General features: G+C 35.2%; 13 protein-coding genes, 1 long non-coding RNA gene, 1 other non-coding gene and 4 pseudogenes across 25 annotated transcripts; 15 read left to right on the top strand and 4 right to left on the bottom strand.

Moving 5' to 3' along the window:
- The first annotated feature begins 3,024 nt into the window (after nt 1-3,024).
- Nucleotides 3,025-3,684, top strand: LOC132803972 (disease resistance protein TAO1-like). The gene has a single exon (XM_060817841.1). It carries the CDS (start codon nt 3,025-3,027, stop codon nt 3,682-3,684), a length of 660 nt encoding a protein of 219 aa, XP_060673824.1.
- A 22,091-nt stretch (nt 3,685-25,775) lies between these two features.
- On the top strand, nt 25,776-27,654 carry LOC125418913 (uncharacterized). The gene is made up of 2 exons (XR_009639234.1): nt 25,776-26,324; nt 27,211-27,654. It is a non-coding gene; the product is annotated as an uncharacterized LOC125418913 (transcript).
- A 14,973-nt stretch (nt 27,655-42,627) lies between these two features.
- LOC125418914 (disease resistance protein RML1B-like) lies at nt 42,628-46,777 on the top strand. Its single transcript, XM_060817840.1, has 7 exons — nt 42,628-43,100; nt 43,488-43,641; nt 43,714-44,149; nt 44,202-44,590; nt 44,700-45,020; nt 45,289-46,684; nt 46,770-46,777. The coding sequence occupies exons 1-7, from the start codon at nt 42,628-42,630 to the stop codon at nt 46,775-46,777; spliced, it is 3,177 nt and encodes a 1,058-aa protein (XP_060673823.1).
- Nucleotides 46,778-49,006: 2,229 nt separating this feature from the next.
- Nucleotides 49,007-52,934, bottom strand: LOC125418916 (homeobox-leucine zipper protein HDG5-like; annotated as a pseudogene).
- Nucleotides 52,935-57,082: 4,148 nt separating this feature from the next.
- Nucleotides 57,083-59,032, top strand: LOC107431156 (plastid lipid-associated protein 3, chloroplastic-like; annotated as a pseudogene).
- Nucleotides 59,033-68,472: 9,440 nt separating this feature from the next.
- LOC125418917 (DNA-directed RNA polymerase subunit beta'-like) lies at nt 68,473-68,862 on the top strand. The gene has a single exon (XM_048463624.2). It carries the CDS (start codon nt 68,473-68,475, stop codon nt 68,860-68,862), a length of 390 nt encoding a protein of 129 aa, XP_048319581.2.
- Nucleotides 68,863-76,252: 7,390 nt separating this feature from the next.
- LOC107431191 (disease resistance protein RPV1) lies at nt 76,253-82,790 on the top strand. Of its 4 annotated transcripts, XM_025079266.3 has the most exons (7): nt 76,254-76,493; nt 76,626-77,048; nt 77,454-78,561; nt 78,669-78,989; nt 79,252-80,745; nt 80,883-81,463; nt 82,533-82,790. In XM_025079266.3, the coding sequence occupies exons 2-7, from the start codon at nt 76,750-76,752 to the stop codon at nt 82,534-82,536; spliced, it is 3,807 nt and encodes a 1,268-aa protein (XP_024935034.3). In that variant the 5' UTR covers nt 76,254-76,493; nt 76,626-76,749; the 3' UTR covers nt 82,537-82,790. The 4 variants fall into 4 exon arrangements, with proteins under 4 accessions (XP_060673991.1, XP_024935034.3, XP_060673990.1 ...); XM_060818008.1 differs by having other exon boundaries at nt 76,253-77,048; nt 77,511-78,561; XM_060818007.1 differs by having other exon boundaries at nt 76,254-77,048.
- Nucleotides 82,791-83,829: 1,039 nt separating this feature from the next.
- On the bottom strand, nt 83,830-89,919 carry LOC107431192 (homeobox-leucine zipper protein ROC3). Of its 4 annotated transcripts, none has more exons than XM_048464501.2 (12): nt 89,637-89,780; nt 88,833-89,099; nt 88,580-88,746; nt 88,321-88,438; nt 87,493-87,681; nt 86,156-86,641; nt 85,943-86,044; nt 85,589-85,807; nt 85,303-85,471; nt 84,891-85,159; nt 84,695-84,790; nt 83,830-84,491 (listed from the first exon to the last, which is right to left on the bottom strand). In XM_048464501.2, exons 2-12 carry the CDS (start codon nt 88,971-88,973, stop codon nt 83,988-83,990), a joined length of 2,460 nt encoding a protein of 819 aa, XP_048320458.2. In that variant the 5' UTR covers nt 88,974-89,099; nt 89,637-89,780; the 3' UTR covers nt 83,830-83,987. The 4 variants fall into 4 exon arrangements, with proteins under 4 accessions (XP_048320458.2, XP_048320457.2, XP_015897558.3 ...); XM_048464500.2 differs by lacking the exon at nt 89,637-89,780 and adding an exon at nt 89,787-89,919 and having other exon boundaries at nt 83,831-84,491; XM_016042072.4 differs by lacking the exon at nt 89,637-89,780 and adding an exon at nt 89,374-89,527 and having other exon boundaries at nt 83,831-84,491.
- A 4,593-nt stretch (nt 89,920-94,512) lies between these two features.
- On the top strand, nt 94,513-97,412 carry LOC107431193 (plastoglobulin-1, chloroplastic). Of its 3 annotated transcripts, none has more exons than XM_016042074.4 (4): nt 94,513-95,192; nt 95,788-95,983; nt 96,231-96,546; nt 97,012-97,412. In XM_016042074.4, the coding sequence occupies exons 1-3, from the start codon at nt 94,579-94,581 to the stop codon at nt 96,537-96,539; spliced, it is 1,119 nt and encodes a 372-aa protein (XP_015897560.3). In that variant the 5' UTR covers nt 94,513-94,578; the 3' UTR covers nt 96,540-96,546; nt 97,012-97,412. The 3 variants fall into 3 exon arrangements, with proteins under 3 accessions (XP_015897560.3, XP_048320282.2, XP_015897559.3); XM_048464325.2 differs by lacking the exon at nt 97,012-97,412 and adding an exon at nt 96,868-96,892; XM_016042073.4 differs by lacking the exon at nt 97,012-97,412 and having other exon boundaries at nt 96,231-96,834.
- A 1,381-nt stretch (nt 97,413-98,793) lies between these two features.
- Nucleotides 98,794-101,345, top strand: LOC107431195 (probable calcium-binding protein CML17). The gene is made up of 2 exons (XM_016042075.4): nt 98,794-100,040; nt 100,927-101,345. Exon 1 carries the CDS (start codon nt 99,522-99,524, stop codon nt 100,011-100,013), a length of 492 nt encoding a protein of 163 aa, XP_015897561.1. The 5' UTR covers nt 98,794-99,521; the 3' UTR covers nt 100,014-100,040; nt 100,927-101,345.
- A 546-nt stretch (nt 101,346-101,891) lies between these two features.
- LOC107431155 (putative disease resistance protein RGA3) lies at nt 101,892-103,225 on the top strand. Its single transcript, XM_060818071.1, has one exon. It carries the CDS (start codon nt 102,107-102,109, stop codon nt 103,220-103,222), a length of 1,116 nt encoding a protein of 371 aa, XP_060674054.1. The 5' UTR covers nt 101,892-102,106; the 3' UTR covers nt 103,223-103,225.
- A 5-nt stretch (nt 103,226-103,230) lies between these two features.
- On the top strand, nt 103,231-105,268 carry LOC132803971 (putative disease resistance protein RGA3). The gene is made up of 3 exons (XM_060817839.1): nt 103,231-103,912; nt 104,054-104,350; nt 104,550-105,268. The coding sequence occupies exons 1-3, from the start codon at nt 103,231-103,233 to the stop codon at nt 105,266-105,268; spliced, it is 1,698 nt and encodes a 565-aa protein (XP_060673822.1).
- A 7,297-nt stretch (nt 105,269-112,565) lies between these two features.
- LOC125418922 (putative disease resistance protein RGA1) lies at nt 112,566-117,535 on the top strand. Of its 3 annotated transcripts, none has more exons than XM_016042089.4 (3): nt 112,566-116,271; nt 116,401-116,498; nt 116,874-117,535. In XM_016042089.4, exons 1-2 carry the CDS (start codon nt 112,790-112,792, stop codon nt 116,453-116,455), a joined length of 3,537 nt encoding a protein of 1,178 aa, XP_015897575.4. In that variant the 5' UTR covers nt 112,566-112,789; the 3' UTR covers nt 116,456-116,498; nt 116,874-117,535. The 3 variants fall into 3 exon arrangements, with proteins under 3 accessions (XP_015897575.4, XP_015897573.4, XP_015897574.4); XM_016042087.4 differs by having other exon boundaries at nt 116,871-117,535; XM_016042088.4 differs by having other exon boundaries at nt 116,824-117,535.
- A 207-nt stretch (nt 117,536-117,742) lies between these two features.
- On the bottom strand, nt 117,743-120,043 carry LOC107431207 (dolichol-phosphate mannose synthase subunit 2-like; annotated as a pseudogene).
- On the top strand, nt 118,449-119,460 carry LOC132804090 (uncharacterized). The gene is made up of 2 exons (XR_009639238.1): nt 118,449-118,604; nt 118,655-119,460. It is a non-coding gene; the product is annotated as an uncharacterized LOC132804090 (long non-coding RNA).
- A 6,126-nt stretch (nt 120,044-126,169) lies between the features above and the next one.
- On the bottom strand, nt 126,170-129,180 carry LOC107413353 (vacuolar protein sorting-associated protein 24 homolog 1). Its single transcript, XM_048462692.2, has 6 exons — nt 128,884-129,180; nt 128,607-128,683; nt 127,996-128,098; nt 127,067-127,188; nt 126,602-126,796; nt 126,170-126,512 (listed from the first exon to the last, which is right to left on the bottom strand). The coding sequence occupies exons 1-6, from the start codon at nt 128,993-128,995 to the stop codon at nt 126,432-126,434; spliced, it is 690 nt and encodes a 229-aa protein (XP_048318649.2). The 5' UTR covers nt 128,996-129,180; the 3' UTR covers nt 126,170-126,431.
- Nucleotides 129,181-132,902: 3,722 nt separating this feature from the next.
- On the top strand, nt 132,903-133,419 carry LOC132803970 (binding partner of ACD11 1-like; annotated as a pseudogene).
- A 1,327-nt stretch (nt 133,420-134,746) lies between these two features.
- Nucleotides 134,747-136,766, top strand: LOC125419122 (putative disease resistance protein RGA3). Its single transcript, XM_048464360.2, has one exon. It carries the CDS (start codon nt 135,011-135,013, stop codon nt 136,298-136,300), a length of 1,290 nt encoding a protein of 429 aa, XP_048320317.2. The 5' UTR covers nt 134,747-135,010; the 3' UTR covers nt 136,301-136,766.
- LOC132799378 (putative disease resistance protein RGA1) lies at nt 136,340-141,094 on the top strand. Its single transcript, XM_060817838.1, has 2 exons — nt 136,340-137,227; nt 140,423-141,094. The coding sequence occupies exons 1-2, from the start codon at nt 136,340-136,342 to the stop codon at nt 141,092-141,094; spliced, it is 1,560 nt and encodes a 519-aa protein (XP_060673821.1).
- The last annotated feature ends 1,981 nt before the right edge of the window (nt 141,095-143,075 follow it).

Raw genomic sequence — 143,075 nt, 5'->3', positions numbered from 1 at the left:
ATTATTAAATAAATAAATACATGAATGGTTTAGTAATAATGGTTGAAAATAATTTTTCTCTCAAAACCCTCACGGTCACTCAGTTGGAAATGTTCTCTTTTTAAAATGTTTTCACAAAACCCGATGTTTTATGCCCCAAGATTTAGAGAATAATTAATCAAATAATTTACAAATAAAACACAACAAATTAAGAATCCAAAATTGGAATAAAAATAATAATAGAAATGAAAATAATCTTTTATAACAATTACCAAAGATTAATAACATATCATCAACAAATAACACAAAGATATCAATGAACTCATATTAAGACAATTCAGAAAATAATCAAATAATTAGAATAACTCAATTAATTGAACAATTAAGTAAAGGAATAACTTAATCAAAATAAAACACCCATTTAAAATAAATGTTAAGAATATAATAAAATGAAAGAAAATATAATATATTAGAATTGATTTCAAAATACCAAAGCAATTTGAATAATAAATTCGTAAAAGCATTTTTATTAAAAAAAAATTACGTAACCTTTAAATTTAAATAATTAATAAAACACTGTTGAATACATTTTTATTAAAACAGATTTTTAAAATATTTCATATTTAAAAATCATGTTGTGAAAATCATTTGATGCATACACTATATACCAGTGGCGGCAACGGTACCCAGCGTCTCGAGCACCGCCAGACAGGAGGTTAAAGAGAGAAACCGGCATAAGGTCGCGTGGCGTCCCACCGCGCCGCTGCAAACAGGTATCCTGGCCATGGACGGGGGTGGCTACGGCCGATATCAACTTGCCGACCCTCGGTCCGATGGCAACCACAGGACAACCCATAAATCACCTGCACGCTACTCACACCCACCTGCTCGCTAATCATATCCATGTGCGCACTAATCATATCCACATATGCAGAACACCAGTACGTGTGTGATACATCTAAAAACTAGTTAATCATAAAATCAATATTTGTATAAAATACCACCGGGTTTATCTTATTCATTTAAACCCATAAATTTTTCACATTTCTTTTTAAAATCATCATCATAAATCCATTGCATAAATTCCATAAATTTCAAATCCATCAACTCTTAAGTTCATCAGTTCAAATATACGAATTTTCCCAATGGCATAAAGTCAAATCTTTAATATTCCAACGTATAAATATTTTTAAACATAATAATTCAAACCCATATCTTTCTCAAATTTTCAAAAATTAATTTAAATCAACAAATCCTTTAAACCCACATAAACTTCATAAATAATTAAATTCCACAATTCCTCAATATATAATAAATTTAAAATAAATAATTTCCTTCAAATCCATACAATCAATCCATACCAAAGTAATATTAAATCACATAATTTCATAAGTATTAAAATCATATAATTATGCACAATAAATCTATAATAAACATAACAATAAATTAAAGGAATTAAAACCACAATTCCTTTAATTCACAAATATATTTTTTGGCGCCAAAACACACATTGAAATTATCATAAATTAACAATATAAAATTAAAGAGTAATTTTATTAAATCACTAACACATAAAACATAATTTCCAAATAATCAATTAACACAAAATATATAATTAATCACCCAAAATAATTTTGAAGGTGGGTCACTCACCTCGAGAGCACGCGTATCAATAAGATCCTCCACAAGATCAAATCCACTATCCACACGTGCACCTAAAATATCAATATTACACAGGGTCAAATAAATTAATATTTTATTTGGATAAATAATACCCGGTATCTAGGGGAGCTAACACAAATGACAACCAAAATTTAAGAGTAATATACTGAATCGAAGCTTGTGAAATGAAGATTACGAATCTGGTCTTACTTCCCGGAGATTGGACCTGAGGTGGCTGGAATCTCGCCGAAAAGCCCTCAGATTTTAGACCCTCAATTCTCACAATCCGTTAAGAATTGAGGAAAGTGGACACTGGATTTGGGTTCAGAGGGTCGAAATTAGTGGGAAAGGATGGGCAGTGCAACTGGAAACGTGTCGGAAAGACGATTTCCCGATGAGCCGCCGTGGTCACCGGAACCCATCAACGTCGGTGGCCACTGGTCGTGATTTTTGGTGGGAAGGTAGATCGGAGGATGGGTGAACGGATGAGACCTACGGTGAGGCAAACAGAGGCTGGAATAGGGAGAAATCTGGGTTTAAAGCAATCGGTGCCGCCGCCGGAAAAAGTATCGATCTGGGCGCATCGGCGGTCGGTTGGCCGTGATTTGTGGCTGGCCGGCCGATTTTCAGGTGGGCTTCAAGCTAGGGTGGCGCATGTGGCTTAAAAGTGATCAGACGACGGTCAACGGTGGTGGCCGGTGGTGGTGGCTTCTCTCCTCCCCTCTCTCTCTCTCTCTCTCTCTCTCTCCCCTCCCCTTGGCTCACATGTTTTGGACAAAATAAAAGCCACCCATGGGTGACACTGTTCACTCATGGGATTGGCTAAAAACACGACAATTGGCACACACTGTTCACTCAAGTCAAAATATATTAAAATATTACGGTAATTGAAAAACTTTGCATGTCTATAACTTTTAAACTACATGCCCAAAGCGGATGGACCGCTAGTTTATGAACTCGTATCGACGAGTACTTTACAACCATGCATGAGTCAAAGCTCAACTTTGCATGAACAAAAAGTCAACTCCGACACCCCTTGGACAGTTTGGACCTCAACTTGTTTTGCTCATAACTTTCAATCTGTAGCTCCGTTTTCAACGTGCTACTAGTCTATGGACTCATGACAATGTGCACTTTTTAATGGTACCTCGATCAATGTGAAATTCCATCAGGAGCAAAAAGTCAACATTTGGTCCCTTCTCGGTCAACGACGATCAAACCCGGTCAACCTTGGTCAAATTTTAGAAATTTCTGATGTACTTCGGGACAGGGTGTTATAGTAAGAATCTGAAAGATGGCATATAAAATCATCCATTGAGTCTTCAAACTTTATATTTGAATAAATGCAGAAATTTGGAAGATATACAAAATATTTCGAGTTCGATGGATATAATTGAATTACAGTTGGATGGGACAGGAATTAAAACTCGGCCTGAAAGCATTTGGAAGCTCAAATGTTTGAAATATCTAGATCTTAATGATTGCCCAAACCTGGAAAAGCTTCAAGAAATCTCAGATGATTGTAAAAGTTCATCTCTTGAAGAGTTGGATATTAGTGGTTGTACGAGATTGAAGAGTTCGTCTCTTAAACAATTGGGTATAAGTGGTTGTACGAGATTGAAATCAATATCGGAAAGCATTTGGAAGATGAGTAGTTTGAAAATGTTGACTCTTAATGGTTGCCCAAACTTGGAAAAGCTTCATGAAATCTCGGATGATTGTATGAGTTCATCTCTTGAAAAGTTGGATATAAGTGATTGTACGAGATTGAAATCAATACCGAAAAGCATTTGGAAGATGAGTAGTCTGATAAGTCTGACTCTTAGTGATTGCCCAAACCTGGAAAAGCTTCAAGAAATCTCGGATGATTGTATGAGCTCATCTCTCGAAGAGTTGGATATGAGTGCTTGTACGAGATTGAAATCAATACCAGAAATCATTTGGAAGATGAGTAGTCTGAAAAGGCTAACTCTTAATGATTGCCCAAACCTGGAAAAGCTTCAAGAAATCTTGGATGATTCTAAGAGTTCATCTCTTGAATAGTTGGATATACGTGGTTGTACGAGAGTGAAACTTATTCAATTACTAAATGTGTGTGCGGCTACAAATCTTCGATGGATAAATCTTGAAGGTTGTACAAGTTTGGTTCAAGTTCCTTCAGGGGTTAAGAATCTCAGCAAGCTTGAGCATCTAGATTTGGGTTGCTGTGAGAATCTGAAAGATGGCTTAGAAAATCTTCCATTGAATATAGTAGTGTTATCACTCTCATGGACAGCAATAGAAGCATTGCCCTCATCATTTAGGTGTCTTTTGGATCTTGAATATTTAAATTTAATTCATTGTGAGAATCTGAAAGATGGCATGGAAAATCTTCCATCGAATCTCCAAACTTTATATTTGAATGAAAGCAGAAATCTGGAAGATTTAATGCAAAATATATTGAGTTCGATGGGTATAACTCAATTGGATTTGGATGGGACAGCAGTTAAAACTCTGCCAGAAAGCATTCGGATAATGAGTGTTCCAGAAAGGGTGTTACTTGAGGATTGCCCAAACCTGGAAAAGCTTCCAGAAATCTCGGATGATTGTATGAGTTCATCTCTTCTGTAGAGTTGCTGACTTGAATTTTTGTTGATTCGACCCGAAAAGCTTGCGGTGCGACTCATTTGGTGAATTTATTTTGAGAGAAAAAATGGGCTCATTGGCTGCCTCGCGGTATGGACCGTTTCAATTTTTGAGTTTATTACGTCCGTACAATATATATATATATATTTTTTTTTGGGAGTTTTTTTTTCTAGTATGCAGGGAGTTTTGCAGTTCTATTTGCTCACTTTTTTTGTACCAATCTTCATTACTAAAAAGTTTGTTTATCTTTGCCTGTGGTTTTTTCCAACACGGATTTTCCACGTAAATCTGTGTGTGCTTTGTTTTATTTTATTGCTATTGTTTTTTGTTCTAATTACGTAACATCTTTAATGGTTGGATATAAGAGGTTGTCAGATGGAAGGGCATTATCTTTCTAAAAAATGTCCGAAATTGGATGAGCACACGCAAAACAGCATAATTTTTTGTCGTTTAAGCTGTACTATTTCTTTTGCCCAGGTTTGTTTGAAATTTGCATGTTATATATGCTCTAATAATATATGAACTGGATGGTGATTTTTTCAGTGACTTGATAAATTTGTCATCCATGTTGTACAGGATACTGCATGGCTTAAAGCGGTGTATCCAGGAAATAAAATCCCAGAGTGGTTCAGTCATCAAACTGATGATGGGAACTCACTCTATCTCCGGCTTCCTCCTAATTGGTTTCATATTCATGATCCCCATTTCAGATTTGTTTTTGCCGTTGTTTTTGTGTTGAATGGATCTTGGCCTAATATTCACATGTTATTTGAATTCAATTTCAAAACCAACATGAAGAGCGATGACCGTCTTCATGGTTACGATCAGACACCATTGACAGGGGATCGGCTGTATATTTCTCGATGTGAAACGGATCGCGATCACGTCTTCATACGGAACGTGCATATCGATTTCAAAGATGTTTTTGGGGAAGAATGGTCCTCTGTTTGTAGCAATGTCACCGAGGCTTCGTTCCTTGTGTCTATAAAGGGAGCCGTCGATTGGGAGATAAAAAAGTTTGGGTTGGAGTGGTAAATTATGTGGGGTACTACAAGTAAAATTAAAATACGATTTAGTGAATGTGGTGGTCAACCCAATGGATACCAAGACGAGTCGCATCAATTCCAAGAGAATCGAAACCCAATCAAACAATTAGGTAAATCATTTTTATAATATTCTCTTTCTTAATTATTAACACTATCTTTTCCTTTTGAATCTATACAAATAAGACGTAATTAATTTATGGGAAATGGCTCATTCTGTTGATATTTAACAGCCTTGTACTTTTGTACCATATTATTATTGCTCTTTTGATAAGATACGTTTGAAGGGGTAATTTTTTTGTTTTGATCAAATCTTCTGGTAGAAGAACACTTAATATTACTAGTATAAAAATAATACACTAAAGCCTGATATCTGTTTTCAATTGAACTTATGGTCAGTTTATTTTTGCTTGTCATTTGAATATTTTTCAACCAGCCACACAAACAGAGCAATGTTGAATTACTCTGCATTTTATTGAGCTTCCTACAATTTTTTGATCTTCGAGTCAAAAACATAAAGTGATAAAAGAAAGATTTCATCCTTTAATTACAAGACTACATTATTGATTTTACAATTAACATACATAAATTACAATCCTTCAAGACTAAGTAATGTGAAAGAGGCTGCTAGAAAGAATAATAGAGAAGGTTAGAGATACATGGTGTCATTGCTCTGACTCCACAATTCTATATAATTTTCCTTTAGAGATATATGGTGTCATTGCTCTGACTCCACAATTCTATATAATTTTCCTTATATTATTTGACAGTTTCTGTTGTAGTTTTGTTTTGTGAATATATTTTGAAACTTTTATCTTACAAATTTTTGTGAGAACCCATTTTAATTTGCTTATTTTCAGCGAAGTTTTGTACTTTCTCACGATGACCTATCTCCCTTTCCTACTAGCAGAAAAAATTAACAAACACTATTGAACTGTCATTGACTATTCTCTATTTGTATAATGTTTTTAGAAGAAGAATAATATGCGTAGAGGAAGAATAATATGCTTGGAATCCAACAAGGAAGTAGTTTTGAATTTCATCAATTAATAAGAGCACACTGATTAGTACATCTATCGACTTAGTCTATTTCTCTGTTTCTGGTGGGCAAGCTTTACCACTACAGTATTATGATTTTGTTAGCTTTACCACTACATTATTATGATTTTGTTTTGCTTGCTGTGATCCGACGGAGTGTGTGAAATGCAGAGGAAAACTTCACCAGGCCAAACACATTGAAAGCTCTACTTCAGGATTCTCAAGGATTTAGAAATGCAAAATTCCAAGCGATTACTTTGGAGGAGGAGGAGGAGGAGGAGAATCACTGTTGGGGTCAGTGCAAGAGCCTCCAACACTGCCATTATCAATGCAAGTAGTGCTGGTGCTACCCAGGGCACTGATTATCTGCTGCACTGTATTGTACAGATGATTGTTGATTGCATTCACACTGGACAGGTTGAGCTTGGCTGATGGGATTGTGCTTCCAAGGTCTTGGAGTCCCACAGTGAGCAGACAACTTGAGCTGACAGTAGCGGCAGATCCTGTGCCATCTTCCGATGATGGGACTGAGCTGCCATCGTAGCATCAACTCTCCTGTAGCATCAACTCTACATGCTGAGATGAGTTGCTGGCCACCTGCATGTCAATGGAAAGAACTCTCTGGCATTATTATAAACTAACATATAAAACGCAGAAAGATAAACATGAATTTCAATCTTATTGTTATATCTGTAACCTTTAAACACTTATATTATATACTTAGTTACAAATCAATGCTTAAAGAATGGTTGAGGTTAAAGTTTGCAAAAAAACGTAATAAAAACAGTTCAAAAAAGGCTCACATTGATGCGAAGAAGAGATATGCAATTTCCAGGATGAGAGCCATTGGCAATGTGAGCCACTTCATGCAAAGAATTACCGTTTGAAAGGACATCCAGCTGCACAATGCAAGATAAATGAATATAAATTGCACAGTTTGTATGCAAAAAGGAGTACTGGATCATTCACAAATAGATATATATGAGTCAATGACCAACCTGGGATCGTCGGCGTTCATCTCTTAAGAGGTCAAAAACCTGGTAGTTAGAATATGGCAGCCAGTAGTAGAAACAGCACGGAGAGTGACCCCATTCGGCTGTCCAGGCTCTGTGACTTTTCTGGTGGTTATCCTGACTGTGTCTTCAGGGCAATCAGATAAAGTAGTCCATGATTGGTTACTGGTTGTGCTCATATTAACACAAAATGTTCTTATCATCCGTTGAGCCAGTTTCATCAAGTTCCTCGGTGCTTCTGGGGAAGGTATTACTGTAACAATATTCCATAAAACAAACAGTATATTCTATTAATCCATATTGAAGCCTTATATCAAATACGCAGTAGGCAACTCTCAATGAATAGTAGACAAAGAATTTCGTTACAAGAAGAGCAAATTTTACACCTCCAAGATCTGATATGTAAAGGCAACGAAAGTAAAAAAAAAAATGTTTATAATAATTGTTGTTAAATGAAATAGAAAGGAAAAGGAAAAATAATTAATACAATTTATGTTTTTTACAAAAATATCCTACGTACAAAATATCTCAATCTATTTTTTTAAAACAAATAAGGTTAATTTTAGAATATTAAAAAGCTTCATTAATTTTTTTTTTCTTTTTTAACAAATTTGGATAGAAAGCTAGATTCATTAAAATACACATCTTTTAATTCTCTCATTTCCTTCTTTTTCCTTCTTTATTCTTTCATTTTCCTTCTTTATTCTCTCCAGAGCAGCTTGAGGCCAGAAATGGTTTAGGAGAAACTCCAATGTTTAGAGCTGCTGGTATGACAGAAATGGTCAAGTATTTGGCTTTTGAAGTCCGAAGCCGCCAATGCGATATGCATATCCAGCGCATCAGAGATGACAATACCTCCATTCTTCATAGTGCCATCCACGGCCAACACTTCGGTCTCTCTCTCTCTCTCTCTCTCTTTCAAACTAGCTTTTAAACTCAAACTGAAAAACGTTTTTTTTTTCCCCCCCTTTTTCTTGTGTGTTGGTCCAAAAGTAAATAGGAATAATCATAAAACTTTTTAATACTCTGCCACAACGATTCTAGTAATCTGTTCTGAGCGATATGCTTCTTTTAATTTCAGTCTTCTAAAATATATATATGCTAATTAACTACGTGATCTTCCTAACTTGTGTTCCTTTCTTTGCCTTTTCTTGTTTGTTTTTTAGAGCAATCTCTTGAACTCCATGGTGTGTGCTAGACATAGTCCCAGAATTTCCTTGACTCAGAAGCCAGCATCTCCTATGGGTGTGAAGGACAAACCATTGAATCAACCTCTCTAGCTATGTTTGCATAACTAAATATTACAGTAAAACCTTTTTTATAATCACATTATTAGAATCAAACTAATTTTATAATTAGAAAAAGGTTATAACTTAGTGAAGTTATAGTTAAAAATATTTTGGCTTCGACAAAAAGATGTCTATATCGCTGAGTTCTTCGATATCCAAAAATTTATAGATGTTGTAATAATGTTAAAGAATAAGTTATCGTCCTAAACAAATTTAATGTTTTATGCTATTTTAAACTTTTAATATAATGTATCATATATTTTTTATAAAATATATACCGAATATTAAAAAAACCATTACTTATTATAATATAGAGTTTATTCTTATTTATAATTGGTTTAATTTTGAGCACTAGATGGAAGTTATTCTAATATAGGGTATTATTATAAAGAAGTTTTACAGGACTTCGTAAGGCTCTAATATACATAATTGTGTTGCTCGAATTAACAGCATCCAACTTCCTACCAAAGCCGGAGGTCAAGATTCCACTCATTTCCACTAATATCACTTTTCCTGCTTACACATAGTGAAAGATATGCACATGCAATGCCATTCAGAATTAGCTAGGTCTTCAAAACTCCAACTTTTAACTAGGTCTTGTGTCTATTTCCCTGCTTTCTCTGTCAAAGTACAGATAAGCGAAAAGCTTTTTAATTTCTATACTGATAACAAAGTTTTTTTGGAATTTTTATAAAACTGATCTTACCCAAAATAATAACTATTATGGTGGGGAACTTCTCTTCAAATTATGTGTGTGTGTGTATGTTAATGTTTGGAAAGTAATATGTATGTACAGTAATATATGTTGAATTAATAATGAATAATTAATTGGCTTCGAAAACAGAGACAACATTGTGGTTATTTAGAAATGATGAAATACTAGGAGATCTCATGGATAATAAAGGCACAACATGTCTTCAGCTACTGGCATACATGCCGTCGGCTTTCAAGAGTAGGTACCCCATGGGCAAATTGGCATCGTTTATCTATTTGTTTAAGTCCAAAGATTATAATAATAACCCTTTTCTAAATATTTTAGTTACTCATTGGATATTTTAAAATAATAATAATTAATGCACAATTTTTCATATTTTGATATTTATATATAACAGGTCTTCCAAGCAACGAACACGATGATGATAAATGAGATCAAATGAATTTGAGGCAATGCAATGATTTGGAGAGTGGATGGGGCTAGAAATCACCTCTGTCAATCTTGCTTTTTAATGTTCAATAGAGGTAATTCATGGAAAGCATGTATAGCCACACATGGTTGGTTATTATTTATTTATCATGACCCATTCAAAATTCTTTATCGGAATCCTAGACAAGTCTTGATCCTAGGGAAACCTTATCGGATTCTCCAATGGAAAATCCGACAATATCTCACCTAAAGGTTGGACTTATTACAAAATTATCTGCACAGAAAACACATTTATAATAATATCTCCTTATTCCTCCCACCTCACTATAATTTAATTTCCACAAAGTTTCAACACTTCAAAAATTAACAGGGAACAAGTACAATATTATATAAATACATCCACATAGAATACAGAGCATCAAGGGTTTGCAAATAATTATGGAATTTAATACAACAAGGTATAAAAAGAAATAGTGCAAGGTAGGAAGGAAAGGAAAGAAAGAACTCCTTGGAGTTCGACAGCAACTAAAACGTTGAGCTCGCTTTGGTCGTTCACATCTACTAGCCTGGATCTAGGGGAACAAATTTAAAAACGTGATATGTTAATCATCTCCGTGAGTAACCCAATTTAATATACAATAATAATAATAGCATAATAATAAAATAAACTTAATCAATTAATAATAAATAAGTAAACAAATAAATAAATAAATAAATAAATATTAAGCATTGGAAAGTAATATTTTACTTTTAAAGCTCTCACCATTACACTCAATTGGAACTATTCTCCTTTTAAGACATTTCACAAAACCCTACATTTATACCCCAAAAATCAAGGATTAATTAATTAAATAAATTACAAATAAAATACAATTATTTAAAGATCTAAATTTTATAATGAGAACTAAATTTAATTTCAATAACAAATATTAAATTGTAACACATTGTCATAAAGAGAATAAAACAAACCACAATAAAATTTATGTCAGAAATAAGCAAGGAAATATTAAATAAATAAAATGCAATGAATTAAGATGCACATAAAATACAAATGATAATTTAGAGTCAAGGTTTATATTGGAACACTTTAAAAGTCCATTATTTAAATTAGAATAAGATATCATTAGATAAAATAAAATAAAATCATAAATAAACTTGTATTAAAAAAATTTGGCATAAAAACAAAAATAAACTCAATATATATAAATTATAAAATTTACCAATTAAATCAAGGAAATAACCAAAGAATTATTTAGATCAATTTAAACCTCTATTTGCAATAAGTGGTAAAATGTAATAAAATTTGTTTTAAAACATCAAATTAATTTAAATAGTAAAATCAAGGTAAAATGCATTTTTAAATCATCAATTGAAATAAATTATAAAAATACCATTAAACACATTTTAAATACGATTTTAAAATATTTTGTTTTAAAAACCTTATCGAGAATATTCTGACGCACCATACCATATATTAGTGATGTCCGACGGTGCCCACCATCCCAAAACACCGTCTGACGGGGAGGTTAAAGAGAGAAACTTGCACCTAGGCTGCCCTGACATCCTAGCAATGCCGTTGCTATAACCCTCAATCTCGGCCATATAAGGGGGCGGCTAAGACCAATCTCAAACTTGCCTACCCTCAGTCTGATGGCAACCATGGGAGAATATAAACCTGCACACTCATAACAATCTATCCACGTGCTAATCACATCCACAACTACAGAACACCGATACTGTATGGGTGCATCTAAAACCAGTAAAATCTTATATATATACATTTTCTAATTTTTTATAAAACATGGGCTAATGCCCATCAAGTCCAATTCATCAATTAATCCATAATCTCAAATCCAACGGTATATATATATATATATATATGTATATGTATCCAAAATTTGTCAATATCATAAAATAATTTATGAAATTCATCCCAATGCATAATAAATTCATTTATTTATTTTTCTTCAAATCCGACAATCAATCCACCCAAAAATAATGTTTAAGTCCCATGAAATTTATAAATTCTTAAAATCATGCAAACGAATTTATTATCCATCAAATTCCCAAAATTATCTCAACATTAATTTAATAAAGATAAATTTCCAAATTTCCTCAAAAACCAAAATATAATTAAATTCAATAATTCATCAATATATAATAAATTTAAAATAAATAATTTCATTCAAATCCATACAATCAATCCACACCAAAAATAATATTAAATCACATAAATTCATATATTATTTAAATCATGTAAACACATTTATCAAGCACCATAATTTCCATAATACACAAACAATAATTATAAGGATTTAAAACCACAAATCCTTTAAATTCTCAAATATAATTTTGGCAACAACACATATATTAAAATTATCATAAATTGGCAATATAATTAGATAGAAAAATCTCTTAATATCAATTACATAAAACATATTTTTCAAATATTTAATTATAGAATATTTCAACAATAAAATCTAATAATTATTAATAAAATTCCAAATCTATAAAATCCTTAAAACCAAATTATTTTATAATGCACAAATATTTTAATTTCAATCAATTTTGGCATCAAAATTTCAAATATAATTTTACTAAATTCTTAACACAAAATATCATTTTCAAATATTCAATTTAACACAAATATTCATAATTTAATACTTGAAAATAAATTTGAAGGTAGATCACTCACCTTGAGCATGCAGTTCAATCAAGATCCTCCATAAAATCGATTCCACAATTCATATGTGCTCCTAAGATATCAACAATACACAAAATCGATTAAATTAACATTTTAATTGGGTAATTTATACAAGTGTACCGGGGGATTTAACTCAAACAATAAACAACATTTGCAAATAATATACCAAATCAAAGTTTACGATGCGAGGATCATGGATTAAGTCTTACCTCCCGCAGATCGGACCCATGGTGGTCGAAATCTAGTCGGAAATGTATCGAACTTAATGTCCTCAAATCTTACAAACCATCGAGAATTGGGGGAAAAAGACCTCGGATTTGGATTCAGGGAGGTGAAATTGGGAGGAAAGGGTGGGAGGTGTCGTAGGAAACTCGTCGGAGGCGGGTTTTCCGCCGAGTGATTGTGGCCACTAGAATCCTCCACCGCAGATGACGCGTCCGATGTCCATTGGAAGTGAAAATTTGTGAGGAGGTAGATTTGGTGATGGGTAATCCAATGGAACTGGCGGTGAGGCAAATGGAGGTCCGGTTTGGGAGGAATCGGCGATGGAAGCAAACGGCTCACTCATCAGAAAATGGCCTGATCCCCGCGCATTGTCGGCTATCGGGCTGTGAAATTTGGCCGATCGGTCGGTTTTGAGGGGTGGGTCATGGTGGTGTGGCACGTGCAAGGGTTTGATGGCTGAAAATGGGTCAACGGATGGTGGCCGGTTTTCCCCCCTTTTCTCTCTCTTTCTCTCTCCTCTTTCTCTCTCCTCCCTTCCCCTTCTACCACCTCACCTTTGCACACTCAATGAAAGACCCTCGTGGGTGCCACTGTGCACTCATGGCTTGGTCCTAATGGTGACACGTGGTGTACACTATCACAATTTAAAAAATAATATTAAGATAAAACGGTATTTGGAAAACTTTGCAGATCCATAATTTTCAAACCACATGTCCAAATCAGGCGTGCCACTAGTCTATGAATTCGTATCAACGAGTACTTCATAATCATATATGAGTCAACACTCAATTTTACAAGAATAATAAAAAGTCAACTCGGCACCCTTGGACAGTTTGGACCTCAACTTGTTTTGCTCATAACTTTCAAACCGTAGCTCCGTTTTTTACGTGCTACTAGTATAAGAACTCGAGTCAATTGCGTACTTCGTAATGGTGCCTTGGTCAACCTATAATTCTTGCCGAGTCAAAAATTCAAAGTTTGATTCTTCTCGATCAACGATGGTCAAACCCGATCAACTTAGATCAACTTGATAAATTTTCGATGTACTTCGGGAAGGGGTGTTACATTATCCCTCTCTCTTCAACTTGTTTTTCCTTTATTTATTTTTTTATTTTTATTTTTATTTACCTCTTATTCGGACAAATCTTTTTTAAAAATTTTTTGTTTTATTTTTAAGGTGAACTATACGCTCCTATACATCAAAATTATTTTACATATAAATAGACAAATTGTACACACCTAACTGATCGTGCTGCCCATAACTGTAGCAATCACAAGGATATTGTCAAGACCCGTCCAAAATTCCTCACCGGAACCCTACACAAGCCCTGATCCCAGCAAAACCCTACCGGACCCTCCAATGGAAAATTCGGCAGAACCTCCCCTAAGGGTTGGACTTACCACAAATTTCCTGCACTGAAAACACACTTCTATATACATCCCCTTATTCCTCCCACATTACTACAATTTGATTCCACAAATTTTACAGCACTCCAAATGAATAACAGTAATCCAGTGCATAATTAATACATAAATGCTCGAGACAGTATACAGAGCTTTATGAAGTACTATTAAGTATAGAATACAACAAGGATGAAAGAAATATTACAATTGAAATAAATGAAAACAAAGGTAACTTCTCGAACTATGACAGCGATGGAGATTAGGTTCGCTCCGGAAGAACGTCTACCACCCCTTGCACCTAAGGGAACGGAATTTAAAAAATATGAGATGCTAATCATCTTAGTGAGTGACCCTATCTACTGAACACTTTTAATATTAATGATATAACAAATAAAGGAATTTAATTAATACCAACAATTAAATAAATAAATAAATAATAACCATTTGAAAGTAATATTTTCTCTCAAAACTCTCACTATTCACTCCGTTGGAAATGTTCTCCTTTTAAAACATTTTCACAAAACCCGTTATTCATATTTTTCGAAATCAAGGAATCAATTAATTTAGTGAATAATAATTAAATAACCCAAATATAAATAAAATGTAATAAAATATAATAAATAATTTTTGAACACTTTAGGGTTTGAAATTTCTATCTGAAAATTTATACTTGACGCACCACACCATATACCAGTGATGCCCTCTGATACCCAGTGTCCCAAGCACCGACTGGTGGGGAGGTTAAAGAGAGAAACTTGCATACGGCGCTTCGGCGTCCCGACAGCCCCGCTGCTGAAGCCATGATCCCGGCCACGGAGGGGGCGGCTATGGCCAATATCAAACTTGCCTGCCCTCGGTCCAATGGCAACTCACGGGAGACATAATAACTTGTGCGCTAATCCACATAGACAGCCAGAACACTAATACTGTATGAATGCGTCTAAAACCAATTATTAAAATTTTTTTATTACCGTACCGATTTTCCTAAAATCACCGTGGGAATTATACCATTTTTCAAATTCACCATCCCACATTTTCCTTTAACATTTCCGGTACAAAACCATCGATAACAATATACAAATAATTTTTCTCGTAACACGAGGTCCAACAAATAATGTTTCACGGGCATGATTATAAAAATTGAAACCACTAATTAAAACCAATATTTTCCTTGAAATATTTAAACCAATCATGCCCAAAAATAATATTAAAATCCAGATACAATTAATTAATGAAAATACCTTACTCATGCGTAATAAATACAATTAAATCACAATAATCATCAAAAATCCATTAATAAACCCAAATTTTCATTTAGCAGCAATAAACATATACATACTTATAAAATAATATGTAACAGCCCAGACCACCCGCCTCAAGATATTGTCCGCTTTGGGCCCGACCCACACGGTTTTGCTCTTCCCGACCCCAGTCCAACGGTGGGTCACAGGAAAAGGCCTCTTGAAGGGAAAGGTATCCACACGCTTATAAGCCATGCTTCGTTCCCCTTTCCAACCGATGTGGGATGTTACAATCCACCCTCCTTAGGGCCCAGCGTCCTCGCTGGCACACCGATCAGGGTCCAGCTCTGATACCACTGTAACAGTCCAGACCACCCGCCTTATGATATTGTCCGCTTTGGGCCCGACCCGCATGGTTTTGCTCTTCCCGACCCCAGTACAACGGTGGGTCACAAGAAAAGGCCTCTTGAAGGGAAAGGTATCCACACGCTTATAAGCCATGCGTCGTTCCCCTTTCCAACCGATGTGGGATGTTACATAATATTTTACGCAATTATAATTAAATTTCCACCACATGAGCATAATTCTAAATACCAAATTAACACCAAATAAACATAATTAATCACCCCAAAATAGTTTTAAAGGTGGGTCACTCACCTTAATCACGTATATCAATCAAGATCCTTCACAGAATCAACTCCACTACCCACACGTGCACCTAAAACATCCACAATACATCAAACCAAATATATTAATATACCAAATATATTAATATTCCAAATGGGTACTCGGGAAGCGAACACAAATGACAACCAAAATTGACGAGTAATATACCAAATCGAAGCTTGAGTGACGAGGATTACAAATCCGGTCTTACTTCCCGGAGATCGAACTCGAGGTGGCCGGAATCTCGCCGGAAAGCTTTCGAGATTCAACTCTTCGATTCTCTCACACCGTCGTGAATTGGAGGCAAAGGACACCAGATTTGGATTCAGGGGGTCGGAATAAGTGGAGTGGGACCGGCGGTGCAACTGGGTACTGGCCGAAATAGGGATTTCTCCAGCGAGCCGTCGTGGTCACCGGCAACCGTCGCCGCCGCTGGCGCGTGCGGTGGCTGGTGGCTGAGATTTTTTTTGGGTTTTGTAGATCGAAGGGAGAGGGTCTCAACGGTACCGGCGGCGACAAGAATGGAGGCCAGAATGTTGAGATCTCGGCAGTTGAAGGAATCGGCGCCGCCGCCGAAAAAAGCCCCGATCCCGGCGCGTCGCCGGTTGGTTGGCCGTCAAATTTTGGGGTTTGACCAGGATTGGAATGGCGCTCCTGTCTGGCTGGCACGTGTGGTAAGAATTGGCCGAAAAATTTTGCAACTCCGGCGGCCGGTGATTTTCTCTCTCCCTCTATCTCTCCTCTCTCTCTTTCTCTCTCGTCCCCAGTCGTTTTGCCAAATAAAAGCCACGGTGGGTGACACTGTTCACCCACGTGCACCTGTCAGATGTCGACACATGGCGTCACTGTGCACTTAAGCCAGATATAATAAAATATTACAGTATTCGAAAAACTTCACACGTCCATAACTTTTTAACCAGATGTCCAATTTAAGTGTGCCGCTGGTCTATGAACTCATATCGACAAGCACTTTACAACCATACAAAAGTCAAAGCAAAATTCTACAACCATAAAAAGTCAACTCCTAGCACCTTTTGGACAGTTTGCACCTCGACTTGTTTTGCCCATAACTTTCAAACCGCAGCTCCATTTTCAACGTGCTACTAGTCTATGAACTCGGGGCATCATGTACTTCGCTATGGTACCACGGTCAACTAGAAATTCCAACTGGAACAAAAAGGTCAACTTTTGACCCACTCTGTCAACGATCAACCTCGATCAACGTGCAAGAATTCCGATGTGGTTTGGGACGGGGTGTTACAACCTTCCCTCTTTATAAGAATTTCATCCTCGAAATTCCACACATCACTGGAACAGGTAGGGATACTGATCACGCATCTGCGCTTCGGGCTCCCACGTTTCTTCCTCGATTAAATGATTCCGCCATAAAACTTTAACTAAAGAAATAGTCTTGTTACGTAGCACCCGCTCCTCGCAATCCAAAATCTACACTGGTTGCTCTACATACGAAAGATCTTTCCTTAATTCTATGTCAGGAGTCTCGAGTACATGTGAGGGGTCTGCAATATATTTCCGTAGCATCGAAACATGAAATACGTTGTGCACTCGGGCTAGTTCTTCCGGTAATGCTAATCTATAAGCCACGGGGCCAATCCTCTCCGTAATCTCGTAAGGCCGAATATAACAAGGACCCAACTTACCTCATCGACCAAAGCGTACTACTCATTTCCATGAAGATAACTTTAGAAATACCCAATCTCCTACTTCGAATTCCAAATCCTTCCTACGCACATCGGCGTAACTCTTCTGTCGATCTTAGGCAACCTTCAACCGATCCCTAATGATCTTCACCTTGTCCAAGGTCATCCGTAAATACTCAGATCCAACCGCATTATTCGTTGCAAGGAGTCTCTCTTCTCCGACTTCACTCTAGCACAAAGGTGTCCAACATTGCCTCCCATATAAGGCCTCATACGGGGACATCCCAATACTCGCATGATAACTATTGTTATAAACAAATTCTATCAATGGCAATTGTTCATCCCAGCTACCGCGAAATTGCATAACACAAGACCTTAGCATGTCTTGTAATGTCTGAATTGTACGCTCAGCTTGTCCATCAGATTGCGGGTGAAAGGCGATGTTGTAGTTAAGTCTTGCTCCTAATGCATCAGCCAACTTCCGCCATAGTCGTGAAGTAAAACGTGGATCTCGATCGGATACGATGGCTAGCGGTACTCCATGAAGACTCACCATACATTGCACGAACAATTGGGCTAATTTCTCGGGTGAAAAACGCTCTCGTACCGGTAAGAAGTGTGCCAACTTGGTAAAACGATCAATGATCACCCAAACACCATCATATCTCCTAGGTGTAGAGGGAAGCTTGAACAGAAAATCCATATTGAGTTCCTCCCACTTCCATACGGGAATAGGTAAGGATTGGAGTAGTCCTGAAGGCTTCTGTCTTTCTGCCTTTACTTGTTGACAAATTAGGCATTTTGATACAAAATCTGCCACTTCTCTCTTCATGCCAATCCACCAATAATACTTAACAAGCGTTCGGTACATTTGGTACTCCCAGGATGCATCACATATATCGAGCTATGCGCCTCTTCTAAGATCTCCTTCTTGAGTTCTGGAATATCAGGAACGCAAAGTCGTCCTTTATACACGAGGGCCCCATCTCTCCTTATGGAAAACTCCGGATCAAGACCTTCTTGTACCTTGCTTTTAATTGTTCTCAATTTAGGGTCTTCCATTTGAGTATCCAATATACGATCCACTAACATCGGTCGCACCTGAAAACTAGCCATAATGACTCCCGAAGGATGCATATGCATTAACACCCCCATTTTCTTCAACTCCACCATGAGAGGTAGTTGGATGGCTTGAATGTGAGCAAGAGATCCGATAACCTTCCTACTCAAAGCATCTGCCACTACATTCGCCTTGCCCGGGTGATAATCAATCACACAGTCATAATCCTTCAATAACTCCATCCATCTCCTTTACCTCATATTTAATTTCTTTTGAGTGAAAATGTACTTGAGGCTTTTGTGATCGGTATAAATTTGGCATGTGTCCCCATACAAGTAGTGTCTCCACTTCTTTAGAGCAAAGACTACCGCCGCCAATTCTAAGTCATGCGTAGGGTAATTTTGTTCGTGCTGCTTCAATTGCCGTGATGCATACGCTACCACCCTTTGATTCTGCATTAGCACACAACCCAACCCTTGATGGGATGCATCACAATAGACTTCAAAACTTTCATTCCCATTAGGTAAAGTTAAGACAGGTGCGGATGTTAACCTTTGCTTCAATTCCTGAAAACTCTGCTCACACCTGTTCGTCCAGCTAAATTCAACCTTCTTTCGGGTTAAGTTATGAAGCGGTCCAGCAATCCTCGAAAACCCTTCTATAAAATGACAGTAGTATCCCGCTAACCCAAGAAAACTCCATACTTCCCTCACAGTAGTAGGGCGCTCCCAATTCAACACTGCCTTCACCTTATCAGGGTCTACATAGATACCTTCGAATGACACGATGTGTCCTAGAAAATCCACTTGATTTAACCAAAACTCGCACTTGTCGAATTTAGCATAAAGCTGATGCTGTTTTAGAGTTTGGAGCACTCTCTTCAAATGCCTCACGTGCTCCTCTTGGCTCCTAGAATAGATCAAGATGTCATCTATAAATACAATGACAAAACGATCCAAGTACGAATGAAACACCCAGTTCATCAAATCCATAAAAGCTGCTGGGGCATTGGTAAGTCCGAATGACATCACTAGGAACTCATAATGTCCGTACCTCGTCCTAAAGGCAGTCTTAGGAATATCCGACTCTCGAATCCTTAACTAATGGTATCCAGATCTTAAGTCGATCTTGGAAAACACTTTGGCACCTTGGAGTTGGTCAAATAGATCATCTATCCTTGGCAACGGGTAACGATTAGGGATGGTCACCTTGTTAAGTTGTCGGTAGTCGATGCACAGTCTTAGACTACCATCCTTCTTCTTCACAAACAATACTGGAGCTCCCCATGGTGATATATTGGGTCTAATAAACCCCTTATCTCCGCTGGAGCCATTCGATACGGTGGTAGAGAAATAGGCACGGTACCTGGAATTAATTCAATGGAAAAGTCAACTTCCCTTTCCGGAGGCAATCCCGGTAACTTCTCAGGAAACACATCCGGAAAATCCCTCACAACGGGCATGTCTTCCAATCTAACCCTACTTACTCGGGTATCTATCACATGAGCTAAATACCCTTAGCAACCCTTATTCAGTAGCTTCTTGGCGGTGAGGGTAGATATTAATCTTGGCAAAGGCCTCCCAACTTCCCCACGAAATACCACTTCAGGCAAACCTGGCCTCCTAAATGTAACTTCTTTGCTATAACAATCTACGAAAGCATGGTTCCTTGCTAACCAATCCATGCCCAAGATTACGTCAAGTCCGGATAGATCCAACATGATTAAGTCCGCTTCCATCATTTGATCTTCGATACAGAAGAAACACTCCTTGATCAACTGGCTAGGCCACAAGGATTCTCCTGCAGGAGTGGCTATTTCTAATAGACATCCTAAAGGAGTAGGGGTCATACCGACCCGAGTGACAAAATCCTTTAAGATGAACGAATGTGTTGCCCCCGGGTCTATAAGCATAAGTGCATCATTACCAAAAAAATTCAAAGTACCTGTAACAACGTCAGGTATGGCCCGGGCTTCCTGCTGCGTCATAGCAAACACTCGACCTTGACCCGTCTGTTGGGGCTTTCTTCCTTTACCTCGACTCGATCCTGCAGACAGTTGGGCCGATCCCGAAGAACCTCTTACTGCTTGACTCCCCTGGGAACTCTGACCCTGAAATACACTAGTATGCTGTGCTCGCCGACCTGCCCCTAACATACTGCCACTACCATAAGGGCACTCCCTCCTTATGTGGCCTGGCTGCCCACACTGAAAACATATACCATCCATCTGGCACTGCCCGGCATGCTTCCTCTTACAAATTGGACAAGTCCGCGTAAGACCAAAGTGTGACTACAGATACAAGCTTGTATCACCACTAATTGAATGGCGAGCTGTCTGGGGCATACGATAACTGCCTCTCCGCTGAAATCTGCCTCATGGGCTCGGTCCACCACTACCCGATGAACCTGAACTATGGCTCTTCTTGGATGCTCCTTGACTAGGTGCCCCACTATATGAACCTTCAAATGACCTACGCTTTGAGGGTTTGCGCATCTCCACCTGCCTCTCTAGCTCCAGCGCTGCATCCCTAGAGGACTGATACGTAGGATGCACTGATCTAGCAAGGGTGAGGGCTATGTTCTCGTTCAAGCCATCTATGAACCTCACCTTCTTCGTATGGTCGTCGGGAATCATGTGCATGCAGAATTCGGATAGCTCCCAAAACTTTCTCTCGTACTCGGACACAGTCATGTTCCCCTGTCGCAGCTCCTCGAACTCTCTCCTTCTGGCCTCATGGTAGGTAGGAGGGCAATATTCGGTGGTGAAGGAAACCTTAAACTGATCCCATGTATGCCTTCTACGAGTCTTTTCTACTTTCCACCACTTCCGGGCGTCTCCTTCTAACATGAAACCGGAGATCCTAACCATATTTTCGTCGGGACACTGCATCCCCTCGTCTAGGATTTTCTCCATGTTGGATAGCCAATTCATAGCTGCAGCTGGGCCTTGGCTTCCATCGAAATTCACGGCTCCCAATCGTCGAGCCTGATCCACGGAATGATTACTAGAGCTTGAACTCCTTAAGGCTCGAGTTAGTTGAGAGACAAGATGTCTAAGGCTCGATCGACTTCCAGAACTCTCAGTCGAGCGTTCCCAAGTACTACGTGCATCCCGCCTACGCATCATAGCAAATTCTGAAGAAACAAACAAGAGTTTAGAGATAAAAACACTTAAGCACGATTACACAAGGGAGAAATTTACGGATGGGCTGTACAGCAATGCACAGTCCCTTAGGATTATAAGAACCTATGCTCTGATACCAACTATCAGGACCCATCCAAAATTCCTTCCCGGAACCCTAGACAAGTCCTGATCCCAGGGAAACCCTACCGGACCCTCCAATGGAAAATCCGGTAGAATCTCCCCTAAGGGTTGGACTTATCACAAATTTTCTGCACTGAAACACACTTCTATATACATCCCCTTATTCCTCTCACATTACTACAATTTGATTCCACAAATTTTACAGCACTCCAAATGAATAACAGTAATCCAGTGCATAATTAATACATAAATGCCCAAGACAGTATACAGAGCTTCATGAAGTACTATTAAGTATAGAATACAACAAGGATGAAAGAAATATTACAATTGAAATAAATGAAGACAAAGGTAACTTCTCGAACTATGACAGCGATGGAGATTAGGTTCGCTCCGGAAGAACGTCTACCACCCCTTGCACCTAAGGGAACGGAATTTAAAAAATATGAGATGCTAATCATCTCAGTGAGTGACCCTATCTACTGAACACTTTTAATATTAATGATATAACAAATAAAGGAATTTAATTAATACCAACAATTAAATAAATAAATAAATAATAACCATTTGAAAGTAATATTTTCTCTCAAAACCCTCACTATTCACTCCGTTGGAAATATTCCCCTTTTAAAACATTTTCACAAAACCCGTTATTCATATTTTCCGAAATCAAGGAATCAATTAATTTAATGAATAATAATTAAATAATCCAAATATAAATAAAATGTAATAAAATATAATAAATAATTTTTGAACACTTTAGGGTTTGAAATTTCTATCTGAAAATTTATACTTGACGCACCACACCATATATCAGTGATGCTTTCTAATACCCAGCGTCTCGAGCACCGACTGGCGGGGAGGTTAAAGAGAGAAACTTGCATACGGCGCTTCGTCGTCCCGACAGCGCCGCTGCTGAAACGGTGATCTCGGCCACGGAGGGGGGCAGCTATGGCCAATATCAAACTTGTCTGCCCTCGGTCCAATGGCAACTCATAGGAGACATAATAACTTGCGCGCTAATCCACATATACAGCCAAAACACCAATACTGTATGAGTGCATCTAAAACCAATTATTAAAATTTTTTTATTACCGTACCGATTTTCCAAAAATCATCATGGGAATTATACCATTTTTCAAATTCACCATCCCACATTTTCCTTTAACATTTCAGGTACAAAACCATCGATAACAATATACAAATAACTTTTCTCGTAACACGAGGTCCAACAAATAATGTTTCACGGGCATGATTATAACAATTGAAACCACTAATTTAAACCAATATTTTCCTTGAAATATTTAAACCAATCATGCCCAAAAATAATATTAAAATCCAGATACAATTAATTAATGAAAATACCTTGCTCATGCATAATAAATACAATTAAATCACAATAATGATAAAAAATCCATTAATAAACCCAAGTTTTCATTTAGCAGTAATAAACATATACGTACTTATAAAATAATATTTTTGCGCAATTATAATTAAATTTCCACCACATGAGCATAATTCTAAATACCAAATTAACACCAAATAAACATAATTAATCACCCCAAAATAGTTTTAAAGGTGGGTCACTCACCTTAAGTACGTATATCAATCAAGATCCTCCGCAGGATCAACTCCACTACTCACACGTGCACCTAAAACATCCACAATACATCAAACCAAATATATTAATATTTTAATCGGGTAACTCCCAAATGGGTACATGGGGAGCGAACACAAACGACAACCAAAATTCACGAGTAATATACCGAATCGAAGCTTGAGTGACGAAGATTACAAATCCAGTCTTACTTCCCGGAGATCAGACCCGAGGTGGCCGAAATCTCACCGGAAAGCTTTCGGGATTCAACTCTTCGATTCTCTCACATCGTCGCGAATTGGAGGAAAAGGACACCGGATTTGGATTCAAGGGGTCGGAATTAGTGGAGAGGGACCGGCGGTGCAACTGGGTACTCACCGGACTAGGGATTTCTCCGGCGAGCCGTCGTGGTCACGGGCAACCATCACCGCCGGCGGCACGTGCGGTGGCTGGCGGCTGAGATTTTTTTTGGGTTTTGTAGATTGAAGGGAGAGAGTCTCAACGGTACCAGCGGTGAGAAGAATGGAGGCCGGAATGTTGAGATCTTGGCAATTGAAGGAATCGGCGCCGCTGCCAGAAAAAGCCCCGATCCGGGCTCGTCGCCGGTCGGTTGGCCGTGAAATTTTGGGGTTTGGCCGAGAATCGGGTGGCGCTCCTGTCTGACCGGCGCATGTGGCAAGAATTGGCCGGAAAATTTTGCAACTCCGGTGGCCGGCGATTTTCTCTCTCCCTCTCTCTCTCCTCTCTCTCTTTCTCTCTCCTCCCCCGTCATTTTGCCAAATAAAAGCCACCGTGGATGACACTGTTCACCCACGTGCACCTCTCAGATGTCGACACATGGCATTACTATGCACTTAAGCCAGATATAATAAAATATTACGGTATTCGAAAAACTTCACACATCCATAACGTTTTAACTAGATATCCAATTTAAGTGTGCCGCTAGTCTATGAACTCGTATCGACGAGCACTTTACAACCATACAAAAGTCAAAGAAAAATTCTACAACCATAAAAAGTCAACTCGGGCACCTTTTGGACAGTTTGCACCTCGACTTGTTTCGCCCATAACTTTCAAACCGTAGCTCCGTTTTCAACGTGCTACTAGTCTACGAACTCGGGGCATCATGTACTTCGCTACGGTACCACCGTCAACTAGAAATTCCAACTGGAACAAAAAGTTTACTTTTGACCCACTCGGTCAATGGTCAACCTCGGTCAACGTGCAAGAATTCCGATGTAGGTTGGGACGGGGTGTTACAGATATACTCTAGCTTGTGGACGTTTGTGAGATCCCACATCGGTTGGAAAGGGGAACAAAGTATGGCTTATAAGCCTGTGGATACCTTTCCCTTGTAGACGCATTTTAAACCCATGAGGGCTGGGTTGTGAGAGGATTCCCCAGCCCCAAAGCGGACAATATCTACATGCGGGTGGTCTGGGCTGTCATAGATGGTATCAGAGCTGGACCTGGATCGATGTGCCAGCGAGGACGCTGGGCCCCAAGGGGGAGGATTGTGAGATCCCACATCGGTTGCTTAAGCGTGTGGATACCTGTCCCTTGTAGATGCATTTTAAACCCATGAGGGCTGGGTTGTAAGAGGATTCCTCAGGCCCAAAGCGGACAATATCTACATGCGGGTGGTCTGGGCTGTCACACGTTCCTACCTGCTGGTATATGTGCTAACTTCTCTTTATTTTCATCTGCATGTATATGATTACATTATTAGGTAGTTATTAGGTAGTGTTGATGGAGAAACTGTTATAACTTTCCTTTTCAACATTCAAATTATATCAAAAACATACATTTAAAAATTTATTTATTATTTGCTGAGTCTTAATAGGATTTATTTTTTTCTATAAAGATAAGGTTTTTGTATGTCATTAAATTCATATTTAACTTATTAATTTTCTTTGGATGTGGTTTAAAAACTAATAAAGAAATAGCAAAATTTATCCATTTGGTATAATCATTTTACTTGGAACTTAGAAGTTGATATTCATTTTAATTAATTTTGAATACATTATGTGTTAACTAATTATAAATTACTTCTTAAAAGTCCTTAATAAACAGCCCTTAATTGGAAAGGTAAAGTGCATTTTTATTTAACTATTAATTAAATCTTTGTTAACAAATTGCTATCATCTTGAATAGGATAGCCAATGATAGGCAACATTCAAAATGAGAAAAGGAAGCACGAATCATCTTGGAAATTTGCAAAGCTGCTCATAAACAAAGACAAATCATGGGAGAAAACTGACATAAAACTAGATATAGGAATCATTTCTTTTGGAGAAACAGAAGGAAATGGATCAGAGAAAGTAGATGTACTAGGAAAGAAAGAAGATAAAGAGGAAAAAGATGATAATAATAATCCTCCACCATTAATTCCTACAAGTACAACACCATTGCTTATAGCAACTAGTGCAGGTATAGTTGAGATCGTTAATGGAATACTAGAGGAGTATCCTCAGGCAGTAGAGCATGTTAGTGACCAGGGACTTAGCATTATGCATGTCGCAATTAGGTACCGTCAGAGAGATATTTTTTAACGTGTAAAGAAGATGAAGATTCCGATGACAAGGCTGGTTCGTAGAATTGATAACAATGGCTATACCTTATTGCACCATGTTTCTGATATGACCCATCGTTCTGTTGGAATGTTGCCTAACCCTGCTTTTCAATTGCAAGACGAATTGAAATGGTTTCAGGTATATTTATATTAATTTATGGCTAATTACATTTTACTCCCAATACTATAGTATATTTGACGCTTATAGTTTAAATTAGAAAGAACAATAATAGTTATCCTCACATTGTCCTATATATTACTCTAATGTTAATTAAGTCCAATTATGCATTTTTATAGATAAATTTGATAAAAATTTAATTAATTATATACATACAATTTATGTAACTTTTTTAGAAATTGTTTTATTCTATTTTATTTAATTTTTTTACCATTAATTGTGCATCATGAATTTTGTCATGATTTGCTAAATACATCACATTCGTTTGTAAATGTATATATGCTGGCCATGAACTAATAAAAGAGAATTTTATTTTACAACTAACATTATTTTTTTATTATTTTCTACTTTAAAAACTTTTGTGTATAATCAATTATACTCTAGTTTTCTATGCTGGTGAATGTTGTTTGGATTTATAATATAGAAAGATTTTTTTTCCCTCTAAATTAATGCGTATAGAACTTAAATCATAAAACAATAATTCTAGACACATCAAATTTATTAACTAAATTTTTAATATAAAATAATAAATTTACCTTTCATAATTATAGAACGCCATCAATTTGCAAACTATTAATATATTGTTACATTATTAGGTGCCCATAGCACGCATGGTCCTATCTTAATATAAATATACTGTGATGAGCCACAGCAAGGTGGTCAAACTGGCCAAGAGTTTTTCGAAAAGTCTCATGCAGATCTTCTCAAAGAGGCACAAAACTAGCTAAAGCGGACATCAGAATTCTGCTCAGTAATCGTGGTGCTCATCGCCACCGTAGCCTTCACGGTGGCATCATGACCCTTTCTTTGAGGTTTCCATGATCATGGACATTCTGTCCCTCGTCAGTGCTCTCACATTGGTGGTGATGTTCATCTCCATCCTCACCTCTCCCTTCAGGCTTCAAGATTTCCCCAACTCTCTCCCTCGAAAGCTTACCGTGGCCTTCACCTTCCTATTCCTTGCAGTGGCGGTGACCATGCTGGCTTTCTTGGCAACTATAATTCTGATTGTTCATGTGAAGAAGTGATGGACCACCACTATTGTATATGGCATGGCTTTTGTTCCGGTGACCGTGTTCGTACTCTTGCAATTCCCTCTCTACGTAGCGTTTATGGGCACCGTGAAGTACTCTCTAAGCATCATGAAGAAGGCTCTTCCTTGGAATTTTCTAATGTCGTTGTTTTGCAAGAATCAGTACTGAAGATAGAGAAAACTCAAAGGAGGAGGAATCTTGTAGTAGAATCTCTTCAGTCTTCAATCTTCTTCCAAGCCCAAGCTCTCTCTCTCTAGATTTTGCTCTTTCTCTCTCTAAATTGGGTGTGTTGCTCTCTAGTTCTTCTCCAAGCTCTCTACAATGATGGCTTCTCCCTTTCCTCCCAAGCCTCCTCCAATAAAACCCCCTTCAATCATCTTTAAAACCCTAGCCTTAAACCCAACCTTTAGATCAAGATCAAAGGCCCTAGATATGCACATGACTATCACATGCCCCATTTAAATGAAGTCACATGATTTGCACATGCAAAACTCTACACTAAAGGCACATGCTTTGCACATGCTCTCATTAAAGCTACAATTTGACCAAAGTCAATAAGTCAAAATTAGAAATCAAGATGTGGAAAGTCAAAGTTTTGAGAATCTTGAACAATGGGTGGCATCTTTGACTTAGTTGAGGTATGGTAAGCATTCCTTCTCTTCAAAATAATCTCCAAAGCTTTAAAAACCATGAAAATTACTCTTAATTTCACTTTAAAGCTCACCTACACAAGTATACAAAAACATATCAAAATAACCATAAATGCTTGAGTTTTCCACAAATAATTAAGCTATATAAGACTAAATAAGTGAGCTAAAACTCACTTATCAACTCCCCCAAGCTTAACCATTTGCTTGTCCTCAAACAAAAACAACACACTTATTCATATGAAAGAGCAATCATAAGACTAAATATATAAAAGGTAACACTAAAGATTAATTTCAAAATATAAAAAGCAAGCTAAGGTAGATATTCTAATTTGATGGCCTCAAGAACAATTAAATGCAAACCTATATGAGAACTTCAAAGTAAAAATGCCATTTAACTACCTTATTTTTCACTATATATCATTGTTCTCAAGTTGTATGTGCATGTAAATAGATTTAGACATTCAATAATAAGAAATTGAATCAATTCACACAACTAAGGCCACAAAATTTAGCTTAGCTTCATATGCAAAACACAATCTCATACTCTCCACTAATGTAGAATTATTGTCAAACTTAGGATTAGAAGGACTTTAAAAGCTTGTAATGAAAAGGATATGAGGTGGGGGTTTATAGAAAAAAAAAAAAGGAAAGGATAAATATATTCAAGAAGGATTCTTAGTATTAAAAATCATGAATTAAAGCTTTACCTTCTTTTTACCCTTAATTTCCTCATTTTCTTCTTCAACTCTCACTCACACACTTTCCACTAATCATGACCAACCTACACTCCCTTACTGGAGAGTAAAACATAAATTTCTCAATAATGAAGCTTTCTCTAAATATTTGAGTTCTTTTTATTTTATTTTATATATATACAAGCCCCAAGTCTATTGAAATTACAAATATTACAACTCAAGGAAGCTATTAAAGAATGCTACTACCTCATTTTCGTTGCCTTTTTTTTTTTTTTTTGGAACCTTCTTATATATATATATATATATATAATTTTCTTTTGAATTTTCTTATTCTTCTTTTCTTTTTTCTTTTTCTTTTTTTTTTTTTATATAAATTGAGGGAAATATCTATGTTACAATTTCTTGCTTCCCTTGAGTTTTCAACCTCTAAATTCTTTGTCAAAAACTAGGACTTGACTTTCTTTTAATTTCAAACTCAAATGCACTCTCCGTATCATCACTCTCCACTTTGTTTCCCGAAATTGAACTCTTACTTCTTTAAATACACTCAAGCTCCTCATAGAGAACACATTAAAGCCTAATTTCCATTTCTCCTCCCCCAAACTTATATTTCAGTCACCTCACCTAAACCATACTCAAGCTAAAACTCATCTCATTTCAATACTAAAATTCCTTCAGTATGAAAATGGTGGGATAAGGAATATTAAATATGTTCATGAGAGTAGGTAAATGAGGTTTATCAACAAAAAGGCTCTACATGCATCTCTATATGCATCATAAAGGCTCAAAAAGGGTACTAGGGATATAAAATGATAAAGTTAGCTTCAAAAAGGCTCAAACTCAACAAGGAAGGCCTAAATCATTTTCTAAGCTCAACATAAAACTAGGATTTTGCCTCGAGCTGAAATTGTGTAGGTTCTAGAGCTAATCCAATAATGTGCCCTAACCATGCAAATTTTCATCAAAATACAGGTTATATCATGCCAATAATCATTAAGTGCTCAAATTTTCTCAAGAACAACAATATTCAAGTGTATTTTCCAGTAATCAAATGAACAAATTACAAATCCATTATCACAAGAATATGCATTCAATCATTAATTTATTCATCATTGGCCAATTAGTTTATCTACCAAAACCAAAAACTACTAAAAGCAAACAACTAAAATATTTTTGGATTTTTTTTAAATAAATAAAAATCTAACATAAATGAAAGTAAAATATTTTTTTTTTAATTTTTTAAAAAATTTTCAAATTTTTATGGATTTCAATTTTTTTTCTCAAAACAAAAATAACTATAAAAAATCTAATAAAAAATTCTAACAAGATGATTGAAAAATTCAAATCTCAACAATTAAGCACAATTTTTTTTTTCAAATAGGCTCAAAATTTTGAATTCCCTCCCCCAAACTTAAAACAAACATTGTCCCCAATGTTTAAAATTAAAAAGAAGGTTTAGAGAAAACATACTTGGGGGCTGAGTGAAATTCACCCCCAAACTTGATTCTTCCAGCCTCTTGATCGAGTTTACCAAAGTTTTCTTTTCTTTTTCTTTTTTTTTTTTTTTTTTGGCTTGCCATTAGCACAAACATTTTCCTCTTTTCTCATCACCAAGTGTGATGAAAATTTGGTGAGAATTGATGAGGGATTTGGTGGAGAGAGATGGAAAGTAGGGACATGGTGTTCTTGAATAGGAGGAAGAAGAAGAAAAATGAATGAAAAATTAAAATTTGAATGGGTGAGTGTAGGAATCGGTGAAGAGGAAGAAGAAATGAAGTTTTAGTGTTTGGTAAGTTCATGTGAGTAACACATGTCAAATTAATGGCAACATTGTAAAATTGAAATGAATTTAAAAAGGCACATGGGCTGCACATGACTCAAATGAGAGGCAATAGAATTGAAAACTTGTTGTGAAGACCATCCAGGCGCGGAGTGATTTTGGTATATGCCAAAATGGCGTGGGGCAACGCCACTGCCTCTGTTTTGTGGCTTGAGTAAGGCATGAAGTAGGACGGAACACGCTGAAGTGGAGTGGGGCAATGCCACTGCCTTTGTTTTGTGGCTTGAATGGGGCGTGAAGTCGGGTGGGACACGCTGAAGTCCATGTTGAAATTTTCCTGTACTAAGCATTGGTCACTTAAATGGCAATATCTTTCTCTAAAGACCTCCAAATAATGTCCTGTAAAATTCTGCCATAAATAGACATCCACAGCTTTCCATCGATTTATGCATACCTCCTAATTCAGTTTCTATGAATTTTGGCAATTTTTCAAGTTTGACCCATCTGCACAGCTCTATTTCAGTATTTCACTAAATTCTTCAACTTCAACTTTAATGCTTGAAATTAATCAAAAATATGAAAACACTTTCAAAAACTTAGAATTTGAACCTCCAGTCATCAAGAATCCTAAAAATACAAGAGAAAAAAAAATTATAAAACTAGCATTAAAATATCAAAATAAACATTTTAAATCTAATTATGACTTAATAAAATTTAAAGCAAAATTTATTTTTTTGAAAGAAAAAGTGAAAGGTTAGAAAGAACTTGGGTTGCCTCCCAAGAAGCGCTTGGTTTTACATCTCTAACTAGACGTAGCCGAGCCAAAAACCAAATTTTGGACTTTAATTTTAGTTCTATTTGCTTTCTTCAACAAAGAACTCTTGGCCCTTTATCAATAAACTCGAAATAAACCACCATCTTCATGTTGAAGCTCAATTACACCGAATGAGAGCAATCCCTAATTGTGAAGGTCCCTAAATCCTTGGTTTCAACATTTTCCAGATCATGCTTCAAACTAGGAGTGAGGAAGTGAACTTTAGTACCCGGAATGAGGCTACATTTCACTTTTTGTTTGCTTTTCCTCTTCTTGGTTTGCTTCTTCCTAACTCAAACATTTTTAAGGGCATAATTGTGGCATTCTTCTAACTCCTTAGAATTTTGCTACCCATCCTCTTTGGGAACATCAAGATCGATGACCAATTTATCCACATTCCTAAGCTCTTCATTGGGAATGAGAAATTCTTCTTCAACTATAGTAGCATTTTCAATGTGCTTTTCTTGAATTTCCTCCATCTCTTTGAATTGCTTCATAGTTACAACATATGGAAGTACCTGTACCTCTTGGGTGGAATCCGCCTTAGTATCAAATTCAATGGCCAGTGGACTCGTAGAATTTTCTTCAACTTCCTCTCTTGGTTCATTTTCCATGAGGAGATCTACAAATGACAAAGGAAGAGCTTCAAATTCACAACTATCGTCCATTACCTTAACCGTAGCACATCTCTCAACTTCAACCTCTTCATCAGTTGAAAAATTCTCTAATTCATAATCATGTAATGTGCTAGATTCCTCACTAGAAATGTTTGACTCCACACAATGTTCAACTATCCTAATTGTACCATAAGTTTGAACTTCCCTGGGTAATTCCATATTGTTATCAGTCTCTAACTTTACTTCCTCCTCACTGATAACTTTTCTGAAAAATTGATCTTCCTTGAGCTTTGGGAATTCAAAGTCCTCTTCACTTCTCAAAGTGTTTACCATACACACTTGAGGATTGGAATCGGTTTCACTTGTAATATTCCCCAAATCTTTACCCTTAACTTCATTTACAAATTGGCTCAATTGTGCTTCCAAAGCTTTCATTAAAGAACTAAATCAACACAAAAAGCTTGAAGTTTGTCTATCCGAGTTTCATACTCATTCATCCGGTTTTGAACCTCCTTTACAAATTTACGCATCATATCCTCAAAAGACGGTTTATCTTCACTTGGCCTTGAAAATACCATTTGATGGAAGTTAGGCAATATGTTCACCATAGCTCTTTGTAATAATCCTACACACAAAAATTAACAACTTAAGAAAACAAAAATAAAAAGCATAAATTAAGAAGAACTAATACAATTCCAATATTAGCAAAGCATCTAATATGCTCAATCCTTGGAAACGGCGCCAAAACTTGTTGCGCTAATTCCGCAAGTATACAGGTCGCACAAGTAATAAAGTGATGAGTGAGTATCGTTCCCTCGAGGATTGATGTTAGAAACTTTGCTAAGTACCAAAATTATTCAATAATTTTTTTATATAGGCACCAAATTTAACTTAAAACTAATGTCAACAAAAATTAAAACTAATATTAAGATTAAACTAAAATAGTGGGACAAGAAATCAAGAGAAACAACACACACAAGTAATGGAAATGGCAAATATTATGATCTAAAGCTCTAGGATATTGATTTCCCTCTTATTCTTCCCATAATTGAACTTACTTTGGGTGATTACTATTGGATTTCTATCATTAATTCTAACCAAAAGGTTTCTAATTGCATCCAACTTCCTATTCCTAGGAAAATTAGAATCTATGGATAATTAGTGGAAATTCAAGAATCCCTTCCTAAATTAACCTAAAAAGCCATGCATTAATTCCCTTTTTCTTGGTTACCCACTTCCTAATTAAGTTTTCCAACTCTAATTAAAAGATGGGTTATGTAATCCTAGTGACAAATCTAATAAATAACCCTTTCTCAAGAAGAAATTTATAGATCTACCCAATACCCAATTGGTTTCCACTCTAATTAGGCATATTATATTACTAAATTCAAGGAATACACAAGAAAATAATAGCATTGCACAATAATAATCAACCTACCATTCAATCACAATCCAAATAAGAGTTCCATCAACATCCTAGATAGTAAATCTAGCAATCCATGTACAAAATATCAACCAAATCCAAAATAAATTGTGTATTCATCATTAAACCCATGTCAAACACAATATATATATATATATAGAAATACAATTTAGAGAGTAATAAAAGATAGAGAAAACTCAAAGGATGAGGAATCTTGTAGTAGAATCTCTTCAACCTTCAATCTTCTTCCAAGCCCAAGCTTTCTCTTTCTAGATTTTGCTCTTTCTCTCTCTAAATTGGGTGTGTTGCTCTCTAGTTCTTCTCCAAGCTCTCTACAATGGTGGCTCCTCCTTTTCCTCCCAAGCCTCCTCCAATAAAACCCCCTTCAATCATCTTTAAAACCCTAGCCTTAAACCCAACCTTTAGATCAAGATCAAAGGATCCTAGATATGCACATAACTTTCACATGCCCCATTTAAATAAAGTCACATGATTTGCACATGCAAAACTCTACACTAAAGGCACATGCTTTGCACATGCTCTCATTAAAGCTACAATTTGACCAACGTCAATAAGTCAAAATTAGAAATCAAGACATGGAAAGTCAAAGTTTTGAGAATCTTGAACAATGGGTGGCATCTTTGACTTAGTTGAGGTATGGTGATCCTTCCTCCTCTCCAAAATAATCTCCAAAGCTTTAAAAAGCATGAAAATTACTCTTAATTTTACTTTAAAGCTCACCTACACAAGTACACAAAAACATATTAAAATAACCATAAATGCTTGAGTTTTCCACAAATAATTAAGCTATATAAGACTAAATAAGTGAGCTAAAACTCATTTATCATTCAGCTACACCATTTTGTTATGGTGAATAAGGAGCGGTTGTTTGGTGTATAATACCATGCTCTAAACAGAATTCCTCAAAAGGTGATTCATACTCACCTCCTCTATCACTCCTCAAAGTTGTTATTTTCTTGCTTAGTTGGTTTTCTACCTCATTTTTAGAATGTTTAAATATTTCAATTGCTTCATCTTTGCTTCGCAATAAATAAACATAACAATATCTTGTACAATCATCTATAAAAGTAAAAAAATATTTTTTCCACCTCTAGTTTGTATATATTTTAAATCACATGTATCGGTATGGATTAATTCTAGAGGTTCTATACTCCTCTGCACATTTTGAAATGGGGTTCTAATCAATTTAGCTTCTACACATGTTTTTACATTTATGATTAGAGTCAATCTCAAATTTAGGTAATAAGTCCATGTTCGTTAATTTGCATAGTGCATCATAATTTACATGTCCCAACCTACCATGCTATAAATTAAATGACTCCACAATATAAGTAGAAGATTTAACTTTATTATTATTAATAGGAGGTACAATAGTCATTACATTCATTTTAAATAGACCATCAGTCAAGTACCCATTTCCCACAAACATCCCATTTTTAATGATTACAAATTTGTCAGCCACAAAGACTAACTTAAATCCATTTTTGCTAAGCAAAGATCCAGAAATTAGATTCTTTCTTATTTTAGGTACATGAAGAACATTGTTTAGAGTAAGTTCCTTACCAAATGTCATTTTCAGAACTATTTTTCCTTGACCTTCAACCTTAGATGTTGAGGAATTTTCCATATAAAGATGTTCTACTGTGTCCACACCATAATAAGTGGTAAACATGTTCCTATTTGAACATATGTGTCTAGTAGTACCTTGTCTACCCACAATTCTTTGTTATTACAAACCAAATTCACTTCAAAAATCACAGCAGCAAGGTTCATTTCTTCTATGTTAATTGACAATTTATCTTCCTCTCTCATGTGTGCTTGAGATTTGTTCTTCTTGTAGTTACTTTGTGCTTTTCGATTTCTACATTCATTTGCACGATGACCTTGCTTGTTGCACACAAAGCATTTCCCTTTGAATTTCTTTGCATTCCCTTGGCTATTATTTTGCCCAGAATACTTTCTCTTTTTCCCATTTTTCTGTCCATTCTCAATCACATTAGCTTTGGCTTCCAGGTAATGAGTTTTGATCTTCTTTTCAAAGCTTCGATTGTCTTCTTCAATTCTAAGACGGACAATTAGATCTTCAAGACTCATTTCCTTATGTTTATGCTTCAAATAGTTCTTGAAATCTTTCCAAGAAGGTGGCAACTTTTCTATAACAGCAGCAACTTGAAAAGATTCACTCAAAGTCATCTTTTCAGCATGTATTTCATGAAGAATCAATTGTAGTTCTTCTACTTGGTTCCTAACAGTTTTAGAATCTACCATTTTGAAATCTAAAAACCTTCCAACTACAAATTTCTTCATGCTAGCATCCTCAGTTTTATATTTCTTATCCAAGCATTCCCAAAGTTCTTTGGAAGTCTCAATTGGACTATACACATTATATAGTGTGTTGTCCAAACCATTGAGGATGTAATTCTTACATAGAAAATCTTCATGTTTTCATGCATCCACCGCTGCTACAGTTGTCCTATTGGTTTTATTCTCATTAAGGATAGGAGCCTTCTCATTCAAAAACTTTGCCAAATTCAGAGTAGTAAGATAAAAGAGCATTTTTTGTTGCCATCTTTTGAAATCTGCACCGTTGAACTTTTCGGGCTTCTCTCCATAATTCACATGAGTAGGAATCAAATTTTGGCTTGTATTTGCCATTTATCCGTTAACAAAAGTTAGACCAAATTACTTTAAAAGTATACTTCAAAATTTTGCACAAAATAATGTATCCAAAATATATTAAGCAAAAGTTAAATTCAATAATCAAAATATATATATATATATATATAACACCAATTGCCAATTAATTTAAAAAAAAAAAAACACTATATATATATATATATATATATTCAATAAATGAATAGGATGAAACGGAAAGAAGATATTTAAGAATGTATATATATGTGCATAACTGAATCGGATGCAAGAGAAAGAAGATATTTAAGAATGTATATATATGTGCCAACTAAAGGAAAACAGTAATTAGAAAGGAAACAGAGAATAATATGTTTCAACTGGCAATTAAAAGGAAAGCATAATACGAATAAGACTTGAATTAAAGAAAGAAAGCATAAAACCTGGAAAAATTAATCAATTTAAAACTATATATATAAAGGCAAATAAACCAGAAGGTACGAATAATAGATATGTTTACGTTGGCAGTATGAAGACAGACACAAAAATAACTCAGTCCACGTGAATGTGTTTATATTAATATATATAATTGTTTATGAATTCAATTGGCAATTAGAACACGTTGCAATTGGCAATTGAAAGAAAACAGAGTAGACTACCCGTTTCAAATGGAGAAGTAAAGAAAACAGAGCACACTTTATTAGTCAATTGTAAAGGCGAACAGTAAGAAAGAATTGAATAAATTGTATGACTAAATTAACTATTTAAAAACAAACAATACACGGAGATCTATGTATATATATATATATATAAACACTGATGCTTTGAAAGGTTGGAAAAGCAATAGCCGAACTTATCAAGCAATATAAATTAATTAACATATGTGAAAAGGTGCTTGTGTATGCAAAAACAGAGTACACGAAGCAAGAAAATATCAGTGGCCAATTTAATTAATATATATACCAGATAGAATCAAATAAATTGGGTAAATAAATTAATACACAAAGGCAACCAGTAAAGAAAAAAAAAAGAAAGTTATATGAATAAATTTAAGAGGCCAACAGTATTATAAAAAGCCGTACGACTAGGGAGATTATGCAAGAGAGACAAGAAAATTTCCAACGGGATGAACAAAGAAAATTCACAGTAGAAACACACGTAAATTGTCTTAAGATTGTTGTCTTTGATATGGGGTTTCTACTGCTAAAAACATAAATACCAAATAGACATACACAAGAAGAAGATAATAGAAAAATCTGTTAGTCGAGGCAAGAATTGATTCTTTGGTTTTAAGACAATTTTCGTCTTGCATTGGTACTCAACTGATTAATAGATGGCGAATATCTTCCAGGATACAGCGACTACTTTTTAAGAATAGTAACACTCTAAATTTTTAAAAATAACAAATAGTTTTGTGTTTCACTCTCTCTCTCTGTTTTATAAATGAATGATGCAAAAATTAAAAATAACGACTATTTATTTTTATAATAGTCTTTTAATCGTAGAAAGATTAAGTTATTATAGGAAGGATTGCATTTATATGAAGAAACTCAATGCTTCATAATATATGAAGCGTTAAAAGTTGCTTCGTTTCCAATAAAAGACATATTTTCATTATGAAGACGTGTTCTTTCACTACAACACTGTTTTTTATTATTTTATATATTTTAAACAAAATTTTAGAATTTTAAATATTATAGCAACCAAATAAATAAATAATATTTATAATTTCTATTCACAAATTCCGACAATAGGATCATTAAGCATTTTCTTTTTTTTTCAATTGTAACTTCTTCCTTTTATCTGTCTTCTATGCATTCTCTTCAAAAAATTTGAGACTAGCAGATGCTGATGCGATGAGGAAAAAATATCTCTAGTAATCCTTTTCTTTGGGAGCTTTTTTTGAGTAATGCAGCTAATATTACCAAAAAAAGCGAAACAGAGGGATGCATGTTTTACTTTTTGTAATTTATGTATATTTTAATAACGCATAGGTTGTTTATATCTGATTTTTAGTATTTTTTAGCTAGTTGTTTCGATTTTGCTTTTATATATATATATATATATATTCCAGATAAATATAAATTTTTCACTTAAAAAAACTATAAATTTAAAAGAAAAAGAAAAACATAAAATACCAAATTAAACATTATTTCAAATTAATTTTAATTTAATTCTTTTTCCACTTCCATTTAATTAAAATGATTAATAATTTTTAATACCAACTAAGGCTCGAACCAAATAAATTAAACACAATTATTTAATTAAGTAGAAAACATAAAAGAAACAATGCAACTTAGTGTTCTTTTCAATGTTTTGGTAATTACTGGGAGTATTTTTTTGGGAATTAACTTAGTGTTTCATTTCGCTGAAAAAAAAAATTTTATTTTTATTTTTTGGTCGGTGCAATGCAATAATAAAGAATCTTTCAGATATTCAACAAGTAAGGTCATAAATTCATGATAGATATTGACTAGTATTAGTAGGTCTTTTTTTATTATTTATTTTTCTGGAAAAAAAAAAGTCTTTTTTTTTTTTTTTTTTTTTGTTATTATTCATGTTAACCGACATATGAACGCTGTTTCCAACTCCTTTTTCCCTCTGGTTTCCTCCAAAGCAGAGCAGGAGAAACACACAGCGTTTTGGGCAAGCAACGAAGACGGTTTTGGTACTGTTGTTGTAGGCGACCTGCCGAAGAAACAGTAGGAGAGGGCAAAACAGCACATGATATAAGCTTGGAATCAAAAAGCGAAAAAGAGAACATAATAATATAAGCTTTACTATTTTTTAAAATCGAAAATATTTCAAACTATTTTTTTTAAAAAAATATCAACAAAAAATTGAAAAACATTTCAATTTACTTTTTATTTAATTTCTTTTTCAAAATTATAATTAATTGAAATATCTATAAATTATTACCAAAATTAACTAACCTTTAATCTAAACACACTACACATTATTAAATAAAAAAATAATGAAGGCATGTAAGCACACTACACACTGTTAAATAAAAATAATAATAATAAAGGTCTTCGTTTCTTAGAATGTGAAATGCAATGATAATCCATCTTTCAAATAATTCCAAATAAGCCGAAGTGGATTGGCCTGGTGGTCAACAAGCCACTACTTGCGTCAGTATCGTGCAAGTACGAGACACCATCGCTGGGGGTAATAGGGATTAGCCAAAAAAAAAAAAAAAAAAAAAAAAATCCAAATAAATTAAGATTTATTTTTTTTCAATTGGAGATAATATCATTTGTTTTTGTTTAGGAAACAAAATAGAGGTCAACGCAATGATAAAATTAATTTAGATGAATTGTTTAAATTAGTTTGAAAATAAAATTATTAAAAAAATAAATTTAAAAATTGAAATAATATTAATTATATAGTTTAGAAATGAATTGTTAAAGTTAATTTGGAAATAAAATTGTTAAAAAAAGTAAATTTAAAAATTAAAATTATATTAATTATATAGTTTCGGGATTATTGATAATAATATTTTAAAAAATTATATCAAAAATATTATATATTGTTTTGTATATTTTTAGGCTTTATTTAATAAATAAGATAAAATAATTTTTTTTGGAAAATTTATAAATGGATTTTTTTTTTAATCCTACATCAACTACAGTTTATTATATATATATATATATATATATATATTATTTTTGAAGAGTAGGATCAATCAACTATTTGTTCCATCTTATCAAAAAATTAAATTTTTTATTTTTTATATTTGTATTAAGTGTTTAATAGTTAAAAAGTAAAAGATAGGTTAAAAACCTCTCAATTCATTAGTTTTCTTCATTTATTCTTTTATTTTTCTTTCCATCCACTCAACTTTTATATAAGTTATTTAATTTTTCTATGATCTGTAAAATTTTTATTCAAATCATTTGTAATTTATTTAGTGATTTTATATTATTCATTCTTATTATATATATGCATATATATTATTTTTTAATAAATTTATATTTATAGTTAAATAAAAAAATTGAAAAACATTTCAAATTACTTTCAATTTATTTTTTATTATTACCAAGATTAACCTGACCTTTTTTTAAAATAAATACACTACACACTATTAAATAAAAAGAATATTAAAGATGTGTAAACAAACGACACACTATTAAATAGAAAAATAATAAAAGTCTTCATTTCTTGGGATGTGCAATGCAATGATAAAGCATCTTTCCAATAATTCCAAATAAATTTTTGCAAAATAATTCCAAATAAATTAAGATTTTTTTTTTCAATTGGAGATAATATCAGTTTGTTTTTGTTTAGAAAATAAAATCAAGATCTTTTCTTGGAAGGTGCAACACAATGATAAAGCATTTTTCAAATAATTCCAAATAAATTACGAGTTTTTTTTTTTCTTTTATCCAATTGGAGTTAATGTTGAGTTTGTTTTCGTTTGCCATTTAAATGTTTTTTTTAACGGAGTAATAAAAGGTTACGTATATGTTCAAAGTGCATTGGCTTGGCTAAATAAGTCTTCTACTTTTAAAATAAAAAATAAAAATAAAAAGGTCATTTTCGTTATTACCCGTATTTGTTGACTTTTCAGTAATGAAAATAAAAATAAAATAAACGCGGTTTTCCAGCTCCCTTTATCCCTGCTTTCCTCCAATTCAGGGTGAGAGAAACAGCGTTTTGGGAAGCGATGAAGACGGTTTGGTACTGTCGTGTGTAGTCGACCTGTCGAAGAAACGGTCCCAGAGGGCAAAAAGGGCGTTGGAGAACCTAGCAGCCTGCAGCAACGTGATTGGAGGGCAAGGGTGTGAGGAACAAAGGTAACATGTAAAATATATATATATATATATATATATTTGTATTTCTTTTGGATATTTTAAGAACTATCATTAAATCATGTGAGGTTCTTTACCTCTGATGTTTTCTTCTTTTTTTTTTGTTATAAAATAGTCTTGGATTGGGAAAAACCAACAAAAAAAAAAAAAAAGCACAATATTGTTTAGCAATGTATCGATGTTTGCTCGCTAATTAATCCGTGAAGAAAAAAATTTTGTTTTTTGGGCTAAAATAATCCGTGAAGAATTGAGAAATAATGTATGAACACCATATATATTAATAGCAGAGAAATTCAAAAAAAGGTATATTCAAAGCCGAAATAATTAATTTTTACATTTTTCATCAATAACAATTGCATTTAGAATGAATCAACACAGATTCTATGATATTCTTCCAAATACATTGAAACATAATACTTTAAAAGGGCTCTTGAATTCAATTTGCCATTATCCTTTCCACCATGGATTCTCCAAAATCCTCTTTTGAATCATACGAGCATTTTTCCATGGCAACCATTACTACAAACTTGGTACCTTCTGTGCCCCTTTGCCTTCTAATTTAAACCTGATGACTTGGAAACTTTAAATGCAACTTTTTGTTTTTTCGTTGGTTTTTATACTCAGCAACACACTAAAAGAAAAATCTGATTTTATTTTTGTATGTAATTTAATCTAATACTAATGTCTTATGCAATCAAATTAGAAGGAGTTTATATTAAAAGTAAATGTAAACGAGAAACCTAATCAAAAAAAGTTTCAAGGAGATTTTGAAATTTGGAAGTGACAGGACAGCTTTTAAATATTATGAAAGATATCGTGGTCCATCTGTGCCTGCACTACATGTTTATTTTTTCAATAACCAAGAAGCCATGTTAATTTACAAGTAATTTCAATTTCAATAATAACGCATAGGTAGAATTATCAAAGGATGCATGTTTTTCTTTTTATAATTTATGTATCTTTTAATAATGCAAGGGTTGTTTATTTCTGATTTTTAGTTTATTCTAGCTAGTTGCTTTTAATTTGCTTTTATATACATATATATGTATATATTTAAGTAACTATAAATTTTTCATTTAAAAAAACTATAAATTTAAAAAGAAAAGAAAAACATAAAATATCAAAGTGAAAACTATTTCAAATTAATTTTAATTTAACATTTTTTTATTTTAAATTGAAATTAATTGAAATACTTAATAAACTTTAATATTTAAAACAAATAAATTACACACAATTAATTAAATAGAAACAAACATAAAAGAAACAATGCAACCTAGTGTTCTTTTCATTTCGCTGGAAAAAAAAAAAGAAGTTATTTTTATTTGGTGGAAGGTGCAGTGCAATTATAAAGAAACTTTCAAATTATTAAAAATTAACATTTTTCAATGAAATTCTAACACGAACGTGGTGTCACGATAGATATTGACTAATAAGGTCTTTTTTTATTATTTATTTTCTTAAAAGTCTTTCTATTTTTTTTTTTTTTTTTTTTTGGTTTTTATTCATGTTGGTTGATAAAATTAACGCAGTTTCCAACTTCTCTTTCCCCTGATTGGCTCCAAAGCAGAGTGAGAGAAGCACACAGCGTTTTGGGCAAGCAACGATTACGGTTTTGGTACTATTGTGGGTAGGCGACCTGCCGATGAAACAATAGGAGATGGCTAAACGGCATCGGAGGGCAAGGGTGTGAGGAACAAAGGTACATGTAGTTACCAATCTTCCGTTCAATTTTTTACTAATTTATAATTACTTTTGCCTGTGGATTAATATTTGCTGCAGGTTATAGACATGGCTGCCTCATCATCTTCTTCTCAAGAAAAGTATGAGGTGTTTGTCAGTTTCAGGGGCGAGGACACCCGCGATGGTTTTACTGGACATCTTTATAATGCTTTGTGTAAAATGCATATCAACACATACAAGGATGATGTAAACCTCAAAAGTGGGCATCGTATATCAGAAATTGAGAATGCGATTAAGGAATCTAAGATTTGCATAATAGTTTTCTCTAAAGATTTTGCATCTTCCACATGGTGTTTAGATGAAGTGGTTCGCATACTCGAATGCAAGAGAGGTGGAAATGATATCATACCCATTTTTTATGGCATAGAACCATCCATTGTACGGAAACAGGAGCAGAGTTATGCAGTATCATTTAGTAAACATGAACAACGTTTTCAGGACAACATGGACAAGGTGCAGCATTGGAGGGATGCTCTCAATGAAGTGGCTGCTATCAGCGGTTATGATTCAAAGAATGCAAGGTAGCTTTCTATATGTCATTATTGATTTTATAATAACTTTCACATATCTGCTTGCTTTAAGAGACTAAGCAGCAGAGTTTAATTTTAATCAAATCATGCGAAAATATTGGAAATCCATCAATTTTAATTAACCATATTTAATGATATTTTCTTATTTTTTTTTTTTCTTTACTAAAAAGTGAAATTTCTAGCACTATTTCCTTTTTAATAGATCGGTAAGTGTAACTACAAAATATTGAATAGAAATTTAAATCATCTGGATATAAAACTAATACAAAGTATTAAAATTAAAATCATTTATATTTATATTTATATCTTTTAAATATTATACACCTAATATTCCTCTGCTTCTAACAATTTGCGTTTGATGATTTCTTAATTATCTAGGCCTGAATACAAGTTTATAGATGAAATTGTTGAAGATATTTTGTCGAAGTTGTCTAGATACACATCAACCTGTGATCATTCCAAGTGGGGCTTGATTGGAATTGAAAATCGCATCAAGGAGATTGAACGATTATTATGCATTGACTCAATGGATGTTCGCACCATAGGTCTTTATGGCATGGGCGGTATTGGAAAGACCACCCTTGCTTTTGCTGTATATCAATAGTTATCTCGTCGTTTCGAAAGTCGTTGCTTCCTTCGCAATGTTAGAGAAGAATATGAAAAGCGTGGCGTAAAGAAATTGAGCAAGGAACTTCTTTCCCAGCTTTTCTATCATGATAAAACTATTCCAAGCTTGGAATCAACTCATCTTCAAGAGAGACTCTGCCGCACGAAGGTCCTTATAGTTCTAGATGATTTGGATGATTCAATATCCCAATTAAATGAACTGTTACCTAAAGGGTACAAGTTCGGTGCTGGAAGCAGAATCATTGTCACAACCAGGGATGCACAATTGCTCAAATCAAGGACAGATGAAGTTTACGAGGTTAAGAGATTAAATAATGTTGAAGCTCTTAAGCTCTTCCTCTTACATGCTTTTGAAAATAATCGTGATCTTGAAGGATACGAAGTTTTATCAAAAAGTGTGGCCGATTATGCAGGTGGCAATCCATTAGCTCTTGAAGTCTTGGGTTCTTCACTCCAAAAGTGTAGATGAATGGAAAAGTGCATTGGATAAGCTGCAAACAGTGCCAGTTCGGAAAATTGAGAAAGTGTTGAGAATAAGTTTTGACCAACTAGGCAAAAGAGATAAAAAAGGCTACACAGACATTCAGGATGTATTTCTTGACCTTGCATGCTGGCTTGTTGATGGAGTTGGGAGAGAATTTGTAGAAAGCATAACGCATCACCCTGGTGGAACCAAAATAATAAGTGATCTCATTGATAAGTGCTTAATAATTGAAGATTACAACAGATTGTCCATGCATTCTTTAATACGACAGATGGGTCAGGCAATCGTTTGTGATGAGAACAAAGAACCAGGAAATCGTAGTAGGCTGTGGAAGGCTAAGGATATTTGCCATGTATTGGAGAGAAATACGGTAAGTAAAAATTAATTAATACATTTATTTGTGTATGTATACTAGTTAATACATTTCCGTAATATATTGTGTCGTAATAATTAACATATCACGTTGGTTTGATTTTTAGGGAAGCTGTACAATGGAAGGCATGTTATTGCACCTGCGTGAACTTGGGAAGGATGTTAGAGTGAGGCCTACAGCATTCTCAAACATGTACTGTCTACGATTTCTTAGATTTTTTGACAGTCTATGTGACTTTGGATTTGCTCGTTCTAATAAAATGTATCTTCCTTCTGAAGGTATTGAATATCTTTCCGATGAGTTAAGATATTTTCAATGGGATTTATACCCTTCAAAATATTTGCCCTCAAATTTTAGTACAGAAAATCTTGTTCAACTTGTTATGCGTCAGAGCCAACTTGTGGAGCTACCTTGGAATGAACACCAGGTATATTATCCCTAGCTTAATTAATTTATATATACGTAGATAATTATGACTATGTCACGACATATTGTGCCTAATAAAATGTGGATGCATGTTGTGGGGTGTATAACCTTGAAGCATACAAACTCCCCAGATCTAGTGTGACATGCATCCCCACTTTATAAAGATCAGAATATCTTGATGAAAATTACTACATGTATATATTTTATTATATATGTAGTAGGATTTAATTATTATTGATTTTATTTTTATTTTTTTGGGTCTGTGACAGCCCATTGGGAATTTAACGGAAATCGATCTTAGCTATTGTGAGAGCCTTATTCAAATACCAAATTTGTGTGCGGCTACAAATCTTCAACGGATAAATTTTAGAGGTTGTAAAAGTTTGGTTCAAGTTCCTTCATCTTTTAAGAATCTGGACAAGCTTGAGTGTCTAGATTTGGGTCTGTGTGATAATTTGAAAGATGGTTTAGAAAATCTTCCATTGAATATAAGGGTATTATTTTTGGCTCGTACGGCAATAGAAGCATTGCCCTCATCATTTTCGTGCCTTATGAAGCTTGAATATTTAAATTTGAGTGAGTGTGAGAATATGACAAATGGCATAGAAAATCTCCCATCGAATCTCCAAACTTTAACTTTGTCTGGATGCATAAAATTGGAAGATATACAAAATATTCCAAGTTCGATAGGTATAACTGAATTAGAATTGGATTTTATAGGAATTGAAACTCTGCCGGAAAGCATTTGGAAGATGAGATGTCTGAAACAACTGAGACTTCATGATTGCCCATACTTGGAAATGCTTCAAGAAATCTCGGATGATTGTATGAGTTCATCTCTTGAAAAGTTGGATATATATAGTTGTCCGAGTTTGAAATCAATATCTGCAAGCATTTGGAAGAAGAGTAATCTGAAACATCTGACTATTGAATATTGCCCAGACCTGGAAAAGCTTCAAGAAGTCTCGGATGACTATATGAGTTCTTCTCTTGAAGTGTTGGAAATAAGAGATTGTGCGATATTGAAATCAATACCGGAAAGCATTTGGAAGATCAGATGTCTGAAAGATCTGACTCTTAAGGATTGCCCAAACCTGGAAAATCTTCAAGAAATCTCGGATGATTGTATGAGTTCAGGTCTTGAAGAGTTGTATATAAGTGGTTGTACGAGATTGAAACTTAATCCAATGCAAAATTTGTGTGTGGCTATAAAACTACAAAAGATAGATCTTGTAGGTTGTACAAGTTTGGTTCAAGTTCCTCCATGGTTTAAGAACCTGCAAAAGCTTTCGCATTTAGGTTTGGTTTGCTGTGAGAATCTGAAAGACGGCTTAGAAAATCTTCCATTGAATATACTGTGGTTATCATTGTATGGGACGGCAATAGAAGCATTGCCCTCATCATTTCGGGATCTTGAGACACTTCTATATTTAACTTTGACTGATTGTAAGAATCTGACAGATGGCATAGAAAATCTCCCAATGAATCTTCGAACGTTATATTTGAGTGGTTGTGAGAAATTGAAATCTATACCGGTGCTTCCATCACGTTTAAATTATTTGGATGCAAGTAACTGCGCATCGCTGGATGCAAGTATCTGCCTATCGCTGGGGACAATGTCAAGTTGGTGGGATCTTCAACAAGTTGATGATGATTTTGAAAGATGTCAGGTTTGTTGTACTTTGTGTGTATATATATATATATATATATGTGCTCTAACAATATATGAAGTGGATGATGATTTTTTCAGTGACTTGATTTATTTGTTGTCCATGTTGTACAGGCGGTGTATCCAGGAAATGAAATCCCATTCCGCCATCAAACTGATGGGAACGCATTCTCTATCCTCTTTCCTGCTAATTGGTTTCTCATTCATGATCCCCTCTGCGGATTTCTTATTTCCATTGTTTTTACGGTGAATGGATCTTTACCTCACATCGATTTTAACATCGATCTTTACGATGCTGACCGTCTTCATTATCGTGTTTGGAAGTCATATGCATTAGAAACAGATGGCAATATGATTGCTTATCGATGTGAAACGGATCACGTCTTCATAGGGAAAGCGATATTAAATTTGAAAGATGTTTTTGGGGAAGAATGGACCTCTGTCTGTAGCAATATCATCGATGTTTCTTTCCGTGTGTCTATAGAGGGAGATAGAGTCATCCCTTGTATAAAAAAAGTTGGGTTGAAGATGTGGGGTACTGCGAGTAAAAATAAAAGAGGATATAGTGAATGTAGTGATCAAACCATTGGAAACCAAGACGAATCGCATGATCCTCACATCAATTCCAAGAGAATCAAGGCCCAATCAAATAATTAGGTAAATCATTTTTATAATATTCTCTTTATTAATTATTAACTCTTTATCTTTTCTTTTTGAATCTACACCAATAAGACGTAGTTAATTTAAATAAATGGAAAATGGCTCATTCTTTTGATATTTTACAACCTTGTATTTTTGTACCATATCATTATTGCTTTTTTCATAAAATACGTTTGAAGGGGTAATTTTGTGTTTTGATCAAATCTTCTGGTAGAAGAACACTTATTATTACTAGTGCTATATAGTACACTAGAGCCTGATATCTGTTTTCAATTGAATATAAGGTAAGTTTAGTTTTGTTTGCCATTTGAATATTTTTCAACCAGCCGAAAAAACAGAACAATGTTGAATTACTCTGCATATTATTGAGCTTCCTGTAACTTTTGTGATCTTCAAGTCAAAAACATAAAGGTACAGAAGAAAGATTTCAACTAATATATATACACATAAAAACAAAGAGAATTGGATAATTAAAATAATATATATATATATATATATATATTTATATTTGATTACTTTATTTACAGGACTACATTATTGATTTTACAATTAACATACATAAATTACAATCCCTCTAGACTCTTTTAAGTATGTGAAAGAGGCTGCTGGAAAGAATATATTTTGAAACTTATATCCTACAAATTTTTGTGAGAACCCATTTTAATTTGCTTATTTTCAGCCAAGTTTTGTACTTTCTCACGAGGACCTATCTCCTTTTCCTACTAGCAGCAAAAATTAACAATCACTATTAAACTGTCATTGACTATTCTCTGTTTATATAATGTTTTTAGAAGAAGAATAATATGTTTGGAATCCAACAGGGAACTAGTTTTGAATTCCATCAATTAATAAGAGCATGCTGATTAATACATTTATCGAGTTAGTCTATTTCTCTGTTTCTGGCGGTAAAGCTTTACCACAACATTATTATGACTCTGTTTTGCTTGCTGTGATCCGACAGATTGTGTGAAATGCAGAGGACAACTTCACTAGGCCAAACACATTGAAGGCTTTACTTAAGGATTCTCAAGGATTTAGAAATGCAAAATTTCAGTAAATATGCAACTGTGCCAATACAATAATGTAGCAAATGGGGCTGCTTTTGGTGTCATTAATTTTTTTGCTTGGCTATTCTAATGATGGAGTTAGGTGAACAAATATTGCTTCTCATTGATTTCTTATACTATCGAATTAAGTAATGAGATTGGCCATATATACTTTTGTTATAGTTTTGGCTGGGGTTATGCTTATGCTGTTGTTGCATTTTTCTTTTATCTACTTCAAAAGGGAAGTAAAAGATGCTTGTTGTTGCTTTAAAAGTCTTTCATTTATAATTTTTTATTTTTTATTTTTTGCTATTACATTTTTACAACTCTATTATACCAGATATGCACTATAAAAAAAATTATACATTTTTATTGGTTAGAAAATAGTTTGTTTCAGGATTTTAAAATTTTTCTATTAAAAAGTTATATATGTGATCCAAATGTTGATAATTTTTAGGTTGTATATTTATATCTTATTTAAATATTATACATATGAAAGTTTTTTTTTTTTTTTTTTTTTCATATGATATGAGTAAATTCATAGTACGTATACCTCATGGACCGATAGCACATATAGAAATAGGAGAAAGGGGTGCATATATATAAGAAAGACAAATTGTTATTAAAGAAGAAATATCAGAAGCATTGAATTCCATCATAAACGCAAAAGGACAAGCAGCAGTCAATGCCCGAACCACCACCCTTGGTCACTGGTGAGGCCCCAAAATCCATCTTCATCCAACTGTTTCCATACACTTTTTTTGGAGCCTTAAACCACATAAACCAAAGGGTCTTATCTGGTGCGTTCTTGACTCCCTCTTAATTTTCCACACAAAAACCAGGACCCCACTTCCACTCCCTCCTGGTTTCTATCAAGTTATTAACACCAATTATGCTTCACATCTTTCTCACACAATACAACACAAACTTACCAACCACCTAACACCGCACCAACCAACCCCTTCCCAATAGTTACAACACCTTACTTTCCCTTATTTACCAAACCGACAAACACTAAATACACCTATTTCATCAAAACATTCCTACCCCCAGTACCTTAACCAACATAATTAGCTCTTTTGATTTCCTCTGCTCCTTCAACAACAACAAAAAAAAAAAAGGGAAAAAAAAAAGAAAAAAGAAAAAGAAAAAAAACACAATAACCGAAAGAATGAAAAAGATAGAGAAGTTCCTTTTGCCCTCACCCAAAACTAAATGCATGAGTACCCTAATTTAGAATGCATGCTAAAGAACTGAAATGGTATTTTTGTGTCTAGCAAAGGGAACAACTTAATTGTCTAGGGTGGCCAAAGAGACCAAGGAGATAAATTCCAAGCAATTACTTGGGAGGAGGAGGAGCACTGTTGGGGTCAGTGCAAGATCCTCCAACACTGCCATTATCTGCCGCACTGTATTGCACAGATGATTGTTGATTGCATTCACACTGGACAGGTTGAGCTTGGCTGATGGGATTGTGCTTGCAAGGACATGAAGTCCCACAGTGAGCAGACTACTTGAGCTGACAGCAGGGGCAGCTGCAGATCCTGTGCCATCTTCCGATGATGGGACTGAGCTGCCATCGGTGGCCATGGTTACGGTGGTGGTGGGAATAGTTGTGACACTGGTTGATTCAATAGGGACAATGACAAAGCCTAGGGGTAGGAGACGAATGCAGGATGGATCCTCGCCGCTCATGGCAAGCTGGATGGCATCGACGTCAATGGTGGTGTAAACTATTAGGCTGCCTGATTGATCAGTGCAACTCTCCTGTAGCATCAACTCTACATGCTGAGATGAGTTGCTGGCCACCTGCATGCCAGTGAAAGAACTCTCTGGCATTATTCATGAACTAATATGTAAAACATAGAAAGAATAAACATGAAATTCAATCTTATTGTTATATCTTTAACCTTTAAACACTTCTATTATACTTAGTTACAAATTGATGCATAAAGAATGGATGAGGTTAAAGTTTGCAAAAGACGTATTACAAACAGTTCAAAAAAGGCTTGCATTGATGCAAAGAAGAGAGATGCAATTTCCAGGATAAGAGCCATTGGCAATGTGAGCCACTTCATGTAAAGGGTTCCCGTTTGAAAGAACATCCAGCTGCACAATGCAAGAAAAAATTAATATAAATTGGACCTTTTGCATACAAAAAGGAGTACTGGATCAATCACAAATAATGACCAACCTGGGATCGGCGGCGCTCATCTCTTAAGAGGTCAAAAACCTGGTAGTGAGAATATGGCAGCCAGGTAGTAGAAACAGCACTGGGAATGACCCCATTAGGCTGTCCCAGGCTCTGTGACTTTTCTGGTGGTTATCCTAACTGTGTCTTCAGGGGAATCAGATAGAGCAGTCCATGATTGGTTACTGGAGGTGCTCATATTAACACAAAATGTTGTTAGCATCCTTTGAGCCAGTTTTATCAAGTTCCTCCGTGCTTCTGGGGAAGGTATTACTGTAACAATATTCCATAAAACAAACAGAATGTTCTATTAATCCACATTCAAGCCTTATATCAAATACATAGTAGGCAACTCTCAATGATTAGTAGACATAAAGAATTTAGTTACAAGAAGAGCAAACAAGTGTAAATTGAACCTCCAAGATCTGATATGTTCCTAGCCATGGGGCTTGCAACTCTTTCGCATTGCCTCTGCAAGACTGCTAACCAGCGGTGAGCACCAAATGCCAACCCACTATACACCAAGTGACTAAATGTTTGATGGGTTGGCTTCTCCTCTATCTCCCCATGTTCAATCCATGTTACCTGCATATATAGAATTATAACCCCCAAAATAATTGCCTTGCTTCTACTTCATAGTAGCTATGAATTAAGACTATATATTAGAGAGTCAAAAAAGTGTAATTGAAAAAAGTAGGTACCCCTGAGTAGCCATTGGGCATATCTTGGATAACACAGCCAGAGGGTCGTCTAGGAAATGAATTAGGCTGAATATTGCTTTCATGGAAGCTATCAATTGGGAAATCAACGATTGCCCAACTTCCCTCCTCTGCATTTTGTTGGCAGTATCTAAGGAAATGAGCCTCTCTAGTTGGCACCAGAGGAGAAACCACTTGCAGTTCTGCACATATCTTCAACCCCAAACAAAACAAGGTCAAAAACAATTACTCATATAGACCCATATATATATATATATATATATATGCAAAGACACACACACACATACAATATGTTGGATTATCTATAATTCAATTAAAGGAGATGTGTACCAGCTGAAGTGAACCATTTGCTTGACCACAAGCATCAGATGAGATAACTTGAACGGTCTTAGCTCTACAAACAATTGAAGGTAACAAGTCGATCCATTTATTCTGCAAAACAGAAGAAAAAAATTAGAAATGAATTCTCTGTACAATATCACAAAATATAATTAATTAAGCATATCCGATATAGAAATCAAACAAGAGTTACAGCATCAAGGAAAGTATAGAGATTCAACCTGTGTATAGCAAGCAATATATATATCCACAAGCAGCACACAACCCACAAAAATCCACAAACAAGCAAATATAGATGAAATAGAAGATCTCATAACAAATCCATATGAAAAATCTAGAGAGAGAAAATATAAAAGCGGAGAGAGAGAGAGAGAGAAAAACACACAAAAGTTTTACGTGGTTCGATCAAGGTGATCTACGTCCACGGACAAATAAGGAAATGATGATTCTCATTATCTTGAAGAGATTACAAGCTTAATCACCAAGAGCATAGCACCATTAATGGGATTTTTGAAGAACCCACTATTTCTCTCTCTAAAACCAGTAGAAAACACTCTTAGATCTGTTTGGCATGAATTCCTAGGCTAACATATCATTAAAGAGGGGTAAAATAGTAATTTTGAGAATTTTTTTTTTTTTCCCCCTGTTCTCTTGCTTTCTTCCTCTTCACTTCATCACCAAACATCATCCCATCAACTCCTCATGTTTATCATTAATTTAGAGTCACAAGAACAACATTTCTTTACCTGGATTCTAAATTCACACACTCATCCTCATCACTTGCTTTGCACATTGCTTAGACTCATACAGAGCCTAAGCTTCTCTGTTGACACTACCTTGGTCAACATATCCGCCGGATTCTTTTCACCCACAATCTTCACCAAATCCACTTCACCTTTGTTGATCAATTCTCGAACAAAGTGGTACTTCTTCTTAATATGCTTTGTACGGTCCGAGAGGCTTGATTCTTTGCCAAGAAGATTGCACTTTGGTTGTCACAATGCACAATGACTTGGTTTTGGGGAACACCGAGCTTATTTACCAACCATTTTAACCATGATGCCTCCCTTGTCACTTCCGTGGCCGCCATATATTCAATTTCGGTACTTGAGAGTGCAACCACAGGTTGTAACGATGCTCTCCAACTAATTGTATTACCCCAAGCCGAAAATATATAACCCGTCAATGACTTTCTCTAGTCCCAATTACTACCAAGGTCCGCATCACAATATCTGACAACACAATCACCATTACCATTGTTCTCTTTCCGATACAATAAGCCAACATCCATGGATCCCTTCAAATGCCTTAGAATCCATCGCAAAGCCTCCCAATGTGGTTTGCCCGGATTACTCATAAATTTACTTACCACACTAACCGCATGAGCGATGTCCGATCTAGTACACACCATCAAATACATGATGCAACCTACGGCACTTGCATCTGGCGTCTTAAGCCATGCTCTCCCTCTTTTGTTCACTTGTCGGGCATTGCTTGGATGACAATTTGAAGTGGGGTGCTAAAGGCGTGATCATGGGATTTGCACCACCCATGTTGAACCTCTCCAAGACCTTCTCAATATAGTTCCTTTGAGAGATAAATATCTCCTGATTCTCCTTATCTCGAAATATATCGATCCCCAAAATTTTCTTCAAATTATCAATCTCATCCATATGTTTGCATGCAATCAACATATCATCAACATACAATAAGAGATAAATGAACTCCCCATTCGACAACTCTTTGTAATACACACAAAGATCAAACATGCTTCTCTTGAAGCCAATACCAAGCATAAACATGTCAAATTTCTTGTACCATTACCTTGGCACCCTTTGCATATCCTTCGGGTTGAGCCATGTAAATCTCTTCCTCGAGGTCTCCATGCAAGAATACCATCTTAATGTCCAATTGATGCAACTCAAGACCCTTGTGAACCACAAGTGATAACAAAATCCGAATAGAAGTGTGTCTCACCATCAGAGAGAATATTTCATTGAAATCCACTCCCTCCTTTTGAGTATAACCCTTTGCAACCAATCAAGCTTTGAACCTTAGTGCCTCAACTCCGGGTACACCTTCCTTCTTCTTGAACACCCACTTGCAACCTACAACCCTTCCACCTTTAAGCTTATCTACTAACTTCCAAGTTTGATTCCTATGCAAGGAATCCATCTCCTCATCCATGGCTGCCTTCCACTTTACCGAATCTTTTGAAGCTAAAGCTTCCTCAAAAGTGTTAGGCTCGTAGTCCATTTCTTCCGTAACTTCGAGAGCATATGCGATACAATCCGCAAAACCATATCTCACCGGTGCCTTGGATTGTCTTCGTTCTCTATTGTGAGCTAAATTGTAATTATGGAGGTTATCAACATCAACCACCTCCGCATCAGTGCGATCAACTACCTCATCAACTTGTCCTTGAGCCACTTATGTATTACGGTGCTCCTCATGAGTCACTTTCTTTCTTGGATTATCCTTAATCCCAAGATCGAATGTCTCCTTGTCAACTTCACCTCCACTTGAAGATTATCCATCCTTTGCCAACCCAAGCATCTCACTCTCCTTGAACACCACATCCCTACTAAACACACTTCCTTGTATCCGGATTCCAAAGTCCATAGCCTTTGACACCCTCGGGGTACCCCAAGAAAATGCATTTCATAGATCTTGGATGTAACTTGCCTTCAGTTACATGAACATACAAAGTGCAACCAAAGACCTTGAGATTACTTAAATCTGGTGCGTGTTTAGACCACTTCTCCATTGGAGTCTTGAACTCAATAGCACTCGATGAACACCGATTGATTAAGTATACTGTGGTATTCACTGCCTGCGCTCAAAAACTTGTAGGTAGCTTAGCATTGGAAAGCATACTTCTCATTCTTTCCAAAATGGTCCTATTCATACATTCGATAAGACCATTTTGTTGAGGAGTCATCCACACGGTCTTGTGTCTCACATTCCATGCTCATTGCAATAGGAATTGAACTCCTCATTGCAATACTCGAGCCCGTTATCCGTTCGAAGCATCTTCATCTTCTTTTCGGTTTGGTTCTCAACCATAACCTTCCATTTCCTTGAACTTAATGAAAGCCTCATCCTTGGTTTTCAACATGTAAACCCATACTCTCCTTGAGTAATCATCAATGAGCGTCATAAAGTACCTACAACCACCCATTGAATTCATTCTCGTGGGGTCCCATATACATCGGAATGAACATAATCCAAGATCCTCTTAGTTTGATGTACCGCGATGTTGAACTTCACCCTAGCTTGCTTGCCATAGATACAATGCTCACAAAAGTCAAGTTTCTCCCCCTTGTGACCACATAAAAGCCATTGTTTACTAAGTTCAATTAGCCCTTTCTCGTTAATATGGCCTAGCCTTCTATGCGAAAGTATGGTGTCACTCACTTTCTCATTCACCAAGACTAAAGCTTCACCTTGAACCACACTTCCATCTAGCACATACAAGTCATTCTTCTTAGAAGCCTTCATCGGTACCATTGAACCCTTCAAGACCTTCAAAGTATCTTTCTGCGCCTTATAACTATATCCATGCTCATCCAATGTACCAAGAGAAATCAAATTCCTCTTCAACCCGGGAATATACCGCACATCCAGCAAAGTTCTCACAACTCCATCATGAAGCTTCAACTTTATCGTATCAATCCCCTCAACACTGTAAACCGCATTGTTCCCCATAAGAACACGTCCTCCATCTAGTTCCTCAAATGTATCAAAATAACTCCTCATTGGACTCATATGGAAGGTACAACCCGAGTCAAGTATCCACTCAACACCATTGTCTCGATCGGTTGGAAGCAATACTTCGGAGCTTTCATAACCTTCCGAGGCAACACTTGCATCTCCATCGGATTGCTTCTCCTTCCCCTTTCCAAGCCTCTCCGGACAATCCTTCTTGAAATGCCCCAGTTGATTACAATGGAAACATCTCATTTTGTCTTTTGATTTCTATCTACCTCAACTTTTACCTCTCCAATTTCTACCACTAGGCCGATCCGAGGTTCTATCTCTCACCGTGAGTCCCAACCAATCACTACTCTTGCCACTCAAGCTCTTCTCCGCATCCTTAGCAACTATCGCCACTATAACTTCCTTCACATCCAAGGTTTGTCTTCCATACTTGAGAGTATCCACAAAGTGCTCATTTCTCGAGGCAAAGAATTAAGCAAAATCATCGCTTGGTCCTCACCCTCAATTGAGATTCGTATACTCTCCATATCTTGAATCAACCTAGTAAAGTCATCAAGATTATCACTCAAAGACCGTCCCTTTTTCATTTTGAAGCCATATAGCCATTGGTTCAAATTGATGCGGTTCGGTACCGATTTAGCCATGTACCTCTCCTCCAAAACTCTCCAAACATCCGCCACCGTTGTTTCTTTCGACACCTCTCTCAACACCTTGTCTCCAAGACCAATAATTATTGAACTATATGCCTTTTTCAATAATTCCCTCCTCTCTCTAACATCCATTGTTTTCGGTAAATGTTTCTCACCTTCTAAAGCCACATCTAACCCTTCTTTGACTAACACCGCCTTCATTTTCATCTTCCAAAGGCTAAAATCATTTGAGCCCGTGAATTTCTCCACCTCAAACTTAGTAGACATTGTCAAGTTTGCTTGGGAACATTATAATCAACCTAGCTTCAGCCAAGGGAACCTCAAATTCCACTACAAGAAGCTAACAACAACAAGCTACACAAAAGCCCCAAATCTCCAAACTCCAATCCCTAGATTTTCACCAATCTAGGCTCTAATACCAATTTGTATAGATTCAACCTATGTATAGCAAGCAATATATATATATCCACAAGCAGCACACAACCCATAAAAGTCCACAAATAAGCAAATATAGATGAAATAGAAGATCTCGGAACAAACCCATATAAAAAATCTAGAGAGAGAAGGACAAACAAATAAATATAAGAGGGGAGAGAGAGAAAAACACACAAAAGTTCTACATACTTCGATCAAGGTGATCTACATCCACGGGCAAGCAAGGAGATGATGATTCTCATTATCTTGAAGAGATTACAAGCTTAATCACCAAGAGCATGGCACCATTGATGGGATTTTTGAAGAACCCACTGTTTCTCTCTCTAAAACTAGTAGAAAACACTCTTAGATCTGTTTAGCACAAATTCCTAGGCTAACATATCATTAAAGAAAGGCAAAATTGTAATTTTGAATTTTTTTTCCCCCCTTCTTCTCTTGCTTTCTTCCTCTTCACTTCATCACCAAACATCATCCCATCAACTCCTCATGTTTATCATTAATTTAGAGTCACAAAAAACAACAGAAAGCATCCACAAAAGTGATGATATTCATTATGACAACGGCACTATCATGAGTGGCTTCAGTCCTAAACTCACTGGAATGCTGCTTAATTCATTATGACAACGGCACTATCATGAGTGGCTTCAGTCCTAAACTCACTGGAATGCTGCTTAAGGTTCAAAGGCCATGGAAACATCCTAGCATGCTCTTCAAGTTTAAGGACTTCTCTGCCATTTTTGTTGTTCCAATTCAAAGAGGTTGAGAAGATTGGCACATCTTAATGAGTTCATCCATGGATGACATAGCAAGATCAAGTGCAAGTAATTTTTCTTCTTCCATTAGTAGGCCAATAGTCTCAAGGAAGTGGGAATTAGGCTCCGGTGGCAACATAGGGACAAGAACCATGTCGGAACAAGATCCCATTGGGTTCGAGTAGACCTGACAATTCGTGTTCATGGGGCATGTTCTTGTCAACCCGTTTAATAATCATATCAAAAATGCCTAACTCGAACACAATGCATTTATTAATCGTGTCAGGTACCTAACCTGAAAAGGGCCTTGGTGGACACTGTGTATGGGATAGAGTTGGGATTTCGGGCTTGGTTGGAGGTGAGAGCGGAGGTTTTAGAGTTGGTGAACCAGTTGGAGGCGACGAATCCCACTCTGGCGCCGACTCAGGCACCGGAGCTTCTTGATGGCAACTGGGTTTTGCTGTAAGTGCTTGCTTTTGTCTGATTTTTATGAACAATATGGTGTTAAAGGAATGAACTTTTTTATGCTTCTATGAGCTAAATTTGGAAGCTTTCAATTGAGGGAGTGATATAGAGGTTTTTTTTTTTTTTTTTTTTTTGGGGGGGTGTTTGAATGTGTAATGTGTGTGGTTTTGATCATGACAATGAAATGTTTTGGTGGACTACATGATGTTAGAATGCTTCGTTTACACTGATTACATTTTCTACATGTTAATTGATAAAATTCCAGCATATTCACCCCAAGTTTTGACCTTGATGAAGCATCCACATTTTTATTCAACAATCGATGATAGATAGAGCATAACTTGCATTTATTTGAAGTTGATCCAATCAAAGTGGAAAATAACTTCTGCGTCCTGAGTGGATTGATATCTCGCTGATGGTTGACTATCGAGAATGTTTATTTTTCTGTGTGCTTTTCATTTTTTCTAAGAAGTACTGGCTTAGTGGTTTTTTTAAAAGATTTATTAGATGTTATACTATTTTAAATTTTTATTTTTTTGGAGTTAAAGTTATTATCTGCTGTACATCATCCTGCTGGTTTTGCAAGTTCCATTTGATCACCAACTAATCAGATACACTGCATTTTCTGAGCTGTTGCCACTTCTGGCAGCAGGAACAACACCTTTGTTGAAAGTGGATAAGATAACCCAAGCGATTGATACTAGCGGTCTAACTATTGTTAATGCAACCACACTGTCGGGCCCTTTTGCTACTTTCACTTTCAGCGCATCTGCTTCTTTTGAAGTTCGCAGTCCTTCAAGAATACAGGTATTCTAGCTCACTAGCTTTGGTATCTAACTTCATGGCATTCTTCTATGAACAGGACATAATAACTGTTAACTTTATAAACAAGCAGATAAAAACTAATGAATGCATAATTGCTTCAACTGAATTTAGAGATCTAGATGGTTTACACACCCTGAAAATTTTTTTTAGAGAATTGGTGAAAAGTCGGGAATTTTATTGCATTGAATAAGTAAGTAGCAGAAACTTAATAGCGCATACTCCATGTTTACAGGTGGAATTCAAGGAAGGTACCTTTCAACCTCCTGAGATAAAATCGAGCGTTAGTATCCCAGAATGTGGATGTTTTTGGGCAGAGAATTAATCTGTCACCTTTGCAGCAAACACTTAATCCTTTGCAGGAAGCTGTGGGAAATATATCACGTGTTATTTCTGGCCAGCCACCTCTTAAGCTTCCCATTCCAGGTGAAAGGACCAAGTCCTGGCTTATTAGAACATACCCCGATGAGGATTTTCATATTTCAAGAGGAGATGGTGGTTTTTTGGTGCTTGTTAAAGAAGGGAGTCCTTTTCTATATCAGTAGCCAGGTAACAAGCTGGTGTATAATCCACAAAGTTTATATACACATTCAGTGTCTCTTCTTTTCTCTCTTAATTTTTGCTTATTTCCAGTTTCATTTCTATAATCCTTGACAGAGAAAAGATTTTATCACTGCCATCTTGTATATTTTACAATTTTTTGGGGTAGAAAATGAACTGCAACTACCCTTATTTATTACCCGTTTACAGTGCTAAGAATTTTAGGATAAAAACACTAGCATTAACAATCTCAATCCTAGACGGTCATATATTCCATTTTTGCATTATATTCCAAGAATTGTTTGATTGCTTACACGTCATCACAGGGATTCTTGAACAGATTATGAAGGGACTATAGTCAGTTTAAATGTGGCTAAGCTTTCATTGATGTCTGAGTTACTGGGTATTTGTTTGAGGTTTTTGAAACCAATAAATTCCTAATACATAAATTTTCAAGTGCAAATTATAGGTTCTGAAGACCATATACAAGAAACGAATGGTTTTACTACTGAAGAATCTGTGTTGAAATAATCCTCTTGATAAGGTGGGAAATTTTGTTGGTCTCAGAAGAATACCTAATTGTCTCTGTTCTCTTTCAACAGTATATGAAATGGATTAACCAAGACCATAGGAAATGGATCACCTTCGATTGGGATATTTAGGAAGATGATGTCAGATTTAGTTCAGATCAGATGTAAAATCATCGATGTTTATACCAACAAAACTAAGAAATTGTAATATTGTTTAGAAGTTATATGAAATGCTAGTCGGTTTCATGATGTTCGGCCAAACCAATATTTACATACTACCTGATATCAAAGCAAAAGTATATGTGGAGTTTAACTTTTAATTTTTGGGTTAAATGTAATCTGAAAATTGATTCAGAGTTTCCTACGGCAGTCTTTGTGATCAACTTCTGTATTATCACCCTAAAAAGAAAAAGACACTTTGATATATGTATAAACATGATATTTTTAACTCTGAAAGAGGTGGTCTAGATATGTAAGGAATAGTGTTAAATATACACTGTTAACAAAAAAAAAAAAAAAATATGGTAGTTTTGCCACCACTTACTTTTGTCTCTGTAACTCCAATCAAACTCCAACATAACAAGCACAAAAATTACCACAGCAACTATTTAAGAAAGCAAATGTTATTGTATATTTTGGAAGTTTTTAAGTCGTAGTTACCTTGAGATAGGAGATAAATCTCGAACTCAACCAAAGCTTTTGTTGGAAAATCAGAGAACGAAACTAAGAAAAACTAACAGACACAAACAGAAACAAGATTTATCGAGGTTCGGCCAAGATTTCCTACGTCCTCGTTGCTCCAGTGAGAGCTTCTGCTATCTTATTGATAAACTGCTGTTTACAGATTGAAACTACAATGATGAATCCACACAGATACACATTCTTGAACCCAATTCCCAGATACACCTCTTTTCTTCTTGTTCTTCACTTTGTTCACTCAGAACTCTCACCAAGAACCACAAAACCCAACAATAAAGAACACTCAGAAGAAAAGCTCAATTTTCAGGAATTTTCTTGCTCTCCGCAACTTCCAGAAATTGGTTTTCCCACACTTAGCTTTTTGGTGAAGAAGAAAGCTATTTATAATGAATGCTTCTTCAAAACGACGTAGTTCAACTTCACTACTGCACCAATGACATTAGAACACGTAGCCATTCTGTTAGTTGTTAAAATAAGAGTAAAGAGACTACTTTTCCACTCTTTATTTCCAGATTAATGAAGTGCACCGTTTTGACCATTCGAAGCTTCAAACCAGATTCTGCAACAGTTCTGCAGCGCATCACAGCAGCATAACAAGGCAAATTTGAGGATTAAATCATCACAGCTTTAAATCTCAAACTCGAACAAAGCTTTTCTTTTGCACTCGCGGATTCCATTTGCATCAAACAAAGAGCTGCCTCTGCCATTGTAAACTCGTTATTCAGCTCTGTTCTTCCTCAACCCTCAAAACAAAAAGGAATCTCATTTTTTATAAAATAAATAAATAAATAAATAATGAATTCATTTGCATCCACTTCTTTGTGGTTTTCACGGTCATGGACTTTCTGTCCCTCGTCAGCTCTCTCACATCGGTGGTGCTGTTCATCTCCATCCTCAACCCTCCCTTCAGGCTTCAAGATTTCCGGCAGTCTCTCCCCCGGAAGCTTACGCTGGCCTTCAGCTTCATGTTTTTCGCTGTGGCGGTGACTACGCTGGCTTTCTCGGCCACTGTTATTCTGATCTTTCATATGAAGAAGCGTTGGGCCACCACTATTGTCTATGGCGTGGCTTTTGTTCCGGTGACCGTCTTCGCACTCTTGCAATTCCCTCTCTACGAACGTTAATGGGCACCGTGAAGTACTCTCTAAGCATCATGAAGAAGGCTCTTCCTTGGAATTTTCTAAGGCCGTTGTTTTGCAAGAATCAGTACTGCCGTCTTTTTTTCTTTTTTTCTTTTTTTTTTTATAATTTTTTGGGTAAACATGAATCAATAGCGAAGTCTCTTTAATAATATGTATATAGATATAGCTATAGCACTGAAGCTGAACTGCCTTTATTAACAAATTGTTTGGTTTGAATTTAGGTTAAATTTGAATTATTCGATTAGTATTAATTATGTATTAATCACATAATTTCTGTTCATTTATTCTTTCTTTTTATATGATTAGTTACGAAACTTGAATCACAACGCTGTAATACTAGTACTAATTAAATTAAACAAACACTTGGCATCCGGCAAAAGGTGCACAAAGGATTCGATTTGGATTTTTTTTTTTTTTTTTCCCCAACAAAATGTACTGAAGCTGTACTGACACATGGTGATTATTAATGATATAATCACCCCGAATATATACAACTTTTTTTTTTTTTATCATCAGTATTTATTTATTTATTTGTACGTACGTAAAAGCCAACTACAACCTTTACTGGGTGTCTCTGATATGCTTTTGTGCTGCTGGTTGGACTTGGAGCTTTTTCATAACGGAACTTCACAAAGCAAGGCAGGCCCGGCTAAGTATTAGTGACTAAGACCTATACCTTGGGCCCATTATGAAGCGGTCCCAAAAAAAAAAATTATATTAAAAATGTTACTTTGTTTTGTATACTTTGTCTTTATCTAATAAATAAGATAAAATATTTTTTTTTTAAAATTTATAAGTGGATTTTTTTTTTAAAATTCTACATCAACTACAATTTATTTTATTTATATATATATATATATATATTATTTTTGAAAAGTAGCATCAATCAACTATTCATTCCTTCATATCAAAAAATTAAATTCCTTATTTTTTATATTTGTGTTAAGTGTTTAATAGTTAAAAGGTAAAAGATTGGTTAAAAACCTCTCACTTCATGAGTTTTCTCAACTTGCTCTTATATTTTACCTTCCATCTACTTAAGTTTTATACAAGTTATTTAATTTTTCTATGACCTATAAAATTTTTATTCAAATGACTCTTAGAACAAGGTAATTTCATTAGTTATTAGTTTTTTTTTACCTCATATTACCTATCACTTTTGAATTTATTTAATGATTTTAAATTGTTCATTCTCATTATATGTATATTTATATATATATACATATATTATTCTTTATAAATTTATATTTATAGTTATCAATTTTTTAATTGTATTATTGTTTATCGTATAAAAATAAACTACATATCTGTTTTAATTTGCATTCTTTAATTTATTTATTTTAAAAGAATTATTAGAATCTACCACTTGCATAATTTATTATCAGTAAAAAAAAAATTTATTATCAAAATGTACCTTAAAAAAAAAATATATATATATATATATATATATAATTTAAAATAAAAAATAAATTTTAATTTAAAAACATAATTAACATTATTCGATAAAGACGTTACAGCAATTTTGCCTATGGTCTCGTTAAGAGTTGAAATGGTACTGAAGCATACTGTTTGTTGACCATAATTCACGAACCCAGTTACCATAGGGATATGTGGAACATATCGTGAATATATATGAATAATTTGATGTTTGCTTATTTCTCTTGTTTAAACCAAGTTGTGAATATAGAATATCATATTCCTTTACATTGAAAAGAGTTGAAAAGAAGTTGTTAATAATAGATTACCGAGAGAAATAGGTAAAAGAAATTTCCATCCAAGATTCAACGGCTAGTCCATTCTTAGCCTAGGTAAAATCCATCTTGTTGCGATGGGAATGAACAAAAACAAATAAGTTTTAGCTAAGTAATAAAGATACCAATTGTCACCCCAAAAAACCTCATATCGTTGATTTTTTTTTTTTTTTGGGTAATGACACGTTTTACTTTTTCAATAACCAAGAAGCCGCGTTAATTTACAAGCAATTTCAATTTCAATAATAGTGCATAGGTAGCATTATCAAAGAATGCATGTTTTACTTTTATAATTTATGTATCCTTTAATAACGCATAGGTTGTTTATTTCCGATTTTTAGTTTTTTCTAGCTAGTTGTTTGAATTTGTTTTATATATATATATATATATATATATTTTTCAAATAACTATAAAATTTTCACTTCAAAAAACTATAAGTTTAAAAGAAGAAGAAAAACATAAAATACCAAATTGAAAACTATTTCGAATTAATTTTAATTTAGTGTTTATTTTCTTCCCCTTCATTTAAAATTGAAGTTAATTGAGATGATTAATAAACTTTAATATTAACTAACATTGCAAACGAATCACACAAAAGTAATAAAGCAGAAAAACATAAAAATAACAATGCAACTTGTGTTCTTTTCATTTCGCTGGGAAGAAAAAAAAAACAAAGAAAGGTTTAGTGCAGGCACAGATGGACCACGATATCTTTTATCATCTTTAAAAGCTGTGCTGTCACTTTCAAGCCTCAAAATTTCCTTACAACCTTTTTTTTTACTAGGTTTCCCATTTACATTTACTTTTAATATAAATTCCTTCTAATTTGACTGTTTACGACATAAGTATTAGATTAAATTACATACAAAAATAAAATTAGATTTTTGTTTTAGGGTTTTGCTAAGTATAAAAACGAAAGAAAAAACAAAAGGTTGCATTTAAAGTTTCCAAGTCATCAGGCTTTAAATTAGAAGGCAAAGAGGCACAGAAGGTCACAGAAGGTACCAAGTTTGTAGTAATGATTGCCATGGAAAAATGCTCGTCTAATCCAAGAGAGGATTTTAGAGAATCCATGGTGGAAATGATAATGGCAAATTGAATTCAAGAGCCCTCTTAAAGTGTCATGTTTCAATGAATTTGGAGGAATATCATGGTATTATATTGCAAATCTTCCATGAAATCTGTATTGATTTATTTTTGTGTTGTAGATATTATTGATATTGATGAAAAATGGAAAAATTAATTAGATTGATTTTGAAAATACCGTTTATAAAATTTTTCTGTTATTAATATATATGGCGTTTCAAAAAAAAAAAAAAGTAGAAGACTTGCCATTTGTAATATAAAAGTAACAAACCATAAAATGTAATTGTAATATAATTAATTTTTATATTTAAATTCTATTAAATACTAATGAAGTGTAGTAATTTCTAGTAATTATAGTTATAAAGTTGAACATTTGTTATTACGTTTATTCTATTGTTATCAATATTATAATGATAAGTTTATAATGAATAATGAATTGAGTTCATATAGGCATTTTTTATTCTGCTAGTGAAATAGCCATTCTGGCTATATTTTCTGCTACTCCGCTCATTTCATGAAGTATTCTAGATACTAATAATCCTGATGAAATAGATGAGGTGGCTTTGATACGTTATTCACAATAATCGGATTTTCGTCGAGACATAATAAAAGGTTCTATGCACCCTCAAAGACGTAAAATAGTTATTTGGAAACTCTTTCAAGCAAATGTACATTCACCCCCTTTTTTTGGATAGAATCGAAAAAGACCGTTTTTTTTTTTCTTTTGATATCTCTGAGTCGATGAAAATGTGAAAACACAAAGACAACAGGCTTATCTTTGAATAGGAAAAAGAGTGGATCTACAGGGTCCTAAATGAATTGGCTTATTCGAAAAAAGCCTTGTTCGTTGGAAAATCTATCTCGTGTCTACTACTGCATGGTTCCACTCTATAGAACTCTGAGTCAACATCGACTATAACCCCTAGCCTTCCAAGCTAATGATGCGGGTTCAATTCCCGCTACCCGCTTGTACTTACTTTTTCTTATCTCTATTCAATATTTTTCAACATTTCTTTTTTATAGTCAAAACCTATAAATCTATATATCTAATAGATATTTATATCTAATATATATTTATATATTTAATAAATATCAAAATATCAAATTTCTAATAAATATGTTTTATAGAAATATAAACAAAATGAATATAATTAATGTAATGCATAGTTGAATACGCAATTCCTGGAATTCTTTCACATATTCGTTTCGTTCGAATAATAAATGTGAAAAGAAAATAAATATAAAAAAAAAATTGGAATGCAAAGCGTCCATTGTCTAATGGATAGGGCAGAGGTCTTCTAAACCTTTGGTATAGGTTCAAATCCTATTGGATGCAATTTATTTCCATATATTTTTAGATTTCCATGTCAAGAAAGATCTTTTGAATAATTTGAATAAGAGGCACTTTTATACACTTAGTATTTGTAATATAAGTATAGTCTAGTTTATATATTATTTCCATATATTTTCCATATATTTAATATATATTATATATTTAATGTATGTTAATATGTGTATATAATTATTATGTATTTAAAATTAATATTCTATTTAATATAGAAATGTAATATATTATTATTTCTATATTATTATAGAAAATAATCATTACAAAAAACAAAAACTTGTATATTTTATAATTATTTTTTTATATTTTATTTAATTTAGAAAAATTTAAATAATTATATAATATAAAAAGTATATAATTTAATTATTATTATTAAAATTAGTATTAAATTTTAAAATTAGCATTAAATTAAGATTTAATTAATATTGAATTAAGATTGATAAAAATTAAAAGTGATCAATTTTTTTTCTTTATACTTTTTCCTGAAGTAGAATTGGGAAAAATCTAAATTGATTTGACTCGAAAAGTAATCTAATTTCAGTTTTTTTTTAAGTTGTTTAAATTTATTTATTTTTTAGTTTGATTTTTATTTTATATTTTATAAGTTATAAAAAAATTGATAATTTATCAAAGTTAAAATAATTAAACTAATAAAAGGAATAATTTATATTTTTAATGGTTTAATCCGATCAATAGTAATATTAAATAAATTGAAGTTGTTTTGCTCTTATAGTCAAATAAGAATTTTGTGTTGATTGAATTTGAAAATCTAAAAACGGTATTTTTTTGTTTGAAAAAAGAGGAAAAGCAAGCATAAGATTTCACCTTTCTTTTTAGTATGTTTTATAATTTTCAAGATGGAGATTCTTATTTTCCCCATCGATTTGATAATTCAATAATAACAAAGGTTTGTCTTTTTCATTTATATTATTTTTATACTAGATATTCATATTCTAATATACTTAGAATACTATAAAATATAGAAGATCAGGTATAAGATCTTTAATCAAAATTAAAAGTACTATGTTACGTGAAATCTTCGATTTTTTTTCTCTTTCTCTATCCCTATCTTGTAGGTATAGCGTTTGAATAAATAGAGAACATTTTCTTCTGTATAAATGTATATGTATAAATCGATATTATTACATTCCAATTCCTTCTCGATACCTCCCACCACAACATAGGTCATCGAAAGGATCTCGGAGACCCACCAAAGCATGAAAGCTAGGATCTTTCAGAAAATGGATTCCTATTCGAAGACTACATAACCGCATGGATAAGCTCACACTAACCCATCAATTTGGGATCCAATTCGGGATTTTCCTTGGGGGGACATGTCAAGTATCCACTTGGGATCATGTCTTCTTAAGGCATTCTAGATGTATAATTCAATTTCGGAAGTAATATTCCATTTCAGTTGGAAACTGCAGTCAGATGTTTGGAGTAGTAAAAGTGATCAAGGAGTGGTAACTCATATCACGGGAGGCAACTTTATGCAATTCATGAAATAATTTGATCTATGGGCAGCATCGTTATGGTAAAGGTCGTAATGCCAGAGGAATCATTACCACAGGGCATAGAAAGGGAGGTCATAAGCGTCTATATCGTAAAATCGATTTTCGACGGAATGAAAAAGACATATATGGTAGAATTGTAACTCTAGAATATGCTATTGATTCAAACGTTGTACCTACGGGATAGGGATAAAGAAAGAGAAAAAAATCGAAGATTTCACATAACATAGTACTTTTGATCGAAAAATCAGCATAAAGATTCCACTGACCTGTAAAAAGTGGGCCTAATCCTTAGGGGTGCGGCAATACATCTAAAAAATTATTCCAGTGAACGTATTCCCCCCTGGCTCCTAGTTGGATCCACAATTAATCCTATGGATCCTTAGGATTGGTGTATTTTGGTATTTTTTATATTATATATTTTAATTATCATTTTTATAAATATATTTTTATTTTATATATTATTATATCTTGTTTATATATTATTATATCTTGCCGTTTTGGATCATGGATCGAGTCGAGTATCACAATTTCTTCTATCCATCCTAGGGACAGCTATTCGAAATCTTAGAGAAAGACTGGATTTGTTATCTCAGGTTTGCTTTTCGTGAAAAAACACCAATTGAAGCGGAAGGTTTCTTCAAACAACAAGGAGCTGGGTCAACTATTCAATCAACCCGTCCGCCAATGGAAACACCACTTCGCATCCCACTTGCATGTGTTACATGCCGCCAGCGTTCATCCTGAGCCAGGATCGAACTCTCCATGAGATTCATAGTTGCATTACCTATAGCTTCCTTGTTCGTAGACAAAGCGGAAGAATATAAATTATTCCTTTTATTAGTTTAATTATTTTAACTTTGATAAATTATCAATTTTTTTTATAACTTATAAAATATAAAATAAAAATCAAACTAAAAAAAAAAAAATTTAACAACTTAAAAAAAAAAAACTAAAACTAGATTACTTTTAGAGTCAAATCAATTTAGATTTTTCCCAACACCTTCAACAAGCTTAGATTTATTTCAATAAGTTTTCTTCTTTCTATTCTGAGTGTCTTTCTCCTAAGATTGAGAGCGGTAAAATAAAAAAGTATAACTATAAAAAAGAAAAAATTAGAAAATATATAAAAAATATAAATGCTCAGTGAATGGGAATAAGTTCGACAGCGGATCACGAAATCTTGGTGATCTTCTCTGTCTAATGAATGGGGAGTCCCCTTTGAAATTGTTCGTCCTGCACCCACCCCACCCCCCGAGTATATGCTTCAATAGAAATCACACAAGGATAGATTGATACATATAGAAGAGTTATCTATCGGAACAATACTCTTATCAATCTATTAACCACAAATAGATCTATGCCAGGGGAATTAGTAATGTGTCAAGAGAAATTGGTACAAGAAGCCGTGGATACATTTCTTGATGATGGAATCCATAGACAATCAATGAGGGACAATCATAATAAGGCTTACAAGTCGTTTTCAGATGTAATTGAAGGCAAAGAAGAAAGATTTCGTGAGACTCTGCTTGGCAAACGTGTTGATTCTTTGGGGTGTTCTGTCATTGTCGTAGGTCCTTCACTTTCATTACATCGATGTGGATTGCCTCGGGAAATAGCAATAGAACTTTTCCAGACATTTGTAATTCATGGTTTAATTAGACAACAGTTGGCTTCGAACTTAGGAGTTGCTAAGAATAAAATTCGGGAAAAAGACATATGTGCTGAGCCAAATCATCTTCATGTAAAACCTGCTTACGTTATTTAGATCGGGAAAATCGTACAGTTTTATGAAACCATGTGCTATGCCTTGAATCCGTAGTCAATCCTATTTCCAATAGGAACAGTTGTCAATTGAATCTAAATTTTCCCATTATTTTTGTAACATCCCACATCGGTTGGAGAGGGGCACGAAGCGGTCTTTATAAGGCTGTGGATACCTCTCCCTTCAAGACGCGTTTTGACAAAACCTTGAGGCCAGGGGGGAGAGAGGGAGTGAATCCTGGGCCAAAGAGGACAATATCTTGATGCGGGTGGACTGGGCTGTTACAGTGGTATCAGAGCCAGGACCTGGATTGGTGTGCCAGCGAGGACGCTGGGCCCCAAGGGGGGAGGATTGTAACATCCCACATCGGTTGGAGAGGGGCACGAAGCGGTCTTTATAAGGCTGTGGATACCTCTCCCTTCAAGACGCGTTTTGACAAAACCTTGAGGCCAGGGGGGAGAGAGGGAGTGAATCCTGGGCCAAAGAGGACAATATCTTGATGCGGGTGGACTGGGCTGTTACAATTTTTGTATTCGTAATAGTGCGAAAAGAAGGCCCGACTCCAAGTTGTTCAAGAATAGTGGTGTTGAGTTTCTCGACCCTTTGCCTTAGGATTAGTCAGTTCTATTTGCCTTAGGATTAGTCAATTCTATTTCTCTCGATGGGGAGCGAGCGAAGGGATATAACTCAATGGTAGAGTGTTACCTTGATGTGGTGGAAGTCATCAGTTCGAGCCTAATTATCCCTAAACCCAATGTGAGTTTTTCTATTTTTACTTCCCCACACCCCCCCCCCCCCCCCCCGACCGTGATTGAATGAGAATGGATAAGAGGCTCGTGGGATTGATATGAGAGGGTAGGAATGGCTATATTTCTGGGGACGAACTCCAGGCAAATATGAAGCACATGGATACAAGTTATGTCTTGGAATAAAAGACAATTCCAAATCCGCTTTGTCTACAAACAAGGAAGCTATAAGTAATGCAACTATGAATCTCATGGAGAGTTCGATCCTGGCTCAGGATGAACACTGGCGGCACGCTTAACACATGCAAGTTGGATGCGAAGTGGTGTTTCCAATGGCAAACGGGTTGATTGAATAGTTGACCCAGCTCCTTGTTGTTTGAAGAAACGCTCCGCTTCAATTGGTATGTTTTCACGAAAAGCAAACATGAGATAACAAATCCAGTCTTTCACTAAGATTTCGAATAGCTGTCCCTAGGATGGGTAGAAGAAATTGTGATACTCGACTCAATCCATGATCCGAAACGGCAAGATATAATAATATATAAACAAGATATAATAATATATAAAATAAAAAATATAATTATAAAAATGATAATTAAAATATATAATATAAAAAATACCAAAATACACCAATCCTAAGGATCTATAGGATTAATTGTGGATCCAACTGGGAGCCAGGGGGAATACGTTCACTAGAATAATTTCTTAGATGTATTGCCGCACCCCCAAGGATTAGGCCCACTTTTTATAGGTCAATGGAATCTTTATGCTGATTTTTCGATCAAAAGTACTATGTTATGTGAAATTTTTGGGTTTTTTCTCTTTCTTTATCCCTATCCTGTAGGTACAGCGTTTGAATCAATAGAGAACCTTTTCTTCCATATAAATGTATCTATATAAATCGATATTATTACATTCCAATTCCTTCTCGATACCTCCCAAGGAAAATCCTATATGTATTTTTTTTTTTTTTGGGATATTTTAAAAACTATCATTAAATCATGAGAGGTGCTTTACCTCTGTTTTTTTTTTTTTCCCCATAAAATAGTCTTAATGTTGAAAACCCAAAAAAAAAAAAAAAGTCCAATATTGTTTAGCAATACGTATATGTTTGATGCTAAGTTATCCGTGAAGAATTGAGAAATAATGTATGAACACCATATATTAATAACAGAGAGATCCGACAAAAGATATTCTCAAAACCAATTTAATTAATTTTCACATTTTTTATCAATATGAGTGGCATTTACAATACGAGAATAAATCAGTACAGAGTGGGGGTTTATGCTTATGCTGTGGTTGTGTTTTTCTTTTTAATACATTTATTTACTTGCTATTTCATTTTTAACTGGTTGATTTGTTTCAGGTTTTCTTAAAAATGTTCCATTTAAAAACTATACATGTGATACACATAATGATGAGTTCAAGCATCCCCAAGGGAATCTTTAAATGTAGTATTCTCTTTATTTTGAAGAGACAACATTTAAAAAAGAGCTCCAATGAACTCTTTATTTTGACTTTTTAATATAAAAATTTGGTTTGGCTCTCCAAGTATAGAGAGCCAAAACCACTCTTTATTTTAATATTATATTTATTTAATTGAATGTAACACATTCTCCTTTGCCACTATTATAATATTTAAAAAGTAAGTAGCTCATATAAAAGAGAAATACTATAAGTAAAACAATAAATGTTTATAGAAAAAATAAAAATAAAGAGCTTAATAGAAAGCTTGTTGGAGAACATTTTCAAATTTCACTAATTATTTTAAAAAATGCTATTTATTATAGAAAATATATTACTTTACCTTAAAAAGTCTTTTGTGAATGCTCTTAGAAGTTACACCGTATATTATATCATGAATGAATTTTATAGATTTATTATTTTAACTAAACAAAAAAGAAGAAAAACATAAGAATAAATTCATAGTACATATGCATATGACAGATAGTAAATATGACGAGAATGAGTAAATAGTACAAGGGGAGAAAGTTTGCCAAATTGTGTGAAATTAATTAAAACTAGTGCTCCACCATTTCTTATAATTATGACGAAAGTTGGTGATCGTAGATAGCCAGAGAAATTAATATCAAAATAAAACAAAAGATAGATAGAGAAATTAAGGAGCATTACTATTGTCTAATCAAAACAGCATAAGTTTCGGATCCAAAAAAAAAAATATATATATATATATATATGCTCGGTTCTTTTTCTGCCTAAATCTAATAAATATATTTTTTTTAATGCTAAAACTGGGATTCCATTGAAAAAAAAAAACAAAAAACATAAACGCCATCCCTGACTCAAGGAGTTTCCAAAAAGTACACTACTCGGAGTCTCACAAACACTAAAGAAAAATGATAAACAAAGAGGATCAACTGAACCACTAAACCGTTGTTTAGCCGTCTATTTTCCCACAATATGGGCTAAGCTATTGGCACCACTGGAGCCCAAACAAAATAAATAATGTCAAAAGTAGAAATGTACGATAAAATGTCCACAAAGATGCATTCTGCAGCCCAATTTTTGTCTCTCCTATTGATTGCTTGGCAGACATTTAAGGCATCTGTTCCCAAGCATACATTTCTCCACCCGAAAGACGAGACTACTTGAATTGTTCTCAAAATAGTTTCAGCCTCTGCCACTTCAGGCATAGAAATTGCTGACCTGAAAGTCTGAACATGTATGACTTCCCCCCTTTCATTTTGTGCCACCATCGCCAAGAAGCAACCACCCTCTGTCATTGCTACGTTTCAGCCTAAATCTAATCGAAGCATAGAAAGGTTGCCTTATCACAGAAAGTTATTATAGTTTGTCGTCTTTTGTAGGACCACCGACCACGGTGATATTTGCTTTTACAACATGACCATTAAGTTAAAGCTGATGACTTGAAACTTTGAAAGAAAAATCTAATTTTATTTTTACTCTGTAATTTGTTTATTTCTTATATATTTCAAATAACTATATTAATTAAAAGAAAAAAGATAAATATCAAATTAAAAACTATTTCAAATTATTTTAATTTAATATTTTTTTATTCTTTTATTTAAGATTGTAGGTAATTGAGATGATTAATAAACTTTAATATTCACCGGGCCGTCTGTTATATCATAAATAAGTTATATATGTATGTGTATATATATATATTGTTTAAAAATAATGAAGAAAAGCATAGGAATAAGTGTGTGGCACATAAAAAGAAGAAAAAGAAATAGGGGAAGGGTTTTGCTAAGCTTAATGTGAAAACTAAACTTGTGTTCTACCATTGCTTATAATTATGATGGATGGAATAAAGGTGGTTGTTGAAGATAGAGAAATTAATTGGAGCCCTGCAATTTTGGCTAATCAAAACAGCACATAATATAAGCTTGGGATCCAAAAAGGAAAAAAGAGAACATAATAATATAAGCTTTACTAGTTTTTAAAATGAAAAATATTTCAAACTTTTTTTTAAAAAAAAAAAAAAACATAAACTAAAAATTGAAAAACATTTCAAATTACTTTCAATTTATTTTTTTATTATTACCAACATCAGCTGACCTTTTTTAAAGTAAATACACTACACACTATTAAATAAAAAAATAATAAAGATGTGTAAACGCACTACAAACTATTAAATAATAAAAAAATAATAAAGGTCTTCATTTCTTGGAATGTGCAATGCAATGATAAAGCATCTTTCAAATAACTCAATTAAGACTTTGCGCGCGCGCCCCCCCCCCCCCCCACCCCAATTGGAGATAATATCAGTTTGTTTTTGTTTGCCATTTAAATGTTTTATAATAAGCCAAAAATGCAGAGTAATAAAAGGTTACATAAATGTGGTCTCACTGCTCAACTTAAATGCAATTGTTTTGCTTTTAAAAAGGGTCTTCCTTTGTGTTTCTCCCCCCCCCCCATTGGAGATAATATCAGTTTGTTTTTGTTTGCCATTTAAATGTTTTATAATAAGCCAAAAATGCAGAGTAATAAAAGGTTACATAAATGTGGTCTCACTGCTCAACTTAAATGCAATTGTTTTGCTTTTAAAAAGGGTCTTCCTTTGTGTTTCTTAGAAGGTGCACTGCACCCATAAAAGCAGTTTCCAAATAATTCCAAATAAATTAAAACTTAATTTGTCCCTTAGAAATTCTGATATGAACATCAAATTCAAAGTGCATTGGCCTGGCCAAATAAGTCTTCACCGTTTTTTTTTTTTTTTTTTTGAAACGCCATATATATTAATAACAGAAAGATTTTATAAACGGTATTTTCAAAATCAATCTAATTAATATTTTTTATTTTTCATCAATATCAATAATATTTACAACATAAAAATAAATCAATACAGATTTCATGGAAGACTTGCAATATAATACCATGATATTCCTCCAAATTCATTGAAACATGACACTTTAAGAGGAGAAAATCTTGGGTACCACGGTGGTACCACGTCGTATTATACCACGTCACTACATTTATTATCACATGTTACTTTTTTATTTTCAAATATTAAAATTTTGAAAAAGCTTTCTGCATGTTCTAGAAGAATGGCGGTTTATGTTCCAATTTAAACTTTTCCTCCAGAAAATAAAGTTTGGCTCATGAAAAAGTGTGCTTAAAAAAAATAGATTCATTTACCCATTGTTAGCTAGCTATGTTTTAGCGTGAAAGTGTCCAGCTCTTCTTTCAAAATTATCTTGCAAGTCATTTAATCCAGAAAGAACAATAACATTTTTGGTTTGGCAAATACGATTTTTCTGGAGCTTAGTTGGCTTCTCTAAGAGAAGTTATTCTTCAGCTTGACTTAGATACTATGCATTCTTCATTTCTCTTCGGGTTTCTTCTAAAGCTATCTCACACTGTTATTCAATTATACAAATGGATGAGTTTATTGGAGAGATAGATGATGGTGGCCTCAATATATACCAAGATGATAATATCATTTTGTACTACAATAAAGGCAGAGCTCATATATGTTAATTTTTAATATTTATATATATAACTTATGTAATTAATTCAAATATTAAAAATTTTATATGAAATATATTTCTTTTTTATTATTTTTACAAGAAAGATTGATGAAAAAGAAATTGATGAGGAATTAAAATTGGGAATTAATTAAGGTATTTTTCAAAGAAGAAGCATATAATTTATGTAACATATATGCTTTAAGGAAAGGTTTTAGCATTCATATATAAAGCCACCATTCGAAGAGGTGCACAAAGGAATCCATATATAAATGAATCCATTTTTTTTAAGCACGTTTTTTCATGAGCCAAACTTTATTTTTTTTTTTTCTGAAGGAAAAACTTAAATTGGAACATAAATCGCCGTTCTTCTAGAACATGCAGAAAGCTTTTTCAAAATTTTAATATTTAAAAATAAAAAAGTGACATGTGGCAATAAATGTATTAATATGGTATAATACGACGGTGGTACCCAAGATTTTCTCCTTTAAGAGGGCTCTTGAATTCAATTTGCCATTATCATTTCCACCACGGATTCTCTAAAATCCTCTCTTGGATCATACGAGCATTTTTCCATGGCAATCATTACTACAAACTTAGTACCTTCTGTGACCTTCTGCCTTCTAATTTAAAGCTGATGACCTGGAAACTTTAAATGCAACCTTTTGTTTTTTTATTTCATTTTTATACTTAGCAAAACCCTAAAAGAAAAATCTAATTTTATTTTTGTATGTAATTTAATCTATTACTTATGTCGTAAATAGTCAAATTATAAGGAATTTATATTAAAAGTAAATGTAAATGGGAAACCTAGTAAAAATAAAGTTACAAGGAATTTGAGGTTTGAAAGTGACAGCACAGCTTTTAAAGATGATAAAAGATATGCCCCAAGCATCCCCTCCCCCCCAAGACTCGAACCCATCATCTACTGGCCAGGCTGTGGTGTGCTAGCCACCGAGCTCCCATGCGAGTCTCCTTTTTTTTTTGGTAATGACATGTTTCACTTTTTCAATAATCAAGAAACCGCGTTAATTTACAAGCAATTTCAATTTCAATAATCGCGCATAGGTAGCATTATCAAAGAATGCATGTTTTACTTTTATAATTTATGTATCCTTTAATAACGCATAGGTCATTTATTTCTGATTTTTAGTTTTTTCTAGCTAGTTGTTTGAATTTGTTTTATATATATATATATATATATTTCAAATAACTATAAATTTTTCACTTAAAAAAAACTATAAATTTAAAAGAAGAAGAAAAACATAAAATACAAAATTGAAAACTATTTCAAATTAATTTTAATTTAGTGTTTATTTTCTTCCCCTTCATTTAAAATTGAAGTTAATTGAGATGATTAATAAACTTTACTATTAACTAACATTGCAAACGAATTACACAAAATTAATAAAGCGGAAAAACATAAAAATAACAATGCAACTTGTGTTCTTTACATTTCGCTGGGAAAAAAAAAAGGAAAAAAAAGTTGTTTTTATTTGTTGGAAGGTGCAATGCAATGACACAGAATCTTTCAAATAATTTAAAAATTATTATTTTTCTAATGAAACTGCGTCTTTTTTTATTTATTTATTCATGTTGACTGACAAATTAACGCCGATTCCAACTCCTTCCCCTGGCTTTCCTCCAAAGCAGGTGGGAGAAAAACACGGCGTTTTTATTTTTATTTTTATTTTTTATTTTTTGGGTTATTATTCATGTTGACTGACAAATTAACGCAGATTCCAACTCCTTTCCCTCGCTTTCCTCCAAAGCAGGTGGGAGAAACACACGGCGTTTTGGGCAAGCAACAAAGCTGGTTTTGGTACTGGTGTGGGTAGGCGACCTGCCGAAGAAACAATAGGAGACGGCAAAACGGCATCGGATAACCTAGCTGCAGCAACGTCCTTGGAGGGCAAGGGTGTGAGGAGCAAAGATACATGTATTTACCAAGCTTCCATTCAATTTGTTACTAATTTATAATTACTTTTGCTTGTGGATTAAGTTTGCTGCAGATTATAGACATGGCCGCTTCATCATCTTCTTTTCAAGAAAAGTATGAGGTGTTTCTCAGTTTCAGGGGCGAGGACACCCGCGATGGTTTTACTGGACATCTTTATAATGCTCTGTGTAAAAAGCATATCAACACATTCAAGGATGATGAAAACCTGGAAAGTGGGCATAAGATATCAGAAATTATGGATGCGATTAAGGAATCTAAGATTTGTATAATAGTTTTCTCTAAAGATTTTGCGTCTTCCACATGGTGTTTAGATGAAGTGGTTCGCATACTCGAATGCAAGAGAGGTGGAAATTATATTATACCAATTTTTTTTGGCGTAGAACCATCCATTGTACGGAAACAGGAGCAGAGTTATGCAGTATCATTTGGTAAACATGAACAACGTTTTACGGACAAAATGGACATGGTACAGCATTGGAGGGATGCTCTCAATGAAGTGGCTGCTCTCAGCGGTTATGATTCAAAGAATAAAAGGTAGTTTTCTATATCATATTGATTTTATTATATGTATATTATAACTGATCACATATCTGCTAGATTTATAAGACTAAGGAGTTGAGCTTAATGTTTATCAAAATCATGCGAAAATATTGCAATCCATCAATTTGAATTAACCATATTTGATGATATTTTCTCATTTCGTTTTTTTTTTCTTTACTAAAAAATGAAATCACAATTGATAGCACTATTTCCTTTTTAATAGATCGGTAAGTGCAACTATAAAATATTGAATAGGAACCTAAATCATCTAGATATACAACTAATAAAATGTATTAAAATTAAAACCATTTATACTTATATTTATTTATTTTAAATATTATACACCTAATTTTCCTCTATTTCTAACAATTTACGTTTGCTGATTTTTTAATTATCTAGACCTGAATACAAGTTTATAGATGAAATTGTTGAAGATATTTTGTCAAAGTTGTCTAGATACCCATCAACCTATGATCATTCCAAGCGGGGCTTGATTGGAATTGAAAATCGTATTGAGGAAATTGAAGGATTATTATGCATTGACTCAATGGATGTTCGCACCATAGGTCTTTATGGCATGGGCGGTATTGGAAAGACCACCTTTTCTCTTGCTGTATTTCAAAAGTTATCTCATCATTTCGAAAGTCATTGCTTTCTTCGCAATGTTAGAGGAGAATATGAAAAGCATGGCATAATGGAATTGAGAAAGCAACTTCTTTCCCACCTGTTCTATCATGATAAAACTATTCAAAGCTTGGAATCACATCATCTGCAAGAGAGACTCTGCCGCACAAAGGTCCTTATAGTTTTAGATGATTTGGATGATGCAATATCCCAATTAAATGAATTGTTACCTAAAGGGTATAGGTTTGGTGCTGGAAGCAGAATCATTGTCACAACTAGGGATGCCCAATTGGTTAAATCAAAGACAGATAAAGTTTACGAGGTTAAGAGGTTAAATGATGTTGAATCTCTTAAGCTGTTCTGCTTACATGCTTTTGAAAATAATTGTGATCTTGAAGGATACTTGGCCTTATCAAAAAGTGCGGCCAATTATGCAGATGGCAATCCATTAGCTCTTGAAGTCTTGGGTTCTTCACTTCGCTCCAAAAGTGTAGAAGAATGGAAAAGTGCATTGGATGAGCTGCAAACAGAGCCAAACCCAAAAATTGAAAAAGTGTTGAGAATAAGTTTTGACCAATTAGGCAAAAAAGACAAAAAAGGCTTCACTCCCATCCAGGATGTGTTTCTTGACATTGCATGCTTTCATGACAATGGAGTTGATAGAAAATTTGTAGAAAGCATAACACATTATAGTGGTGCGACCAAAAAAATAAGTGATCTCATTGATAAGTGCTTAATAATTGAAGGTTACAACAGATTGTCCATGCATTCTTTAATACGACAGATGGGTCAGGCAATTGTTTGTGATGAGAACAAAGAACCAGGAAATCGTAGTAGGCTGTGGAAGGCTAAGGATGTTTGCAATGTATTGGAGAGAAATACGGTAAGTGAAAATTATTGAACACATTTATTTGTGTATATATACGAGTTAATACATTCTTTTATATATTGTATCTTATAATTAATATATCATATTGGTTTGATTTTCAGGGAAGCTGTAAAATAGAAGGCATATTATTGGACCAGTCTAAACTTCAAAAGACTGTTAAAGTGACGCGTACAGCATTCTCAAAAATGTGTCATCTACGATTTCTTAGATTTTATGAGGATGAGGCATATCATGGACGTGCTCTTGATAGTAAAATGTATCTTCCTTCTAAGGGTATTAAATATCTTTCCGACGAGCTAAGATATTTGCACTGGGATTTATACCCTTCAAAATATTTGCCTTCAAAATTTAGTCCAGAATATCTCGTTGAAATTGTTATGCGTGGGAGCCAACTCGTGGAGCTACCTTGGAATGAAGGCCAGGTATACTATCCGTAGCTTAATTTATATATATGTATATAATTACGACTTATTCATTATATTCTGCGTCTAATAAAATGTGGCTGCACGTTATGGAATGTATAACCTTGAATTATACAGCTCATCGAATCTAGTAGGACCTGCATCCCCACTTTATAAATATCAGAATATTTTGATGAAAATTACTGCATGTCTATATTGTATTATATATGCAGTAGGATTTAATTATTATTATTATTAATTTTTTTTTTTGGGTCTGTGACAGCCCCTTGGGAATTTAAAGAAAATCGATCTTAGCTATTGTAAGGGCCTTATTCAAATACAAAAGTTATGTGCGGCTACAAATCTTGAACAGATAAATCTTAGAGGTTGTTCACGTTTGGTTCAAGTTCCTTCAGGGTTTGAGAATCTGAAAAAGCTTGGGTATCTAGACTTGAGTTGCTGTGAGAAACTGAAAGATGGCTTAGAAAATCTTCCACTGAATATAGTGTGGCTATTATTGTCTGAGACGGCAATAGTTGCATTGCCCTTAGAATTTCAGCGTCTTTCGAATTTTCAAGATTTAGGTTTGAAATATTGTAAGAAGCTGGAAGATATACAAAATATTTCGAGTTCGATGTGTATAACTGAATTAAATTTGGATCGGACAGCAATTAAAACTCTACCCAAAAGCATTTGGAAGATGAGATGTCTGAAATATCTGAGTCTTGATGGTTGCCCAAACCTGGAAAAGCTTCCAGAAATCTCATATGATTGTATGAGTTCATCTCTTGAATTGTTGAAAATAAGTGGTTCTACAAGATTGAAGTCAATACCGGAAAGCATTTGGAGGAGTAGTCTGAAAGAGCTGACTCTTTCGGATTGCCCAAAACTGGAAAAGCTTCCAGAAATCTCATATGATTGTATGAGTTCATCTCTTGAATTGTTGAAAATAAGTGGTTCTACAAGATTGAAGTCAATACCGGAAAGCATTTGGAGGAGGAGTAGTCTGAAAATGCTGACTCTTTCGGATTGCCCAAACCTGGAAAAGCTTCAAGAAATCTCGGATGATTGCATTAGCTCATCTATTGAAGATTTGGTTTTAAGTGGTTGTATGAGATTGAAATCAGTACCAGAAAGCATTTGGAAGATGAATAGTCTGAAAAGGCTGACTCTTATGGATTGCCCAAACCTGGAAAAGCTTCCAGAAATTTTGGATGATTGTATGAGCTCATCTGTTCAAGAGTTGGTTATAAGACGTTGTACGAGATTGAAATTTAATCCAACGCAAAATTTGTGTGGGGCTATAAGTCTTAGACGGATGATGATGGAAGGTTGTACAAGTTTGGTTCAAGTTCCTTCATGGTTTAAGAATCTGAACCAGCTTGTGCACCTAGATTTGGGTTGCTGTAAGAATTTGAACGATGGCTTAGAAAATCTTCCATTGAATATAAGGGTGTTATCATTGTATGGGACGGCAATAGAAGGATTGCCCTCATCATTTTGGGATCTTGAGGAACTTGAATATTTAGATTTGAGTCATTGTAAGAATCTGACAGATGGCATGGAAAATCTTCCATTGAATCTCCAAACTTTATTTTTAAGTGGTTGTACGAGATTGAAATCAATACCAGTGCTTCCATCAGGTTTAAATATTTTGGATGCAAGTAACTGCACATCGCTGGAGACAATGTCAAGTTGGAGGGATCTTATGTCAAGTTGGAGGGATCTTCAACAACTTGAAGGAACAACGGAAAAGTGTGATTTTCAAAAGCGTCAGGTTGGTTGTACTTTGTGTATATATATATATATATATATTTATTTATTTAATTAATTAATTATGCATGCTCTAATAATATATGAAGTGGATGATGATTTTTTCAGTGACTTGATTTATTTATCGTCCTTGTTGTACAGGCGGTGTATCCAGGAAATGAAATCCCAGAGTGGTTCAGCCATCAAACTGATGATGGGAACTCACTCAATATCTACCTTCCTCCTAATTGGTTTTCTATTCATAATCCCCTCTTCGAATTTTTTTTTTCCCTTGTTTTTATGTTGGATGTATCTGAGCCTTACATCTTCTTAGAAATCAATTTCAAAACCAACGTGAACAGTGATGATCGTCTTCATGGTCATTATCCGATATTACATACATTATTCTGTGATGGAGGTCGGGAAATTTATGGATGTCTAATGGAACATGATCACGTCTTAATAGCGAACGCAAAATTAAATTTGAGAGATGTTTTTGGGGAGGAGTGGTCCTCTGTTTGTGGCAATGCCACCGAAGTTTCCTTCCGTGTGTCTATAAGGGGAGCTGTGGTCATCGATTGGGAGATAAAAAAGTTTGGGTTGGAGTTGGTAAATATGTGGGGTACTGCAAGTAAAAATAAAAGACTATTTAGTGAATGTAGTGGTCAACCCAATGGGTACCAAGACGAGGCGCATGATCCTCACATCAATTCCAAGAGAATTAAGGCCCAACAAATAATTAAGTAAATCATTTTTATTATATTCTCTTTATTAATTATTAACACTATCATTTCTTTTTGACAGCCTTGTATTTTACCATAATGGCTCATTCTGTTTATATTTAACAGCCTTGTATTTTACCATATTATTATTTGCTCTTTTGGTAAAATACGTTTGAAGGGATAGTTTTGTGCTTTGATCTAATCTTCTGGTAGAAGAACACTTACTCTTACTAGTGCTAAAATAGGACACTGGAGCCTAATATCTGTTTTCAACTGAATATAAGGTCGGTTTATTTTTGTTTCTCATTTGAATATTTTTCAACCAGCCACAAAAACAGAGCAATGTTGAATCACTCTGCATTTTATTGAGCTTCCTGTAACATTTTTGATCTTCAAGTCAAAAACATAAAAGGGATAAAAGAAAGATTTCAACCAATATATATACATTAAAACAGAGAGAATTGGATGCTTATATAATATACATATGTATATGTGTGTGTGTGTGTGTAAATATATATTTGATTACTTTATTCATAAGACTACAATTTTGATTTTACAATTAACTTACATAAATTACAACCCTTCTAGACTCTTTTAAGTAACGTGAAAGAGGCTGCTAAAAAGAATAATAGAGATCAAGGTTGCAGATATAGTGTCATTGCTCTGACTCCACATTTCTGTATAATTTTCGTTATAGTACTTGACAGTTTCTAATGTAGTTTTGTTTTGAGAATATATTTTGAAACTTGTATCCTACAAATTTTTGTGAGAACCCATTTTAGTTTGCTTATTTTCAGCCAAATTTTGTACTTTTGGCGAGGACTATCTCCTTTTCCTACTAGCACCAAAAATTAACAAACACTATTGAACTGCCATTGACTATTCTCTGTTTATATAATGTTTTTAGAAGAATAATATGCTTGCAATCCAACAGGGAACTAGTTTTGAATTTCATCAATTAATAAGAGCATGATGATTGGTGCATATATCGAGCTAGTCTATTTCTCTGTTTCTGGTGGTAAAGCTTTACCACTACATTGTTATGATTTTGTTTTGCTTGCTGTGATCCGACAAATTGTGTGAAATGCAGATGAAAATTTCACGAGGCCAAACACATTGATGGCTCTACTTCAAGATTCTCAAGGATTTAGAAATGCAAAATTTCAGTAAATATGCAACCGTGCCAATACAACAATGTAGAAAATTGTGCTGCTTTTGGCGTCGTTAATTTTTTTGTTTGGCTATTTTAATTTTTAATGATGGAGTTGGGTGAACAAATATTGCTTCTTAATAATTTCTTATACTATCGAATTAAGTAATGTGATTAGCCATATATACCTTTGTTCTAGTTCTAGCTGGGGTTATGCTTTTGCTGTTGTTGCATTTTTCTTCTATATACTTCAAAGGGAAGTAAAAGATGCGTGTTGTCGCTTTAAGAGTCTTTCATTTTTTATTTTATTTATTTATTTTGCTATTACATTTTTACAACTCTGTTATTAATTGTGGTGCATACCAGATATGCACTATAAAAAACATATATACATACATTTTTAATTGGTTGAGAAAATAGTTTGTTTCAGATTTTAGATTTTTCTATTAAAAAGTTATATACATGATCCACTTCAAATATTGATGATTTTTAAGTTGTATATTTATATCATATTTAAATATTATATATATGATTTTTTTTAGTTTTTATTTTTTATTTTTTTAAACAAAAAGAAGGAAAGCATATGATATGAGTAAATTCATAGTATATATATACTTCATGGACCGATAGTACATATAGAAATAGGAGAAAGGGGTGCATATAAGAAAGACGAATTGTTATTAAAGAAATATCAGAAGCATTGAATTCCATCATAAACACAAAGGACAAGCAGGAGTCAATGCCCGAACCACCACCCTTGGTCACTGTTGAGGCCCCAAAATCCATCTTCTTCCAACTTTTTCCATATACTTTTTTTGGAGCCTTAAACCACATAAACCAAAGGGTCTTATCTGGTGCGTTCTTGACTCCCTCTTAATTTTCCACACAAAAACCAGGACCCCACTTCCATTCCCTCCTGGTTTCTATCAAAATATTAACACCAATTATGCTCCACATCTTTCTCACACAATACAACACAAACTTACCAACCACGTAACACACCGAACCAACCAACCCCTTCCCAGTAGTTACAACACCTTACTTTCCCTTATTTTTACCAAAACGACAAACACAAGATACCCCTATTTCATCAAAACATTCCTATCCCCAGTAGCTTAACCAACATAATTAGCTCCTTTGATTTCCTCTGCTCCTTCAAAAAAAAAAAGACAAAACAATAACCAAAAAGAATGAAAACGATAGAGAAGTTCCTTTTACTGCCCCCCCACCTCCCCCCCCCCCCCCCCCCCCCAAAAAAAAAAAAACTAAATGCATGAGTACCCTAATTTCGAATGCATACTAAAGAAATAAATTGGTATTTTTGGGTCTAGCCAAAGGGAACAACTTAATTATCTAGGGGTGTCCACAGAGACGAAGGAGATAAATTCCAAGCGATTACTTGGGAGGAGGAGGAGCACTGTTGGGGTCAGTGCAAGAGCCTCCAACACTGCCATTATCAGTGCAAGTAGTGCTGGTGCTACCCAGGGCACTGATTATCTGCTGCACTGTATTGCACAGATGATTGTTGATTGCATTCACACTGGACAGGTTGAGCTTGGCTGATGGGATTGTGCTTGCAAGGACTTGGAGTCCCACGGTGAGCAGACAACTTGAGCTGACAGTAGCGGCAGATCCTGTGGCATCTTCCGATGATGGGACGGAGCTTCCATCGGTGGCCATGGTTGCGGTGGTGGTGGGAGTCGTTGTGACACTGGTTGATTCAACAGGGACAATGACAAAGCCTAGGGGGAGGAGAGGAATGCAGGATGGATCCTCGCCGCTCATGGCAAGTTGGATGGCATCGACGTCAATGGTGGTGTAAACTACTAGACTGCCTGATTGATCAGTGCAACTCTCCTGTAGCATCAACTCTACATGCTGAGATGAGTTGCTGGCCACCTGCATGCAATGACAGAACTCTCTGGCATTATTCATGAACTAACATATAAAATATAGAAAAAATAAACATGAAATTCAATCTTATTTTTATATCTTTAACCTTTAAACACTTGTATTATACTTAGTTACAAATCAAGGCTTAAAGAATGGTTGAGGTTAAAGTTTGCAAAAAACGTAATACAAACAGTTCAAAAAAGGCTCACATTGATGCGAAGAAGAGAGATGCAATTTCCAGGATGTGAGCCATTGGCAATGTGAGCCACTTCATGTAAAGAATTCCCGTTTGAAAGGACATCCAGCTGCACAATGCAAGATAAATGAATATAAATTGCACCCGTTTGCATACAAAAAGGAGTACTGAATGAATCACAAATAGATATAAATGAGTCAATGACCAACCTGGGATCGGCGGCGTTCATCTCTTAAGAGGTCAAAAACCTGGTAGTGAGAATATGGCAGCCAGGTAGTAGAAACAGCACTGAGAATGACCCCATTAGGCTGTCCAGACTCTGTGACTTTTCTGGTGGTTATCCTAACTGTGTCTTCAGGGGAATCAGATAGAGCAGTCCATGATTGGCTACTGGAGGTGCTCATATTAACACAAAACGTTCTTATCATCCTTTGAGCCAGTTTCATCAAGTTCCTCCGTGCTTCTGGGGAAGGTATTACTGTGACAATATTCCATAAAACAAACAGTATGTTATATTAATCCACATTCAAGCCTTATATCAAATATATAGTAGGCAACTCTCAATGATTAGTATACAAAAAGAGTTTAGTTGCAAGAAGATCAAATAGGTGTAAATTGAACCTCCAAGATCTGATATGTTCCTAGCCATGAGGCTTGCAACTCTTTCACATTGCCTCTGCAAGACTGCTAACCAGCGGTGAGCACCAAATGCCATACCACTATAGACCAAATGACTAAATGTTTGATGGATTGGCTTCTCCTCTATCTCCCCATGTTCAACCCATGTAACCTGCATATATAGAGTTATAACCCACAAAATAATTGCCTTGCTTCTAATTCATAATAGCTATGAACTAAGACTATATATTAGAGAGTAAAAAAATGTGTAATTGAAAACAGTAGGTACCCTTGAGTATCCATTGGGCATATCTTGGATAACACAGCCAGAGGGTCGTCTCCTATATCTGGGAAATGAACTAGGCTGAATATTGCTTTCATGGAAGCTATCAATTGGGAAATCAACGATTGCCCAACTTCCCTCCTCTGCATTTTGTTGGCAGTATCTAAGGAAATGAGCCTCTCTAGTTGGCACCAGAGGAGAAACCACTTGCAGTTCTGCACACATCTTCAACCGCGAAAAAAACAAGTTCAAAAACAATTACTCATATAGACCCATATATATACAAAAACACACACATACACACACACACACATACAATATGTATGGATTATCTATAATTCAATTAAAGGAGATGTGTACCAGCTGAAGTGAACCATTTGCTTGACCAGAAGCATCAGATGAGATAACTTGAACAGTCTTAGCTCTACATACAATTGAAGGAAACAAGTCCATCCATTTATTCTGTAAAATAGAAGAAAAAAATTAGAAATGAATTCTCTGAACAATAACAAAATTAGTATCATATATATAATTAATTAAGCATATCCGATATAGAAATCAAACAAGACTTACAGCATCAAGGAAAGCATCCACAAGAGTGATGCTATTCATTATAACAACGGCACTATCACGAGAGGCTTCAGTCCTAAACTCACTGGAATGCTGCTTAAGGTTCAAAGGCCATGGAAACATCCTAGCATGCTCTTCAAGGTTAAGAACTTCTCTGCCATTTTCGTTGTTCCGAATCCAAAGAGGTTGAGAAGATTGGCACATCTTAATGAGTTCATCCATGGATGACATAGCAAGATCAAGTGCAAGTGATTTTTCTTCTTCCATTAGTTGGCCAGTAGTCTCAGGGAAGTGGGAATTAGCCTCTGGTGGCAACATAGGGACAGGAACCATGTCGGAACAAGATCCCATTGGGTCCGAGAAGTGCCTGGAATAGATGTCCATGTCCAAATCCAAGGATGGAGGCATGAGAGGTGGAGCTGCTGCTGGTGTCATTGGTTGGATTGCCCGGCCAGTGTACCGCGAAGTGAGACAACAAACTTGGTCTAACTGTAAAAACACAACTCATTCTGGTATTAATTTTATATTCTTAGTTATCATAAACTTACAAGGAATTAATACTTATTGGAAATTAGTATTTAATTTCATATTCTTTGGTCCATAAATTTAGTAGCTAATATTTCATACTCTATCATTAAAGGAGTAGTAAATTTGAATTGCGGTGAGGTCGTGTACTCAACATTCATGAGTTTTAGCTCATATTATTGCAGAGCGCTTTTCTTAGCAAGGAAACCTAAACAATTTTTTTATCGTGAAATCACAAGGACCTTCCTATTACATGTAATAGGATAACAAAAGGGGCTCCTTGTTTCATGTAATTGGAGGGGTCATGGACAAAAATTTGTTCAGAATACCTTGATAAGAGAAAAATCACATATAATTATATATAAAAATTTTCTTATCAAAGAATCCTAGACAAATTTTTGTCAATGAAAACTCTTTTATCACATGTTATTGGAGGAGTCATGGACAAAAGTTAAATTGGTTCAAAGTTCCTAGATAAGAGAAAAGTTACATATAATGTTAAACAAGTTTCTTATCAAAGAACCCTAAACACATTTCTTGTCAGAGAATCCTAGACATTGTGAGGATTCCTCCGATTACATGTAATAGGCCAATAAAAGGCTCCTTATCACATGTAATTAGAGAATTTATGGACAAAAATTTATTCAAAATTCTTGGATGAGAGAAAATCACATAAAATTATGCGTAAAAATTTTCTTTGGTACAAAGCTTAATTTGTTTTGCAGAATACCCGTTATAACAAAAAATAAAATCAGAAAAATGAATTAATCAGTCATGGTTTTCCATAGACAAAATTGTGTGATAGAAAAAATTACCTCTTCTCTAAGTCGAGCATTCTCAAGTCTAAGTTGTTGTTCGTCCAAGCCAATGTCTCCCACCATGGCAGGACCTCCACAGTTAGGGCATATAACATTACGAAGTGCCGCTTGTAACCTGTAGTTCTCATTTTTCAAGCTCTCGTTTTCTGCTCTAAGTATCACATTATCGGACCGATCTTGTTGTGCCTATACATATATATAGATCATAAAGCCATCATAAACCATCTTCATCACACACATTTATGTGTATATATATATATGTACATATATTTATATAGATTCAAGAGAAACCCATAAGATTAATGGAACTTGAAATTAATCATGAACAACACCACCACCGCAACCCTAAAAGGCATAGCATTTAATTTCTGTGGAATGGTTGGGAAGCACAAGATTAGATATGGGGTTTATTGCTCTATCACAGTGCAAACATTAATGAAATTCAGAGAGAGAGAGAGAGAGAAAGAAGAAGAGTATTAAATTAAAGACTATAATAAGCTGTAGTGTGAACCAAAAAGTAAATAAGAATTTCTTCCCTTTTTTTTTTTTTTTTTTTTTTCTTCCCCTTCCTTTCACTGAAAGGTTGTAATTGCACCCAAAGTTTTCGACCAAAAAAAAAAAAAAAAAAAAAATTGAAATATTTGAGGAGAGTTAAAATAACAACGCGTTTCCTTGGGATTTGTGAAAAAAAAAAAAAAAAAGATTAGCGGTCTATCAGTTAGAGAGCTAGTTATGGAGCTCGTCTTTTAGGGTTTACTATTAAAGAGTTACCCAAAAAAAAAAAAAGGGGTCAAAGAGAGAGTGAATGCTTGCTAACGTGCGCACCTTCATCTGGGTTCGTCGGTTTTGGAACCAGAACTTGACCTGCCTTGGTTTGAGACCCAGTTCTTGACTCAGTTTCAGCCTTTGCTTGTCATCTGGGTGTGGACATTCCTTAAACAATCTGTCATGCACAAACAAAAATTAATCAGTAACTGAAATTTTTATTCTACTAAGCATAGTCGCTCAGTTTATGCTAGGCGGTTAACTGATATTTAATTACATATAATTTATGTTAGAAAGAGAAAGGAAATGAAAGAATTACGATTCCATTTCTTGGATCTGGCGAGCAGTGTGGCGGTGATAGCGTTTCTTCTTAGGAGGTTGTTGTTCACTTTCTTGTTCGTTTCCAGACTTTTCTTCAAGCTGTTCACTTCCGGAACCACTCTCCATGATCTCTTCCTTTCCTTTCAGAAGCCCGTTTTCTTCCTTCTGTTTTTTTTTTTTTTCAAAAATCATTTTTGGTAATATTATCCAAAACTAAAAATGAAGGAAAATTAAGAAAAAAAACTACTTACAGGAATGATGGAAGCTGAGAAGGATTGGAAAGGCATGGTAGACATGAAGTTGAAGTTAGGGTTTTGGATCGGAGACGAAAACAGTGTATCAGAAGGAACGTTCCCTCCCATGGTTGACATTACTTGGCAATCCCCATACATTCTCGCTTTCACTTTCTTCCAAAAATTTATATATGTTTATAATAATTCTCTTATGTGGAAAAAAGAGGCTCCAGAATATTTGTCAGCTAGGGTTTGCTTTTGCTCTTTTCTTCACTGGAGCTTGACCTGTTGTTTATTTATCAGCACAAAAATGGTGTCAAAAATATTTCATGAGATCCATTTTAAGCCAAAAACAAAACCAACAAGTAAGCCAAAAAAAACTTTTCAGTCCAAAACTAAGCATGCAGGTCATATGGTACAGAAAATCCGTTTTTTAATTTCCTCATTTTCAGTGCTTCGAAATACAAAGAAACAATTAAGAAAAAAAAAACAATTGTGAAGAAGATGATGAAAAAGTTAGTAGTAATATTATTTGTGTAAGACTAAAAATTAACTTCACCTTCTCATCTCTATCAAGTCAAAGAAAAACAAGAAAACATATTAAAACGGCCGGGCACCATTAAAGCTCCCAAAGAGGGAGGACAAAAAAAAAAAAGAAGCATATCAATAAAAGCAGTACCAGTAATATTTGAGACCAAATTAAAATGAAATTAAATGAAAGTTTGAAGGAATTTATTGAAACAAGATGAAAATGAATTTAAAGAGTGTGTGTGTGGCAAAAAAGAGAGAGAGATAGAGAAACAGAAAAAAGAGAGTAAATACCATCACTCTCATGCAACTCTAGTGTCGGTGTGTTTTGTAAAAATGAAGCACTACAAGCTCTCAAATTTTAGAACACAAACAAAATTTAAAACAAAAAAAGGCAAAAAAAAAACTGAAACAAAACAAAAACAAAAATAAAAATCTCTTCACTCTTTTTCAGAGTCTTTGAAGCTTTTGATCTTCTTCTATCCAAACTCTCTCTCTCTCTCTCTCTCTCTCTCTCTCTCACTCTCTGACTTCCCTTTTGTTTTCTTTTTCCTTCTTATTTTGTGTGTGTGTGTGTGATTTCGTTTCACACTATTTCGCAATAAATCCGTAATTTATTGAATGACTGAGGGGTTTGGTAAACGCGGGGTTTGACAGAAACCGATCAACTCCACTTAACTCGTAGGCTGTTTTCGTACACGTGTCCATTCCTCACTGGATAAGTAGAGCGTTTCTCTCAGACGGTCTAAACCCCAAAGTCAAACTTTTTTCTTCCTCTATTATCCCCATTCACGTCATGTTACGCGTGCATAACACGTGGTTTTCCGATTGGTCCGTGTATTCTACCCCTGAATTCTTTTCTTTTTCCTTTTTTTTTTATTTTTTATGAAGGTGGAAATTATTTTCCTTGATTGTTTTACCGAGATGGTAAATTGATTTGGGGGATGAGAAATTGACTTTGAAAATGAGAGGAACGAGGGGGTTTACAATGACAGAAATCTAGAGAGATCATATAGGGATGTTTTTGAAGAGTCAATGGATCACAGCCGTCCACTTATGGAGATTAATGGGTCCCACATAGAATCTATAATTTTTGTCTACCCTTATTCTAACAGTAGATGGTAGGAAGTCACCTTGATGGGATTAAATTTACGTGGGATTGACTCCATGTAATTTTTTATCCAAGGGTGTCAATTTCACTTTTAGCCTCGATCAAAGGGTCAACACCATCCATGAAAAAAGTTTAAAAAAAAATTAACCAAATTGAGTTCTGTTATTGCTTATTAGACATTGTGAATATTTTTATTTTCTATTAGTTGACAAATTAACAACATTACAATATGATAGTCCATTGATTTTAAAATTTGTATAAAAATTTATTTGCACCCAAAAAAAAAAGTTATATGAATGAAATTAGTATTATATGTTGTTAAAAAAAATGTATTTTCTTGTTTCTTTTTAAAAAATTAAATTACAATGAGGAAAATTGATATGGAAATAAAGCACGTGTGATGAATAGAGACTAATTAGTGGTCTAGAGTGGAAACGATTGATGAAGAGAGTTATTAGAGGGTGAGGAATTTCACACGTGCGCTTCAATTTTGTGAACACATGAGTCTTGTTTTCTCTTGGCAGAGATTTAAAGTTTAGAGCGAGCGGATGAGATTTTATGCTTAATAATAAATAAATTAAAAAGAAAAATCATAATAAAGCTACTAATATCGTTGATACAAATTTATTATTTTTATTTGAAACTGACTTTTCACAGGAAGAAAAATTAGTTAGTTATTATTGCCCTTTAATAAGTTGAAATTTCATTTCAACCTTTGAAATTTAAAAATTATCATCAAAAATTATTATCAATTAAATTGTTCAGAAAAAATATTAATTTATTATTTTAGTTGCTTCCTAAATAATTAAAGAGAGTCACCACAACTCGATTTATATATCTTGTTGTTTTATTACCTACAATTTCGTCAAACTAAAATTTTAGTTATAAAATGTCACTAAATAGAAATTATAATCATTAATCACGAAAAAACAATTAATTTAATAACTATTATCATTTTGAATTTCTTTACCTTTTAGTTGGTAAATGATTAAGACTGAATATTGATAATAAGAACAGAAAAAATAAATAAATAAAAGATTTTTATTTGGAAGGGAAAATAATAAAGAAAAAAGAAAGAAAAAGAAAGTGGTTGGGGATGTGGTTCTTTTTCATTAATTTCCAACCTAGAGTTGTCTATGGCCCGTGGAAAAAACAAGGATATACCTTTTTTTTTTCTTTTTAATTTTTGAATTTGAAATCCCAAGGATACCTAATAACACATTGATTGCGTAGAATCAGAATTAAATGAAGAGAGATCAAAGAGAAATTATGTGTAGTTGGGAAATCTACTAGTAACAAACACTATATGGTACACACTGTTTGCTTTCGATAGTTTCTTAATTAAACCTAGCTCTATCTAGATAGTTTATTAATTAGACCTAGCTCTATCTATAGCTATTGATTAATATACTATAAAGTACTCCAGTAGAAAATCAAATGACAAATTTTTCGTTCTTTGCTTTCTCGTTTTCACAAAGTGAGAGAAGCTTTGTACTGTTTGATACTTTAATATTTTTAAGGATTTTCTAATTAAATAGCAAGCCTTAACTGATCAGAACTGCAACTCAACAAAAATTCTGCTACATTATATATGCTTATAAGGATATCATTTAATTTATACATATCATTATAATTTCTGGCAAAGTTTAAAGAACCGAACAAATTAATATATTTTGTGTATTGAATTTTGGATCTGTAATTTATATATAACTCATTCATAAAAGTTTATTCTTTCTCCGAAAGTTAATAAAAAGTTGAAAGTGCAAAACTGTAGTCACATTTAATAAGGAACCAAAACCCCATTTTGGTATATTTGATTCCGTTTAATTCAAAGTGTTATAAATTATATTGCTTCGGACATAGCAAAAAACCCAATAAAAATGCAAGATATCTATATTGTCCTTTTACTTTATTTTATTTTATGGATTAAAATAGATTTATTTAATTTTTTTAGTTAATTAAAATACCTAATAATTTTTTTGGTTTTACTATTTGATTTGACTTTTCATGCTAGCTTTTGATAAAACATTTGGTTTGAATAGATACGAGAGTATATATATGTTTAGGAAGTTGATTCAGCCATGTGTTTGGCTATTTCAAGTAAGAGAAAAGTTGAGCATGTTAAAAGAAGAGAAAGTCACATTACCCCTTTTATTTGGGATCAATATCATTTGAGTTTTGCCTCATCAATTTGGTCTTCAACTATAAAATATGATCCTTAAATTCATTTTAGGTGGAGCTTGATAGAAATGATTTTCTAATATTTGGATTTATAGCCTCGATATGCTAAAATTTAATTATTCAATTGATGATATATTTTTACGGTTCTTCGTTTAATTTTAGGGGTGGAGATTAGTTTTTCTTTGATTATATTGTAAGCAATTTCTAAACATTAATTTGAAAAATCTAATAATTTTATTTTTTTAAGAAAACCATCATATACTTTGATAATATAAGCTCTCCTCCCTCTGTCCTTTTTTTTTTTTTATCATTAACAATAAAATCAATAACTTTTTAAATGTAATTGTGGATAACTTACTAATTTAATTAATATCTCACTTGATAATATAAGCTCATTTCTAAACATTAATTTCAAATATCCAAGTTTCTTATTTGCTTAAGAATACTTTAGTTTGAACTTCACGGATCTAAATCTCAAAATAATTTGATAAAAATGGTTTAGAAAAAAAATTAGGAAAATTTGCACCTTATAAACAAGTTTGTACAATATTTAACCTTTTTATGAACATTTATTTCACTAAACAGTGTAGTAGTCATATTTCTTGTTCAACAAAACCTTTTGAATACTATTTTTTGAACTTTAAAGTTATAAAATTTCAAAATAACTGGATAAAAATGATTTAGAATAAAAATTTTGAAAATTTTAGAGCTTGGAGTTTATACCTTTCTTATTAAAGTTCTTCTGTCCATTTCGTTTTGCAATTCAATTTGGAAGCCCAGTTAACATATAAAAAGCAAAAGAGGTCCATTACAAAAAGTCTATGTAGAATGGAACTCGGGGTTTATTGCACATAATGAGATAAGACTTGGAAGAATGCAACTACAACCACAAAACTTGTTCAGTGTCAATAATTTTTTTTTTTTTTTTATTTGTTGAAATGTATAAAATTATTTATTGTATTTATTAATTAGGGCTCCTTGGCGAGCTTTTGGCACTGCCACATGCAGGTGCAGTATAGGCCCACAACTGTCCTTTTGATGGGCTCTCTTACTTGATTTCCATCTTATTATTGTCCTTTCAATGGGCTCTCTAGCTTGAATTATGCATTTAAAGCTTTACATCTTATAACGTCACAGTGTGGTCATGGAAGATACATATAAAATATGTCCAATATAAATGTCCAAATAGAACAGAGAATTCGTATAAAGGCAGTTTCTTCAATTTCAGCTACCAAAAAAAAAAAAAAAAAAAAAAAAACAGTTTCTTCTTGTGTATATATATATATATATACATATTTGATGGAATGGAATTCTTCTTATATATATCGTTGCCTTAAGGGCATTAAATTTTAAATCGAAAATTAGAGCCTTAAATACCATGCTGGTAAAAAGTAGGAGATTTAAATTTTTTTCATTTTTTTTTTCTTCACAGCAGATTTTAGAAGCTTGAAAATTATAAATATATGTATACTTCATAGAATGCTGCGCTAGCATCAAAAGAATAAAGGAAAATTATTAAGTTCAAATAGATTATACGGATAAAAGGCAAAACTGCTCCTTTTATCACTCACAGTTCATTTTTTAGATCTTAATCATCACCTATTTTTCTAACATTACATATTTATATTTTTTTTTCATATTTTAATTTTATTTTAATCGACAATATAAATATAAAAAGAATACATTGGACAAATTAAAATTCGATGTTAATAAATAACATCGAGACTCTTAGCAAAGACCAATTGGTGAAAATGAAAATAAAACAAAATGTTACCAAAATTTTTAAAAAATAAAATAAAATAAAACGGAATTTATTTATTTATTATTAAATGATTAAATTGAACAAAAATTTATTTACACACAAAAATGAAGGCCCTTCCCTTTCACACCCAAATAAAATCTTCCACACGCACAGAAGTGTGGAACAAGCAAAGCGGCAGAGAAATGGCTCTTCTGCTATTCACCTCCTCGCACTCTTCCTTCTTCCCCAAAAACCCTAATCAAAGATCTCCATTTCGTTCCCTATTATCTCCATCAATAAGCTCTTATCTCTCTTTCTCTCTCTACCCGACAAACCATAGAACCAGAGCTCTCCAGTTCCGCTCCCTCCGCTTACGCTCCTCTCTTTCCGACGACAACTCCGACCCTGTTTCCGGCGACACCCCAATTGGTGGCGAGGATGAATCCGGAGGTCCGGCGAAGATCACCGACGAATGGGGTGAGGAGGCACAGCCCGAGGCTGAGTCTTCGTACACGAAGCTCGCTGAATCGGATCCTCCCAAGGACGAGGACGAATGGGGAGGAGATGGGTATGTGCAAGTCGGCAATGGAAGTCCGTCGTCGAAAGGTGGGGATGACAGTAAGGAAGCGGTGGATGAGAAGCTTGTGGAGCTGAAGAGGGCCTTGGTGGACACTGTGTACGGTACGGAATTGGGATATCGGGCTGGGTTGGAGGTGAGAGCGGAGGTTTTGGAGTTGGTGAACCAGTTGGAGGCGGCGAATCCCACTCCGGCGCCAACTCAGGCACCGGAGCTTCTTGATGGCAACTGGGTTTTGCTGTAAGTGCTTGTTTTTTTCTGATTTTTATGCACAGTAAGGTGTTGAAGGAATGAATTTTTTTATGCTTCTTTGAGCTAAATTTGGAAGCTCTTGATTGAGGGAGTAATATAGAGCCTCTTTTTTGTTTTTTTTGGAATGTGTGTGGTTTTCATCATAACAATGAAATGTGTGGTTGGATTACATGATGTTAGAATGCTTGGTTTTCACTGATTACATTTTCTACCTGTTAATTAATGAAATTCCAGCCTATTCACCCCAAGTTTTGACCTTGATGAGAAACATTCACTTTCTATCTAACAATTGATGATAGACATAGCATACTTGCATTTATTTGAAGTTGATCCTATCAAAGTGGAAAATAAGTTCTGCGTCCTGAATGGAGTAATATCTCGATGATGGTTGACCATCGAGAATGCTTATTTGTCTGTTTGCTTTTCATTTTGTCTGAGAAGTAGTGGCTTAATGGTTTGTTTTAAAGATTTATGAGATTTTATGCTGTTTTTTATATTTTTGTTTTTTTTTGGGGTTAAGTTATTATCTGCTGTACATCACCCTGCTAATTTTGCAAGTTCCTTTTGATCACTAACTAATCAGGTACACTGCATTTTCTGAGCTGTTGCCACTTCTGGCAGCAGGAACAACACCTTTGTTGAAAGTGGATAAGATAACCCAAGCGATTGATAGTAGCAGTCTAACTATTGTTAATTCAACCACATTGTCGGGCCCTTTTGCTACTTTCACTTTCAGTGCATCTGCTGCTTTTGAAGTTCGCAGTCCTTCAAGAATACAGGTACTCTAGCTCACTAGCTTTGGTATCTAACTTCGTGACATTCTTCTATGAACAGGGCATAATAACTGTTAACTTAATAAACAAGCAGATGAAAACTAATGAATGCATAATAGCTTCAACTGAATTTAGATATCTAGATGGTTTACACTCCATGAAAATCTTTCTAGAGAATTGGTGAAAAGTGAGGAATTTTATTACATTGAATGGGTAAGTAGCCGAAACTTAATAGCATACTCCATGTTTACAGGTTGAATTCAAGGAAGGGACCTTTCAACCTCCTGAGATAAAATCGAGTGTTAGTCTCCCAGAAGACGTGGATGTTTTTGGGCAGAGAATTAATCTGTCACCTTTGCAGCAAACACTTAATCCTTTGCAGGAAGCTGTGGGAAATATATCACGTGTTATTTCTGGCCAGCCACCTCTTAAGCTTCCCATTCCAGGTGAAAGGACCAAGTCCTGGCTTATTACAACATACCTTGATGAGGATTTTCGTATTTCAAGAGGAGACGGTGGTCTTTTTGTGCTTGTTAAAGAAGGGAGTCCTCTTCTATATTAGTAGCCAGGTAACATTCTGGTGTATAATCCGCTAATTTTATATATACATGCAGTGTCTCTTCTTTTCTCTCTTAATTTTTGCTTATTTCCAGTTTCGTTTCTATAATCTGTAAAAGAGAAAAGATTGTATCACTGCCATCTTGTATATTTTACAATTTTTTTTGGGGTAGAAAATGAACTGCAACTACCCTTATTTATTACCTCTGTTTACAGTGCTAAGAAATTTAGGATAAAAACACTAGCATTTAACAATCTCCATCCTAGATGGCCATATATTCCATTTTTCCATTATATTCCATAGTTGTTTGATTGCGTACATGTCATCACAGGGATTCTTGAACAGATCATGAAGGGACTATAATGAGTTTAAATGTGGCTAAGCTTTCAATTGATGTCTGAGTTACTGAGTATTTATTTGAGGTTTTTGAAACCGATAGATTCCTAATACATAAATTTTCAAGTGCAAATTATAGGTTCTGAAGACCATATACAAGAAACAAATGGTTTTACTACTGAAGAACCTGTGTTGAAATAAGCCTCCTGATATGGTGGGAAATTTTGTTGGTCTCAGAAGAACACCTAATTGTCTCTGTTCTCTTTCAACACTATATGAAATGGATTAACTCAGAGCATAGGAAATTGATCACCTTCGATTGGGATATATCGGAAGATGATTTCAGATCAGATGTAAAATCATCAATGTTATACCAAGAGAACTAAGAAATTGTGATGTTGTTTAAGAGAGAAGTGAAATGCTAGTCAGTGTCATGATGTTTGGCCAAACCAATATTTACATACTACCTCATATCAAAGCAAATGTGGAGTTTAAATTAACTTTTTGTTTTTGGGTTAAATGAAAAGCGATTCAGTTTCCTACCGTAGTCTTTGTGATCAAATCCTGTATTATCACCCTAAAAAGAAAAAAATAAATAAAAAAATTAAAACTATATTATCACCCTAAAATGAAAAAAATAAAATAAAATTAAAACTATGTATAAATTTGATATTTTTTACTCTGAAAGAGGTGGTCTCGATATACCAGGAATACTATTAAATATATACTGTTAACCCAAAAAAAAAAAATGGTAGTTTTGCCACCACTTACTATTGCCTCTGCAACTCCAATCAAACTCCAACATAACAAGCACAAAAATTATTACTGCAACTATTTAAGAAAGCAAATGTTATTGTATACTGTGGAAGTTTTTAAAGTCGCAGTTACCTTGAGATAGGAGATACCAAAGCTTTAAATCTCAAACTCGAACAAAGCTTTTCTTTTGCACTCTCGGATTCCATTCTGCATCAAACAAAAAGCTGCCTCTGCCATCGTAAACTCGTTATTCAGCTCTGTTCTTCCTCAACCCTCAAAACAAAAAGGAATCTCATTTTTTTATAAAATAAATAAATAATGAATACATTTGCATCCACTTCTTTGAATTTCTTCATTTGTTAAGAAATCAAGAACCTCGTGATTTCTCAACATAAAAGTGAGACATGAGAAGTTGATGCCCGTGATTAATTCTTTCCTCAAATTCATTTTGAATAAGCTTTTTTCTCTTCAAAATTTGTTTACTTGTTTATTTTTGGTTTTAGTCAACTTTCTTGGAATCCAATCAATTTGAGTTTGCCAAGAAAATATCTTGCCCCATTCTTCCTCACATGGAAAACCCAAATTTTATTTTCTTCCATTATTTCTTTTCTACTATGTGGATAATGAAAGTAAATATCAGTGAAGACTAAATGAATATGTCAGGCCCTTCACCAAGCCGCCGTCCTTAGTGAATGCCTTTTTGCTGGCTTCAACCTTTTTCGTATACAATCCCATAAACCTCCAACCTCTATGATCCCACCACGTTATAATGCCACCGAAGCAACACATGTCCAATTTCGTAATCCAACCCATATTTAAACTTACCTAAAACTCCATTTTATCAGGTGGCACAACGTCATTAGCTCTAAATTCCAAGGTGTAACATTCTATGAAGACACCAAAAGTACGTGAACACCCAACTTCTTTTTTTTTTAAAAAGCGGTTGACGGATTCCAACGGTAACACTAGCTAGACAGCAAAGAAAGACGTGGCCACCAATCACGTAATTCCAGCCTACTCTCCCGCCTTTTCCTGTTGGAATTTTCTCCGAAATAAAATTAACAAATTTGGAATGAAATAATTTTTATGAATTTGGTTTCAAATTACTCACTATTATTATGCTTTTTTTTTTCCCCCCCCTTTGGGTATGGTGTTGACCCTGACTCTCTATCTAACATTTTTCTTTTCATTTTAAAAAATTGAAAACCCACCAAAACCAAAAGAAAAGAAAAAGAAGAAAAAAAAATACCTTATAATTGAAATCCAACCACTATTACTTGTTTTATGTCATTTGCAGACAAAGAAGCACCACCAAGTTTCTATCCAACTCTTTTTTTTAATTCGAAATTAGTTCTTGCTCTTAGTGGAAAGGAAAACTCGGATCCGGTATTTGGGTTCACCGCATTTGATCCGGAAGATCCATAGAAACAGGAGGAAGAACGATATTCAAGGAGATCTTGGATCTCTCAAAGTTCATTCTCAAGACCCAGACTACAATTTTACAGTTCAAGGAGATCTTGGATCTCTCAAAGTTCATTCTCAAGACCCAGACTACAATTTTACAGATTCATAGATTCCTTTCAGAGAAACAAAAAAGAGATTTCAATTTAAAGGAAAAAGACAAAAGGGGGTTTGTTTTTCTTGGGTTTTGGGGCCAAACTCAGAATTATATACACAAGAAGATGAGAGCGTGGAATATCTTAACTATTTTAAAATGAAAAACAGATTCTTAACCAGACCCGGAATCTGTCCTTTTTCTCACTCGTTTTTTTAGGCTTTTTTGATGTTTGTTTGATGAGATTTCTATTCCAAGAATATTAGAAAACGTTTGTAGAAGTTAAAGATCAGATTTTGAGAGAAGTAGCAAGAAGAGCAAAATCAACATTTTTGGTCATGAGCAACAAGCAGCCAGTGCAGCTAGATGACGAGCAAATAGCCGAGCTCCGGGAGATATTCCGGTCATTCGACCGGAATAAAGACGGCAGCCTAACGCAGCTGGAACTCGGGTCACTCCTCCGAGCACTTGGCTTAAAACCAAGTCCGGACCAGCTTGAGAATTTGATCCAAAAGGCTGATACCAACAGCAATGGTCTTGTGGAGTTCTCGGAATTCATAGGCCTTGTAGCTCCAGAGCTCCTCTCGGCCAAATCTCCATACACAGAGGACCAGCTGAAGCAGCTATTCAGGATGTTTGATAGAGATGGAAACGGGTTTATAACAGCTGCCGAGTTGGCTCACTCCATGGCCAAGCTTGGTCATGCTCTTACAGCAGAGGAGTTGACAGGGATGATCAAGGAGGCTGATACTGATGGAGATGGAAGAATCAATTACCAGGAGTTTGCAAAAGCTATTACTTCTGCTGCTTTTGATAATTCATGGGCTTGACAAGCTTAGGAATTCAATTTTTTAGAGGTATGGATTTCTTAGATCTCTGTTCTCTGTTTTGTTTTGGTGGGGTTTGTTCTGAAATTGCTTATGATTGTGATAAAAATGGCGATCGGTTTTTTCATATGCATGATGAAGAGGATCTTGGTTGCAAAATGTTTAAATCTTAGAGGGTTTCTGATATGAAGTGGGAGGTTTTGATTGATTTCTGAGACATAATTGTAGTCTGAATTACAGATCAAGTTATTCTTTCTCCTTTTCTGGGTATGAAAGGGAGATCATGGTTTCAGAGCAAATATTTCATTAACAAAACAAAAATGAGAATCAATGAACCTTTTACTTTGGCTCAAAACATGACAAAGATTGGAACATTGTCAATGATTAAAATATGAATTAAACTTGCTTAGTCTAAACTTAAACATTTCCAAGTAAAAAATTCTTTATGATTGTTAATATCTTCATAAAGCATACTATGTTTCTTAATGCTCTCTGAAAAAAAAAATATTAATAATAATAAGAAGAATTGTCTAATCCTAACTATACATCATATGAACTCGAAGCAACTCGCTATATTATCAAAGATCTCACAGTGTCCAACGATACAATGAGAACTGTCAAACTCAATCCTAAATTTTATGTTTCAGAAAAGCGTTTGATTTTCTCAAATATCCTGCACAAACTTGCTAAGAAGACAAAACTTGCAAAGAGTTCTAGTTTCAATCATGTAATGTTAAACACATATGTGCTGCATATATAAACTAGACACTAAGACAGCAATTAGAGTTCTCCTTAATGTAACTACAAAAGGTTTGGCAGCTTTTAATGCTTATCAACTTTCTGAATTTCGTTTACAAGGCACACTTGGCACTGAATTACTTTTTCATAATCAATTCAATCTACTTATTTGTTGCAGGTTAGATAATTTTTCCACAATGATCCAGGAGCAGATTCTTCAATTCCAACAGAAAAAAAAAAAAAAAAAGGCCTACTGTGCTACAACTACAAAAGTGTTTTGATTACTCAGGGCTTAAATTTTTGTTTCATGGGATCACACTCCTGGTGATGAAAATGGCAAGGCTACTCTCTTTTCTTTTGAAATTTGAGGCAGTAAAATTGGATGAAAGTATTTGTTGACTTTTCCCTTTTGCTGGACCCTTGTTCTAGTGCTGGTTTTTTTTTTTTTTTTTTTTTTTTTTTTTACCAGACTCTATAAGAGATGCTTTAATTTTACTAGGGTGTAAACTTCTTGTTTTTGTTGATTTCCTTGGTCAGTTTTGGAATGTTGCTTATATTGTAAAGTTAGGTTAATAAAAATCTACATTTTGATAGATTCCATTACTTTTGGAAATTCAAATTCTCTCTTTTGTTTAGGACCCAAACAATCTGCAGTATATTTTAAGAATTAAAAAAAAAAAAATAGAAAAAATGGAGATAACAAAGGGTACTAATAAAAGAATATTATTCACAAGAAATTATAAAATATTTTCCCCATCCTTGAAATATGATAGATCTCCAGTGCAATCTGAGGAAGTTATTCTTCTATGGGAAGCTTTTCTAACCACTAATTATATGATAAAACACATTAAGAAAAAGCAATAATAAACTCTTCTGGCTCAGTAATTTAAAACAACTACTTGAAACATTCCACAATAATAGAACCTCCAAAAAAAAATAAAAAAAAAAATGTCATTTTCGATATTCCACGGCAACCAATAATTAAATCTTGACGTGTTGACTTTAGAACAAGTAGTAACCACATCTTTAATATCTCCATTACTGCTATACTAAAAGACTATCAAAAATTGGACTTCAAAATTTTATATATATATATATATATATATAAATAAATAAAAAACAAACAAACAAACAAACAAAGACTTTAAGGGCATTCCAACCGGTTAATTCAAACAACACAAGCAGTTTCCCTGAGATTTCCTAGAGCATCCTTGGCATGGATTTCCATAACTGAAACTATGGAAATGGTTGACAAGCCTCTCGCTTGCACGTACTAAGAAGCTTAATGCCACTAATCTCTAAACTTAATTACTTGGTTTGGAATTCAATTTCACCACTTACTGTGAGTCTGTGACAATATGGCTGAAGCTGTAGTTACTGTTATGCTTGGGAATCTCAACTCCTTGATCCAAAAAAGGTTTGGATTGGTTTGGGGTCTCAACAAAGAGATGGAGAAGTTATCTAGCATCCTCTCAACCATCTGTGCTGTGCTTGAAGACGCAGAGGAGAGGCAGTTGAGAGAGAGGGCAATCAAGAATTGGCTGCAGAAACTTAAAGATGTTGCAGGTGAGTTGGATGATATTTTGGATGAGTGTTTAATGGAGGCATCGCTACTGGAGTACAAAAGGCAGAGCTCTAGGTCAACCCAAAAGGTAAGAGCTTCTTTCTTCTCCTGTTTCAACCCAAAAAATACTCCGTTTCGTTTCAGAATTGCAAAACGGATGCAAGATGTTTCAGATAGGTTGGATGCAATTGCTAATGAGCGAATGAAATTTCACTTGCGTGAGGTTGTCCAGGGAAGACATCTCCAAGTAATAGACAAACGCCAAACTGGCTCCATTGTTGATGAGAAACATGTGTATGGAAGAGAAGAAGATAAAGATAAGATTGTGGAGTTTTTGGTAGATAATTCAAGAAGTTCCAAAGATCTGTCTGTCTATCCTATTGTGGGCATGGGGGGCATGGGAAAGACTACCCTTGCTCAGCTGGTGTACAATGATGAAAGGGTTCGTAGGCATTTTGAGATTAAAATATGGGTATGTGTTTCTGAGGACTTTGATGTCAAAAGATTGATAAAGGCTATGATAGAATCTGCTTCTGGAAATGCCTGTGATGCTTTGGACATGGATCCTCTGCAGAAACGCCTCCAGAAGATGTTGGAAAGAAAGAAGTTTTTAATTGTTTTGGATGATGTGTGGAATGAAGACCAAGAGCAATGGGAAGGCTTAAGAAATGTAGTTGCTTGTGGATTAAATGGCTCTTCGATTGTAGTCACCACTCGTCTTAAAAAGGTTGCATTGATTATGGGAACAATTCCAATGCATCAGCTGTCTGTTTTATCCGAAGATGATTGCTGGTCATTGTTCAACCAACGCGCATTTGGTAATGAAAGTGAAGAGCGACCAAATCTTGCAAAAATTGGGAAGGAGAGTGTGAAGAAGTGCAAGGGAATCCACTGGCTGCAAAGACTTTAGGAAGCTTAATGCGCTTCAAAAGTGAGGAAAATGAGTGGCTTTTTGTTATGGAAAGTGAACTTTGGAATCTTCCACAAGAAGAAACTTCCATCCTGCCAGCGTTGCGATTAAGCTACTGTCATCTACCTACAGAATTAAGGAGTTGTTTTGCTTATTGTGCCATATTTCCCAAGGATTTTGAAATAGAAAAGGAAAAATTAATTCATCTTTGGATGGCTAATGACCTTATAGCTGTAAAGGGAAACATGGAAGTGGAAGAGGTTGGCAATGAGATATGTAAGGAATTATATTGGCGATCATTCTTTGAAGGTGTTCAGAGTAAAAACGATGGATTTGACAACATTTATGGATTCAAGATGCATGATCTAGTGCATGATCTAGCTCAATGTATTATGGAGGACGAAGCACGTGTTGTAGAAATTGATTGCCCTGTTAACTTGTCCAGAGCTCGTCATGTGACATTTAATTACTCTAACCAGTCATTTGACATGCTTTTTGCTTTTCAGAAAATAGAAACCTTACGTACTTTAATGTTGACAAGGCATTGTCCCTTCAGTATTGAAGCACGCAAGTTTCCTTCTCACTTGTATTTTCCTTCTTTACGAGCTTTTGATGCAAAAGATTCTTTGTTGACATCCATATCTTTTCTAACCAATACTTCCAAACATATTCGGTATTTGAATCTTTCAGGTACTTATATTAGAATCCTTCCCGAGTCAATTTGTTTTTTACAAAATTTACAGACTTTGGATGTAAGTTTTTGTCGTCATCTTCAAAAGCTACCCAAGCATATGTGTCGCTTAAGGAGTCTTCGTCATCTTCATATTTTAGGTTTTTCTTCGTTGCGTCACATGCCTCCAAACTTTGGGAAACTAACTTGCTTAAGAACTTTAAGCATTTTTATTGTGGGTAGGAGAAGAGGATGTGATGTAGATGAATTGGGAAGTTTAAACCTTCACGGTGATTTAAGGATCAAAAACCTTGAGGAAGTGAAAAGTCCAATGGAAGCCAAAAAAGCCAATCTAGCTGGAAAAATGAATCTTAAAAGGTCGGAATTGTCATGGGACAGAAATGAAAAGTCTCAAGTGATCATAAAGCAGGTACTTGAATCTCTTGAACCTCCCCCAAGTATAAAATCTTTGGATATTTCAAATTTTGGAGGCAGGCATTTCCCTCGGTGGTTCAAGAATAGTGCAATATATGAAAATTTAGTCAGTATATGTTTTGCTAGTTATAAAAACTGTATGGAACTTCCTACAGGCCTTGGAAAACTTCCATCTCTAACATCTCTTTCGATTATCTAGTATGGATTTAGTGTGGTATATAGAAAATGAGTCCTATGGTGGAGAGCTAGAGGGTGGTTTCTTGCAATTACAAAGTCTCTTGATTACTGACTTACCAAATTTAGAAATGTTGTCCAAGGAGGAAAGAAGGATGGCCTTTGCACGCCCATCTTCTTTGCACATTGAGAAATGCTCTAAATTGACATTACACTGTCTTCGGCCAATCAAAGAATTGATAATATGGGGATGCAGTGAGGCACTGTTAAGAATAGTTTCAAATCTGCATACTCTAACATCACTTGAAATATGTGATAATGATGATGTGGCTTCCTTTCCTGATGGGTTCCCACAAAAACTTACCACTCTCCAGTCACTTACAATTAAAAGATTCAGCAAGTTTCAAGATTTGCAATCTAATATGCTAATTGGGTTAAGTTCTTTGGAAAGTTTAACTATTACTTTTTACCATATGCTCGAGTGCTTTTTGGTGGAAATATTTCGAGGCTCATATAGTCTTAAAAGTATATATATTGAAGATTGTATCAAGTTCAAAAGTTTGTCCACTAGTTTTGGAGACCTTACTGCCCTTGAGTTTTTGGAACTTAGAGGTTGTCCAGAGTTGGAACCTTTCCCAAATGGTCTTAACAATCTTTCTTGCCTCAAAAGTATGATGCTATTAGGGTATAGCACCTATCGAGATGATGGTTCACAAAATCTGAGTGTTCCTCATCCTAAGTTGACAACTTTGCCTAAGGCCTTATAGCATCTCCCTTCCCTCCAACATATGAGTATATGGGGGTTTCCAAATCTTGAACTGTTGCCTGACTGGCTTGGAAACTTAACATCTCTTCATTTATTCAATATATCTAATTGTCCCAAGTTGGAATGTATACCAACAACTATCCAAGACCTCACCAACTTACATACCTTGGAAATTAGAGGTTGCCCTAAATTAGCAGAACGGTGTGAAAAGGAAATTGGAGAGGACTGGCAGAAGATAGCTCACGTTCCACGTGTTGCTGTATGGGATCTAAGCCACCAAACGGCCAATACAAGAAGAGACTATGAATTGTTGCTTCAAGTTGAGGTATTTAAATAAAAGTCCCTTTATTTCACGTTTGTTTTCCTCATGTAGTGTATCATTTTTATGCAATGGATCTAGTTCATTTTAACAATATATTAAATCTTCACAGGTTGAATTGCTGGAGAAGCCATGAGAAGAGACCAATTTATGGTTCTTCCCATCATTCTCAACATATTAATGCACACATACTTAGTAATTGTTTTACTTCCAAGGTAACAATCTAAGAAATCATTTTTTTTTTTTTACCAATCTTTTTCCCGTATTTTTGTATTTTTGAATTATATGCTTGATATGTGTGTCATGTTTGAATTAGAAACTTTAAAAGACTGTCCTTGAATAGAACTCTTTTGTTTCTCATTTTACTTCAATCTATTGTAATGTCAGTTATGCTAATTTTACAATGAAAATTCGGCTTATCGAAAGAACATGCATTAAGTAGATTACTATTTTTACAATGAAAATTTGGCTTAAAGAAACAACATGCATTAAGTAGATGTACTTATCATAATAGTGTTACTAACATGTTTAATGCACTAGTATTTGCAGGAAACTGTTAAAAAAGTGTGAAGTCCAACCGCACCACTGCATCGACAGTGTGAAACCAGCCGCACTGCCACAAGCTCACCATTTTTTACAATGGTTACTTCATTTTAGACCGAAAAACAACTTGCTCAACATTTGTGGGCAATTGTCAGAACCAGTTGAAAATGGTGGCCATGCAACCGACCTTGTGAGCCTATAAATAGGCTCTGTCCCTTTGCATCTAAAAGCCAAGCCAAGTTGAGTAAGCTCAATATCATCCCAGTGAGGAGTATTGAGAGTAAACTCCGAGAGAGAGTGTTTAAGTCTTCAGAGAGAGCTTCAGAGAAGAGTTGAAACTCCAGGAGAGAGTTTGATAGTAAATAGAGAGAGATTCCACGTGAGAATCCGAGAGAGAGAAGTTTGTATTTTGTATTCTATTTCCAAGAAAGTAATAGAATTCTTTTTATTTTTCTTCTCATATTTCTTCTTTAAAGTGGTCAGAGAACCACAACAAGTGGTATCAGAGCTCCAAGTCGAGAGCTTGGGTTCCAAATTTGAAGAAATAGAGCTTCTGTTCTTCAAGTTGGTGTTTCGAAGAGTTGCTCAAATCAAAGATTTGAGGATACCAAGTGAAATTTTTGAACGAGACCACAAAAACCAAGTTCTCTGAAGAGCAACAAGACTCCGCATGCACCCACACGTGCCATCCGAATTTTTCTGCAACAGATCACGCACCACACTCATCGCATGTGCCGTCTGGAGGTTGAAGACAACCACGTCATCTGCCACATCATTTACCACATCAGCACATGCAACCACATCATCTGCCATGCAAGCATCACATCATTTGCCATGCAAGCATCACATCATCTGCCATGCAAGCATCACATCATCTGCCATGCAAGCGTCACATCATCACAGTCTGCCACATCATCAAAGGTTTCTCAGAACAGCCCCTGTATTTGAGGAAATTACAAATTGTCCCCTATAGTTTCTATATTTATAGTTTGATCCCAGAAGTTTGGGAAATTGCATTTTTTGCCCTAAAATTTTTGGTAACTGTATTTTGACCCCGAAAGAGTCAAGTCCACCATTTTTGGTAGTTCCGGACGCAACGGTTAACTCCGTTTTGCTAAATTTGGCCTCATTTTTTATCAAGTCATAATATGAATGGAAGAATCATCTTCAGGAGCTATGGTTAAGCTCACTGCCACAAATTATACACTTTGGAGACCTCAGATGGAAGATCTCCTCAATTGTAAGGATTTGTTTGATCCTATGGAAGCTGAAGGAGTAAACCCCAATCCCAACAAAGAAGCAGAATGGAAGAAGTTAAATAAAAAAACGATCGGTTAGATCAGGCAAGAGATCGATCACGGTATCTACCATCATGTTGCTAAGGAAACAGATGCATTGTCCTTTGGATGAAATTGGAGGACATGTACCAGGCCAAGACTACTCGGAATAAAGCCTTGTTGCTTAAGTGATTGGTAATCTAAAATTACAAAGTGGAACTTCTGTAGCCGAGCATATTAGTGACTTCCAGAGCTTAGTAAATCAATTATCTGCTATGGATTACCAACTAGGGGATGGGGATCAAGCTCTCCTACTTCTAAGCTCTTTTCCAGATAGTTGGGAGACATTGGCAGTCTCTCTTAGCAATTCGGTGTCGAATGGCAAACTTATAATGTCTATGGTTAATGATGCCCTATTTAATGAAGAGACCAGGAGAAAGGATATTGGCATGGACCAGTCACATGCCCTCATCACAGAGAGAGGAAGATAGCAAAGAGGTGGTCGAGATGGGAGAAGAGGCAGGAGCAAGAGCATAGGCAGATCTACAGACGACCGGAAATCATCATATAAATGCTATTATTGTGGCCTAGAGGGTCACATGAAGAAGAACTGCAGAAAGTTGTTAAGCGAGTAGAGACTCCAAGGTACTCAGCCAAAGAAGGATGGAGAGACACTAGTCACTGTTACAGGAGAAGTGGCGCTCTGCTCCACCTAAGAAGAGACATGCCTTCATATATCAACCCAAGACGTTGAGTGGGTAGTTGATACTGCAACATCCTACCATGTCACTCCACATAGAGATTTCTTCAAAACGTACAAAGCAAGAGACTTTGGTACGGTAAAGATAGGAAATTCCAGTTTTGCAAAGATTGTGGAAACTGGTGATGTTCAGATAAAAACGAATGTTGGTTGTACAATCATTTTGAAGGATGTCCGTCATGTTCCAGATTTTCAGCTTAATCTACTTTCGGGAGCATCCTTAGACAAGCAAGGCTATGACAACTATTTCAGCAAAGGCACATGGAAAATGACGAAAGGTGCCATAGTTGTCGTCCGAGGACATATATGTTGAACGCTGTACAAATCTCATGTGAAGATATGTGCGGATAGCCGCAACATTGCGTGAAGTGAGACATCTCAAAATTTATGGCACCAAAGACTCGGTCACATGAGTGAAAAAAGGATTGTCTACTTTGGTAAAGAAGAAGATTATCACTGTTTGCAAAGATACTATGCTAGATCCTTGTAGTCACTACTTGTTTGGTAAGCAACATAGAGTCTCTTTCAGTTCTCTGCATCGAGAAGATCAAAGTTGCTAAGTCTGGTGCACTCTGATGTTTGTGGTCCCATGGAGGTGGAATCATTAGGTGGCAATATGTATTTCATGACCTTCATTGATGATGCTTCTTTGAAGTTATGGGTATATTTCTTAAAGATAAAGGACTAGGTATTGATTACTTCAAACTGTTTCACACCATGTTAGAGCGTGAAACAGGAAAGAAGCTAAAATGTCTCCGCTCAGACAAGACTTCCAAGGAGTTCGATGCCTACTACAGAAGACACGACATTCGACATGAGAAGACGATCCCTCGTACCCCACAAAATAATGGAGTAGCCGAGAGAATGAACTGAACAATTATGGAAAAGGTTAGAAGTATGATTAGTATGGCAAGGCTGCCAAAGCCATTCGAGGTAGAAGCTGTTCGTGTCGCCTGCTATTTAATCAACAGATCACCATCTGTACCGGTGAATTTTGAAATTTCAGAGAAAGTGTGGTCAGATAAGATTCCCTCATACTCTCATTTAAGAGTGTTTGGTTGTTTAGCTTATGCACATGTATCCAAGGAGCTCAGACAGAAACTCGATGCAAGATCTACTCCATGCATCTTTATAGGATATGTAGATGAAGAATTCGGATACAGGTTATGGAAGCCGAAAACAAAGAAAGTTATTAAAAGCAGAGATGTAGTATTCCATGAAACCAGACAATGGAAGACATCGAAAATCCCAGAATGTCTTTTAATTGTAGTTTTAGTGCCAATGATTTTGGTTATAATCCAGAACCAGCACAAATAGCCATAGAGGATAACGAGGTGCATGAAGATATGCCAGAAGCAGACCAGGAGGAAGAAGGGGACGTTGAGCGGGGGGGGACTCAATCCTCTCAAGAAGCTGTGGGGCCATCATGGCGGTCAGATGATGGTACACCTCTATAAACCAGTAGTTTACGAGTTTAGAGATCTGAGCGAGGCCAAATTCCATCAAAGAGATTTTCAGAATCTGAGTATATTCTACTTACTAAAGAGGGGGAGCCAGAGAGTTTGCAGGAAGCTGTTTCTCATCAAGACAAAGAAAAATGGCTACAAGCAATGCAAGATGAGAGGAATCTTTGCAAAAAAATCATATTTATGAGTTTGTTAAACTTCCAACAAGAAAGAAGGCACTAAAAAATAAATGGGTATTCAAGCTCAAGGAAGATGGCAGCGGAAGGGTGGTGGAACACAAAACTCGATTGGTGGTCAAAGGATTTCTTCAAAAGAAAGGAATCGACTTTGACGAGATTTTTTCACCAGTTGTAAAAATGACTTCAATTCGAGTAATTTTTGGTTTAATAGCAAGTCTAAACCTGGAGCTCGAACAGGTGGATGTGAAGACAGCATTTCTTCACGGTGATTTACATGAGGAAATCTACATGGAGCAGCCAGAAACATTTGAGGTTTCAGGGAAAGAATACCTCGTATGCAAGCTGAAGAAGAGTTTATATGGCCTCAAGCAAGCACCAAGACAATGGTACAAGAAATTTGACTCGTTTATGGTGAGTCAAGGCTACAAAAGGACTACAGCAGACCATTATGTTTATATTCAAAAATTTCCAAGTGGAAACTTCATTGTACTTTTGCTATATGTGGACGACATATTGATCATTGGACAAGATGCAATAAAGATTAATCAGCTGAAGAAAGAATTGTCTAAGTACTTTGATATGAAAGACTTAGGACCAGCTCAAAAAAATTTTGAAAATGCAAATAATCCAAGACAGGAAGAATAGAAGGTTATGGCTATCTCAAGAGAAGTATGTTGAACGGGTGATAATGAGATTCAGCATGGATAAAGCTAAATCGGTCAACATTCTACTTGCAAATCATTTCAAGTTGAGCAAGACATTGTGCCCCTCATCCAAAGAAGAGATAGAGGAGATGGTTCCAATACCATATTCTTCAGCAGTAGGATGTTTGATGTACGCTATGGTGTGTACCAGACCAGACATTGCTCATGCAGTAGGTGTCGTGAGCAGATTTCTTTCAAATCCTGGAAAGAAATACTGGGAAGCAGTCAAGTGGATTCTTAGGTATCTTAAGGGTACATCAAAGCTATGTTTGTGCTACAGGTAAAGTGATCCAGTCTTAGAAAGCTATACGGATGTAGATATGGCCGGAGACCCTGATAATAGAAAGTCTACGTTAGGTTATCTCTACACTTTTGCAGGGAGAGCTGTGTCATGGTAGTCAAGATTGCAGAAATATGTTACTTTATCCATTACTGAAGCAGAGTACATTACCGTAGCAGAAGCGGGTAAGGAAATGTTATGGTTAAAGTGTTTTCTCATAGAACTGGGCATTAAGCAAGAAGACTACAAGATACATTGTGATAACCAAAGTGCCATAGATTTGAGCAAGATCTCAATGTATCATTCCCGTACAAAGCACATTGACACCCGTTATCATTGGATACACGAAGTAATAGAACAATAGTTGCTGAAACTGATGAAGATCCATATAAAGGAGAATCCAGCAGATATGCTAACAAAAGTTGTTGCTCAAGAGAAGCTGAAGCTATACAGAGACATAGTTGGAATGGATGGCAGATGACCATAAGTTTTTAAATGCATCTAAAGGGTGAGAATTGTGAAGTCCAGCGCACCACTGCACCGACAGTGTGAAACCAGCCGCACTGCCACAAGCTCACCATTTTTTACAATGGTTGCTGCATTTAAGACCGAAAAACAACTTGCTCAACATTTGTGGGCAACTGTCAGAACCAGTTGAAAATAGTGGTCATGCAACCGACCTTGTGAGCCTATAAATAGGCTCCATCCCGTTGCATCTAAAAGCCAAGCCAAGTCAAGCATTCTCAATATCATCCCAAGTGAGGAGTATTGAGAGTAAACTCCGAGAAAGAGTGTTTAAGTTTCTAGAGAGAGCTTCAGAGAAGAGTTGAAACTCCAGAAGAGATTTTGATAGTAAATAGAGAGAGATTCCACGTGAGAATTCAAGAGAGAGAAGTTTATGTTTTGTATTATATTTCAAAGACAGTAATAGAATTCTTTTTATTTTTCTTCTCATATTTCATGTAGTCACACTCCTGGTGATGAAAATGGCACAGCTACTCTTTTTTCTTTTGAAATTTAAGACAGTAAAATTGGATGAAAGTTTTTGTTGACTTTTCCCCTTTGCTAGACCCTTGTTCTAGTGCTGGTTTTCTTGACCAGGCTCTATAAGAGATGCTTTAATTTATTAGGGTGTAAACTTCTTGTTTTTGTTGATTTCTGTGGTCAGTTTTGGAATGTTGCTCATATTGTAAAGTTAGGTTAATAGGAATCTACATTTTGATAGATTCCATTACTCTTGGAAATTCAAATTTTCTCTTTTGTCTAGGACCCAAACAATCTCTAGTACGTTTTAAAATTTTTTTTTTTAAAAAAAAGTATAAAAATGGAGATAACAAAAGGGTGCTAATAAAAAAATATTATTCACAAGAAGTTATAATAGTATTTTTCCCATCCTCGAAACACGATAGATCTCCAGGGCAATTTGAGAGAGTTATTCTCCTCTGTGAAGCTTTCGTAAGTCGTAACCACCAATTATATGATAAAACATATTAAAAAAAACCAATAATAAGCTTTTATACTTTTTGCTCAGTAATTTAAAACAACTACTTGGAACATTCCACAGTAATAGAAGCTAAAAAAAAAAAAAGTCATTTTCGATATTCCACAGCAACCAATAATTAAATCTGGCCGTGTTGACTTTAGATCAAGTAGTGACCACAGCTTTAAAATCTCTATTACAGCTATATTAAAAGACTATCAAAAACCGCACGTCAAAAAATTAAATATATATATATATATATATAAAATAAATAAATAAATAAATAAAACAAACAAACAAAGACAATAAGAACATTTCAACTGATCAATTCAAGCAACACAAGCAGCTTCCTTGGGATTTCCTAGAGCTTTCCTGGCATAGATTTCCATAAACTGTGGAAATAAATGATAAGCCTCTCGGTTGCATGTATTAAGCAGCTTAATACCACTAATCTCTAAACATAATTACTTGGTTTGGAATTCAATTTTACTGCTTGCTGTGAGTCTGTGACAATATGGCTGAAGCTGTAGTTACTGTTATGCTTGAGAATCTCAACTCCTTGATCCAAAAAAAGTTTGGATTGATTTGCGGTGTCAACAAAGAGATGGAGAAGCTGTCCAGCATCCTCTCAACCATCTGTGCTGTGCTTGGAGATGCTGAGGAGAGGCAGCTAAGAGACAGGGCAATCAAGATTTGGCTGCAGAAACTTAAAGATGTTGCAGATGAGTTGAATGATATTTTGGATGAGTGTTCAATGGAGGCATCCCTACTGGAGTACAAAAGGCAGAGCTCTAGGTCAACCCAAAAGGTAAGCGCTTCTTTCTTCTCCTGTTTCAACCCAAAAAATACTCTGTTTCGTTTCAGAATTGCAAAACGGATGGAAGATGTTTCAGATAGGTTGGATGCAGTTGCTAATGAGCGAATGAAATTTCACTTGCGTGAGGTTGTCCAGGGAAGACATCTCCAAGTAATAGACAAACGCCAAACTGGCTCCGTTGTTGATGAGAAACATGTGTATGGAAGAGAAGAAGATAAAGATAAGATTGTGGAGTTCTTGGTAGATAATTCAAGAAGTTCCAAAGATCTGTCTGTCTATCCTATTGTGGCCATGGGGGGCATGGGAAAGACTACCCTTGCTCAGCTGGTGTACAATGATGAAAGGGTTCGTAGGCATTTTGAGATTAAAATATGGGTATGTGTTTCTGAGGACTTTGATGTGAAAAGATTGATAAAAGCTATGATAGAATCTGCTTCTGGAAATGCCTGTGATGCTTTGGACATGGATCCTCTGCAGAAACGCCTCCAGAAGATGTTGGAAAGAAAGAAGTTTTTAATTGTTTTGGATGATGTGTGGAATGAAGACCAAGAGCAATGGGAAGGCTTAAGAAATGTAGTTGCTTGTGGATTAAATGGCTCTTCGATTGTAGTCACCACTCGTCTTAAAAAGGTTGCATTGATTATGGGAACAATTCCAATGCATCAGCTGTCTGTTTTATCCGAAGATGATTGCTGGTCATTGTTCAACCAACGCGCATTTGGTAATGAAAGTGAAGAGCGACCAAATCTTGTAAAAATTGGGAAGGAGATTGTGAAGAAGTGCAAGGGAAATCCACTGGCTGCAAAGACTTTAGGAAGCTTAATGCGCTTCAAAAGTGAGGAAAATGAGTGGCTTTTTGTTATGGAAAGTGAACTTTGGAATCTTCCACAAGAAGAAACTTTCATCCTGCCAGCGTTGCGATTAAGCTACTTTCATCTACCTACAGAATTAAGGCGTTGTTTTGCTTATTGTGCCATATTTCCCAAAGATTTTGAAATAGAAAAGGAAAATTTAATTCATCTTTGGATGGCTAATGACCTTATAGCTGTAAAGGGAAACATGGAAGTGGAAGAGGTTGGCAATGAGATATGTAAGGAATTATATTGGCGATCATTCTTTGAAGGTGTTCAGAGTAAAAACGATGGATTTGACAACATTTATGGATTCAAGATGCATGATCTAGTGCATGATCTAGCTCAATGTATTATGGAGGACGAAGCACGTGTTGTAGAAATTGATTGCCCTGTTAACTTGTCCAGAGCTCGTCATGTGACATTTAATTACTCTAACCAGTCATTTGACATGCTTTTTGCTTTTCAGAAAATAGAAACCTTACGTACTTTAATGTTGACAAGGCATTGTCCCTTCAGTATTGAAGCACGCAAGTTTCCTTCTCACTTGTATTTTCCTTCTTTACGAGCTTTTGATGCAAAAGATTCTTTGTTGACATCCATATCTTTTCTAACCAATACTTCCAAACATATTCGGTATTTGAATCTTTCAGGTACTTATATTAGAATCCTTCCCGAGTCAATTTGTTTTTTACAAAATTTACAGACTTTGGATGTAAGTTTTTGTCGTCATCTTCAAAAGCTACCCAAGCATATGTGTCGCTTAAGGAGTCTTCGTCATCTTCATATTTTAGGTTTTTCTTCGTTGCGTCACATGCCTCCAAACTTTGGGAAACTAACTTGCTTAAGAACTTTAAGCATTTTTATTGTGGGTAGGAGAAGAGGATGTGATGTAGATGAATTGGGAAGTTTAAACCTTCATGGCGATTTAAGGATCAAAAACCTTGAGGAAGTGAAAAGTCCAATGGAAGCCAAAAAAGCCAATCTAGCTGGAAAAATGAATCTTAAAAGGTTGGAATTGTCATGGGACAGAAATGAGAAGTCTCAAGTGATCATAGAGCAGGTACTTGAATCTCTTGAACCTCCCCCAAGTATAAAATCTTTGGATATTTCAAATTTTGGAGGCAGGCATTTCCCTCGGTGGTTCAAGAATAGTGCAATGTATGAAAATTTAGTCAGTATATGTTTCGCCGGTTGTAAAAACTGTATGGAACTTCCTACAGGCCTGGGGAAACTTCCATCTCTAACATATCTTTATTTATATGGTATGGATTTAGTGCAGTATGTAGATAGTGAATCTTATGGTGGAGAGCTAGAGGGAGGTTTCTTGCACTTACAAAGTCTATTTATTACTGACTTACCAAATTTAGAAAGGTTGTCCAAGGAGGAAAGAAGGATGGACTTTTCATGCCTATCTTATTTGCACATTGAGAAATGCCCTAAATTGACATTACACTGTCTTCGGTCAATCAAAGAATTGATAATAAGGGGATGCAGTGAGGCACTGTTAAAAACAGTTTCAAATCTGCATACTCTAACATCACTTGAAGTATGTGATAATGATAATTTGGCTTCCTTTCCTGATGGGATCCTACAAAATCTTACCACTCTCCAATCACTTAAAATTAAAAGATTCAGCAAGCTTCAACTTTTGCAATCTGATATGCTAATTGGGCTAAGTTCTATGGAAGGTTTATCTATTACTTCTTGCCATATGCTCGAGTGCTTTCCAGTGGAAATATTTCGAGGCTCATATAGTCTTAAACGTATATATATTGAAGATTGTATCAAGTTCAAAAGTTTATCCGCTAGTTTTGGAGACCTTACTGCCCTTGTATCTTTGCAACTTATTGGTTGTCCAGAGTTGGAGGCTTTCCCAAATGATCTTAACAATCTTTCTTGCCTCGAAAGTCTGATGCTATCAGGGTACACCTATCAAGGTGATGGTTCACAAAATCTCAGTACTCCTCATCCTAAGTTGACAACTTTGCCTGAGGCCTTACAGCATCTCCCTTCCCTCCAATATATGGTTATAAGGGGGTTTCCAAATCTTGAATTGTTGCCTGACTGGCTTGGAAACTTAACATCTCTTCGTTTCTTCAATATATCTAAGTGTCCCAAGTTGGAATATCTGCCAACAACTATCCAAGACCTCACCAACTTACAGACCTTGGAAATTGACAGTTGCCCTAAATTAGCAGAACGGTGTGGAAAGGAAATTGGAGAGGACTGGCACAAGATAGCTCATATTCCACGTGTTTTTGTATGGGATCGAAGCCATCAACAACCAATACAAGGAGAGACGGTGAATTGTTGCTTCGAGTTGAGGTACTTAAACAAAAGTCCCAAGTCCCTTTAATTTTGGTTTTCTTTCACGTTTGATGTTTTCCACAAGCAGAATATCATTATCTATGCAATGGAAATAGTTCATTTTAACAATATATTAAATCTTCACAGGTTGAATCACCGGAGAAGCATTGAGAAGAGAGATGGTCCTTCCCATCATTCTTAACATATTCATGCACACAAGACATATTAATTGTTTTACTTCCAAGGTAACAATCTAAGTAATCGTTATTGTTTTACAATTTACATGAATTTGTCGCACTCATTAATTAGGAAATTTTTATGACTTCCTTTTTTTTTTTTTTTTTTGGTATTTTTGTATTTTTGAATTATATGCTTGATATGAAAGTCATGTTTGAATTAAAACTTTAAAAGACTTATCGATGAAAAGAAGACCTATGTTTCTAATTTTATTTGAGTCTATTGTAATGTCATTCATGCTATTTTTACAATGAAAATTCGGCTTAAAGAAACAACATGCATTTAGTAGATGTACTCATCATAATAGCGTTACTAACATGTTTATTGCACTAGTATCTGCACGAAACTGTTAATAAAGCTGTGCTGATTCTGCATTTTAGAAGGCAGAGGATGTGGTTAGCAGCATGCTTGCTATGGCCTTTATCTTTGGTAAACATATGCAGCCAACAAGTCAAACAACTTTCAAGACAAGCACCAGTCATCTTCAACAGCCTCAGCCAAAGCTGGTTTCTTTTGGACCATTGGTTCACTGAGGAACTTAATTGGTCGGTGACAAAGTTCGTGAAGTGAATAAGAAATTTAAGGGTTTTGGGAATAAAACTGAATTATTTTTGGCAGCTGCTCAGCAGATAGTTTAGTGGTGCTGCAATGAAGAATGTTTTTATTGAAGCCTCTCGTGTTACAGGTGCTTTTCACCAAGGTTGTGAGAAAAGCCAGCCAGAAAAGAAAGGAGAAAGTGGGAATGGTCGAAGGGGAAGAAAAGAGGGAAATGGTAAATAAAAATGCTGAAAGCTTAATCCTGTGATATAGGCTTGTACTGTAAATAAATACCCTTTTAACATCAATATTCAGTTTTATTTTTCAATTATTATTATTATTATTTGTTTTTTGGGTTCTTCTAGCCTAAAAGTGTTGAGTTTAGGACATTTTTCGTCAATCGGTTGGACATGTTTGTAGTTTGCCTAGACTTCTATTGAGGTAACTTTATAATCATCATCTAATGGATCTGCCAAAATATCTATATCAAGAGAATCTTACTCCTTTATTTTTATTATTTATTTATTTATTTATTTTTGCTAAGAAGAGAATCTTACTTAAACAGATGGTGGACTCAAGCAAATGGCTAAAATGTTTTAAAATAAGTAAACAAATTTTGAACAGCCTACTTTTAGTATTCCCCAATTCACAATGTTGATAGTTTTTTCCCCTTTCAGATGATAATAAACAAAAATATGATAGAAAACAATGAGAATCGGAGATAATACAGCAAAGTAACTGCTTCAGACGATACATTGTAGCTCACATCAAAATGTATAATTTCAGTTCATTGTCAAGAAATCAAATTGGCAAAAATTAATTGCATCAAGCTTTCTTCTTTTTGGATTTGAGCATCACAGATCCAATAAATTTGCATAAGAAGCAGAGAAGCACCACACCACACCAGCAAGAATATAGCATATTCTTGGGGTAGGAAACATTGTCGGATGAAGTGATCATTGTCTACAAATGGCTGAAATAGCACATAAGAAACTAGATGTCAATAGCATGTTAATGAAGTATTTGATAGATGTAACATTTTTTCATTAAGAAAAGACTAGAAATTAGATCTGAATAGAAGACAAACTGACCAGGATGATGACCCAAATGTATAATAAGTGAATATAGAAAGACTTGTAAGAGTTAATAGTAACCCAACGGCCCTGTCTGCTAATTCCATCTGATGATAAGCTCTTCCACTGCCTGTTAACATAATTGGATTCAGATAAGCATACGGTACCAAACACTAGGAATAAACATTTACAAGTGAATAACATGCATCATATGCACAGGACAACCAAAAGCCATCCATCTTCCCTTAACTTTTGTTCGGTCACAAATAATGGGAACATGATTTCTTGTATTGAAACCAACTCATGGTTGTATCTCAATCACATGGGATGCAGACCGTTTCACTGAAAAGAGTAAATCTCCCATATTAGAGTTTCTTACAATTCCAATTCCAAGCAACGAAAACATCCTCTAGGAACTTAAAATTCAGAGTAATAACAGCACAAAATGCACATAGAATTATTATTAAGAATAACAACGGGAAATAGAATTGGTATGCACGAAAGGTGGAAAAGGAATCAGGAACAAGAGGAAATAGAATTGGTATGCACCAAAGGTGGAAAAAGAATCAAGCCATAACAGAAGAACTACATCTGAGCGACCAAGGAGATTCAAGATAGATATAAGATTTGCTTCCTGGTAACTATCAATAACAAGGGAAATAGAATTGGTGTGCACGAAAGGTGGAAAAAGAAGTAGGTCATAACAGAAGAACTACATCTGAGCGACCAAGGAAATTCAGGATAGATATAAGATTTGCTTCCTCGTAACTATTTATACCCAAAACTAATACTAAGCTCATTCAGGCTTTTGACAACAGATCAAGCATCTAACCAAATTGATATACTTCTTTACGTTGATCCAAAACTCAAAAATTCTGAACTATTCTTAGAAGTTCTATACCTTTCACAAAACACTGATTTGCTTAACATTCACCAGTCAATAAACAAGGGAAAATTAAATTAACCTCCCTTCCATTTGCAAAACTTCGCGTATGCCTTTGAATTTCCAGAAGTTGCAAAAACTTTCCCTTAAATTCCATTTCCACTTCCTTCTCCAAATTTTCATATGTAAATTGAATGCACTTGCAATCGATTACACACAGGCATATCTTCAAAAATTCAAAAAAAATTTCTATTAATCAGTTAAAAACCATCTTTCTCTAAAAGCTAACCTATGCAGATTTCCTCTCTACAGTCGACACCAGCAAAAAATTTAGAGCTCGACAAACTCAACATAATTCATGGGATTTGTAGCAGAAATTCTCAATGACTTTGAAAGTCTATCAGAAAAATAGAAACATCAAGTTTTACATGACCTCAATTCTACGCAAGGCACAGCTCAATACAAAAAGTAATCAAATAAGTACACATAAATTCTCTCAGGTTTTCCTTTTTATTTTATTTTTTTTCCCACAATTTCATTCAGATTTCATTGATTTTTCAGTTTTCACTGCCATGACCAGAACAAAGTAAAGAGGAAGACTTTGCAATGAACCCAAGCCAAAAAACAAAGCTTTGAGCTTTCAAACCCAGATAACCAAACAAATAATTTAAAGGAAAAAGAAGAGAAAAAAATAATTCATGATTCATCACCTGTGCTTCCAAAGCGAAGCTCTGCGTCGCGGTCCGGTGAGAGAGAGAAAAGTGACGAGACGGGAAACAGAGAAAGTAGGTATTCTGCTTGACCCTAACAATTGTATTATTTTAGTTGTTTTTGGAAATACAACCAATTATATTATTAAATAGTTTAATATCTTTTAATAAAATATTAAATAGTTATATTATCTTTCCAGATTAATTACATTGGACATCCTCCATGATCAAGGATTGCATCGACTATGCCCGCCGGTGGAATGCCCGCCGGTTTCATGGTGACTACATCCACCAGGCCCCAGAATTCACACCTTGACCATTTTTCAATTGCTGCTTTAGTGGGTTATTTTGCAAATAAAGTCCTGAATTTCCAGATTATCTTTTTTCCAGCTCTTGCTCTTATAACCCAATTGGAAACTAAAAGCCACACAGACATACAGAGAGAGATACAGATTAAAATAAAAAATAGAAAAATGAAAAACGAAGAGGATATTCATTTTGGGTACATAGCAGGAGATTTTTTTTTCCTTTTATAATTTTTATTTGTTTCTTCCATCTGGGTTTGTTAGAAAACTTCATGTAAACAAAATTTTCTATCCGTGAAATGAGAGCAGGCTTGAGTACGATCCAGCAAACCCTGACGCCGGAGGAGGCCAGTGTACTGAACCATTCGATCGCCCAAGCTGGTCGTCGGAATCACGGCCTAGACAACGCCACTACATGTGGTGGCGGCGACGCTGTTGGCCTTGCCTTCTGGGTCACCAAGCATATATCAAATCCCATCCCAATTCGTCACACCCACTCCAGTGAAAAGCTCTTGAGCTCTGCTTCAGCGTTGCTCTGGAGCGTCTCCCTACCGTGCAAAACATGAGCCCGGGGAATGAACCGCCTATCTCCAATGCTCTCCTGGCGGCCCTTGAGCCGGCTCAGGCTCACCAGCGCCGTGGATGCCCTGAGCAGCAGCAGCCTCTTTTAGCCGTCAAGGTCGAGCTTGAATAGCTCATCATATCCATACTTGACGACCCCAGCGTGGGCCGAGTGATGCGCGAAGCCAGTTTCTCCAATCCTGCCGTGAAAGCCACTGTCGAACAGTCTCTGAATTCCTTTGCTGCAGCCGCCGTGGCCAACTCATCTCCAATTGGTTTGGGATTCCGGCCAACGGCGTTGGCTGTGCCGAGTCGGAATTTGTATTTGAATCCGCGGTTGCAGTTGCAAGGGAGCAGAGGCTGGTGTGAATTCGGCGCTGCAGAGCGTCAAAAAATCTCCTAAAACAATAAAAACAATTAAAAATAATAATAAATAATAAAATATTAATATTTTAAAAAAATTAATATAATATATGTCAAATCACTATTATGCCTCACTTTAACACCGATGATGACGGGATTAATTTGTAATTATAACATACATTAAATTAAAGGTTAAATAGCCACTTTACAACTTCATTTTAGAAAAATTGCAAAATTTTTTTTTTTTTTTAAAACTAGCCACCTTGGGACAAAAATATCTTTGATAAAGTTGAAAATTACGCAAAAGGTTTTTTTTACACCCTTTTCTTTCTTCATCTACACAGTCATTCGTGGGAGTAGGGTTTCTACACAGCCATTCGTGGGGTTTCTCTAAACTCTTTGCATCTCATCGCCTCTCACTCTCATTTTTTTGTATTTTCTCATATCTCAAACTAAAATCAGGTAAAAATTTTATCTTTTTTCTTATTAGATGAAAGTAAGGAAACATGTATTTTTTTTGTTTTTTCTCTTTCTCTTTTTTCTTGTAAGTTTTATTAGTTTAGGGTTTTTTAAGCTTTTTATTTGATATGGGTATGCAAGAAATTAATTTATGAGATGTTATATGTGATTTTAAAGATACTTAGGTGGCATATGGTTTGAAAATGGGAAAAATTTTGTGTAAAACTGAAAAATCGCGAAAAACAGTAAAAACGGAGGAAATTGGGCGAAAAAGATGAATTTCCGCCAATTTCCTCCAGTTTGGCAGTTTTCGCAAAATTTCCGCCAGTTTTCCGCTAGTTTTCCGCCAATTTTCCGCTAGTTTTCCGCCAGTTTTCCGCCAATTTTCCGCCAGTTTTCCGCCATTTTTCCGCCAGTTTTCCGCCAGTAGGAAAAAGCTATATTTGGCCCGAAAAAAAAAACAGAATCAACTTTTTTAATACAGTTAATATGTTTGTTTAATATTATTCAAAATTTTATATATTTATTGATTTAGTTTAACGTTATTCATTTAATTTTGTAGTAAAATGGAAGATGATGACATTGTAATTGCGGTTTTATACAATGGAACATTGGTACAAAATGATAGTGGTGATTGGGAATATCGAAATGGTAAAAATATAATGGTTTCCGTCGGCAAGAGATGCATAAAATCAGAGTTAGAGGATGAGATTTTCAATTCTATTGAGATAGATCGAAATGAATATTTGCTAAAGCTAAAATGGATATATGGACGATGTGCAGAAAAGTTGGATCCTATAGAAATACGATGTGATAGGGATGTGAAATGCTTTCTTCAAGAAGTGAGGAATTGAGGGATGACAATGATGCGGCCTCCATTGTATGTTGAGGTGATTTCAAAAGTTGAACATGTATGTAGAAATGTTCATCAAACAACATTTGCTTCGGATAGTGGGAGTAATCTTCATTCTTTTTCTTGTCCTCCAATTGGCGCCCGTCTACCACAAGCTTCCGGTACTGAACCTATTCAGGCTACATCTCAGGAAATTATGGTTCAAGAAACTCAGTTTAGAGATCAAGTTGATGTTCGTGGGGCCTGGACATCATTTAACATTCACGAAGGAGTTGATGTTGGAGGTGACTATGCTGAACGGTTTCCTAACGACGAGAAGTATGAGCAGTTGCATCATATTGATCATGATGAGAATTACAATGCAGCAGGGGATGATGTTGGTCATAATGATGGAGATTTTGATCATGAGTTGCCAGACAATGATAATGATATGCATCCTGAAATGAACAATGAAGGAGTTGATGATGTTAGGGTTCATCGTGCTACAAGTGACCACATATCATCGAGCAACAGAAGTGGTTCTATGGCCATATTTTCGTCAAAGTTCACTGGCTGTGAGAGCATAGTAGTTGGACAATTATTTCGCAACAAACGTGACCTACAGAATAAACTGAGTATCTATTGCATGCGAGAAAATAAGGAGTTCAAGGTGACACGGTCAACTACACAACGGTATGAGGTTGTATGCTTGGAAAATACTTGTAAATGGCGACTACGTGCAACCACATTTAAAAATGGAGAAATATTTGTTGTGAGAATTTTTGATAATGTACACAGTTGCTCGTTAGATATCGTGCATCGAGAACACAAGCAAGCCAGTAGCCGGGTTATCGGGCAATGTATCAAATCTAAATATGAAGGTATTGCACGTGTTTACAAACCCAAAGAAATTCAACATGATTTTTTGCAGAAATATGGGGTGAATATAAGCTACAACAAAGCATGGAGAGGTAAAGAGTATGCACTTAACAGTGTTAGGGGATCTCCAGAGGAGAATTTTGCTAAGTTACCTGCCTACTGTTATGAGTTAGTGTCGAAGAACCCTGGGACTGTTACACGTATCAAAACAGACGATAATAATAATTTTGTATATTTCTTTATGGCGATTGGAGCAAGCATTAGGGGATTTAAATCCCACATAAGACCCGTATTGGCTGTTGATGCAACTACATTGAAAGGGAAATTCAAAGGGTACATGTATATTGCATCGAGCATGGATGGCAATAAGCAAATATATCCTTTGTCTTTCGGCATTGGAGATGGAGAGAATGAGCAAGCATATACATGGTTTTTCCAAAACCTGAAGGATGCCATCGGAGATTTTCCAGATTTGGTGTTTGTGAGTGATAGACACCCCGCTATTGAAAGGGCATTACGCAAAGTTTTTCCCAATGCATACGATGCGTTGTGCACATACCATATAAGCAGAAATATTAAAGCAAATGGACATGCGAAAGATGAATCAATAATACAATGTTTCATGCTCGCAGCTAGTGCATATTTGGTTGAAGATTTTGAGTTTTATATGGGGCAAATTGAGGCAAAAAACAGTAGGGCTGCCCAGTACATTCGATCATGTGACCCTACAAAGTGGGCACGTTCTCTTTGTCCATGTAGAAGGTACACTATCATGACCACCAATATTGCAGAAAGCTTGAATGGCATTCTGCTAGATGCTAGAGAGATGCCAATAGTAGCATTAATAGAGCACATACGGGATTTACTGTAAAGGTGGTTTTATGAGCGACGTACTGCAGGTGCAAAATTGACAAAGCCTGTGACTGACCATATGGAAAAGCAACTCAAACTACGAAATTTGGAGTCCATCGGACTACGTGTGAAAGCCATTAATATGCCTGAATTTCTTGTGGAAGGTGGGAGTTTGAGGGGTACAGTTAATCTCCAATCAAAAACATGCTCATGCAAAGTCTTCGATCTTGATCAATATCCTTGTGATCATTGTATTGCCGCTTGCAGAGACCGAAAAATTGCTCCTTATGGCATGTGTTCTCATTACTACACCGCGGATGCATATCGTGCAGCTTATGCTGAGTCCATTTATCCTTTGTTAGATGAAAAACAGTGGCATGTCCTGGATGACGTGGCAAGTCACATTGTTCTTCCACCAAGATGGACACGTAGGCGAGCCGGTAGACCGAGGATGCAACGCATATCATCCGAAGGTGAAGATGTTATTGGACGTAGATGTAGCCGATGCGGTGGTGTTGGACATTATAGGCAGAGATGTACGAATGCATTGTCTTATGCTTCGAATTAGAAAGTTTTAATTTAGTGTTATGGTTTAATATGTTTTGATAATTATTTCATATATTGGATATAATATTTTATACTCCACGGTGGAAGATTTATTAGCAATCTTTTTTTTTTTTTGAATTTAATCCTAAATGAAAAGAGGCTTTCTGGAATTGATTTTCAATCTTTAGTTTACATATCATTTTATGAAATGTCCAAATGATTTTGAAAATAAAAACAAACATATATCAATTTTTTATTTATTTAAAATGGTTATTGATTTTAAATGTCACTACATTTTTTGTTAATTCCATCTTCATCTTATATAATATTTGTCTCCACTCCCAATTTTTTTTACCCTACTATTAACTTATATAATCTATTAGAAATTGATTTTCCAAGTGGAGGAAATTAGTTTCTAATAGGAGTAAAAATTATTCAACGATTTTCGCTTGGAGGAAATGTTTTCCAACAGGAGAAAAACTATTTCCGCTTGGAGGAAAATTTTTCCACTTGGCGGAAATTTATCAAGAGGCTTCAATTTTTCTTCATATGGGATTTCCGACTGGAGGAACGTTTTTCCTCCATTTTTCCTCCAGTAGGAAAATTTTTCCGCATATAGGAAATATTTCCGACAAGCGGAAATTTTTTTAAAATTTGCAATTAAGCTCTTAAGGCGTTTGTGCATAACGGAATTCTAATAAATAAACATGGCACATTTCCTATAAGGTCAATTACTTATCCTTACATCAATACCACATTGTTATCTTTGTTAAATGAACATTATAAGCCACCATTATAATTTTTCGTTTCAGATACACTCAGTACTATACGACTAAATGTTTTAGATGTATTCAGATGCAAAGTACTAAAAATAGCATGTTCAACAGTCTGTAGGCAAACATCCTTAACTTATTCAGAAATATGACTTCGAACAAGCAAGTTAAGTTATACGGAAATATAACTTCAGACAATTTAAAATTGTTAATGAAAATTGAACAAATATTTGGTTGTGTAAAGAAATATTCTTATTACTGTATAATAAACAACTCTTAAACTAATGCTTGATACTTGATAGAAGGTAATCTATTGCAGTCCACAATTGGCCTAGTATGCCTTTTAACCTTCTAGTTGTAAGGTTTCCTTTGAGGAAGCATTATTTCCAAGAAAGTCATTGTCATGTGAGCATTGCTGTTTGCAAGCTCATAGTATCATATCTTAATGGCTCTGTAAAGCCCTCTGTATGGGATCTTTCAAATAATTAAATGGAGTTAGATCTCAAATCCAGTTAGAACCTAATGGATCAAACACCTGTAAAGCATATGAAAATGATGGCAACAATTCATGAATCCCTGTGATAATATTCCAAGATTGTGAATAAGATGTTCAAAGCATATGCATCGGCTCTCCGGGCTCATTTGGGATATAGAACTGATCAGGAGTTTCTGGTTTAATCCAGCCCAATCCTTAATGCCAAAGCTCTATTATCAAGATCCAAGTACACATTGTTAGATTTTTTGCATACAAATAGGGATGATCTGCCCTTAACAAGCAAGGTCAAAGTACACAAAGATTAGGGCCGTTCATTTCATTCACAAAATCTAAAATTCTCATGAGCGGTTTCATGAAATTCATTTTTTTATTGATGTTGATGAGATTATGAAAGTTACAATGCTTCAAGAGCAACACAAATTTCCACCATGGTAATTATAAATCAGGTATAGACAAAAGATACATTCCGCACTTCAATGTTACACAAATAACCATCTAACTCACAACTTCACAAAAACATTGCTTTCTAATATACAGTGGGTGCTTCCTCGAAGTTCTCTTTGTTAGTGATAATTAGGCCAGAGGCGCCGCAATCTCAATCTGTTCAAGAGGCCACATGCAAACGCACTGCCCAACTTCTCCCATAACGTTATGGTAGGCTTGATCTCTGACTTATGACCGTACTTTGGCCAGTCGAGCTCTTATTTCTTCCAATTCTTCCTCATCATCAACACCCTCGGGTATTGCTTCCTCCTATATAAATATAAAATTAAACATGTTACGCTTCTTCAATGCCAGAAAGTAAAAGCTTTTCATATTACACGACAGTCAGGTCAACATACCTCCTGTCCATTTTCTGATGTCTGAGCAGGTTGTTTTATTATCTCCTTCCTGATAGCTTCAGGAAGCTCTGCGGCAGTCTCACCAGCAATGGCAGTCAAAACCTTATCAACCTCTTCTTCTATCTCCTCTTCCATATCCTCAGAGTCTAGTGCTGAGTCAACAGCATCATTTACAATCTCCTCAATCACCCCTGCCTACAAAATCAGTTTCTTCAGCGGACAACTTAATTGGATTAATAGAATATGAGAACACAAAAATGAGAGGCTGAATAAACCTAAGAATAGGAAATTGAAAGTAAAAACTTCGGTTGGATATTAATCTTAGCTAATTCTTTTTTAATCAAAGAAAACACTGCTAAAAAAAATGCTCAACAAAAGGCAGTTATAACCTGAAAAACTACACTTTATCCACCGAAAAAGGTATATTTTTACACTCTATAAAGTAAAAGTTAGCAACAGGCATACCTTGGTCATTTCTTTGTTGAACTCTTGCATTGTAGTAGCCACCTCTGGAGCTTTCATGAGATTATTGACAAGCTTCATAACATCTGCACTCTTAGATAAATGCCCCACAGTACGGGCAATAGCTGCAGATTCACCAATTTTTTTTTTAAAAGAAAGGAAATTTAAAAGAGGTAAAACAAGCAGACAATAAGCATTACCAGCAGTTCATAAAATAGATTACTAACCACTGTTATAAAGATAATTTATCCCTAATGCAAGAAACATCATTACACTGGTTCCTTTTGCACCCTACATTGCAATAGCCTAGACTTGAAAGTAAAAGAACAAATTTTCATAATGGGTCAACATAAAAATATCATAGTCAGTACTGTCTGATTCAATTCCCCAGTTCATTTGTTATGAAAATTCAACATGTGATAAAATTAACCATCTTATCTTCTCAACCATCTATCTCATGTCTATGTCGGAAATATGGTAATTCTATGGAATGGATTAGATTATAAAGGAAAGTTAATCTTATATTTTCAAAATGAAGACTGTCATCTTTGTACAGGAACATGTGACTAGTCTTGAGATTGTCTTAAAAGATTATTCTTTGCATGAGGAATCTAAGTTGTTGTTCAACTCACCGACTCACTTCATCCATCATGCACTCTCTATCCAAGTAATACGACAAAAATATTTTCTTTTAAAATCAAACTAAGGCTATAGAAATTCTTAACCTTGGATATGATCCTATCATTAGTCTCTTGGTTATCAAAACAAATTTCTATCAAATTAAAATAGAATTCTGAACATAATCCATTCAGGCAGAGATGCAACTACACTGCTTAAATTCATAGACAAGCAATAACAGAAATCAGAGATGAGTGGATAATAATTTATAAATAGAAGTTCCATCGGTGATAAAATAATTAAGAACTTCGTACCAACACTTTCCCCAAGGTGCATTGATATTGAATTGAGTTGTGCCTTATTTTCATAAAGACGGGTCACTGTTTTTCTTGATCTGACAATTTCTTTTGCAAGTGCCTGAAAATAGATACGCAACGAAGACAATTCATAACAAAGAAGGGAGGGAGGAAAACTACGGTGCAACCAGCAAAAATTTTTTAAGTACAACAGCCAGTAGGCCAAACCACAGCACAGCTAAATTAAAACCAATGAAACTAGGATAATCGTCCTCTAATGTAGGTAGAAGCATAGATATAAAACCTCATTTTCCATGTTTAAACCAAGTTGCAAAAACCCATGATTTGCTATAAAATGTACATATTTGTAGCGAGTGTTGATAGCTCTTCCATGCATGAATTAGGTACAAATTTAATTTCTATAGAGTAATCAAAAACAAAAATAGCCAAAAATTCTACTGTCCACCATCAGCTCAATTGAATTTAAGCAAAAGATATATTTTTATGGAACTATAGGTGGAAAGCAAGCATGGGAATTCGATAAAGTGATCAGAACAATTATTGGAATTCAATAGATATTATTCAGTAAAAAAAACAAATTGTGTAAAACCAGGTTCATAAGCAAGTACCTTAGCAGAGACCATGTCATTCCTCTTGGCAGCTTCTCTAATGGCTTTCTGCACACTTTTCTCTTCTCTTTGTATATCTGAAAGAACCCATTACAAAAGAACCCGAATTTAACAATACCCAGAAGCCCATAGAGCTAAATTTATGCCTTTGTGAATCTAATAATCAAATTATCCTAAAAAGAAAATAAATAAAAAATAAAAAATAAAAATTTGACGCCAAAAAAACACCCAAAAAAAAAAAGGGAATTGGGTGTTAGTCGAAAAAAAAAAATATAACCTCGAATCTGACGTTCAATATTGCGACACTCTTGGCGGAGTCTACGCTGCCAATCTCTCAATTGTTGCTGTGGGTTTGGCTTTGGCTTCAAAATGTTCATCACCTTCTCCATATCTTTTTCAAATTTATTCCCTGTTAGGGAGAGACAAGGGCCAAAAAAGGATTGCTCTCAGATCGTGAGCGATCCAAGCCTTTGCTCTCTTCCCCTACAAAGGATAAAAGATTTAACCCAAAAAAAAAAAAAAGGTTCACTCCTAAGAAATTTGATAAATTCGTCAAAAAGTAGTCAACTTTTTCTTATAGCTTTCCATTGGAGGCTTTCGTTTTGAAGCAAGAACAAGGACACATAGTTTTTCTCTTGGATTTTTCCCATAAATAGCCACCTTAAGGGTACTTTAGTCCAAACGGGTAAAATATTGGTTAGTTTTTAAAAAAATAAAAAAATTTGCTATTTTTCTAAAATGGAATTGTAAAGTGGCTATTTATTGAAAAAACCCTTAAATTAAAGTACTTGGTTGTAATTAAAAAAATCCTCTAACGTGTCCAATATAATTAACCTTTATCTTTCTCTTAGCAAGCCAGGTAAATTTGTGATTTTTTTTAATATTTACAAATGTGTATCCTATAAATTTTAAGGAATTATGACAGCACTTTCTTTAATATTTTTAGGCCTTTTTTTTCTTTAATTCTACATCTATACTTTAATTAATTATGTGTAGCGTGAAGGAAGATGTAGCCAAGAAAAAAAAAAAGAATGAAAAAAATCCTAATATATCTCAAAGATAAAAAAGTATTCCAAAAAAAAAAAAAAAGGAAAATGTGAACAAGTCGAATCTCAACTAAAATTTTAAAGGTTTGGTTAAAATTATTTTATAAGTTTTTACCTCAATTGATTAGCCACGAAAAAAAAAAAAAAACAGTTTCGGCCAAGGATATTTTGAGCAAATTTGCATTTGAAACTATCACTAGAGGAATACGACTTTGCTTGTTCTTCTTCTCCTTCTTTTTTTTTTTTTATTTATTTTTTTTATTAAATTGGAAATATATATTAACAAATTTTTTAATGCCACGTTTTCTTTATAAAAAAAAAGAATTTAAATCACCCAATCAATAGAATCTAAAGTTTCTTGGAGCAGAGAAGGAAAATCCATGCTAAGAAGCCAAGTAAATTACAAGGCTAGTTCAAGACTAAAAAAAGCATCCAGACTCTCCTTATTTGACCTCATCTTCATGTAAAGGCAAGCCAATGAACCATGGCTTTTGTGTAGTCTATAAATATAATATTGTATGCTTTGTGGTTAAGTGACCTGAAGGGCCGCATCAATTTCAAGTAAATATCACCATTGCCTGTAACTTGCAAGGATGAGAGCAAGGTCAATTCTTGTTCTGTGATAAGATCTTCTGATATTGACCATCCAGCTGAGTTGGTTTGCCTTTTCCTTTCAAGTGGAAGGGATCATCAACTATCTCCAGGGCTTCATCCCCTACAGTCGGGCTTGCGAAGGTCCCCATGGAGGATTTGAAAAGATCACCCAGATCAACGTAAGCCACATTCTCGCTCTTCGGAAGAAGGAATGCTATCATTATCATAATAGAAACTCTACCTCAGTCTGGATCTTCTATTTTCTTTCTCTTTATTTGTTGTGGGAAAGGAAATTGACCTCCTTTAAGCATATTATTAAGTCGAAACAGCATCCACAGATTGATTTTCTGTCCATGCATCAGCAGTGCAATACAGTTCTACTTAGCTCCATGTTTAACCAAGGAGAGAGGTAATTAACTCCATTTTCACAAGGCAAAAGCCACTGACTCAACATCGTTTGTTCAAAAGGATGATGCCCTTCCCTCAGAAAGCATCTATTCCGATCAAAACAGTCGAGTGCAAACTTAATGAAACATAGCAACTACTGATTCTATGAGAAATTTAATATTGCAAAGTCAAGCTGCACTACAGTCTAAATCCAAACTATGTTATATAAAGCTCCTAAGGCTTAATCATCTTCTATAATATACAAGAAAATAACAAGTTGTGTCAATCATAGAACTAATAAATAGGTAAATAAATTAATATTTTAGAAACTAATTCTTACTCAGTGTATTTATTCTGCAATGAATTAATAATACATTATGAGAAACTCAATGTATTTGTTCTGCAACAAATTAATAATACCTTACGAGAAGCTCTGCTATTTCTGGCCTCAGCAGCACATTCACACATAACAATACTCCATACTTTCTAGTATATTTAAAGCATCCTTTCAAGACAGGTAAGTTTATTGTACACAATAGTCGATAGATATACCATCCCCAACAAAAAGTAGATCACAAATCTTTTTATCAACGGGGACGATATCGTGAGGATGGCCATCAATCTGCAGTTTCTTCTTTTCCTTCCTAAAAATTTCGACTTCATTAACTCTACCACTTTTTGAGAGACCAGCTAATAGAACATTGTATGTACCTAAGGACGGAAGAATTCCTTTCCCTTTCATGGTTTCAAAAATTTTAAGTACTTTATCAACAGCCCCAGCAGACATGCTAACAGGGCTAAGCGCTTTGGTAGAAATATATATCATTTCTTTCCATATGCTTGAGTGCTTTCCAGTGGAAATATTTCAAGGCTTAAATAACCTTAAAAGTATACACATTGAGGATTGTTACGAATTAAAAAGTTTGTCCGATAGTTTTCAAGACCTTATTGCCATTGAAAATTTCGAACTTACTGGTTCAATAAAGTTGGTGACTTTCCCACATGGTCTTAACAGTCTTACTTCCCTCCAACTTCTTGTCCTATCAGGTGATCCCCAATGTGAGTTTTGTTCAGAGAATCTCATTGTTGCTCCTAGAAAGTTGGTAGCTTTGTCTGAGGCCTTAAAGCATATCACCTTCCTCAAATCTATGCGTAGACGTTGGTTTCCAAATCTTTAATTGTTGCTGATTGGCTTGGAAACTTAACATCTCTTGAATCATGAAAATTTTATCATGCTCTAAATCAGTGGAAAGGTGCAAAAAGTAATCAGGAGAAGACTGGCACAAGGAAGCCCACATTCCAGATCTCCATGTGTGAGTTCCAAGATACCAACCCAAACAAGAAAACACTGCAAATTGTTTCTTTGAGTTGAGGTTTTCAAATATAACGCCCTTTCATAGTTTTCTTTCACGTTGTATTTGCATTTTTTTTCTTTTTCTCTCTCCTTTTCTCAAGTACTGGAATGTCATTATATGCAGCCGATGTGTTGTGTTTCTCTGACCACTTTAGAGAAGAAATATGAGAAGAAAAATAAAAATTAATTCTATTACTCTCTTAGAAATAGAATACAAAATACAAACTTCTCTCTCTCGGATTCTCACGTGTAATCTCTCTCTATTTACTATCAAACTCTCTCCTGGAGTTTCAACTCTTCTCTAGAGCTCTCTCTGGAGACTTAAACACACTCTCTCGGAGTTTACTCTCAATACTCCTCACTTGGGATGATATTGAGCTTGCTCGGCTTGGCTTGCATGCAACAGGATGGAGCTTATTTATAGGCTCACAAATTCGGTGCATGTCCTCCATTTTCAACCTCTTCTGATGTTCAGCACTGGCCTTCTGACATTGCCCACAATTGTTGAGCAAGTTGGAGTTCGGTTTTAAATGCAGCAATGGCCATTGTCAAAAATGGTGAGCTGCTGGTTTCACACTGTCGGTGCAGTGTGGTGTGGCTGGACTTCACACGATGTACATCTTTTAAATAATCATATTATCTATTCGCATGTTGTCTTGGTAAACCGCAATCAGATAAACAATTATTGTCTTTTACTTCCAATGTAATATTATGTCACCTGCTGCTTGGTTTATAAGATGATTTTACATTCATTTGCTACTTGGTTTATGTCATCAGGGAGGTATGATAACTCTCGCGCCAGAGCATGAGCTGCCACCTGCTGCTTCTGCAAGATTCTATATTGGAAAATTAAATTTCATACTTCAGGAACTGCCTCTACAGCACCCTCTGTAATAATGTTACTAACCTGTTTATTTCACTAGTATCTTTAGGAAATTGATAATAGATCTCCTCCCTGCAGGTTGTGCTGAATCTCCATTTCAGAAAGCAGATGATATGATTAGCAGCATGCTTGCTGTGGCCTTTATCTTAGGCAAACATGTAGACAACAAGACAGACAACTTTGATGACAAATATCAGTTATCTTCAAAGACAGTCAAAAATTGCTTCTTTAGACAAGAAAATTGGGTTCGCCGGGAAAATTAGCGCTGGGACTTCCTTGGTCATTGACATAAAGCTCATGAGGTGGAATAAGAAATTTCAGGCTTTGGGGAAAACAGAATTAGCTTTTGCAGCTGCCGAGCAGAAAGTTAGTAGTGGTTTAATGGAGAATGTTTTTAGTGGAGCCATTTGTGTTACAGGTGCTTTCAACAAGGTCCCAAAAGCAGCCAGCACAAGAGTTGGCTGGAAGAGCAAGGAGAAAGTTGAAATGGTTGAAGGAGAAGAAAAGAGGAAAATGGTAGATTACAATGCTCAAGGTTTAATCCTGTGAAATGGACTTGTGCTGTAGCATGAAAGTGCTCAGTTTAGGAAATGTTTCCTCAATCAGTTAGACATTTTTCCTTTTGTCAGTGTGGTTTGCCCTGATTAAGGTCTTTTTTTCTTTATTATTTGATTGTTAATGGTAATATTGCTTTCTTTCTTTAGTTAACAATATACAACTCTATGTTTAGGAAATTACAAGAACGTAGTCCACGAAAGGCATTAAATTAATTTATTAGGTATTAGAAAAGGAAGATTAATCGAGAAAAATAAGAGAAAAAATACAAGCCTAAATTCTCCTAGATTTACTACTATGGATTACTAATATAAATTATGAAAAAACTTGAAAGGTTGAAATTACTGATCTTAGACAAAACAGAGATTAGAAATATATATATATATATATATATATATATCCATATATGCTAGGCTAGTCAAGAATAGAACTGTCAAAACGTCTTATTCTTATTCAAAGAAACGGTGGACTCAAGCAAACTGAAAAAGTGTTTCAAGGAAACAATTTTAGTATTCCCCAAATCTGTGATGTTCATGGGTTTTTCCTTTCAGACGATAATGGAAAAAGAGGGAAGGAAACAATGAGAATCATAAATGATACAGAAAAGAAGCTGCTTCCGATGATAAAATGCAGCTTAAATGAAATACGCAATTTCAGTTCCTTGTCAACAAATCAAGATTAGCAAGAAGTAATTGCATCAAACTTTCTTCTTTTTGGATTTGAGCATCATAGGTCCAATAAATATGCATAAGCAATTAGGCACCACGCCAGCACACACAGGTATCAATATAGCATATTCTTGGAGTAAGAAGCTAGATGTCAACGGCATGTTAGTGATGCATTTTATAGATGCAATATTTTCTCATTAACAAAAGGACTGAAAATTAGATCTGGATAGAAGGAAAGTTGACCAGCATGATGTAGAATGACTATTAAGAGTTATAGGGTAAGACATACTTCTTGACTTGTAAGGCTACTTTTTGACTTACTTTTTGACTTGTAAGGCTTATAAGACATACTTTTTGACTTGTACGGCTTATAAGGCATACTTTTTGCATCATAAATTTAAAACAGCTACTTGGAAAATTCAGCAATAACGAAGCTTAGGAAAAAATTGCCGTTTCCATTGACATTGGGGACCTATTCAACATTAATTAATATTGCCGTGTTCAATTTAGTTAAGGAGTGACCAAATTTAGCATCAGCTGCCTAGTTGCCATACAGCTCATAGTCTCTATTAGAACTATTGAAAATCGGAATTTAAAAAAATTAAATACAGAGGAAATTCTCTCTCTCTCTCTCTCTCTCTTATGTTTTCTCTCACTCTCCCGGTTCCTTTTCTATCTAAGAAAGTGAGCCGTACATTCAAGCAAGAAATCCTTTTCACACGGAAACCCAAGAACTGAAAGACCACATTTCTTTTTATCATTGGATAAGTAATTTCTTGGATAAAACTTAATCACACCGTAGGACAGCTGTCTAACTCATGAACTATATAGCATCCTCTACTTTCTTTGGATTAGAATTCAATTAACCATATTTCACCAAGGAAAAAAGAATTCAATTGACCACTTACGGGGACAAAATGGCTGAAGCTTTACTTACTGTCACGTTTGAGAATCTGAACTCGTTGATCCAGAAAGGGTTTGGATTGGTTTGGGGTGTCAACAAAGAGATGGAGAAGCTGTCTAGCATCCTCTCAACCATGTGTGCTGTGCTTGAAGATGCAGAGGAGAGGCAGTTAAGAGACAGGGCAATCAAGAATTGGCTGCAGAAACTTAAAGATGCTGCAGATGCTGCAGATGAGTTGGATGACATCTTGGATGAGTGTTCAATGGAGGCATCACTACTGGAGTACAAAAGGCAGAGCTCTATATCAACCCAAAAGGTAAGAGCTTCTTTCTTCTCCTGTTTCAACCCAAAAAATACTCTGTTTCGTTTCAGAATTGCAAAACGGATGGAAGATGTTTCAGATAGGTTGGATGCAATTGCTAGTGAGCGAATGAAATTTCACTTGCGTGAGGTTGTCCAGGAAAGGCATCTCCAAGTAAGAGACAAACGCCAAACTGCCTCCATTGTTGATGAGAAACATGTGTATGGAAGAGAAGGAGATAAAGATAAGATTGTGGAGTTTTTGGTTGATAATTCAAGAAGTTCCAAAGATCTGTCTGTCTATCCTATTGTGGGCATGGGGGGCATGGGAAAGACTACCCTTGCTCAGCTGGTGTACTATGATGCAGGGGTTAGCAGGCATTTTGAGATTAAAATTTGGGTATGTGTTTCTGAGGACTTTGATGTGAAAAGATTGATAAAAACTATAATAGAATCTGCCTCTGGAAATGCCTGTGATGCTTTGGACATGGATCCTCTGCAGAAACGCCTCCAGAAGATGTTGGAAAGAAAGAAGTTTTTAATTGTTTTGGATGATGTGTGGAATGAAGACCAAGAGCAATGGGAAGCATTAAGAAATGTAGTTGCTTGTGGATTAAATGGTTCTTCGATTGTAGTCACCACTCGTCTTAAAAAGGTTGCATTGATTATGGGAACAGTTCCAATGCATCAGCTGTCTGTTTTATCCGAAGATGATTGCTGGTTATTGTTCAAGCAACGTGCATTTGGTAACGAAAGTGAAGAGCGACAAAATCTTGGAAAAATTGGGAAGGAGATTGTGAAGAAGTGCAAGGGAAATCCACTGGCCGCAAAGGCTTTAGGAAGCTTAATGCGTGAGGAAAATGAGTGGCTTTTCGTTATGGAAAGTGAACTTTGGAATCTTCCACAAGAAGAAACTTCCATCCTGCCAGCATTAAGATTGAGCTACTTTCATCTACCTACAGAATTACAGCATTGTTTTGCTTATTGTTCCATATTTCCCTAGGATTTTGAAATAAAAAAGGAAAAATTAATTCATCTTTGGATGGCTAATGACCTTATATCTATGAAGGGAAACAAGGAAGTGGAAGAGGTTGGCAATGAGATATGTAAGGAATTATATTGGCGATCATTCTTTGAAGGTGTTCAGAGTAACAATGAGCGATTTGACAACATTTGTGGATTCAAGATGCATGATCTAGTGCATGATCTAGCTCGGTGTATGATGGAAGACGAAGCACGTGTTGTAGAAATTGAATGCCCTGTTAATTTGTCCAGAGCTCGTCATGTGACATTTAATTACTCTAACCAGGCATTTGACATGCTTTTTGCTTTTCAGAAAGCAGAATGCTTGCGTACTTTAATGTTGTCAAGGCATGGTCCCTTTAGAATTGAAGCGTGCAAGTTTCCTTGTCACTTGTATTTTCCTTCTTTACGAGCTTTTGATGCAAAAAGTTCTATGTTGACATCCGTATCTTTTGTAATCAATACTTCCAAACATCTTCGGTATTTGAATCTTTCAGGTACTTATATTAGAATTCTTCCAGAGTCAATTTGTTTTTTACGAAGTTTACAGACTTTGGATGTAAGGTTTTGTCGTAATCTTCAAAAGCTACCCAAGCATATGAGTCGCTTAAGGAGTCTTCGTCATCTTCATATTTTAGGTTGTTCTTCGTTGCGTCACATGCCTCCTAGCATTGGGAAACTAACTTGCTTAAGAACTTTAAGCATTTTTATTATGGGTAGGAGAAGAGGATATGATGTAGATGAATTGGGAAGTTTAAACCTTCATGGTAATTTAGGGATCAAAAACCTTGAGGAAGTGAAAAGTCCAGTGGAAGCCAAAAAAGCCAATCTAGATGGAAAAATGACTCTTAAAAGGTTGGAATTGTCATGGGACAGAAATGAAAAGTCTCAAGTGATCATAGAGCATGTAACACCCCATCCCAAAGTGCAACGGAAATTTTCCAACTTTGACCGAGGTTGACCGCTGACCGTTGACTTTGATCGTTGACTGTTGACCGAAGGAGTCAAAAGTTGACTTTTTGACTCAGATAGAATTCTAGGATGATTGAGGTACCGTTACGAAGTACACTTTGGCACGAGTTCGTAGACTAGTAGCACGTCGAAAACAGAACTACGGTTTGAAAGTTATGGGCAAAACAAGTCGAGATTCAAACTGTCTAAAAGGTGCCCGGAGTTGACTTTTTATGGTTGTAGAATTTTGCTTTAACTTTTGTATGGTTGTAAAGTGCTCGTCGATATGAGTTCATAGACTAGCGGCATGCTTAAATTGGACATCCGGTTAAAAAGTTATGGACATGTGAAGTTTTCCGAATACCGTAATATTTTAATATATCTGGCTTGAGTGAACAGTGACGCCACATGTCGACATCTGATAGGTCCACGTGGGTGAACAGTGTCACCCACAGTGTCTTTTATTTTGGCAAAACGGGGGAGAGAGAAAACGACCGGCCACCGCCACTTAGCCGTTTTTCGGCCACGCTTTCCCCACACGCGCCACCCCACTGCCTCCGCCTCCTCAATTCCGACCGGCCACCCAAATCTCATGGCCAACCAGTAGATAACGCGTCGGGATCGGAGCGTTTTCCGGCGACGGCAATTTTTCCCCTCCACCATCGGCCACCGCCGTTTGACCCATTTTCGGCCATTTTCAGGCCACACGCGCCAGCCACCCCTCACCACCTCCTCATTTTTGGCCAGCCCACCAAATTTCATGGCTACCGGACCTCCGACGGGCCGGGATCGGAGTATTTTTTGGCGAGGGGCCGAAAATCTTCAAACTTAGATCTCTTCGCCATCCGGCCTCCATTTGCCTCACCGCTGGTCCTGTTGGAACCCTCTTCCCTTGATCTACAAAATCCCTAAAAATCTCAGCCATCGGCCACCGAACGCGTCGCCGGCAGCGACAGTCGCCAGTGACCGGGATGGCTCGCCAGAAAATCCAGTTCCGGCGAGTATCCAGTTGCACCGCCGGTCCCTCCCCACTAATTCCGACCCCCTGAACCCAGATCCGGTGTCCTTTTCCTCCAATTCGCGACGGTTTGGGAGAATCGAGGCTCTAAAGGCCGAAAGCTTTCCGGCGAGATTCCGGCCACCTCGGGTCTGATCTCCGAGAAGCAAGATCGGATTCGTAATCCTTGTCACTCAAGCTTTGATTCGGTATATTACTCGTCAATTTTTGTTAACATTTGTGTTAGTCCCCCAAGGTACCGGGTATTATTTACCCGAATTATTAATTTATTTGACTGTGTGTGAATTGTTGTTCTAGGAGCACGTGTGCGTCGTGGAATTGATCCCATAGAGGATCTTAGGTTAATTGTGTGCTCCAAGTGAGTGACCCACTTTTAAAATTATTTTAGGGTGATTAATTATATTTATGTCGTGTTAATTTGATATCTAGAATTTGCTCATGTGGTGGAATTTAAATATAATTGTGGAAAAATATTATTTTATATATATATATATACCCCTTGATGCTAAACGGAATTTTGGGTTATTAAGAAATTCCCGATTATTATTATTGTTATTTAATTGTATTTATTACGCATGAGCAAGATATTTTTATTAATTAATTGTATCTGGATTTTTATATTATTTTTAGGCATGATTGGTTTAAATTGGTGGTTTTAAATTTAATAATTATGCCCGTGGAGTACTAATTGATGGACTTTGTGTTACGAGAAAAATTATTTGTATATTGTTATCGGTGGTTTTGTACCGGAAATGTTAAAGAAAAGTGTGGGATGGTGAGTTTGAAAAATGGTATAATTTCCACGGTAAATTTTTGAAAATTTTGATTATTTATATTAGACGCACTCATACAGTATTGATGTTCTGGCTGTATATGTGGATTAGCGCGCAAGTTATTATGTCTCCCGTGAATTGCCATTGGACCAAGGGCAGGCAAGTTTGATATTGGCCATAGCCGCCTCCCTCCGTGGCTGGGATGACGGTTTCAGCAGCAGTGCTGTCGGGACGCCGAAGCGCCGTATGCAAGTTTCTCTCTTTAACCTCCCCACCAGTCGGTGCTCAGGACGCTGGGTATCGGAGGGCATCACTGGTATATGGTATGGTGCGTCAAGTATAAATTTTCGGATAGAAATTTCAAACCCTAAAGTGTTCTAAAATTATTTATTATATTTTATTACATTTTATTTATATTGGATTATTTAATTATTATTTATTAAATTAATGATTCCTTGGCTTTGGGCATACGGATAATCGAGTTTTGCGAAAATGTTTTAAAAGGGGAACATTTCCAAAGGAATGAATAGTAAGGGTTTTGAGAGAAATTAGTACTTTCAAATGTTTATTATTATTTATTTATTTAAATTGTTTGGTATTGATTAATAAAATTCCTTTATTTGTTATATTATTAATATTAAAAGTGTACAGTAGATAGGGTCACTCACTGAGATGATTAGCATCTCATATTTTTAAATTTCGTTCCCCTAGGTCCAGGTTGGGAGACGTTGATCGTCCGGGACGAGCCCAATGTCTCAGTTCATTGCCGAAAGTCCAAGAAGCATTTCTTCCCTTTTTTCCTCTTCATCTTGTATTGCTTCTTTATCTGACATTGTATTAATTCCGCATTTATTTGTATAACGCTCTGTATACTGTATTGGACATTTAGTTGTTAATTATGCACTGATTTACTGTTATTCATTTGGAATGCTGTAAATTTGTGGAATTAAATTGTAGTAATGTGGGAGGAATAAGGGGATGTGTATAGAAGTGTGTTTTCAGGGCAGGAAATTTGTGGTAAGTCCAACCCTTAGGGGAGGTTCTGCCGGATTTTCCATTGGAGGGTCCGGTAGGGTTTCCCTGGGATTAGGACTTGTCTAGGGTTCCAGTGAGGAATTTTGGACGGGTCCTGACAGAGCAGGTACTTGAATCTCTTGAACCTCCCCCAAGTATAAAATCTTTGGATATTTCAAATTTTGGAGGCAAGCATTTCCCTCGGTGGTTCAAGAATAGGGCAATATATGAAAATTTAGCCAGTATATGTTTCGTCGGTTGTAAAAATTGTATGGAACTTCCTACAGGCCTGGGGAAACTTCCATCTCTAACATATCTTTATTTATATGGTATGGATTTAGTGCAGTATGTAGATAATGAATCTTATGGTGGAGAGCTAGAGGGAGGTTTCTTGCACTTACAAAGTCTATTTATTACTGACTTACCAAATTTAGAAAGGTTGTCCAAGGAGGAAAGAAGGATGGACTTTTCATGCCTATCTTATTTGCACATTGAGAAATGCCCTAAATTGACATTACATTGTCTTCGGTCAATCAAAGAATTGATAATAAGGGGATGCAGTGAGGCACTGTTAAAAACAGTTTCAAATCTGCATACTCTAACATCACTTGAAATATGTGACAATGAGAATTTGGCATCCTTTCCTGATGGGATCCTACAAAATCTTACCACTTTCCAATCACTTAAAATTGAAAGATTCAACAAGCTTCAACTTTTGCAATCTGATATGCTAATTGGGCTAAGTTCTTTGGAAGGTTTATCTATTACTTCTTGCCATATGCTCGAGTGCTTTCCAGTGGAAATATTTCGAGGCTCATATAGTGTTAAAAGTATATATATTGAAGATTGTATCAAGTTCAAAAGTTTATCCGCTAGTTTTGGAGACCTTACTGCCCTTGTGTCTTTGCAACTTATTGGTTGTCCAGAGTTGGAGGCTTTCCCAAATGATCTTAACAATCTTTCTCGCCTCGAAAATCTGATGCTATCAGGGTACACCTATCAAGGTGACGGTTCATAAAATCTCAGTACTCCTCATCCTAAGTTGACAACTTTGCCTGAGGCCTTGCAGCATCTCCCTTCCCTCCAATATATGGGCATAAGGGGGTTTCCAAATGTTGAATTGTTGCCTGACTGGGTTGGAAACTTAACATCTCTTCGTTTCTTCAATATATCTAAGTGTCCCAAGTTGGAATATCTGCCAACAACTATCCAAGACCTCACCAACTTACAGACCTTGGAAATTGACAGTTGCCCTAAATTAGTAGAACGGTGTGGAAAGGAAATTGGAGAGGACTGGCACAAGATAGCTCACATTCCACGTGTTTTTGTATGGGATCAAAGCCACCAACAACCAATACAAGGAGAGACGGTGAATTGTTGCTTCAAGTTGAGGTACTTAAACAAAAGTCCCAAGTCCCTTTAATTTTGGTTTTCTTTCACGTTTGATGTTTTCCACGAGTAAAATATCATTATCTATGCAAAGTCAAGGTCTCTTTATTACTGACTTACCAAATTTAGAAAGGTTGTCCAAGGAGGAAAGAAGGATGGACTTTTCATGCCTATCTCATTTGCACATTGAGAAATGCCCTAAATTGACATTACACTGTCTTCGATCAATCAAAGAGCTAATAATCGGGGGATGCAGTGAGGCACTGTTAAACAGTTTCAAATCTGCACACTCTAACATCGCTTGAAATATGTGATAATGACGATTTGGCTTCCTTTCCTGATGGGGTCCTACAAAATCTTACCACTCTCCAATCACTTGCGATTAAAAGATTCAGCAAGCTTCAGCATTTGCAATCTGATATGCTAATTGGGTTTGCAATTTGATATGCTAATTGGGTTAAGTTCCTTGGAAAGTTTATCTATTACTTCTTGCCATATGCTTAAGTGCTTTCCAATGGAAATATTTCGAGGCTCATATAGTCTTAAAAGTATATATATTGAAGATTGTATCGAGTTTAAAAGTTTATCCGCTAGTTTTGGAGACCTTACGGCCCTTAAGTTTTTGCAACTTAGAGGTTGTCCAGAGTTGGAGGCTTTCCCAAATGGTCTTAACAATCTTTCTTGCCCCAAAAGTCTGATGCTATCAGGGTACACCTATCAAGTTGATGGTTCAGAAAATCTCAGTGTTCCTCATCTTAAGTTGACAACTTTGCCTGAGGCCTTACAGCATCTCCCTTCCCTTCAACATATGGGTATATTGAGGTTTCCAAATCTTGAATTGTTGCCTGACTAGCTTGGAAACTTAACATCTCTTCATTCATTTGGTATATCTAATTGTCCCAAGTTGGAATGTCTAGCAACAACTATCCAAGACCTCACCAACTTACATACCTTGGAAATTAGAGGTTGCCCTAAATTAGCAGAAATATGTGAATAGGAAATTGGAGAAGATTGGCACAAGATAGCTCGCATCCCACGTGTGTTGCTGTATGGGATCTAAGCCACCAACGGCCAATACAAGAAGAGACTATGAATTGTTGCTTCAAGTTAAGGTATTTAAAATAGAAGTCCCTTCACTACGCGAAAACTGATATCTAGCGACATTCACTTAGCGACGCTACGAAACAAACACGTCTGAAAAAACAAAACCGCGACTCTGAGGTTAATGCGTTAGTAAAAATTCAATAAATATACGACGTACTATATAAATTATGCGTCGCCTGTCCTTTCCTCCCCTTTTTTTTAGTTCTTTTAATTAATCTAATTTTAATTCAACAACAAATAACCCATAAAAATATTAGAGCAACATAACTGCGGTTTTTTTTTTCTTTTTTGTTATTCGTGTAATAGGCGACGCACCAGTAAGATTGTGCGTCGCCCGTTCTCTCCTCCCCCTTTTTTTTAGTTCTTTTAATTAATCTAATTTTAATTCAATAACAAATAACCCATAAAAATATTAGAGCAACATAACTGAGGTTGTTTTTTTTTTCTTTTTTGTTATACGTTTAACAGGCGACGCACTAGTAAGATTATGCGTCGCCTGTTCTCTC

This window comes from Ziziphus jujuba, chromosome 6 (assembly GCF_031755915.1).
Source record: "Ziziphus jujuba cultivar Dongzao chromosome 6, ASM3175591v1".
Lineage (NCBI taxonomy): Eukaryota > Viridiplantae > Streptophyta > Magnoliopsida > Rosales > Rhamnaceae > Ziziphus > Ziziphus jujuba.
This window is presented reverse-complemented; position numbering and strand designations above follow the sequence as displayed.

What these genes read in the sequence shown, in the direction of transcription:
- LOC132803972 (XM_060817841.1), top strand. Translation starts at nt 3,025, where the DNA reads ATGGATATAATTGAATTACAGTTGGATGGGACAGGAATTAAAACTCGG.
- LOC125418914 (XM_060817840.1), top strand. Translation starts at nt 42,628, where the DNA reads ATGGCTGCCTCATCATCTTCTTCTCAAGAAAAGTATGAGGTGTTTGTC. An exon ending in AAGTGTGGCCGATTATGCAG is followed by an intron (nt 44,150 to 44,201) that starts GTGGCAATCCAT and finishes CCAAAAGTGTAG; the next exon opens with ATGAATGGAAAAGTGCATTG. An exon ending in ATGTATTGGAGAGAAATACG is followed by an intron (nt 44,591 to 44,699) that starts GTAAGTAAAAAT and finishes TTTGATTTTTAG; the next exon opens with GGAAGCTGTACAATGGAAGG.
- LOC125418917 (XM_048463624.2), top strand. Translation starts at nt 68,473, where the DNA reads ATGTGTCAAGAGAAATTGGTACAAGAAGCCGTGGATACATTTCTTGAT.
- LOC107431191 (XM_060818007.1), top strand. Translation starts at nt 76,576, where the DNA reads ATGGCCGCTTCATCATCTTCTTTTCAAGAAAAGTATGAGGTGTTTCTC. An exon ending in ATGTATTGGAGAGAAATACG is followed by an intron (nt 78,562 to 78,668) that starts GTAAGTGAAAAT and finishes TTTGATTTTCAG; the next exon opens with GGAAGCTGTAAAATAGAAGG. An exon ending in GTGATTTTCAAAAGCGTCAG is followed by an intron (nt 80,746 to 80,882) that starts GTTGGTTGTACT and finishes CTTGTTGTACAG; the next exon opens with GCGGTGTATCCAGGAAATGA.
- LOC107431192 (XM_048464500.2), bottom strand. Translation starts at nt 88,973, where the DNA reads ATGTATGGGGATTGCCAAGTAATGTCAACCATGGGAGGGAACGTTCCT. An exon ending in TCTCAGCTTCCATCATTCCT is followed by an intron (nt 88,747 to 88,832) that starts GTAAGTAGTTTT and finishes AAAAAAAAACAG; the next exon opens with AAGGAAGAAAACGGGCTTCT. An exon ending in GAACATATCAGATCTTGGAG is followed by an intron (nt 85,160 to 85,302) that starts GTTCAATTTACA and finishes ATATTGTCACAG; the next exon opens with TAATACCTTCCCCAGAAGCA.
- LOC107431193 (XM_016042074.4), top strand. Translation starts at nt 94,579, where the DNA reads ATGGCTCTTCTGCTATTCACCTCCTCGCACTCTTCCTTCTTCCCCAAA. An exon ending in GATGGCAACTGGGTTTTGCT is followed by an intron (nt 95,193 to 95,787) that starts GTAAGTGCTTGT and finishes CTAACTAATCAG; the next exon opens with GTACACTGCATTTTCTGAGC. An exon ending in GCAGTCCTTCAAGAATACAG is followed by an intron (nt 95,984 to 96,230) that starts GTACTCTAGCTC and finishes CCATGTTTACAG; the next exon opens with GTTGAATTCAAGGAAGGGAC.
- LOC107431195 (XM_016042075.4), top strand. Translation starts at nt 99,522, where the DNA reads ATGAGCAACAAGCAGCCAGTGCAGCTAGATGACGAGCAAATAGCCGAG.
- LOC107431155 (XM_060818071.1), top strand. Translation starts at nt 102,107, where the DNA reads ATGGCTGAAGCTGTAGTTACTGTTATGCTTGGGAATCTCAACTCCTTG.
- LOC132803971 (XM_060817839.1), top strand. Translation starts at nt 103,231, where the DNA reads ATGCGCTTCAAAAGTGAGGAAAATGAGTGGCTTTTTGTTATGGAAAGT. An exon ending in TCGGTATTTGAATCTTTCAG is followed by an intron (nt 103,913 to 104,053) that starts GTACTTATATTA and finishes TTCATATTTTAG; the next exon opens with GTTTTTCTTCGTTGCGTCAC. An exon ending in ATCTCTTGAACCTCCCCCAA is followed by an intron (nt 104,351 to 104,549) that starts GTATAAAATCTT and finishes TGTGGTATATAG; the next exon opens with AAAATGAGTCCTATGGTGGA.
- LOC125418922 (XM_016042089.4), top strand. Translation starts at nt 112,790, where the DNA reads ATGGCTGAAGCTGTAGTTACTGTTATGCTTGAGAATCTCAACTCCTTG. An exon ending in AATTGTTGCTTCGAGTTGAG is followed by an intron (nt 116,272 to 116,400) that starts GTACTTAAACAA and finishes AAATCTTCACAG; the next exon opens with GTTGAATCACCGGAGAAGCA.
- LOC107413353 (XM_048462692.2), bottom strand. Translation starts at nt 128,995, where the DNA reads ATGGAGAAGGTGATGAACATTTTGAAGCCAAAGCCAAACCCACAGCAA. An exon ending in ATGACATGGTCTCTGCTAAG is followed by an intron (nt 128,099 to 128,606) that starts GTACTTGCTTAT and finishes ATCTATTTTCAG; the next exon opens with GCACTTGCAAAAGAAATTGT. An exon ending in TCAACAAAGAAATGACCAAG is followed by an intron (nt 126,797 to 127,066) that starts GTATGCCTGTTG and finishes CTGATTTTGTAG; the next exon opens with GCAGGGGTGATTGAGGAGAT.
- LOC125419122 (XM_048464360.2), top strand. Translation starts at nt 135,011, where the DNA reads ATGGCTGAAGCTTTACTTACTGTCACGTTTGAGAATCTGAACTCGTTG.
- LOC132799378 (XM_060817838.1), top strand. Translation starts at nt 136,340, where the DNA reads ATGGCTAATGACCTTATATCTATGAAGGGAAACAAGGAAGTGGAAGAG. An exon ending in CTCAAGTGATCATAGAGCAT is followed by an intron (nt 137,228 to 140,422) that starts GTAACACCCCAT and finishes GATTTAGTGCAG; the next exon opens with TATGTAGATAATGAATCTTA.